Genomic DNA, 109,562 nt, shown 5'->3' on the forward strand with positions numbered 1-109,562 from the left:
TATGTGAAAAGCTCAAAATAAACAGATTCATGTGTTGATAGGAGAAGGTCATGGTAAGGGGAAAATAGACTTAATCTGAAAATAAAATAGGAAAGTACTAAGAAAAAAAAGCAATACTTCATTTGGGTTAAAATGAGCAGTACCATAATTCTGGAAACAAAAAGATCTCAGAAATTTACAGGCATAAAGCAAAACAATGATAGGCAATAAATTGCTTATAGAGGCAAAATGATAATGATAATAATAATAACAATCATAATCATAATAATTCTGTTGTTTCCCAACAGAAAACTCTTTACTTCTAAATTGATTGTTACTGTAGATTTTATAGTCTTTGAGACTATACTTTGAGTATGGTCCAGAGAATACCGTGAGTCTCTGAAATCCTTTTAGAGGGTCTACAAATTCTAAATTAGTTTTATTTCTAACATTGTAAATATCTATAGATATAACCTACATAAATAAAAATTCTTTTGATAGATCCTCAATAATTTTTAATAACTTAAAGACAAAGACAAACAAAATTTTGAGAACTACTGCTCTAGATAAGACTGTAAATTACAATTAAAGTACTAGCATTGGTACCAAGCAGATACAATCCCTATCTTTACACCTAGGATCAATTTTATCTTATAAGGGTAAATTATTCTCTGCTGTAAACTTTTACCTTTTGCTTTTTGGGAAATTATGTTCTGTCAAAATATTTAGGAGACACCCTATTTTCCAGAGGTAAGGCCATCCATCACTTCTTCATAATCCATGTTCCTTATCATTAACAGATACTGCACTCCCTATTATCATCAGAGAACGCTGCTCTGTGCCCCACAGGATGGCTATGACTCCTATGATTTGAGATAATGGCTATTCTCGCAGGACTCAATAATATCTGTATTGTCCCAAGAAATGCTAACAATAAGAACTATTCTCAAGACCTAAGAATAATATGTTGTGGAATAACCCCTTTCGTGTATGTAAGTGGCCCAAGCATCAGCAGCATTAATTTTGGGGGAGAGGGCAGGAGAGTTGGCAGGAGGCCTTCCTTTTGCAAACATTTTTTTCTGTTTGTCTTAACTTTGCTGTCTCTAGCATGATTTGTGCAGCTCCAGTCACTCACAGGCTAGAGGCAATAGTTCCAAAACAGTGGACAATTCCAAGATTTCTTTCCTATATGATTCTATGGTGCTTGAATTCTTTTTTTTTTTTTTCTTCTACCTGGGAGTTATACATTATATGGTTTTGACAAATTCTGGGTTTCATTCAAGAGGTTACTTACTGGTTCTATTTTCACTTTTTCCTCAGCTTAGAATAAATAAGGAAAATATTCATTTATGAGCACCATAGTATCCAGACACTTTTCTAGTCATGGTTTTCAGGAAGTCAAATAATTCTTCAATTGTCTCTGCTTAACCTATTTTTTAGCTCAGTTATTTCCAGTAGTTAACAATTTATATTTTCTTCTATTTTTCAGTCTTTTCATTTTGGGATCAAAATGAAATACTCATTTCATGGAGTAATTGAGTTCTATTTAGTTCATTCTAATTTTTAGAGAGTTCAGTACTTGGATAATGGTTTTTTACTATTTCAGCTAAGCTATTTATTTTCCCACCAGTTTTTTCCTTTGTAACAGTTATGTGATTTTTTTTCCTCTTGTTTTATTTTTTCCAGGAATTTTTGTATCCTTTTAGTCAAGCTATGCTTTAAGATTTATTTTTGTTTTAAAAGTTGGATACGAGATTTTAAAAAATAATTTGCATTCTCTAATCAATAATAAAGGGCAGCTAGGTGACATAATAAATAGAGTGCTGGGTCCAGAGTTAGAAAATCCTAAATTCAAATAAGCTTTCAGATATTTACTAGCTATGTGACCTTAAGCAGGTCACTTAGCCCTATTTGCCTCAGTTTCTTCATCTGTAAAATAAGCTAGAGAAGGAAATGGCAAACAACTCCAGTATCTTTGCCAAGAAAATCCCAGATAGACTCATGAAGAATCAGATACAACTGAACAACAATAACAAATAAATAATGATTTAGAACATTTTTTCATGAGACTATATAGATATATATAGATAGATAGATATAAAACATGTATATTATTTAATGATAACATATATAACACATATAACCTATCTGATATATATAGATTTGGTATAAAATACTTGTTTTTATCATTTGACCAATCAGTTAGGGAATGATTCATATCCTTATAAATTTGCCAGAGTTCTGTAAATATTTGAGATAAGAGATCTTTATGTGAGAAAATATGTATAGAATTCCCCTTCCCCAATTTTCTACTTTCTTTCTAATCTTGGCTAAGTTAGTTTTATTTGTTCAAAACCCTTTAAATTTAACGTAACAAAAACTATATAATTACCACCTTAAAATACAATTTAAAATCTGGTACTGCTGATCCTACTTCCTTTACATTTTTTTTCATTAACTTCTCCTTTGATTTTCTTGACCTTTCGTTCTTCCAAATGAATTTTGTTATTTTAACCCTTCATTCTTTAGGACAACATTATTTAGTATCTGATTTGGAAATTTTTGTTCATATTTCTCTTATCGATGACAATTTTGTTTTCATCATAGTCAGATGGCAAACCATTCCAGTATCTTTAAAATAAAATTCCAAAGATAATCACAAAGATTGTTTAATATTTTTGTCTTTTCCCATTTGTTTTCTTTGTGTCATAGCCCATAAATTAAACATAGATAATATGACCAAAAAAAGTACATAGAGATGCTTACTGGTAGTCTTCCAGTTTATAAGTCTGTGCTAGCAGGATAGACACCTCTATATTGTTAGGCTCTCTGCTGAAGCAAAGATTTGAAAAGCACATAAAAGTACATAGACACACAGAACAAAAAACATGGCTGATAACAGGATTTTACCCTTTGTTTTTACCCTCCAGTTGCCTCCAGACACACATACATTAATACAAACAATACTACAAATCTACACTTTACACTCCACAAAGATAGATGCTGTAGCTTTTTAAAAAATAATTATGAGCAATATTTTACATCTAGACCTTTTCTTTCAAATTTTGAGGTTTTTAGGTGTTTTCTTGGGAGGATGAAGTCCTACATTAGGTTTCTCTTTTAATAGCTTTTAATAGCCACTGATCAAAGGAATCTAACTCAGGATGTTTGATTTGGGGCCCTGCCTAATACAGTGACATCTTTAAATAGTTTATTTATCTTTGCCCTCACCATGGTCAGCAGCTTTAGCAGATTAGATCCTAGAACTTGCAAGTGTCCAAACCATACTGCAAAGCCATCTGACTGGCTGCAATTCCCATAGGTGCCAGATAAAATGGAACCTGAATAAATGCTTGTGGGTCTTACCAGTATTCTCAATTAATGAGGTGACACAATCCAAAATTTACGGAAGTCTGGATTCAAGCAGGATTATAGTTACTTACCAAGCAGAATAGGAGGGGACTTGGGGACTGAACACAAGAAGTTCATACTAGTATCTGGGCATACAGAAGCTCACTCCCAGAACTATGAAAGATATACTCTCCCATGAATTCTCTGCTGCCACCATTAATGTTAGTCCTCAAATAAAACAAGCTCTTAAGTAAGTGAAAGAAGTGGAAAAAAGCAACATTAACCTATGACCCTGAATCACCCATACATCTGAGTACATGGATATATATACCAAAGGAAGTTATAAAACGATAATATTTTCAGGAAGAAAGGAGGAGTTGTCCATATGAGAAGCAAGGCCTGGTCAGGAAGCCCCAACTATCCTTGGCAGTCCAAGCAAGAAAATTCACTTTATTCTGAATGTTTTAACCTTCATGATCTAATTTGCCATAAATAAAAGAAGCAAAGACTTTTGCTAGGCTTTAGGCTAGCTGTAGCTGACCTAAATCAGTTCTCTTTATAGGGCTGATGATCCCTAGGGTGGGACTTAGTCCAACCTAATTGAAATTAACTCAATAAGAATTGAGGAATAAAACAACATTCCTAGGATTGTTGAGAAGGAGGGGCTTTATTACTGACCATATGGCCTTTTGACAGAAGGAATATTACATTTGATATTGACAATATTACTGTCAAATGCAAGAGACAAAGATGATTTTCCTTATTAGAGGAAAATTTTTTTTTGTAGTTTGTAGTTTAAAATTTTTTAAGTCCCACCTTAACTCTTTATTAACTGTTTTCTTGACAAGAAAAGAAAGAAACTAATATAAATCAGTGAGAAAATAAAATAATTTTGAAGAATGTTGCGGTAAGCCAGAAGTAAAGACAACAGATATCTTTCCAGTTTTGCTTTTTAAGACACAGAAAGAGATTATTCTTAATTTATAAATTAAGGATAAATGAAATGTCCTTATACACTTAACACTATTAACTGTCATGGAAACATGAGAAAACCTAATAATTAGTGAAATTTTGCTATTTGAGGTAAAATCTTTTCTCAGTTTTGATTTCAGATATGATTGAATTGTCATGAAACCATTGTCATATTCATCATTCAAGAGATGTGCTGCTCAGAAAAGAAATGCAACCTGATCATGACTGCAAATAGATGTCTATGTCTAGAAAAGTTGAGGGGTAGGAAAGAGTGGGATCCTTTTCACTCGGTTTTCTCATTGTATTATTTTCTTTCTGAACAGGAAAATTTCCCACATAGTTATTTCTGACCCTGGTTTTGATCCCCTATGAATAATGTGGAACTTTGTTTTATGATTGGCTATTAACTATGACTGAAATCAGAGGTAAGGGAGTTATTCCCCTTTATGTCTTGTATCAGACCAATCTATCTCCTGGAAGGGTCTTGAATATTGTCATAATCATGCCCCTCTTTTTCCCTTTCAATGCAAATTTCTATAATCAGAACAAGTGAACAGTGGAAATTTGTCATTGAAATACCATATCTATTAATTAATAGACACAAGTATGAAAGATATTATTAATCTATATTAGTGGTTACCATCATAGTCTATATAACTAGGTAAAACTATGTAACTTCAGCTTGCCATCCCCTTACTTATAATTAGGTATATTATATTATTATAATTTTATATTGTATAATTTTGTTATGTATAATATTAATGTATAAGTACCTCATTCCTTCAAATTGATATGAGAAATCTGTGTGTGTGTGTGTGTATGTGTATATACATATATGTCTAGGTTATTGGTGAGGGTATATATCTTCCAAAAAGAAGAATAAGACCAAAAGGTTGTGCCTTTTTTTTTTTTTAATTTAATGGAGCACTAAACTTTGATAAAACAAAAAAAAATTAGATTGTTAAAAATCCAAGAACTAGGATATATATCCAAGTTGCTTCCAAAGGTATCTAATGGGAAATAAAGGCTTGATTATGTTTTGCTAATAAGTTTTCAAAATTAGATTACATTAATAATCGTAAATAATTTTAAATAGTGTTTTTTCTCCTTATTTTAAAGTCTTTATCTAGTAATATTTAAGGGAAAGAAGAGCTCATTTTATAAGCCAGGCCCTTCTGGATTTTTTTTTAAGATTGCTTCTTCAGCCTGTGGATGACATTGTATCAGCTACAAAATTTGGGTAGATACAGCAAGAACAAATGATATGTAAAAACTGAATTTCAGAGAATTTCAGTTAATCAGATCTCTGATTTCTAGGTGGAATCCCACTTGAGTGTCTTCAGGTTTAGCTATCAATTTCTACCACCACACAGATACACATATATAGATTGATCAATTGGTGAAATCTGAGTAAGAGGCTGAGACAGTTGTGATGAATAAATTTTGCTGTCACTACAAATAGTTTGAGAATAGAAGTAACAGAACTAGATGGGATGAGGAGAATGACACTGTTCCCAAAAGGGAGATTGGAGTCTAGCTCCTGAAACAAGGGTCTGATGAGACTAATTGATGGCCAACTTTTTCTGGCTAATAAAACTATACAGGAAAATTAAGTACATAGGACCTGGGGCCCTTTAGCACCACCAAGCTCGAGATATTCTCTAAAGGCCCAGCTTCATTTGAATCTTTCAGGGAAAGCTACAAGGTCAGTCCAAAGAGGGAAGGGATGTACCAGGTAGCTCAGACCTAGGTGGGGTGAAGTAGGGCTATCAATCTTGACAATGCTTTTTTTTCTGTTTCTAGGACTGAGACTAGTCAGGAACAGTTTGCTTTCACCTGCGAAGCCATATGTCTTAATACCCTTCCCCAGGATTCTCCTTAGTATTACCACATTATGATGGACAGAAACCTGGAAGAGGCTTCTCCTTCTGAGAGAAACAGGTGAATACCAAATACACTGATGACATAATGTTCACAGGGGCAAATGAAGCCACAGTGGCAGAGGTCCAGAATGGCTCATATAAAAGACAAGGGAAGGAAATCAACCCTAAGAAAATCTAGCATGCAACCCGTTCAAATTTAGGGGAATACAGTGGGCAGGAAAATCCAAAAGATTTCCAGCATACTCCAGAATAAGTCAATAATACTTGTTCCCAAGATTTAAGAATAAAGCCTATATATCCCAATGGCCCCATTTACTCAGTGCACCTGTGTCTTTCAAATAGCGCCCAGGACAGGCTACATCCCTAGAAGGCTACGCAGCAATCTCTCCCTTTGCATCCTTATGACTCCTGCAAGGATCATGTTTTTAGGGGTCTCAAAGACGCAGCCAGATTAAACCACTGTTTGGAATCCAAGGTTTTGAAAAGCAGTTGCTATATTCTAATTGGGCCCCAGTTACTACTAAACAGATGATACAGGGTTATACAATCTCCTTTTGTCCAAGGTTGACTATTATGTGTTAGGTGATGCAAGATGGCTTTTCAGGGTGGGTAGGGCACAGGAGGTTTATATTAAAATAATTTTTGCCTAAATCCCTCTAGTGTAGGTATTCTTTTTTTAAAAAATTTTTTAATAATAGTTTTTTTTTATTTCCAAAATACATGCAAAGACAAGCCACAACATTCACTCCTGCAAAACCTTGTATTCCAAATTTTTCTCCCTCCTTTCCCCTCACCCTTCTCCCCCAGACAGCAAGCAATTCAATACAAATTAAACACGTACAACTCTTCCAAACATACCCCTACATCCATCATGCTGCACAAAAAAGTTCAGATCAAAAAGAAAAAAAAACGAGAAAAAAAAAAGCAATAAAAAGGTGAAAACACTATGCTGCAATCCACAATCAGTGCCCATCCTCTGGGTACAGATGGCTATGTATATCACAAGTACACTGAACTTGATCTGAATCACCCCATTGTTGAAAAGAACTAAGTCCATCAAAGATGATCACCACATAATCTTATTGCTATGTACAATGTTCTCTTGGTTCTTCACTCAGCATCAACTCAAGGAAGTCTCTCAAGGTTTTTCTGACCATTTCTCATAGAACAATAATATTCCATTACATTCATACACCACATTCTATTCAGCCATTCCCCACCGATGGGCATCCACCCAGATTCCAGCTCCCACCACTACAAAAAAGGGCTGCCACAAACACTCTTGCACACATAGGTTCCCTTCCCTTTTTTATGACCTCTTTGGAATACAGACCTAGCAGAAACACACTGCTGGATCAAAGGACATGCCCAGCTTGACAGCAACTTGGACACAGCCCCAAACTGCTCTCCAGAATGGCCAGGTCAGTTCACAACTCCACCAATAAGGCACCAGAATCCCATTCTTCCCACATTCCTCCCCAACATCCATCACCATCTTTTCCAGTCATCGCAGCCAATGAGCCCCAGAGCTGTCTCAATTTGTATTTCTCCAGTCGACAGCGACCCAGAGCACCTTCCCATCCAAGTGTCAGTATTCTTTACAGACAACTGGTGATTGTATCAGAAACTGAGGCCTCCAGTCCAGATAAGACCTGTCTCCTGAGGAACGCCACTTTGTCTGGTTAATTGTTCCATCTACTACAAAATAGGCATATATAACTAGACTTCAGCATTCACTAACCTGATAATGGGGGATACCCTCAGGAGTAGGGATACTGATAAGTCCTTCCAGTTGGTTGAAATTGCATGACTGACATGTGAAAGAGCCTTGAGGCAGCTGGTCATGACATAGTGAACAAAGTGCTAGACACAGAGTCCAGAATCAATGAGTTCTCATTGGGCCTTAGAGATTAACTAGCTATGTGACCATGGGCAAGTCACTTAACCACTCCTTGCCTCACTTTCCTCAATTACAAAATGGGGGTAACAATAACGCCCATCTCACAAGGTTGTTGTGAGGCTCAAATGAGCTAACATTTCAAAAGCTGTTAACATGTAAGCATGTAGAAGGCGCTTCTTATGCTTAGTCTCTTGCTTTCTCTTGAGACCTTCACCTGCACTACTTCCCAGGTGGCAGTCATGAGTCTGGCCAAGTGGTCTAAGGTCTGGAAAGCATAGGACTGAACCCCTTTGGGGTCCAGAACAGTGGAAGAGTTTTGTTAATGACTCCCACTGTATACAGTTGTTTATGGAGCATGTCAGTATATATGAGAGATATGCTAGACAGACAAACTGAAGCTCTTATAAGAATAGCAAAGGTTGAGGAGTAAGCCCAATGACAATTTGTAGTTGGGTGGTGATACCATGCTATGCTGAGCACAGGATCATATTATTCTACTCACTAAGGACAAGACAGCTGTTCTCAACCTGTCCCTAACTGGCAAAGTAACACTTTCCCCTCTCAAGACAAGAAGTTTGTTCATCATGTTGCAGGTCCACAGAGAAAAGGATTTTCTAGTAGTTCTAAAGCTCTCAAAGTAGTAGGTAGGGCTAAATATTTAGAGATGTGTCCTTGGATCTAAGACTCACCAGAATTCTGAGACATTTAACTATTTAGCTGTCCCAAATTCAGTTTCTTCCTGAAAGAAGCCAAAATCATGCAGTGACTCTGGTTACTCCTTGGCTGTTGGGAGTCCTGCTTTGTTTCTGAGCTTCTATGACTCCTATGAATTTTCTGCATTTTCATAAAAACTTTCCTGTATCCAACATCTATCACCTTAAACACTTGTACGGCAGCTAGGGGGTCTGCTACCTTCATCTGTGGAAATCTACAAGTGAATTACATTCTAGGTGGGAAAATATGAACCAAAGAGAGTATAAACTTTTGGGACTGCCCTTAAAATTGTAGGAAATCTGAATATTGCAGAATTAATTGTAAAGACTGAGTTAGCACCCTGGATACCTTAGAATCAGCTGGAGTCAGGATAAGCAAAAGTCCCTGGTCTATATTCTTGGTCTTTAGGGGTAGAAGTGAAGGGAATGGACACAAGCACTCCACGACCTCCCTTCTCCTCCTCTACCGCCAAAGTGACTCTGGCTTATCTTGCTCCACCCCCTAATCCCACCTACAATTCTCTGTATACACCAAAAAAATCAAGCCAGCACAGAAGAGTGGGAAGGGCCATTTTCCAAGCATATGCTAATAGAGTATTGCCCAATTGGTAATTAGCCTTAAATGCTCGGTTGTCTGATTCCAGTGCACATATTCAGAGTTGCGGCCCTTTACAATTAATGACTTCAAATCTTTTGAGAGTCCCTTGGACAGCAAGGGGATCATTAAATCAGTCAATACTTAGAGAAATTAATTCAGGCTATTCACTGGAAAGTCAAATGTTTCTCTCTGATGGACAAAACGAATACAGCTCCCCCATCTGATTCCTTCTCCATCTGTAGAGATACAAGCAAACCCTCTCCCCCAAGCAGTTAGCCTATCTGGTCCCTTCCATTCTCCACTTTCGGGATTTTTCCTCATCACTTGGAGATTATATTGGAGCTGCTCACACTGGACACTGCCCTTCTGTCAGATTAAAAAGCCTGTATTCTCCCCAGTTGTAATCCCTTTCTTCTGATTGCTTCTCTGATTGATCATATCAGAGTCCTGAACTTCTAAAGAGTCTCTGGGTGTAAACTCGGCTGCTGTCATACCCCACTTGTTTTTTGTTTGAGGTCTTGGAGCTGGGCCCTGCCTCTCATTTCCCTGGGTCAATCTACATTCTGAGGCCCAGGGGAAGTTCTTGTTGCATTTTGTATATGGGGTTCTGGGTCTTGTTCTCTCACCCTGTCTTCCCACTCTATCTCTATGCCTATGTTGAGCTTTCAGATGCCCTACTTCACCACACTGAAAGCACTGACGAGTCTCTCTGGGAATCCCTTGCCAAGAGGGACCATGTCTTTCCATGTTCATCATAGTTTGGGTGTAATCAGCATTTGTGCCCACTGTGGCATAACGTCTTATGATCTCCTCTAAAGGAGCATCTTTGTGTAGTCCCAGTATAATTCTTCTATAAATCTCATTAGTATTTTCTTTAGTGAGCTGTCTTATCATAATTCCTATAGCTACATTTTCTCCAGTTGTTCGTATGACAGCTGTCTGCAGACATCCCATGAAATCAGCAAAGGGTTCATTGGGACCTTACTCTATTTTTATGAAGACTTCCCCTTGATCTTGTCCCGGGAGGGTGCCCCATGCTTTGATAGCAGCAGCAGCAGCAATTTTCTCATATGTTATCAAAGAGTAATTAATCTATGCTAAAGGGCCTGCATACTGACCTTTTTTTTTTTTAAATAGCCTTTTATTTACAGGTTATATGTATGGGTAACTTTACAGCATTGACAATTGCCAAACCTCTTGTTCCAATTTTTCCCTTCTTTCCCCCCACCTCCTCCCCCAGATGGCAGGATGACCAGTAGATGTTAAATATATTAAAATATAAATTAGATACACAATAAGTATACATGACCAAAACATTATTTTGTTGTACAAAAAGAATCAGACTCTGAAATAGTGTACAATTAGCCTGTGAAGGAAATCAAAAATGCAGGCAGGCAAAAATATAGGGATTGGGAATTCAATGTAATGGTTCTTAGTCATCTCCCAGAGTTCTTTTGCTGGGTATAGCTGGTTCAGTTCATTACTGCTCTATTGGAAATGATTTGGTTGATCTCATTGCTGAGGATGGCCAGGTCCATCAGAACTGGTCATCATATAGTATTGTTGTTGAAGTATATAATGATCTCTTGGCCCTGCTTGTTTCACTCAGCATCAGTTTATGTAAGTCTCTTCAGGCCTTTCTGAAATCATCCTGTTGGTCATTTCTTACAGAACAGTAATATTCCATAATATTCATATACCACAATTTATTCAGCCATTCTCCAATTGATGGCATGCATTCATTTTCCAGTTTCTAGCCACTACAAAAAGGGCTGCCACAAACATTCGTGCACATACAGGTCCCTTTCCCTTCTTTAGTATCTCTTTGGGATATAATCCCAGTAGTAACACTGCTGGATCAAAGGGTACTGCATACTGACCTTTACCTGCTAGTTGGTCAAAGGTGATTTGTATATTAACTTCAGTTTGCCTATTTTGTTGGGCTTGTATTCTACATAGTTCACTATACTCTAAAAGCCACAACAAGTTTTGTCCAGATTCTAAACATGTCTTTACTATAGATTTCCAATCACTAGACAATTACTATAGATTTCCATTTCATAAGCCAAATTCTCTAATATCATCATATTTAGCATAAGATGATGTAGCCCCATAAAAAGTGCAACCCTTTTTTAAATCTTTAATAATTTCCAGATCAAAAGGAGTGTATCTTCTCCTAGGCTTGACCTGAAGAATCAAATTCTTCAATCACAGGGTATGCTTCTATTAAATCAGATATATCCCATCCTTTTTTTTACTTTAGTGCTTTTTGTAATTTTGTCATACGCTGCTTCATAGGTGGTGCTGATTGTGTCACTTACCCTCCCCCTCCTCCTTCTCCCTCAACCCATGAAGGGTTAATTGAGGGGGATAGATTAGGGGGTGGGGAATGCACTAATGGCTCCTGCTGTGAAGTGCTACACTCCTTAATTTCATCAGAATTGTACTTAACTCCTTTCTTGTCTAATTCTACCATCTTTTTCATCTAGTTTGTCAGTATCCTCCCCCTCCTGTTTTTTATTCTTTTTTCTTATTCTAATATATAATCCTTAAAGCCAATTGTATTAAGTTATACGTATAGAGTGTTTCTTTAGAAATTGAATCAGGGCCATTGTCATTGTAATATTCACTTAATTGTTGTTCTACTAATTTCCACTTCTCTGGATCTAATTCTTTTTCCTTTAAGAACCAAAGAGATGTGTATTGTAATGTTTCTAAAAGTTCAATGATCTCCCAAGTTACAATAAAACCTTGTTTTTTTGTTAATTTAACTAAGCTTTTGATACATTTTCCTTGAGGTAGAAAAGAAGGCTGTTTTCTAAATACTTATCCCATTTCAGCTGAAACACTACTTTATCCCTTAACAAAGTTTCCTTCTTGTCTGTTTATGTACTCACCCTAATATCTGGGTCACCTAAAATATAGGTCCTTAGTCCTACGTTTGGACACCAAAATGTAGTATTCTTATTGGTTTTCTGGAGGTCTCTGGACCAGCCTTCATTTCAGTAATCACCTCAAGAATAGCCAGGTATTAAAGTCCAAAGTCCAAATTCTTTATTGTTTCCTTGCCTGGGGTCCGGTTAGTTTTCTTGGTCTCAGCGTGGGGGAACAGGAGGATAGGCCAGCCACCATGAGGCTGATGAAGATGGAATGAATCTCTCTGAGACTGAAGGCTTGTGCTTCAGCCTCCAGCCACCACAAAGGCAGAAGATGGAATGAATCTGTCTCTCAGTCCCTTTTCTGAGTCTGTCTCTGGCTCAGATGGGACTTGGTCTCGGTGGAAAAATGAAGATGAGCCTGCCACCACAGTGGTGTGAGATGAAGTGAGTGAATCTGGCTGAGTTTGTCCCAGTTTATATGCTCTATTATAATTACATAATCATAGGTGTGAATCTTATAGAACTATATTAAGTACTAAGTACATATACTGAAGTAGAGAACTATTAAGCACCATGCTAAACTAGATAACCATTGTCTTATCAATTCCACTGAGTTAGCACCTTGTAAGAATCCTTGTTTTAAGTACAAAGTTCTGGCCCATTACAGTCAAATACTAAATCTAAAGCTTTGGCCACATAATGATACCATGGAACTCATTAGAAAAGATCCTGATATTAGGAAAAATTCAAGACAAAGGAAGGGGGGACAGCAAAGTATAGTATGGGCAGGGTCATAGTAACAACAAACCTGAACTTGGACAGACTTTAAGAGACAGTGGAAGACAAAAGGGAGTAGCATTTGTGATTCCAGGGGAATCACAAAGACTGATACTTGTACAACTGAACAAATGAATGACAACAATCATGATTATATCCAATCTGTCAGTCAACAAGAATCATGGGCTGAAGGTTATATGTCTATTAACAATTGGGTCCTCTTTGAAAGTGATCTGTTCACTGGGAAATGAATGTGGACAACTTTCATTTTTGTTTTTCTTCCCAGGTTATTTTTACCTTCTGAATCCAATTTTTCTTGTGCAACAAGAGAACTGTACAAATCTGCACACATATATCATATCTAAGATATACTTTAACATGTTTAATATGTATGAGACTGCCTGCCATCTAGAGGAGGGGATGGAGGGAGGGAAGGGAAAACTTGGAACAAAAGTGAGTGCAAGGAACAATGTTGCAAAAATTACCCATGCATATATTCTGTTGATAAAAAAACTATAATAAAAAAAATTAATAAAAAGAAAATGATCTGTTCACTATCTTTTAACCACTACTCCACTAAGACGTATTCATCTTATAGGTTATTCTCAATATTAATCTCAGATCTTTTATTTGACATATTTACTTTAAATTTTTTCCAACTCTTTATTTCTTTCTTAGATTAGACATTATTTTCATTTGGCAGAATTCTTTTTTCATTGCATAATCAAGCCTATCAGTTTATTTCCAATGAATTCTTATATTTGAGGAGAGGAGACTGTTTCATCTTTTCACTGGTTTCTCACATATCCAGTACAGTGCCTGGCATAAGATTATTGATTGATAAAAATAATCCTCTCTTTCATAGTTATTAGATATTGTTCTTCCAATTATTTTTATTATTTTGTAGTCAATGACTTATTTTTGTATATATTGCAAATGTGTGCAAATATATATTTTGTATGTATGTATTGTATGTATTATATCGATGTATATATATATATATATATATATATATATATATATATAATGTGTATCTTATGAAGATGGACCATTGATGGACCAGCTAAGACCACACTGGATAGAGTACTGGGCCTAGAGTCAGGAATATCTAAATTTAAATCTAGCCTCAGGCATAGTAGCTATATGTCCCTGGCTAAATCATTTAACCCTCTTTGCCTCAGTTTCCTCATCTATAAAATGAGCTGGAGAAGGAAATGGCAAACCACTCCAGTCTCTGTGCCAAGAAAAACCCAAATGGGGTCATGGCATTGATGGGAACTCAAGTCAGCTTGCTTTTCCCCTAAAACCAAAATTACTCAATTCATTCTGAAAGTATTTCCCCAAATCTCCCGACTGTCCTTATCCATGATGTATCTCTCCAACTCCTCCTTGATCTTATCTTTGAGCAAAACATCACCATAACTGTTTTCCAAAACATCTCTTATCTCCCCAAATCTCCTGATAATCAAAACATTCTCCTAGTTTCTTCCCCTTCCTTTGGTCTCATAAAAATTGCCCCTTCCCAAAGTATGGCACAAAATTATACTTGGATTTTGTCTGAGACTTTTACTGGTGAATAAAGATACCTTTTGGCAGGGAGAACAACTCATTGAAGATCTTCACAATGTTTGCAACTCATCTTTGCTTTCCTGAATCTCATTACATGGCCATATCAACATGACTGAAACAACTAAACAACATAACCTAAGATTGTTACCCTATTTTTTTTTTTCCATTTCAGTCTTTTTGTTGAATAATGGTTCCATTCCTCAGTATTTGTTTTATTTGAAATCATGGGCTTATCAAAAACTAAACAAGATATTTGTTAAATGTGATTGACAATTCTGTTACTTTAGATATTATTTCCATTCCAATTAAATAGTTTACTATCTCAGTGCCATTCTTTGTCTGGGTGAGTAGCATTGGTAAGGGACTGAATATCTAGGCTAAGTTAGTTTCAGATGTTACTAATTCTGAATTGAGGGATGAGTGGAAAAAGGTAGATTACCATTAAAAGTCTCTACAATTTGAATCAAAGACTTCAAAAGTCACAGTAAGTAAATAGTTTAGTGTTTGTGTTACGATCATTGTTTTTTGTTTTTCAAATTATATTTTATTTTCAGTTGCAAAATCTCCCTTCTTTATCTGATACCTCCCACCCCCACTCCTACCTCCTCATTTTACAAGGTGAAAAAACTGTGGCCCCAAGAAGTTTAAATGATTTGTCTAAGGTAACCCAGGGTAATAAATAACAGAATGAGGATTTGAACCTAGGCCTTTTGTCTCCAAAATCAGTAATCTTTTCATTATGCCATACTACAAAAGTCTGGATAACCTTAACCACATGTCTCCTTATCCAACCTTGGTTTCTGCCATGAAGCCAATGTTGCATAGTGGGTACAGTGTTGGACTCAAGTTTAAATTCCTACTTTGAAACTTACTAGCTAATTCTCAATTTCTCTGAGCCTCAGTTTCTTCCTCTATAAAATGGGGATAATATCTTATTCTATAGTGTTATTGTAAACTATACAATAGTGAGTATCATTTGTCACTGTGGCAAGTGACATCATTTGTCACTGTGGCAAGTGACATCATTTGTCAAGTGCTTCCCTATTTTTTAATCAGTTCTTTTCCCAATATTTAACAGAACACATATCCAACAGTGGGTTAGTGTTCATTGCATTATGTTATATGTACCAATGGAAGATGTAGGAGGACAAAGCTAGAGAGAAAGACAGAACCAAAGGGAAAATGAAAGCCAGGACAATCATGGGTTTTAAGGGAGAGTAAAGGAAAGGAATAAGGAATAATAGAGAGTAGGTCAAAGAAAAAAGAGTACAGGATGATGAGAAATTCCAGAAAAATGGGGTAGGAAAAGAATCAAGGAAGGAACTTGTTGCTATGGCATGGGTAACATGATGCTGGTAGAAACAAGTTTCCAATGGCATCAGTTTCAAAGTTATAATGTCCCTGGAGGTAAGGATGGTAGCTGGCTAGGCAGAAAAGTAGAGGTAGGTAAGGGGGTGTAGCAGGAGACCTAAGGGTCAAGATTTGCTAAAAGGTCAGCGGAATGAAGAATGGGTCTGAGAGGAATCAAGGAGAGACTAGAAGTAGTCACAGTAACTGGGTAAGAGAAAGGGTTAAGGAAGGTGGAAGTGTGGTACAGTGGTCATGGATGTAGCGGTCCTATGTCCAAGAGCAGTGGTCCAGAGAAAATGGTCAGAGATAACACAAACATCACTGACTTAGTCATCAAACAATTTTTATTAAGTTGGTTTCTAGTTTGAGAGATGAGAATAGAAGGAAAGTAGAAGTCAAGAGTAAATCCTGATGGAATTAGGCTTCTCTTCCATTCATAAAGAAGGGATGAGAAAGCACACAGCAGGTGTGAACGACAGGAAATTCTATGGAGGTGGGGGAGAGGAGGGAGAGAATATCATCCCCTAAACTTGACAACCCTGTGTTTCATATTTCTGGAGGAATTCACTGAGGTTGGCACAAGCAGACCGATATCTTAAGGCTTGGCAGTTCTTTTCAGAAGGTATCTCCTCAATCCAAGTCATGGAGTCCAGCAAATACTGGGGCCTATGTAAGAAAGAATAAGGAATGAGAACCTTAGAGGAAGGGAAGGCCTGGGTCTGTGAGTCCCCAAAGGAAGAAGGGTTTGGGGCCTCAGAGGGAAGGAGAAAGAAAAGCCAAAGATAGAAGTAACAGGGTGCCTCTAAGTCATAGATAACTCACTGTTCCTTAATGTCGAAGGTGACTCCATCAAGTCCCATGATCAAATATTCCTTTCCAGGTTCGAGCTGCAAGCGACAGGAAACTCGGACCAGGAAGTTTCGAGTCTGGCCAATACCAACTTTAACATCTTGAGCTAAGAGAAGGAAAGAAGAAGACATTAGAGGGGCAGGGATATCCCCCTCCCTCATTCCCCAGCTACCCCCACCCAATGTTTGCAGCCCCCATCAGTACTATAGTGCAGAACACGGGTAATCCTAGTTTCAAAGAGTCGGAAGGCAGCTTTGTCCTCTGCCCGGAGAACTTCGACCTGGAAACCTGTTATTGGGAAGAAGGGAGCAGAAGTCACCCTGGGAGTTGAGAGAATTAGACTTGATATGGTTGGATGCTAAGGGAGTGGGGTGGGGAGGGAGGTATCTAGAAAAAAATACATAACTAGAAGACTTAAGATTCCTGGCTCCCTAAAGAAAAAGGCAAGATCTTGAAGGTTATCAATTTACCATAATGTACACGTGGATCATAGCAAGCATAGTTCATCCTGACTTCTTCCTCCATTTTTTCCACTTCTGTGATTCTGTATTTTTTAGGACATTTTCCTAAGAAAGGAGAAAACAAAGAGTGTGATGAGCAGAGAAAGAGAACTCACAATGAAACTCGCCACATACCCTCCTAATAGAGGGATGATGCACTCAAAACACAGATGGAGACTTTTTTTTAGTTTGGTTTGGGGAATTTTTGAAAATGGCTAAGGCAGAAATTTGTTTGCTTAATCATATGTGTTTGTAGCTCCCTCCCTTCATGGGGGAAAAGAAGAGAACAGAACACAGAAAGGAACTGTTATACCTTGATTTCTATTTGTGTGTGTGTCTCATTATTTCTGGTGCCTTAAGCTCCAAAATGTATGTATGATATTCCCCCTAAATTCACACTTTACCTATCTAGTATTGTTTTTAACTCACCTTCTGCACACTGGCAAACATCCCCAGAACACAGTGTGGATAGGAGTTTACTCTTACGTGGGGCCCCATAGAACACAACACATTTCTGGTCTGTTGTAAAGATAAAGAAGTCACAGATAGTCACAAAACTGTCTCTCCATTTACTCTACTACTTCTCCATGGAGGAAAATAGTCCATGACAACAATAAGAAAGAAAGGGGGGGAGGAGGTCTTCGGCTCAGGACTCTCTTTCCATCTTCAAATCAGTCAAGAATTCCAAATAATCCTATGCTTTCTCAGAATGCCCAAGATCCTTGTGTGTCCCATGCTATTTCATCATTTTCCTTCTTCCCCCTTCCTACCTGTCTACAGATTGAAGTCCAGGTTCTCCCATGCTCCCTTTCTTTACTCACCAGGTTCATAGTAGTCATAAAGAACAGCACTTGCTGGTTGCACCAACCCCACAGGCACCTCCTGCACAGCCTCAAAGCCCACACAATCCCGGGATGCTGAAACCTGAGGTAACAGTGCAAGAATGCTCAAGTGGTTATTTAAACCATCCCTGTCCCCCAATCTACCTCCTCTCTCTTGCTAGCTCTCTCTATTATCTTCTTTGCTCTCAGCTTCCTCTTCATTTTGGTCTGTTATTCTAATCCATGGATAGTGATCATGTAATGGGAAAAGCAATCATTTTGATATCAGAGAACCCAAGGTAAAATCTGGGTTCTACTAATTACTACCTCTAAAAACCTGGACAAGTCATTTAATTTCTCTTGGTCTCAAGTCTTGGTCTCATCTATAAAGTAAAAGAGTGGAGTACAAAAAAACTTTGGAGGTTCCTTCCACCTATAAATCTATGATGCTGAGTAGATGGAAGAAAACTTTGGATAGGAAAGTACAGGCTCTGGAGGGATCAGGAAAGGCTCTCTACAGAAGGTGATGTTTAGTCGAAGAGGACAGCCAGTTTAAAAGGCCTAATGGTAGGAAACAAAGCACCTACTATGTGCCAAGCTAAGTAAAAGCTTTTATAAATATTTTATCTCATTTGTTAGTCACAACTTTGAAAAGTTAGTACTGTTATTACCCCCATTTAACAATTGAGAATATTAAAGCAGAGGTTAAGTGACTAGATTAAGTGTCTAAGGCTACATTTGAACTTGGGCCTTCATGATTCCAGGCCCAGGGCTCTATCCCTCAGCACCATCCAGCTACCAACCTAGGAAATAACTCTGATTTTTTCCTATTCCACCTTTAAGTTACACACTATTTTTTTCCTTCAAAACATCTATCCTACCTATCTCTTTTCCCCCCATTCTTACTGCTACTCTATTAGTCCAAGTCCTCACCCTCTCAGGCCTTGTTTCCTAAAAAGCCTCTTAACTGGTCTCTTTGCTTCCAGTCTTTTTCCTTTCCAATCCTGCCACCAGATTCATCTTCTTTCATTATACCATGTGATACAATGATTCTTTCTTAAGTCTGTATTTTTGCTGTCTTTAAAAAGCGCTACACCAAAAACTGCCAGAGAACTTCTCCCTGGGGGAAGATGGCAATTTCAGCTTGGGGGAGGTTTGAATATTCACTGAGTCCAGACTGCCAAAGAGGTCTAGGGCACAGAAAATGTAAAGAGTCTCTGCTATGGCTGCTGTTCTCGGAGCCCTACCTTTATTTTCTATATTGCAATTTTACTAAAGTTGTTAATTATTTCAAATGGCTTTTTAGTTGATTCTCTAAGTATACCATCATATCATCTGCAAAGAATAATACCTTTGTTTTCTTATAGCCTAATCTAATTCCTTCGATTTCTTTTTCTTCTTTTATACCTAAAGTTAACATTTCTAGTACAGAGAAGGTACAGAGAAAGCTTCCAGCTTATCCCCATTACATATAATGCTTTCTGGTGGATTTGGATAGATATATACTTACCATTTTAAAGAAAAGTCTATCTATTGCTATGCTGTTAGTGTTTTAAATAGGTATGGGTTCTGCATTTTGTCAAAAGTTTTTTCTACATCTATTAAGATATTATTCCTGTTGATTTTATTATTTATATGGAAAATTATGCTGTTCAATATTCCTGATATTGAACCAGCCCTGCATTCTGGTATAAACCTCTGGTCATATTATTATGTGGCATTATTCTGTTCATATATTGCTACAATCTCCTTGCTAATATTCAAATTTTTGCATTAATATTCATTGAGAAATTAGTCTATAGTTTTCTTTTTCTTTTTTGATTCTTCCTAGTTTAGATATCAGTCTCTACCTCAGAAACTACTAAAAACATGAAAACTACTAACATGAGTCAATGAGCAATTGGTCATTAACCTATTAACATGAGCAGTATCTATCATTTCAGTGTTACCAAAGGATTCAGAATCATAGCTATCCCAGGGTCTAATCAGAAATAGAAATTTCATGGTAGGATAGAAGACAGGGAAAAACAGGAGCAGGGCAGGGCTCAAAGAGAAAGTCAATCCATTTGGGATCATGATAGCAGGCAGTCTCATGGGCTGATAATGGCAGCAACTTCCAAAGCAATTCCAATAGACTTTGGACAGAAAATGCCACCTGCATCCAGAAAAAGAACTAAGGAGACTGAATGTAAATCAATATATGCTATGTTCACTTCTATTTTCTGTTTTTCTTTATCTCTCCCATGGTTTTTCCCTTTTGCTCTGATTTTTCTCTCCCAACATGATTCATAAAGCAATGTGTATGGAAAATAAATAAATTTACTAGGGAAAAAAATAGATAATGGCAGCAACCAACACTGTCCACAAAATGATGCTGGACCTTGATGTCTATTAGAACTCAGATGAAAAAGGTCAGTTTCACTTACAAGCAGAGCCAGTTTTAACAATGACTTACATTAGTAAGTTTCAAGCAAACTGACCAAGGAGGAAAGAAATGGTTGAAAATGAGGGTAGTGCTTCCAGAAGAGCAACCAAGAACCAGAGTTCTTTGCCTTTTCTGCATCCAAGATCCCTCTGGCAGTCTGGTGAAGCAGACTAAAGTCCCTTTCTCAGAATAGCATTTTTAAAAGATCAAAAGAAATGCTACATTTCAATCAGAGGTGATTAAAAAGGGAGGGATTTTCCCATCCAAAGTTCACATACTCCTTGATTTTGTAAAATCAGTAATCCCTAACCTACATCGGCAAAGTCTGTGAAGGATACCCTTCAGGCCCAAGGGAGGACTCTCTGAGACAAGACCTTTTGAGAGAATGTGAGGCAAACACAATTAGATTTTAAGGAGATGGAATTGAGGGGAAGATCAGGAATGACTGGTTAAGGTATTAACCAGTTAAACTCATGTCTTTAAACTAACATAAGCTCTGTACAAAATGTAACAGGGTCTCGTGCAAAAAGCACTACATATGAAGGGAGGAAATTGGGCAAGTCATTTTCCTCTCTACACACTCAGTTTCCCCTTCTATAAGATAGAAATAACCCAATTTGTGCCATCTCCTTCACAATCCTGTCTGGGGGGAAATGCCCATAATTCCCCCTTCCCCCTGAGGCAATTGGGGTTAAGTGACTTGCCCAGGGTCACACAGCTAGGAAGTGTTAAGTGTCTGAGGCCAGATTTGAAGTTAGGTCCTCCTGACTTCAGGGCATGCTCATAAATCTTAAAAGTATTATATGAGAGTGAGTTTTTTAATCTAAACTTTCTAATTCTCTCAGCTACTAATAGAGTACTCTGCATACTGTAGAAGCTTAATAAATGAACATTTTCAATGTTGACCAGTCAACCAATTTTTGGCTAGACTGAATTTATCAAGGAATTAGATCTTGGCACTTTATAAACTCAATAGTTCTTTGGTCTGTGTGATTTGATTTGTCTTGCTTATTTCTCTGGGTGACTTTTCATTGAAACAAAAAGCCTTATAAACCTTAAAAGTTTATAAAATAACATTGTATTAAATAATAATAATAATTAATTGTAATAAAATTATAAATAATGAATTGTAATAAAATTGTTATAAAAATAACAATTGTAACTACAAAATTTTTCATGTCAGTCAACTATCATTTATTAAGCACCTACTATGTACTAAATTCTAGGGATATAAAGAAAGGCAAAAAGGAGTCCCTTCACACAGAAGACATAATCTAATAAGAGAGACAATGTGCAAACAGCAATTTCAGTTTAATGATGAGGTCAAAGTAATGTGAGATGAGGAATAGGGAAGAAGAGGGAGTCCCTTGAATGATCTCAGGTTTTTTCAGTGAAATATGAGGAATGGCAGTCACTGAGAGGGTGGGGAGAAGGGGAACTTTGGAAAAGCCACTGTGGGATGGTCAGTCAAGTTGGGAGATTTAAATGGATTGCCTTGCCACAGTGAAGACCCAGTTAAAATTATTGTTATTTTTCTGATCAGTAGCAAACATGTTCTTTATATTCCCCAGATACTCAGCACAACACTGGACTGTACAGAGCAGAAGCTGGAATCCCCCTGTACCCCCAATTCATGTGCACACACACACATGCACACACACACACACACACACACACACACTCTCCTCTCTCTCTCTCACCGAATCGAAGTACAGCAGGACATGGGGTCCTTGGGTCTCAAAGTGACTCACGTAACGATCTGAGAGTGAGGTCAACTAGAAAGAAAAAACACAGGTCAAGGAAAAAAACACCACAGAACTTCCCACCAAAAGGACCAAAGCGATTAAAGTAGAAAATGGGAACAAGAACAGTACCTAGCATGATTGCCTCATCTAGACAAGAATAATAGCTAATTGTAGAAACTGAGATGGCTGAGTCTGGACAGACAAAAGGGATTTGAATTCTTGGATGTCCGAAAGCAACTGGAAGGTCACAGAACAGATCTGTTGAGAGCTGAAAGACTACTCAGAGACCATCTTAATTCAATCCCTTCATTTTATAAATGAGCCACAGGGAATGTAAAGGAATAGATCAAGGTCACATAGGTAAGTGTCAGAAATAAAATGTGAACTAAAAACTTAGGATTCCAGAGATAACAAGATTAACTATGACCCAGCTAGGAAGGAAGAACAACAATCCTACCTTTTCTAGATCACTCTGTAGAGCATGGAATCCACTCAGCAGGGTGATGTCTACGATAGCCATTCCAGGGAATCTGACTCCATCACTTCGCCTTTGAGAAGAGATACTTTTGACTCCAGCTTCTACTGACCCAAAGTACTGGCCATTATCCAACCCCAGCCCCCACAAGTTCAACCCTTGACTCAAAATCCACCTCCCAGTTAGTCTGCCAGCTGTCTTCCTATTTACCACCGTGGGATATAGGCATCTGATTATCCAGTCCCTGGCTTCATCTTCAAGCTCTCATTTCCCTCAAGTATTTCCAACCTGCAAGCACTCACCAGATGCATACTTCATAATGCACCTTCTGCTCCTTCTCATCTCCTGCCTTGGGTGCTTCCCTCTTTCTGCGGTTCCGACGACCCTCAAATAGATGCAGGGGTGTCACAGGAGACACCAAGGGACTTGGGTCATCCCTAAGTTGGGGCTCTTCCTCATAGTATTCATAGTCATCATCAGATTCCTCTAGCATTGGAACATGGACATGAGAAGGGATCCAAATGTCTTCTTCCCTGGTTCCCACTTCCCTCAGGGACCCAAATATACAGACCCCCTCTGACCCTGTATTCACCTGAATATTGGACAGAGCCTGTGACTATCACTTCCAGCCTGAAGTCCTTACAAGTTGTATTTTTCTCCTCCAGAATGTTGAATTTATGTAGAATCTTGGGAAGGGAGAAGAGTTTTGGTTTTGATTTTATTTGGAGGGCAAGGGGAGAAATCAGAATCATTCTGTACCTATTCTTCATCCTATTTTGGATACATTACTAGCCTCTCCTACTCAGCTCATTCTATAGAGCTTCTCCATGAAACAGTTGGTTAGACTAATATCACCAGCTCTAAAATGAAGTGTTTGCCCTGAATTGAGAGGTCTTTGGTGTCCTTTCCCTTTCTGGATAAATAGGAATTCCCTCCTCACCTTTCAGGAAGTCAGTAAGTTATCAACAAACATTTATTAAGCACTTAAAATGTGCAAAGCATTGTGCTAAGTGTAGGAAATACAAAGAAAGCAGTTAATGCTTGCGTTTTTGTTTTTCTTCCCGGGTTATTTATACCTTCTAAATCCAATTCTCCCTGTGCAACAAGAGAACTGTTCGGTTCTGCACACATATATTGTATCTAAGATCTACTGTAACCTATTTAACATGAATAAAACTGCTTGCCATCTGGGGGAGGGGGCAGAGGGAGGGAGGGGAAAATCGGAACAGAAGTGAGTGCAAGGGATAATGTTGTAAAAAATTACTCTGGCATGGGTTCTGTCAATAAAAAATTATTAAAAAACAAACAAACAAACAAAAAAAAACAAAAACAAAAAACAAAGAAAGCAGTTAAGTCTTAACTCCAATTCTCCTAATCACAGATCATCTTTCTGGCCCATCAGCCTCTCCAGTTCTCACCTTTAAGGTCCCTTTGCCGCTTCCTTCCACCTTGACAGTGATCTTGCTGCCCAAGGGGAACTTTTGAAGAGTAAGAAGAGAGAAACATATCAAATGAGAAAAGAGAAGCTTTCAGCCCATTATGCAACCCATTCCCTCTTTAGTGGGAGGGAAATTAGCTAACAGACAGGGAGATGCTAAGGGGAAAAGAAAACAAGGACATCTAAGAAAGTGGGGGAGAGGAAGAAGAGAATAGGAACTATAAAAGTGCCCCCGTCCTCATCCCCATTCCCTAGAAGCAACTAAGCCCTCTCAGCTCTGAAGATGTGCAAATCAGGAGCTATAGCTAGATGAGGCACAGGTGAGAGTCAGTATCTTTAGGCTCACTTTTAAGGCCCCAGTCCCCAATAGTCTCCCTGGCCAAATCCAAAGGCTTATCACCTGTAGATCCTCTTGTATCCCTGATGTTTGATCGTTGTTTAATTTAATGATGTGGGCTTTAGTTCCTTGGCGATTCTCACTGCTCAGAGTCACATTTAATGTGCTCTTTGTGGTCGTATGGCTGGCAATCCAGTACTCAGATAGGGCATCCAGAGCAACTACTGTGTCCTGGAAAAATTCACATCATTCTCTAGTCCAGAGCTTATGGGAATCTGCTTCCTCCATGCCTACCTCCCCAACTACTCCCCACTGGATTCAGTGAACCCTATACCTGGGTACTGCGGAATCCCCCTTGGAAGCTCGCCTGGTGAGTTAGCCAGCTTGCAGCCTGATCAGCCAACTCAGCCTTCCCCTCTCGCAAAAGGAGATGGAGCAATACATAGGCTGTTGTTTCTACCCACAGGGCCGGAGCCAGGGGAGTGGGCTGTGAGGGGCCACCACTGGCACTTGGAGTTGGTAAGATAGCATTATTTTGAGACCCAGCAACTGGACCCCAGTATAAATCATCTATGAGATACAAGGAAGATAAAAGCAGAGAGGGCAAAAGTGAGACAGAAAAAGGAATAGTTACAGAGTCAGAAATATAATCACAATGTTTATGCCTTCTTATCCCAGAATTCTCTTTTTTGTAGCTTTTTATTTTATCTGTAAGAGTGGCCTGCGACTCTTTTTAGGCCTAAAACCTTGTCTCTTCCTTTGTTCATTCTGAAATCTTGTCCCTCAGGAATTCTTTTATCTTCCTCTACACCCTGATTCCTTCCTACCCTTCGTTTCTCCTACCACAAACCTTGAAATCCTGTCATGCTGGATTCAATTTTCTAGGCAGCTAGGTGTTGTAAGTGGATCACTGCTCTGACTGCTAGGAGTCATACTGAGTCAGGAAGACCTAAGTTCAAATGTGGCCTCAGCCACTTACTAGTATAATCCTGAGCAAATTACTTAAGCTCTATTTGCTCCTCATCTATAAGATGGGAATGAAGAATCCATAACTCAAAGGGTTGCTATAAGGACCAAATGAAATGATATTAGCACAATACCTGGCACCCACTAGGTACTCCTTCTTCCTTCCTTCCTTCTTTTCCTCCTTTCTTTCCTTTCAACACAAGAGCTCATATCCATCTATTAGCTCCCAGGGTCATGACTGGGTCCTTGGACACTTACCTCCTTTTCCTTGTGCCATAGTCATAATATTGTTATGGGCCAGATTCCGATCAGTTTCGGGGGCCTTAGTCAGGGTCAGGGCATAGGCTGTAATGGCAGCTGCATGAGATCCCAGGAGCCCAGCACTTGCTTTTGCCACCAGGAATGAGTCAGCACGTGAAATAGAGGCTTTCTAGGGGAAAAAAGGCTCCTTGAATTATGGAAATAGGATTTTCAGGGAAGAGTTAGGAAGCTGGCAGATAGGGGCAAGGAAAATGAGTGCTGCATTTACCACTTCCTGCAGCATCTCTTCCACTCTCTCCTTGTCAGGATCATCCTCAGAAGTATGGAAGGCAATCAAGCTATGCTGGAGGGCCACAACTACAAAGGCAGTTAGGGCCACAGACTCGTCAGGTCCCACTAGGCCACCCTGGAAGAAAAAGACAAAGGAAACAATAAGATATCACTACATGGGGCAAGGGAAGAGCCTTCTTTATCCTTCCCCTTAAGCAGATTTGATAATTTCCTCCCACCCTCACCCAGAAACCAAACTTTTCCTCTCCCTTTTTCTCCACCTCACTCCTGACCCCAGCACCTGCATATCTCTATGGATCACTGGACAAGGGTCCTGGAAAGAACCATCTCCAAGCTGCTTTGTCAGAAGCCACCGGACTGTCTCCCTCAGCCCTTCCAGAGAGCCATCCACTTGCTCCTGGGCTATGCTGAGCACTTTAAGGACAAAAGCTGTGAGCCTAGGAAAAGGGGAAGTATGAGTTATCACCCATATTATCTGTTTCTCACTCACTGTGAAATGTTGTCCTGCCCAAATCTCTCCCCTACTCTAGACATTGCAACTTTTCTGGTGGTCCATCTCACCAAGTGCTGCTATCCCGGTGTAACCAAGCTCCATAGGAACCATCTCTTTTTCTGAATTGCAAGATACGAGCATAGCCTTGGGAGGAAAAAAGAGCTGCTGGTTTCCATTCTACCTTCTGTCTCTTCCCACTCTCCAACTCCCCAACAATGTTTTTGGATTCTCTAATTTTCTCCAACTGTCACATCCCAAGGTTCTTCTTTTTCCATTTTCTCTTATCTTGTGCCCTCCCAAATCAACTGACCTTCACCCACCTATTTCCTCTCTCCCTACTTTTATTTCACACCTTTCTGGATGAGATCTGATGCACGGTCTTTCATCTCAGGAGGAAGCTTCCCCCACTGCTCGGTCTTGTCCAGATAACGGGAAGCAGCAAGTGTGGGGGACAGGTAGACCATGGTTTGTTCTGCACAGCCCCGAGGCACCCTCAGCAAAGATCCTAGCCCTCCTGGGGACAGGGCCCCCCCAGAGCCCAGGGTCTCCATGGGTTCAGAGGCTACATGGAACAAAAGAGAAAAAAAATCCATGACTTAAGTCTTCAAGATGAAAGGCTAGAAGGACAGAAGGGTCATGAGATTACTGTGGGATTAGAGGCCATAGGAATGGCAAGGGAGAACATCAACAGGAATCAGAGTAAAATCAGAGTAAGGGGAACAATATGAAATGGAGGTTCAAGTACTTTGGGGATCTGGAGTCAACAGAACTACCTGTAACACGAACAATACTACTGAAGTCTCCATCAGGGATAATATTGGATGGGTTCTCCCCAGGAATATCAAAGGTCCGGCCACGGGAATCTGAAGAGAAGTAAAGAGTCAGGGATCTGGGAAGGGTCATATCACATTCTCCCATTCTTTTTTTTTTTTTTTAACTGAGGCAATTGGGATTAAGTGACTTGCCCAGGGTCACACAGCTAGGAAGTGTTAAGTGTCTGATTTGAACTCAGGTCCTCCTGACTTGAGGGCTGGTGCTCTATCTACTGTGCCACCTAGTTGCCCCCATTCTACCATTCTTTGGGATTCTGAAATATTCCCCCTCAAATCTCATTCCTTAAGCATATATATTCTGAGGTGAGAGGGACATAAGTAGGGGAGCAAGAAGTGAGGCATGAATCCTAGGGAGAAGAGTCTAGGGGAACCACTCACCTAAAGGATTCAGCTTGTAGGCATACTCCTTTATCTGAACTGCTCCTTCTCTCTATCCAGGTGAAGGGAAAACAAAGATGATCACTTAAAAGCCAAGGAGAAAAGGCCTGATCTATCTCTATAATTCAGACTATCCTCAACTCCTATTTCTAGGGTTTGGTCTGCAAAGACTTTTGAAGGGTAGGGGAGAATAGATATAGAAAAGAGGGAAAAGGAGCTGTTGGTCCAGGATTTAGAAATAAATAGGAGATCCAGGCAGAAGGTTTTAGGGACTGGTCACATGAGAAAGGAAAGTAGAGAGGATGATTTGAAAGGGAAGTGGGGTTTCAAGTTGGGGACCTGGGAATGTGTTTGAGGAAGAAATCTGATAGGTAGGTAAGGTTGGAGGATGGGTCAGGGGTCCCATCTCTCACCTCAATGTGTAGAACTTTAGCCACAGCATCTCCAATTCCAAAAGGTCCCTGGGCCACGACCTTCAGGGGCACATCAGCAGCAACCATGGGCACGACAGGAAAGGAGACAGGCCATGCTGAGACAGCAGGCACTTCCAACTTTAGCTTTCTGCCACCACCACCAGCCAGACACAGCCCTTCCACAGGAGACACCTGGACATCCACCTGATAAGAGGAGGTAGTGACAGGAACAAGGAATGAAGAGAATCATGGGAACCAAATATCCCTCTCTTTTCAGTTCCTCACTTGCTTCTCCCACTCCCCATGAGATCTCACAGACAGATTCTTGTTCAGGTAGTTATAGATGACGGGTCGAAGCTCTAACTGCTCAAATCTTCGTGCAGAGTAAGGAAGGCGAAGATGTAAGTGGAATTCTTGGAAAACTTTAACCTGAACAGGTTGAGCCACACAAATACCTGGTTGGAGGAATGAGTCAGAGGGATCAATGAGAGTGGAGATACATGGAAGCATGATACATTTAGAAGAGCAGAAAAACAAAAAAAAAGAAAAAAGCAAATGAATAGTTATGAGGTAGGTACAGCACAGGAAAAGTTGGGGAAACACAGGAAGGGACCTGTCCCACCACAACTCTAATGGAGGTGCTTACAAAGCTCCCTTTCTTCAAGGTGGCCCCAGGGCTTCAAGACCAACTAGCAGAATTTCCCCTCCCTTCTCTCCCAATTTTCTTTCCAATGGGAAAAGTGAAGGGTCCCAGGAAGCTAGTCCTTGGGAAACCACAAGATAATCAGGATACCCTAAAGGACACAAAACTCCATGTAAAGATGGTATTAAGAAAAGGGAATAAGATGAGAGAGAGAAAAAAAAGAAAAGATGAGTAGGAGTATTGCTGTCACCTTTTGTCTGGGAAAGGCTCACAGCATGGATTTCCCATGTGGTCAGGGAATCAGGGACAAAGTCAGAAAACCTGTGTTGAAGGAGCATAAAGAGCAACTATCAAATCTGGGATCTGGATGCTGGGGTTCCCAAGGAGTGTAGTGTTTTTTGGGGGAGGCATCTGAAATGTTTTCCTGGTTTCTTTACTTTTCAGTTTTGTCTACTGGCAACAGGGTCCAGAGCCAGTTCTCAGGGAAATAACTCCGGACGAGGATATCATCTTCAACGAGCAGTTCTTCTTCCTCGTTCCACATATCCTGGGCTGGGATGAATGAAAAAAGTTATAAATAGCACTCCTCACTGAATACCCACTCAGGCCATACCCAATACCCATAATTGTTACCTCGGGCAAGCCCCATGCTGCCTCTAATGCGGGTCTTTTTACGAAGCTCTTCAGCAAATTGGCAGCAGGACAGGAAGGCCTCACGGCAGGTGGGTTCTGGTACTCTGGCCATTCGTTCTTTGCAGGATCGACGCATCGGCAATGGTGTCATCCCATCTTTGCAGCAGTGCTTGACTTGACCAACATATTGATTCACTGTGGGCAGTGGAAGAATGTTAACTGGAAATAGCCCCCCACCTTCAGACACAGATATGGTTCTGACTTTAGTCTTGTCACTCACTCTTCTGAAGAATTGCCTTCTGGAAATCCACATTTCTTCTTTTTCGGCTTTTATTTTCTTTGCATCTCAGGTCTAGAGTAGTAAATCATAAAAGGATGGAGGCTTGATGGAAGCCTAGTCACACAGATCCCATGACCTTTCCTTCCATTTCTTATATAAAACTATTTCCATCCTTTTCCTATCCACCCCTTTTCCTTTCTTCTTCTGGTTCTCTTAATCCCAGAGTATCAAACTTTGAAAAGGATCTTAAAGATAACTCATTCTTACTTCCTAATTTTACAGATAAGCAGAGTAAAGACCAGAGAGGAAACCCAAGGTCACTCAGTTTGTTAACAGCCTCCCAGACCAGTGCTATCCCACACTATCTCACCTCCCTTCATTTTCCCTCCATTCTATTCCCTCTCTCCATTCTTGCTTTTAATTCTTCCTACCCATCCTACCCCCACCAAAAAACCTCTGTTCGTACTTTCCCTGGGTGAGGTCCACTTGTATCCATCTGAAAACATCAAACCAGCAGACTCAAAAACCTGGAGAGCATCGATCCCACCCCCAGGACCACAACCCAGATCATAGCTGTTCATGGCAGTGAAGACCTGAGGGAAGAAAGACAAGAAATGCTCCAGGACATGGTAACTGAAGGACAAGCAGGAGGGAGAAGAGTAAACAAAAACTGAGGGAAAAGGAGAAAGAGGGAACTTGGTGAAAGTGGAAGTAGGGAAAACAGAAAAAGGAGGGTTGCTGTGAGAGAAAAAGTATTGAACATGTGGGATAGGGCCACAGAAACAGGTGAAGTCTGAAGAGGAATTGAAACAGGATTTCTGAAAAGGAAAGAAGAGGGACAAAGTGGTTAAGGGGCTTGGGGAACATAATGAAGAGATGAGAGAGAAGAGACTCTGGCGACTAGGATTCCAACCTTATTCATATGGAGAGGGCTGTGTTTCCGGCCACCTGCGGCATACACTGCAGTATCCACAGCTCCCAGAGCTACAATGGCTGAGGAATCTGTGTATAAATTTAGCCTCAGCTGGTCCCCAGGTCGAAGATCTCCCCTCTCCACTTTCATTTCCAGCTAAGAATAGAGGAGAAAAAAACAAAGCAGGACATTATTGGAAAGAAGTTGGCCCTTATTTTTCACATTTTCTGAGCTGTCTTTGACCTACAGCTCCTTTCTCCCCATATCTCCTCTCCATCCCAATTACCTTCCCCTCACAATCTCCCACTTGGACATCTACTTTCAAGGAGTTGGCGACTAGCAGACCATTGTGGTGATAGAAGGCGATGAGGCGGAAAGAAGGTACAAGTTGGGGGGTTACAGGAACAGAGATAGAGGTCACAGCCCCTTTTGCCACTCGATGCACAGATATGATCTCTCCACGTGACAAGACCTGGGAGTATCATAGTAGTTGATGAGACACAAGGATCTGAAAGGAGCTTCCTCTCTATCCTCCTGTCTTCCTCACTGTCTCTGCCCTGATTTTTGCTCCAACAATCCTGTGCTTACTGGCCTATCCTCACCATGTAGTAGTAATGGGAGAAAGCAGCACCATCAATTCCCACCGCATGAAGATTTAGAGTGAATGTCTGTCCTACACGAGGAGGCCTAGAATCCAGCCGCTCCATGGACAAGAGACCAGAGCTTCCAGAAGGTGGAGCCTGGGCAATAATGGTGGCTTCTGCTGGGAAGGGGGATCCCGCAGATACCTGGGAAGAGGCAATAAAAGGAATGGTCAGAGGGATACAGCAGTTTGATCCTTCAACAGCTTTCCACCTTATGCCTGAGTGATACAAGGTTCTGACTCATGGCTTCCCCTCCTCCTGCCCCTACTTTTTTCCTGCCTTACCCAGAGTGTCTGATTCCCTTCTCACCATGAGCTCCAACTTTTGAGTAGCCTGGGGAATATTGATGGGGATGCTGAGTTGACCCCTTTCATCTGTGTTAAGGTTAAGAACCTGGATATTAGAATTAACACCTGAGGTGATAAATTTGATGGAAACTTTGATGGGGATACCAGGGGCTGGAGAGTTCGAGACATCCTGAACCAAGCCCTGAGGGAGGGTAAAAGAGAAATCAGAGAAAAAGAAATTGAAATTGTCCCATCCCACTTATCTTCACCACCTTTCCCAATCTCTCTTATATTCTCCCACTCTATCCCTTTTCCCAATGCCCTCCAGGAATGACCTGTAGCAGGAAAGGGGTTCCTGGTATGAAATATTTCTGGGTGCTACTGAGATCCACCGAAAATGGAGATGAGACAAAGCGCAAGGAGGTAAGTTCAGCTTCTTCTAGCTCTCCTCCTGGGTCCATGGAAATAGATATAAGAAGTCAGGGGCAAAAATGCAGAGACAAAGAAAAAGAGGAGACAGGTGGGAACAGAAAGATATCGATGATTACTGTCTCTTTATCCTTTCCTAACTACAGTTGGAAGGAGGAGTTCAGATAGGAAAGTCAGGAAAGGAGAGAAGACTATATACGGATGCCCAAAGCAGGAACCATAGTGGAGTGGTAAGGTAGAGGTCACCCACCAGGGGATTCAATGACAGCAGCTGCCACATAGAGATGAAACCCTTGAAGACCATCCATTGTAGTGATGTTCAATGCCTTCTGGATCTCTGCTCCTGAGAGGGTAATGCTACAGAGGCCATCTGACAACTGGGGAAAAGAGATCAAAAGAGAGAGCAGACACCCGTGGTAAAAATTCCATATTACCCAATTGCCCTTCCCTTCCCAAGTGCCTTCTATGACCTCTAAGACCCACCTTGGACTGTTTCTCTAGTCCTCGAAGAAATTTCTTTTCACCATGTTCACCTAAGACTCCAAATCGAATATAAGCCACTCCCTGAACTGACTTTCCATAAACATACCTAGAGATAAGAAATATTTGATTGGAAGGATGCTTAGAAGAGGCCAAGGTTGTGGGGGGGGGAAATAGAGTAAAAGGAAGAGTCCTAGGGAAGGGGGCAGAGGAGGTGAGGAGAGGAGAAGAGAGAGAATATCAAGAGTTATTCTGTATTGGGATCAGGACATAAGAGGTGGAAATAAAGGAAAAGATTACTTGGCCTGTACTTTCAGATGGATCTGCATATCAACACCAGGAGCTACCAACACATAGGGCTCTTCAGGTATGATTTTCACCTCAAAGTTGGGGAGAACTAAATGAGAGTAGAAGAAGAGGATGTCAAAAAGCAATGATAATATCCCATCTCACTGGGATCCAGTATCCATCCCTAACCCTTTCCCCTTAGGACACCAACTCCCTAGTCTCTAGCTCTTACCATATTTTTTCACCTGAAACTCTGTACTGCTGTTGGACTCTAAGCTATCAGAGAATTGAGCTGAGATCCTCCAGGTTCCAGACCTGAAAATAAATATAGAGAAAACTCAGCCCAACTGGGTAGAGAAGAGCCTAATAGAACAAGAATGTTGCTCTTATATACAATGGGGGAATTTGGGAGACAACACGCGGGGCTGTGAAGATCAGAAAGGGTGATGCCAACAGGCAGAATTCCAGAGATCCAGAATCTTATTCTGAGTGTCTGAGGGAAGGGGTAGAAAGTAAGAAGATAGTTAATGTATCTAGGGGTGTTCTGGCAGAGAAGGGGTTCAAGAAAGAGCTCACTCTGAGATGTCAGGTATCATAAAATCATCTTGGAAAATGGATCTTCTAGGAAATATCTTACTCTTCCGTACTTGAAGTCCATGAGAGTTCTAAAAGGAGAAGATGGACTCGGTGACAAATGTAGAAGCAGAAGGTTGGAAATAAGTGGTCAAAGTAGGGGAGTTAGAAGTCAAGGACTCACTTGAACAGTAATAGTCAGGGTATCTGTGGATGGTCTCATATTCTGATTCAGAGCAAAGACTCGGAATCGCACTAGAAGAAAAGATATAGAGGTGTCAGTGGACTAAAAGAGATTCCATGAATTCTATTTTCTCCCTCTCATCCTTTCCCTTTAATAAAGAAAAGCTATTCTGTACATGGCATGCCTGTAACAATAAATTTTTCTTGTTGGATATGGAGGAATTGTAACTATGAGCTCCTCACCACGCTGGCCAGGGTTGTAAATGGGCTGGTCTGTCTGTAGAAAAAGATGACCCCGACGTGAGGAAAACAACAGGTTGACACCCTGAGTGTCTGTTTGTCGAGACAGAGTCGTTTTCAGCCATGATGTCTTAGCCATAAGTTGTACAAGACGTGTCTTGTGAAGCTTATTGAGACCACAACGCTGTACATGAATCAATGGGACCTGAGGGTAGATGGGGATAGTGTCAGAGGCAGAGAGTAAAGAGTAAGAGAAACAGAGTAACAGTGATTTGGAAAGACCAAGTAGGAATAAGATTCACAAAGACCAAGGGAGGGGTGAAGACCAGAGATACAGATGTAAGACCAGAAACAGAAGCAAGGAGATAAACGATATATAAGAAAAACAGAATGGAGAGCAGCTAGATGGCTGCTCAAAAGGCACAAAAAGACCATAGAAGCAAATGGGGGTAGGCTCTATGAAGTGGGGAGCTGGGGGGGGGGTGCAATTACCGGGAGACTAAGTAGCTCAAAGTCATGGTCAGAGTCCAGGGTAAAGGGCACATCCTCTGAGCAATGCACCGGGGGCCCTGATGGATTTCTCAGGAAGATAATACCCTTGACTTTCTGCCCCTTTGGGACTCCCTGGAGTTGCAGTCCCACTGAAAGTGGCACACCCAGGCGAACCACAGAGGGTGAAAAGATCAGCAGCCTAAGGGAAACAGGGGTTATGACCTACAGGTACAAATCTCCCTTCCTCCCTTACCCAAGACTTTAGCCCACCTGCCCAGCTTTCATCCAAGACCCCACTTCCCATCGGACCATAGCTATTAGAAATCCCATTTCCACTTTCCATAACCCTCAGGGATAGTTTTCCCCAAAGACCTGGCTTCCTGTACAGTCAAGGTGAAAAGGCTTGAAACCCAAAGCAGTATCCATAACAGCTTCATGGTTGGGAGGACTACAGAGATGGTCAGTCCCAGCTGTCCATCTACTCCCTGCTGACTGTTCCAGGGTCCAGGAAAAATAACTTTGCACTTTGCTCCACCCCTGCTCTGGTTTAGCTGGGAAAACACGTGACAATTAAGAAATGCATCTGGCCCAAAGCCCAGTACTGAAAGTACTGGAAACCTGGGCCCCTCTGAGGAAATATTGGATCCCATTAATACAGGTCTTTGTGAAACAAAATGGTTTCTCTTAAGTGTATCCCCAATCTTGATATTTATTCAGGTGAAGTGAGAATACGTAGTGTCTCCCCTCTACAACCTTCACTCCCACTTAACACGTGACATTCAGATATTATTTTATGTTGGAATCTTTACAAACTGTTGTTTGTAACATTAGAATTGATAAGAGACAATAATTATCTAATTTAGCATGGTTCAGTATGATTGATCTGATCCTAGGAGGAGATGTTATGGGCCAGAACTTGAAAGAAGGTACTAAGTACAACTGACAAAAACAATGCTTGTGTTCACACCTTTAGAGAGCTCATAGAAGCAAGAAGTATTTAAGTACTCATTGGAGTTGACATGTTTGGGAGATTTCAGGGTTTAGTATGAGATATCCGAATTCACACCTCCCTTCTTTTTCTTTATTTTCCAGAGAGCACTCCGAGTTCTCCTTACCCATCCCCATAACTGAACACCAAATAGACATACTGCATTTAAATGAGGCCTTAAAACAGCACATATAAAATTGTGCATATCCTTTAATCCAGCAGTGCTTCTCCTGGATCTGTAGCCCAAAGAGAGTAAGAGAGAAAAGAATCTACACGTACAAAAATGTTTGTAGCAGCTTTTTTTTGTAATGCAAGGTATTAGAAATGGAGTGAATGCCCATCTGTTGGGAAATAGTTGAATAAGTTGTGTTGTGTAAATGGAATGGAATACAATTGTATTCCATTCCATTCACAAGAAATAATAAGCAGGCTGATTTGGGAAAACCCTGGAAAAACTTACATGAACTGATGCTGAATGAAGTGAGCAGAACCAGAACCCTATATACATAATACAGGGTGTGATTGTCAACTATGTTGTGTGATGGTCAACTATGATAGATTTGGCTCTTCTCACCAATGCAAGGATCTAAGACAACTCCAGTAGACTTAGGATGAGAAATGAAAAAATAATGGAGACTGAATACTAATTTCTTTTTTTTTTTCCCTAGTGGTTTTTTCCCTTTTTTTAAGATTTTTCTTTCACAACATGACTAATATGCAAATATGTTTAAAATGACTATACATGTATAACTTAGATTGCTTGCTGTTTTGAGGAAGTGAGAGATAAGAGAAGGAAGAGGAGAAAAATTTATAACTCAAAATCTTACCCCCCCCCCATTTTTTTTAATTAAAAAGAAAACATCACAGAAAAAACAATAATTTATTTGGTGATTTGAAAAGCAAAAAAGAGAATTCCATCCTCTCTGCATCTACTCCATCTATAACAAAATAACATATATTCTATGTGAAAGGCAATAACCAAAACATTGACATAGTTTCTGATCTTCCTCCTTGGCAGAGTTGGACAAGCATGGTCCCACCGCCCAAAATATAAACAACAATGATTATATCTGTCCCATCAACCCAGAGAGCCAAAGCGTAGTCTCAACTCCAGACCTTTCAAGGGAAGACTCCTCTGGAAATGCTATTTCCATCTGTGTTAAGTCAACAGTGACATCTTGGATTGCAGGTTATATCTACACATGAAGTAGGAATAGATATAACCAGAATCTTTATGTTTCAGGCAGGCGAAGAAGAGTCCCAGATGTGGTAGGGACACTGTAGGGGAAGAGAAAAACAAATAAGATTTATACAATGTCTACTATATAACTGACACTATACTAAACACTTTACAATTATCATCTCATTTGATCCTTAAAACAATCCTGTGATGCATTTTACAGCTAAAGAAACCGAGGAAGACAGAGATAAATGACTTGCTCATTATCCCATAGCTAGTAAGTGTCTGAAACAATCTAAACTCAGGTCTTCCTGAATCCAAAGTATAGCACTCTATTCACTGTGCTGCCTAGCTAGAAGTAGGAAAAGGAAGGTGGGAAAAGGAAGGTGGGTGGGATAGGAGTCAAAGATAAGGAGTAGGAAGAATTAAGAGAGTCCATGTTTACAAAAAACTGGTGTGGGCAATCAAAAAGCAAGTCCTATAGATCATCAAGATGAGATAAAGCTCCAGTCTTAGATGATTTAACACTTGGCAGTAGGAAGAAAGGGAGTAAGTTAAGATAGATCCTTACATGTCAAGCAACTGTCCTCCAATTAGATCATGTACATGATAGGGAAGACCAAGCCGCACAGACAGAGGAGCCTGTCTGCCTAGAAGCTCAGAAAGGGACAGCTCCCGATACTTGGACTTTCGAACCATTCCAAGTACTGCCTGTCGCCCTAGAAGAAAAAGAGCAGAGCAGAGTAAGTCACAAAAGCAGGGACCTGTAGCACACATAAGACACATAAGACAATGGATGTGATCACTGAGCTCTCTTCTAAGTATCCTTAGTTGGGACAGAGGTGAGAAAGAACAACTCTGGTTTACACTTTTGGAATAATTAGAGAAAGGAAAGAGAAACCAGTACCTTTAACAAAATATTTTACAAATCTTCCAGCTCCTGGCACTGACAGCCACCAGCTCCCAGCATCTCGGACTGTGAGGACTCCAGCATTAACCAGCTGCCTAGGATGGGAGAGGAAAGGAAGTGACAGTTAAGGAAAGAGGGAATGTAATTTGCCTGGGTTCCTTTTGCAGTGAGAGAAATAGAAAAATTCAGTCAATTTCATGGGGGGGATATGAACAGCATATTTTTTCATTGTTTAAGTCCTCTTTCTAGAAGAATAAAAGTTGATCTCTTTCCCTACTATGTTATAAGGAAAAGGAAATAACCAAGTTTGTACTGTTCCAATACCAGTTTGGTAATATAAAGATAGAAATAAGGGTAGTCACTGTTATAAAAACTTGATGCATCTTTTAGGGTTTTTTTTTTAAGTGATGACATTCAGTTTTGAGAAATCCCACTCTCATGAGATACATATAACTCTCAACCTTCCCAGATAACCCCATGAGTGAGGATGGGAGAGAAAGCATCCCTGCCAGGAAAAGAATGTTAGGGGGAGAGTTAAAAAGAGCAAGGGAAAAGATTACAATAGGACCATAGATGTAGTTGTCAGTTGCCCAGGTCTTATGCTGCCAACACTCACGTTATCTCACAGTCCCTAAAACCAAAGGTTTGGATCATCTGATCCTGTTGAAAGCTGAGGTCTCCACAGGCTGGAAGTACCAGGGCTAGAAACTTCTTCACTGTCCCTTCAAATGGCCAGCCCCTGCAAGATTCCAGGGCCTGAAGAAGAAACAAGAGGGAAAAGGCAACCAAACTCCAATGTGGCCTTCCACCAAAACCCTTCCTTCCCTCCCCACCCCATTTCTTTTCGTAGCATCTTCTCCGATTCTATTACACACACAATTAATAACTTCCTCTTTATCCTGCTACAGCTGTTTCACACAAAGCTATTTGCTTATTGTCTTCCTTGTTAGACTGCAAGCTTCTAGAGGGCAGGAGCTATCTTTTCGTATCCACAATGCCTGGCACACAGTAGGAACTTAATGTTTACTAACACACAAAATGCTTTTTTTGCCTCCTTCCTTAATATCTTTCCATCAGTCTTACTAGACCTCAACATTTCCCCAGTCGCTAGTTCCATTGCCCTATATACACACACACATATATACACACTTTGGTCCTAAAATCTTCAGTGAAGACAATCCCTTGAGCATCACAATCAAAGCCAAGTTGAATGATTCGAATCTCCCCTTGTTCCCGAAGTTCTCTCTGTCTCAGGAGAGATGGAAAATAAGACATGTCAAAACAGCTATGCTTGGGGAGAGTGAGAGTAAGTTTATAAGGGGGAAGATCGATTGCGGGATAAAGGGGGAAGGGGGTAAAGGCCATTCTTTTCTGATGTCTCTCTCAATGTAGAAAAGACCAAACACCATCTGCGTAGTAAAAGGTCAGCAGAAACTAGTAACTATCTACCAGTTTGACAAATAAAAAAAAAAAAATTAAGTCTCTCTCCACCGGCTACCCCGGCAATGCTTCTTCCGAGTTGGCTGCCCATACGGCATCCCCACATAGCATCTTTCTCTTTTACTCACACAACAAACTGACAGTTCTGCTACTTCTACCTCCAACTATTTTCCTATTTGCCAGTCCCTCCCCCCACCCCCAAAGTCGGCGTTCCCATTGGTTCCGGTGACTCTTCGCGGGCTGCTGCTGATGGGGCTGCTGCTGATGGTGCCGGGGCCAAGGCCCGTCCCCGGGCCCTGCCTCCTGATCCCTCCTGGGCTGCTTCTCACCAGCTGCCTGTCGGCGACGGTCCGGTCTGGCACGAGGCTGTACACCTGGCTCTTGAGGGCGATGGGAGGCAGCGCGTCCTGGAAGAGCCGCCTGGGGAACAATTGGCCCAGTTCCCGAAGGGCCCTGCGCACCGACCCTGGGGGAGGGGTCTAGTCAGGGGCTTGGGCTCTTTTCTCTCTAGGGCCGTCCCGGGCTCCCCCAGACTCCCTCCCGCGTTACCGGACTCACCCTTCGGGAATTCCTCACCGGCCCCCCCTGGCCCTTGTTGCCTCTTGCACCCGAAGGTTTCCGGGACGAGCCGGGGCCGCTTCCGGCTCATGGCCCGGGACCCCCGACCCTTGGGGGGGTTGTGAGTACGGAGACAGAAGGGAAGCACCAGTGACGAGAGCCCGGGGAAGGCGGAGCGGGACGAGGGAAGAAAGACAGGAGAAGGGGACTAGGAGTTGGATCTTCCGGGTAAATGAAGGAGCGTTCCCGGAGGAGAGGCCGGCACAGGAAGAGGCACGGTCGCGGGGAGATGACGTCAGCACCAGCGAGCTGGCTGGCTATGAGCGGAGGCTAGGCGCGCAAGGACCTCAAGGTAAGCGAATATTCCAATTGCCGCTCCCCGGGTAATTCCCTGAGCTGCCGAGCGCCGCCTCGGCGAGATGTGGGCAATTCTGTAGCTGTCGCTTCCTGAGTGTGTCGCGCACAGAAGAAGAAACATTCCCCACTTTGGGCGCTTACGTACTACCGAGTCACGCACAGCCATGGAGGGGGCGGGGAGAGAACAGACTCGGCACCCTCCCTCTGCCCTCCACCCCCGCCCCGAAAGCAAGCCGTCTCCCCCAGACCCTGCAGCGACCTGGAGGGCAAACACTGAAGGGGTGGGAGGCGGTGAGAGGTGGGGGTGAAGGGCAGCAGCGGAGGGGATCGGAAATCAGAACCGAGGGTCCCGGAAGTCCAGAGGGGCCAAGACTCCAGGAGATGGGGAGGAAAACTGGCTGAGGGAAAGCTCACTAAATATCCCCCGGAGTTGGAAGTGTGCGAGAGAAAAGGCAGAGGGGAGGAGGAAAGAAAAGGGCCCGTCCCCTTCACTCTCCGTGGACGTGCAGGTGTGGGGGTCTGCCTTCTCGCTCAGGCTTGAGTGTGAGTGTGTGTGTGATGGGGAAAGAGGTCTCCTTTTTGCCCCTGCAGGAGTCAATGGAGTCTCAGAGTGTTAAGCGAAGAGCTGGAGAAATGAAAGATGGGGGGGCAGAGGGCCCCACCAAACGTACCCACCCTGCCCCTTCACTGCCCACCGATGCCTCCCTCTACGTGGGCTCCTTCCCGTTCTACCGCCGCCCCTCGGAATTGGGCCACTTCTCCCTGGACGCCGAGCGCCGCTACCACGGAGACTCCCGGGCCCTGCGTTACTTTGCTCCTCCCCCAATCCACACTTCTGCCCCTGACTTCGACCTCCGGGAAGGCTACCCCGAGCGCTACCGGCCCCGAAATGAGGAGATCAGAGAGGGGCTGGATCACCTACTTCGCTGGCTCCTGGAGCACCGAGGGCAGCTGGAAGGGTGAATACACAGAGGCCACCTCCCCCTGAAAATCAGGAAACCAGGCACCAAGTCTGGGTCACCGTCCTTAGATTGTTATTTTGGGCAAGTTACATGACATTCCAGGTGGTAGTTAGTTGCCTCATCTGTAAAATGGTTTGAAACCAGAAGTTTTCCAAGATCCCACATAGAATAAAGGTAGAGCCTGAAACATAAGTCCAAAATACACTCTTACTTTGCCCTCATGGTTCTTTTGGCCTTATTCTTCCTGGTTACCTTGAAATGGCATTCCTCAATACTTCCTTCTCTGGCCATATTTTTTGGGGGAGGCTACCTGAATCTTAACCTTTTTATAATTGATTCATCTTCTCTGATCAGTTTTCCCCTAAATTAACTGTCAACACTTCTTCACCCTTTCACAGGGGCCCAGGCTGGTTGGCAGGGGCTGTGGTGACATGGCGAGGGCATTTAACAAAGCTGTTGACAACACCCTATGAGCGTCAAGAAGGTTGGCAGCTTGCAGCTTCACGTTTTCTCGGGACTCTTTATCTGAGTGAGGTGGAAACACCTGCTGCTAGGGCACAGAGACTGGCTCGTCCTCCATTCCTCCGGGAACTCATGTACATGGGGTACAAGTTTGAACAGTACATGTGTGCAGGTGAGAGTTTTGATATGGATGTAAATTAGTGCTATGATAACATTTTTTTTTAATACAAATTTGATCTTAAGAGCTTTTTCTCCTGTGGCTTTTCCTGTTGTTACATCGTCTTTTCCCTCCTACAGACACACCAGGGGGTTCTCCTGATCCTTCTGGAGAGGTCAATACTAATGTGGAATTCTGCTCAGTGTTACAAAGTCAATTAGGAACTCATCACCTGCTCTTCTCTGGAGAGATGGACTGTACAGACCCTAAAGCTCCATCTACACAGCCACCTGCCTGCTATGTAGAGCTCAAGACCTCAAAAGAAATGCACAGCCCTGGCCAGTGGAGGAGCTTCTACCGGTAAGAGCAACAAAGCTGAATTGATAACAAAACCAAAATAAAGTTAGGGGACCAAATAGTCCGTTTGGTGAGAGTCTCGAGTGATCTTTTATCTCGTGCCTCACAGACACAAACTCTTGAAGTGGTGGGCTCAGTCATTCCTTCCTGGGGTTCCACGTGTAGTTGCTGGCTTCCGAGATCCTGCAGGTGCTGTGCGATCACTCAAAACCTTTCCCACCATGAAGATGTTTGAACTCATAAGGGTAATAATAGGTGACTTTATACTGCCCCTCAGCTTTTTTTTTTTTTTTTACTGCAGAACTTTCCCTTCCCTTCATTTACTGGAAATACTAGGTCCTCTAGTCTCACATTAAGCTCCCATCCATTTATCTCTGTCCTCAGAATGACCGAGAAGGTTGGAATCCATCTGTATGTATGAACTTTTGTGCTGCTTTCCTCAGCTTTGTCCAAAACACAGTCACTCAAGATGATCCCAGGTGAGGTGTCTAGTTTTAATTCTCTCTTAAGACCTAAGCCTGTGAATACCCAGTTCTTACTTATCTTCTGCTTTGACAGGCTTGTTTACCTCTTCTCCTGGGAACCAAGTGGCCCTGTTACTGTGTCTGTTCATTATGATGCTCCCTATGCCTTTCTGCCTACCTGGTATGTGGATGCTGTAACCCAGGACTTCCCTTCACCTCCTAAGACCTCCTAAGTAGCTCAGAGGACTAATTTCTCCAGGAAATTAATCAAAAAGAGGCTGGTCCCTCCTTCCTACACACACAAAATAAAAGCATTTTTAACTATCTGGTGCTTATTTTTGTTTCCCCTTAATTAACTCAGCAGATTGCCAATTCAGAAAAAATTACTCTACCCCCAAGCTAATACACATTAGCATGCTTTGCTGCTTTATTAATTTTTTAAAAGAAATTGGTTCTTCCATGGCCCATTCTTTGGTAAAGAACCATGGAGAAACCAGTAGGGTACGGACTACAGAAGGGTCACTGGGTATAGAGACTAGCAGCAAAAACTATGTCACGACGGAGCATTGTGGCAGCTGCCTCCATCTTAGCACCTAGCACAGGTTCTCCCACCAGCCGGGCAGCCCCTCGCAATGAACGACACATCTCTGCCAGGCGCTGGATACATCTGACAATCAAACCTTCTGGGGTCCCTGATAGCCCTGCCAGCTCAGAGAAAGGCTACAAAAAAATGAAAAGGGTTAAAACTTCTGGCTCTCCCTGAGGTTCAGATAGTTAAACCAATTATTGCTTTGTTTCCCTATCCCTAAGGAACTCACCATGCCTCGTGCCCACTCATAGACAACTTCTACCAGCCCAAAGTGTAGTTCTCCCACAAACTCTTCCACAGTCTGGTTTAGGCCACAGGATACTTGAACTTCACCAATCCGCCGGGCCACATCCTTGACACGCTCTATGCCCTGAAAAGGTTGAAGAAAGGGTAGACCATATACCAGGCAAAGTCACGTTCTTAGGGAAAACAGAAAAAGCATCTATCATTTAAATAAGAGAAAACTCAGTCTGATAATAGAACTGTGTTAGAAAAATAGAGATGGATTTTACCAGGACAGTCTTCTTGGAGATGTGTGAAGCTTTTCTGAAATGAAGGAAAATGATGGTCCAGGATTCCCAGGGGAAATTCAGAGGCATATATGAAATGGAGGGGAGGTAGAAGTCGGGTGATGGTGAGTGGTGTGTCCCTCACCTGTTTAAGAGTGCTTGGCAATTGGTCTCCAGGATCTCCAGGACTTTGGCAGACAAGGCCAGATAGCAGAGCAGCAATCTCTTCTGGCCGAAGGGCACTCAGCGCATTGTCAAACATGAGCTCTGTCAGAAGCAGTTCATGACTACTCATGGCACATGCCACCCTTCCTGCCAGCTTCACGGTCCCTGCCCCATCCACATAGCCCAATGTCCTCAGGATCTGGGTGAGGAAGGAGATGACATTGAAAAAGGTGCATAGGACTCAGTTATCTGGCTATTCTAGCTTTCCTCTTGAACCCCGTAGCCTCAGCATTAGGCATCTAGTTCCTCCCTACCTCCACTCGCTGATGATACTCTGGCAGCAGGAGCAATGACTGGTCTGAAAGTAGAAACCGTAATCTTTCCATCTCCTTCTGGATCTGCACACGTTCCTGCAGTCTCAGGTACTAGAGAAAGAAGATGCAAGAGAAGGGAGTAACATTGGTGCCCTTTACCTTTTTCAGCTTAGGGGAAAGAGTCAAAGTACAAATTGTATCCCTCTCTCTTTTTATCACTCCATTACCACATATTGGCAAAAATTCCAGGTAAAGAAACACCTCCTCTGGGAATTCAGATAACGAATGGTCTCACCTGGGCTGGAAACCTGGGACTATGTACACACTGGGCACCTCGAATCAATTCTTCTAGCTTCCGAGCACGGAGCCCACCCTCAACTACTAACACCTCCTTCAGTTGTAAATCATTGACTGGATCCAGAGTGGGGGGTCCCGCTGGATGTGCCTGAGCCAATCGGAGCATCTCCTGAACAGCAGAGGTCACCAATGGAGAGGGAGGGTCCTTCCTGAGAGAAAAACAAAAAATGTTTTTTCTCTGAAATCTCCTTTGCTCAGAATAGGCAAACATTCATACACTATCACTACCCAATGGATTACCATCCTATAATAATTTCTTCCCAAGGTAGTAAAGTTTTTTCCCCAATTCATCAAACTATCCCTTCTCACCCAAAGCTACTAACTTGAATCTTGGCTGCTGCCTCTTGCTAAAATCTTCCAAAATTCGTTCCCCATTCACCCGTAGCATCTTTGTTGTGATAGCAATGATGTCACTTGGCTGAAGTTTTGCCACAGTATGATCACAAGGCCCTGTAGGACAGAATAGCAGAATCAAATTGCTGTCCTGGGGCCCAGGCATCTTGTTCCTGGGGATGGAACCCCATCTCTAACCCAAGTGTCTTCCCCACTTTCCACCCAGTTCTTACCTTCAGGGAGGAATAGCTTGTGACCCACTAAATCATCAGGATAGGGAACATCAAGGGATCTGGAACTGCCAGGCAGTGGCCCCTCAGGGGGCTGCTTCTCACAGAGAATCAAGGTTGTGAAAACTCGGTTTGTGGTATCTGAGGAGACCTGAGAGAGAGAAAAGCAACATTACTCGGGTCACATTTATCTTCCCCTAATCTCACCTAACCTGGACAAGAGATGCAACTTGATTCTAAATTAAATCAAATTCCCAAGGGGAAGCATGGTACTGAAAATGGATGAAGGACATGAATGAGAACCTGGAGGGATTTGAAAGTAGAAGTCACCCTCCCCAAATCAATGTAATTGAGTTTAAGTTAGAGAAAACAGAGGAAGGAATCTACCAATCTCCCAATCCAGGGATTCCAAGCCCACTTTCCCTTACCTGCAAGATCACTCCAAGTGCATTCCGATGCTCCTGATTCTTAACCACTACCACTCTTCCCACTGACAGAGATTTCAACCCATTCACTGATTCCATGATCCGTCGCTGGAAAAAAATGTCAGAGGAGGGACTGAGGAATAAAAAGGAGTGTTTTCTCATTGCCCTAGATCACTCCCCTGGTCAGTAAGCTGGTAGCAGCATTCTGTCTGTTCCTGTCCCTACCCTCCCCATTTCCCTATTTTCCCCATCACCTGGATTAGGCCCCGAGTCTCTGTCAGCTCTTCCCCCCAGCTGTAATACTCAGGAAGATCAGCAAGCTGCCCTGAGGTATCTGGTTCCTCTAGGTCCCCAAGTCTCTTTGTCAATTCTGCCAAAGTCTGCTCATGTGCCTGTAAGGGTTCGGAAGAGACAGGGACTAGGATGAAGCTTCAGGAAGCTTAAGATTCAGATTTATGATCACCAGGTACTGGAGTACTCCCAAATCCCAGGTGTGTTTTCCTTGAGGATCTGATCTAGTCCACCAACTCCTAGGTTGTTCTTCTAGGGATCCAGACATGTCCCCCAAACACCCACCAAAACATACAAATGTGCACACTCATGCATGCATATGCACCTTGCTGTCCTTTCTTGAAGGGAACTCAGAAAAGCTTCTCTTCATCATATCTTCCACTCTGAGGGCATCAACCCGAAGCAAGTTAAGAATCATTGTATATGTGAGGCGAAATTGGGACTGTAGCTGGGAAGGCTTTCCCTGGGGATCAGGGATAGGAATCAGAGAAGGAAGAAGGAAATGGAAAGAATTCTTCCATTCCCCTCTCCAAAATTAAAAATATTTTCCCTGATAATCTTAGTTGAATCCCTTCTCATTAAGAGGTAGAGATTCTAATTTCAGCTTTATTAACAGCTATGTACACGTAAATAAATTACTGCCTTCTTTGGGTCTCAATTTTTTCGTTAAGAACAGGGCTTCTTAAGTTTTTTTCCATTTGCAGCCTCTTTTCACTCAAGAAATTTTTGTGACCCCAGGCATATAGGCATATGAAACAGATATACAAATCAAACATATACTAATAATAAATCACAATTTCACAATCCCCATATTCAGTTATGGCAATCTATATGAAGTCACAAACCATAGTTTTAAGAAGCTGGGATCTGTGTAGGACTGGATGATTTAAAATCCCTTACAGCTCTGACAATTTATAATGGAAAAAACCAAAATTTTATAAGAAATGAAACAAAAATGGGAGAGAGGTCTCTGAGATGTTCACTTACAAAAGATGGGAGAGAAAAAAAAAAAAGATTAGAAGAGATACAAAGTTATAAGATTAGAGAGAACAAAGAATTAATGGTAATCACAGCATTGGAGCTGAGAGTCAAGGGAATCTCCCCACTCTAGAGTAACTCACCAACATCATCCTATGCAGATCAGCCATCTCAGGCACACGTCCCTTACAGAGTAGGATGACAGTGCCTGTAGGGTCCAGACCACGACGCCCTGCCCGCCCTGCCATCTGTACATATTCCCCAGGGAGCAAGTCACGGAAAGTTGCACCATCATGCTTGCGCATAGAATCAAACACCACAGTCCGTGCTGGCATGTTCACACCCATGGCAAAGGTTTCTGTAGCAAATAGGACCTGGGGCAAAGGATTAAGCAATTAGAAGCTCTCTCCTGGCCTTCAAAGATACCACATCTGACTTTCCTAAGTCTGGACACTTTCTCAGAGCTAAATATATCCCCTTCAACCCAAGTTCTTTCTATTATCCTACCTTGACCAAACCACGACTGAAGAGCATTTCCACAATCTCCTTGAGAATGGGCAATATACCGCTGTGGTGTACACCTAGACCCCGGCGAAGGAGTTCTGACATATGCAGTACCTTTGAGCAAAAATTTAGGTGTCACCATGGAGTCATAAAATACCCAAAGCCTAATATAGCTTTTATGTAGACCTCCAACCTTCCCTCCCTGCAGGCCTCAGATACCTGAGGTAGCTGGCGGTCGGAGCCTCGAAGTCGTGCAAGGCATCGCTGCAGGAAAAGGTGGATCTCACTCTTCTCAGAGCTGGTGGTAAGGTCAAGGGAGCTGAGACCTGACGCCTGCTCATCACAGCGGCCCCGGGAGAAGGTGAACACCACCACAGGGAGCTGGGCACGGCTCCGCAGGGAGGCCAAGAGGGACAGGTATATGCCTCGGTCCTGGCAAGAAAAGAAAAAAGGGCCAGAGTCTAGGACCAAAAAGAACTAGGTTTAGATTCTAAGGCTCCAACAGGTATTAAAAGGGGAAGAGCTGGCAACTAGATTAATGGGGTCCTTAGAAAAGAGGGGTTAGATAACAAGAAAAAAGCAGTTGGAAAGAAAGAAGTAGTGTTAAGCAATGAATCCGTTTCTGTAGATCCCATCTCAGAACTCACCTGTCCAGGCCCACCTTGGTGCATTGGCTGCTTTGCCCCAAAGGTCTGTGCATGTTTGCTAGTCCTTTCTTTCTTGGCCTCCACAGCTGCATAGTATCTAAGACAGACAGAGAAGTAGATAAAGTCCCAGGTGTTCAGGCCTTCCCAGCCATGGCTTACTCCTTGCTTCCTTCTCCCCAATTCACCCCTTAGTGTGAAAAACTCCTCGTGAATCCAGAAGCAGAAAAAGCTCTCCTTGGGTTTTTGGACTATTCCCAGTGAATAGAAAATGTTCCAAGGGAACTGGTCGGGCAGCTGTGCTGATCACATAGAGATGCCGACGCTTCAGCCTCCTGTGGGAGAGGGACAAAGATCAGAGATCATTACATTGTGGAACTGCCCTTCCATCTCACTGTCCAACTTTTAATCCTATCTCTGGCTGTGACTATTTCTATGCTTTTATCCAAGGACTTCTAGAAAATGCCTTGGGAAAAACTTCCTGAAGGGGAGAATGTAGTGACATCTTGTAATGTATTCAACTCTATGGGCCTCAATATTTGCATCTGTAAGATAAAGGAATTGGACTAGGTGGCTTCTGTGGTCCTCTCTAACTCTAAAATTATAACGCTATGACTTTTTCACCATTATCCCATCACTCACTCTCCTTGCCTCCAAAATCACATCCTTTTTCCATTCTTTTCCCCAAAGAATCTACATTGGACAAAGGAGCAGGACCAAGGAATAGTTACCATATGAGAATTCCATATGCCTAAACAAGTTTATTGAAAATCTTTGATCAAGAAGGATAGCTAAAGGAAAATATCAGCATCACTACCACCACCCACTCCCTAGAGTTATACTGCTCTCCTAACTATTAGTGTCAGCCTATCCTCTCCAAAGATATGGAATAAAAGAACTGCCTCTTCCCCAGAACATACCACATAAAACTCAAATTTTGTGTTCGTCTCTGATCCTTACCCAATCCAATCTGCAAATTCAAGGGCATTGGGCACAGTAGCACTGAGGAGAATGATGGAAACATGATCAGGAAGCATGATGAGGACTTCTTCCCACACTACTCCTCTCTAGTCACAGCAAGATCAAGGACGCAGAAATATCACAAACAAGTATAAAGATAGATACATACATGCTAACATTCACTACCCAATCTGGCCATGATTCCTGTTCCCCCTGTGACCTTCCCTTTTATCCTCAAAGGAAAGCTATGTGATAAGTGCCTTTCTGGTGATAAAGTTGGGAGTGGAAGTGAAGATGTGTACAAACAGGGAAAGATTGAAAGGTCCAAAGGTCAGTTACTAATGCTAATGCTAATGAGCTGCATTCTCCTCACCTCAGCATCATTGATGTAATGGACCTCATCAAATATCACCCATTCAAGGTCTCGAATCACATCTGAACCACTATACAGCATGGAGCTAGGTGAAAAGGATGGGAAGGAATACAAACAGATTTAAACATACTTGGAACTTCCTTCTCTCAACTAATAACTTATCACCCTTGTGATTCCTACTTTAAATTTTAATTTTAAATCCTTCCCCCTTAGATCCCAGACAGTGTACACAATTGACCACAGACTTCAAGATGGACCCTCAATCCCAAGACATTAGTCTACTCACCGAAGGATCTCTGTGGTCATAATGAGGCAGGAAGCTTCAGGATGTAGCTGGACATCCCCTGTGAGGAGTCCCACATCACCAAAGGTGTTTCGGAAATCTCTAAATTTCTGATTACTCAGGGCCTTGATAGGTGATGTATAGATGGTACTGGAGAAGGAGGAGGAATCCTGAACTTTCACTCCTGAGCTCAGACCTACTTTCCTCTTCCTCCTCCAGGTCCATCCCACACATTCTACCAAACTCGCTCCACCATTCGCCCCTTCAGAATGCCCTTCTAAAATAACTCTGGTAATTTCTAAACCATTTTAATCTGTCCTCATTGCCTCTCTTTTCTTGTCTCTTTCTTTCTCTCCTGTTCCTCTCCATGTCATCATTTTCTCCCACAGGCTTCCCTCAACTCCTCCTTGTGTCCTAGGCATTGAGTTAGAAGAGGGCTGGACTGGTATGGACAAGTTAAGGATAAAATCAGGATTACCCTTTTCCCACCCCCATACCGGGTCATATGTTTCTGGGCAAGGGCAATGGCATATTCAGCCACAACAGTCTTTCCTGCAGATGTGTGAGCAGCAACAAATACAGAGTCATGTCTCTCCAGGTGCAGAATAGCCTGTTTCTGAAATACATCTGGTTCAAACGGCCACTGTGAGAAGGACAGATACAGGGTAGAGATAGTGTGAGAATGATCCAGTGGATAAGGAAGGAAAGAGGTAGAAATCGTCTTTAATAAAATGATACAAAATAAAACAAAATGACTCATAACTTTATAATCATTCCAGAGAGAATAAGTAGAGAAAAGAAGGGGAAAATAGCTACAAATATTGAGGTAAATCTGGAGGTAGGTCTCCTTACCCCAACTTTATCCCTAGTATGGCCCCTCCCTATCACACACTATTTCCTTTGTGAGAAAGAAAGAATGTCCCAGGGGAGGTACATAAGGGTTACAGCATCCTGAGCCAGGAAGGCTGAGGTGAGTGGTGGTTCTTATGTTATCTGTATACCTCTCGTAGTCTGGAATAGGGCAAGTCACGAATCTTACCTATCAGGAAGGGACTGGAATGAGATAAGCAGAGAATATGGATCATGGCACTGTAGAGAGGGGAGTAGAAAAGATGAGATTCATGACCTGGAAGGCAGGTTGGGGGATAATCCGGTAGAAATCTCCCACAGGTGAAGTAATATCCACAGGAATAGCCCACTGTTCCAAGACTGGGGGCTTTGGAGGTTCTGGAGGTGACAAGGGGGCTGATGCATCCTAGAGATTAAGGGAAAAAGAATCAGACTGTACTGGATCTCCATCCCATCCCACCTACTGCTCAGACCCCAGCAGAACATACCAAGTTATCCATCTATCTATAAGCTATCTACCTTTAGGACTAAATCCTCCAGGCTACTAGCATGAACCAGTGGGGGCTCAGAAGTGGAGGCTGTAACACTGTCCCCTCCAGGACCCCCCAATCTTCCTGAAGTCTCTTCTTCCTCTTCCTCCCCTCCACCAAGTTCCAGGGGTTCGAGAAGATGGCTAAGACTGAGAAGGCCAGAAGCAGGGGTTGAGTTATCTGGCAAGATGCAGAGGCAAGAGAAATAGAGGTACAGTCAGTATTTCCTTTTCTGTTTCTTCTAACATCTTTTCTTCTCCCTTCTATCCCACCAGAGAAAATTCTTACTCTTTGGAGTGAAGCCTACACCTTTCTTGAAGCCTGGGGGAATGGTAAGGAGATCTGAAAAATGACAGTAGAATGTGACTGTAGTAAGAGGCCACATCCTCCTCCCATCTCCAATCTTTAATCAGAATTCAATCTGTTCTTTTAGTCCCCCCTTCACCTTTCTCAAAGTCAATCTCTTCCTCAGAGTCCCCACAAATGCTCAGATCTGCTATGGTAGGTTCATCCATCCCACCTGGGAAGAAGGGAAACAGAAAAAAAATGAGTTAGTATATATGAAATAGCTGCCTCCTAGCTTCCTTAGGACACAGGAGCCTTCTCTTCACTCTGTTCCCCATTCTCTCTCCTCAAATATCACCTGGCCAAAATGGATAGTGTGTTGGGTTGCCCCATAAAGCCTGGGATGAGGGTCCTGGGGGCCGGCGTAGAGACAGGGAAGTTGTGGCCGAAAGGTTTGTGTCCTCCAGCAGGACCTGAAAGAGAATACAGTGATATAATGAAGCTAAATCCATCTCTTATTCTCTGTCTTATGTCTCTGGAGATGCCCTTCACCTCTCTGTAGCCCAGGACTCTGCCGGTGGTTGGGTGTCTTTGAGCCTGCAGATCTGATGGGACAGGTGCTCCTGGCAGCCCCAGGAGAGACCAGGGATCTGTCTTTCTCTGCCATTTCCTTAAGAGACCATAAGAAACAAATCAGTCTTCCCACTACCATCATGCCTCACTCCCATCTTAGCCCCTCCTTTTCTCAAGAACAAAAGTTCCTTCTCACCAGGCCACACGTTCCACACCATGCAGGGGCAGCCATTCAGGGGATGACAGAAACAATTGCTCAGTCTCTCCTTGCAGTTCTGGGGCACAGGGTGGTAGCCCATGAGAGAGCTGGGAAAATGAAAGAAAGACAAACACAGAATGGGAAACACAGAGTGAAAGGTAGAGAATAAATTGCTCAGGAGAGAAAGAAGACAGATTAAGGTTCCTTATTAAATGAAGACAGGTCAAGGAGATACAGGAGTCAGAGTTAAGAATAAGTCAAAGGAAAGGCATACATTCAGCTATGTGTCTAACACTGTGATAAGCACTAAAGGGAATGTAGAAAAATAAAAGATATATTTGTAAAGACAGTGCCTGGCACATAGTTGGTGTCATATAAATGCTTATTTCCTTTCCCTCCCCAGCCTTCCCTTCAAAATCCCTCAATTCAGACAGTGAAGTTAGAAACTCCTCAAATCTTTTCAATTATAAAAATGTTTTTATCTACACACTTCAGTGCTAGAGGAAATTGAAAGATTAAATAAAATGGTCCTGACAACCAAAGGCTTCGAGGAATCTGCAATCCACCAGAACAAGATCCTCAAATCCCACTTCCAGTATCAAATGGCACTCAAAATCATACTGAATTGAATTAAATTTTTCCAGCCTTTTTTTTGCTGAGGCAGTTGGGGTTCAGTGACTCGTCCAGGGCCACACAGCGAGGACGTGTTAAGTGTCTGAGGCCGGATTTGAACTCGGCGCCCTCCCGCCTTGAGGGCTGCCCCACCTCGCGGCCCCCCTTCCCTCACATCTTTCAGCAACACAGGCTGCTCTCTTCATCCTCCTCCAAATCAGGGCATTTGGGAGTCGATGAATAACAGCTGAAAAGAATTCCTGTCCTTGTGAATATATTATTAAAAACGACAGTGGCACATTTCCATATTCATTTTCTCATCTTAACCCTGCACACTCTTCCCTCCCCCATGAAATCGGGAAAAAGATGATTGACCTCATTTTACAGAGAAGGGAGCTGCGGCGCAAGAAGAGCGCGGGCAAGGCTCTCTGCCCCCTCCCCAACGCTCCACGAAAGAGCTCGAGCCCGGGTTCCACGGGGAGTGACAGCAGGGAAGGGGGAGGCGGGGCCTGCCGGCTGCAAGCCCGGGGATCTCTCCCTGACGCTAAATCATAAATTACTGCGGGAAACACCGCTTTACTCCGGATCCGGGTGAGTGGAAGCCCTCGGGGGTTCGGGGCTCACTCACGGTGCCCGCCGGCGAATCCGAGACCTGAGGCTGGCTCAAAAGCTCCCAGCGCCCAGTGCATCCGAGCTCCAGCGCACACAAAGGCAAATCCAGGGGCCCCCGAGGGGGCAGTACTGAGAAACAAGGAGACTGGTAAGGATTGAGGGCAAAGATGCAGGCTTAGGGCAAAGGGCAAAGGGCAAAGGTCACACTCGCTCCCGGCCCCTCTTCTGACCCATCTCTTACCCAGACGCTCCGTCTCCAGCATAACGCAGCTTCCCACAGTCTTCGCGAAGCCGGAAGTGCTTAGAAGACCGAAGCTCTGGAAGTCCCGCCCCTGGCATGGCGGAAGTTGCCGCGTCCTGCGTGATTGACGTCATAAGAGAGAAGGGCGGAAATGGCTTCAGGCCGAGAAACAAAACAGGTAGTGGGGAAGAGTGTAGAAAAGAAATAGTGCCGGAAATGGCGCAAGGCCTAAAGGGAAGTGCCTTCCCCTCCGGCCGCCTAGGTTACAGAGCCTACCAGTTCCAGATCCCTCCCCTAAACGTCATCACTCTGCGCCCGTCTGGCCTTCCCGAGAGGGCAGAGGGAATTGCTGCGGTGGACCGTGTAAAGGAGATATCGTCTCCCTTTTCTGGTGAGAACCCTCCCTCTCTCCATCTCTTCGGCCTACGGCTCTTTATGTCTTCCTTTCTCGTTGCTATGGTGACATGGCGGGAATTCCAGCTCGAACCCCGGACGTTCGGAAACCCCTGTTGTTGCTATGATCACCACCTTCGAGTGGCCCGAGTTCGAGCACTGTTGCCATAGTAACGATGTACGTGAGGGTTGGGGATATTCCAGGAGAGAGCATTTGTATATTGTTTCACCCAGTAAACTCACGCCTCTTGAGGGCAAGGAAAAGGTTTTGCCATTCGTCGTACTCCCGGCGTTTAGCACAGTTCCTGGCTCATAGTAAGCTCTTAATAAGTTGATTTGACTTGAGAATTGCCTACCAAGTAGGAATAGGGGGAGGAAGATGGAGGAAAAAAAGAGATTTTGTTAAATCTCTAGGGAAACACCATGTCGCTTCCATTCTAACCGAAGAGCATCCCCCTCCGGAATGATTTTGTGCTGGAATTCAACCATAACTTGGGTCCTGGTCCTGGCTTTGCCACCTCAAACAAGCCACTTCCCTTTCGAGAAGCTGTTTCATCACATCTAGAGTAGATGAGAGTCAGAGCAGGTGGCCTTCCAAGTTCTTTGTCTGGGGAGTCTATGACTTGGCCGTCCCGGGGTTCTCTCCTTTGGGGTCCAGGGATGGCACTCATGAAAGCCACTGAGAGGGCAGAGCAGGCCATGGTTAATGGATATGTCTCAGACACCATAGGCCCTAAGGTTATGTGGGATGGATAGATAAAAGATACCTCCCTTGGATACGTTGTTTTGCTTTCCAGTTGCGTCTCTGGAGAGCCAGACCTGGCTCAGATCTGGGAGCTGACATGTTGGTGCTGCCCCCAGGACTGAGTGAGGAGGAAGAAACACTGCAGAAGAAATTCAGCAAACTCAAAAAAAAGGTAAGCAAACGAGCAGAGTGAACGGAAGAAAAACATAGGCTTGTATCCCAAACCCTTTTCTTGGACTCATTACTTTAAGAATAACCATCTTCCCATCTATGTAGCACTACCGTTAAATTTGGTACCGCTTGATAAGCAACACCCTTGGTATATGTATGGCTTGTGAGCCCAATATCACCTTATGTCACCTTGCCCAACCACAAGACATCGTGATTTTAGTAGTTCTTATAAGTAATTACTTTAAGTGAAATTTATGAGAAATTCTCCAAACAAGAGATCATAAGATCTTAGAGTGGCAAAAAGCCTTCATTAACTCCTTTTTCTTTTTTATTTCCCTATCCTCTCTAGAAAAAAGCATTATTGGCTCTTAAGAAGCAAAGTAATAGTAGCACAGCCAGCCAGGGGGGCATCAAACGTTGTGAGTAATGGGTTAAGTGCTGTTATTACAAGGGGTGAGAGAAGTGGAGGAGGGGAGGTGCATTTTGGTTGGAATTCCAGCAGTATACTGGAAAAAAGAATTGGGACCTAAAAGGACTTCTCCCACAGGTTAGGCAGGATTATTATTTCCACTTAATGCTTTCTGTGTTTTTCCTTGATTAGCTCTATCAGAGCAACCCGTGGTAGACACAGCCACAGCAACAGAGCAGGCTAAACAGCTGGTAAAATCAGGAGCCATTAGTGCCATTAAAGCTGAAACCAAAAATTCTGGCTTCAAACGATCACGGACTCTGGAGGGGAAATTGAAGGTAAGTGGAATCAAAGAAAGAATTGGGGTGAGTCCAGTCTTAATTTACCATGCTGAGGGCCATTAGAATGGGGATGGTATCTCATTCATTTTTATATTTTCTTAAAGGACTAGAACAGCTCTGTCTATCTAGTAAATACCCAGTAAGCATTTGAAGTAGGAAAAGGAGGGCTTTCTTGAGAATGGAAGAAAACAATTTTAGGATAGAAACCTTTAAGAGATTCACTTTCTATGGGCCCCCGTTTCTTCATAAGAAAGTCAAACCAGATGATTTTTTTTTTAAGGTCCCCTCTAATTTAAAATTATTTTCTATCAAAGATATTATATTCATGGAACTACACCTGAGAAGTGGTACAAGCCAAATTCAAAATATCCTCAAGAATGGTTTGGGTAATTTCATTAATCAAAAAGCATTAAATGCTTACTGAGTACCAGGCTCAGTGCTAGGTACTGGGTTACAAAAACAGAAATGCCTTTACATTGGGGGGGAAATAGTATGTACATATTATAAGTATTATAAAATAAGCATAGAGTAATTTGGAGCAGAGGGAGACTGACAGCTTGAGTGGATCAAAAAAGGTTTCATGTAAAAAGGTGGTCCTTGACCTGAGCTTTGAAATAAACAAGGAATTCTTAGATAAGTTAAGGAGGAAGTTAGGGGATGATACCAATACATAGGAAATAGCTAGTGAAAAAAAGCACCACGATGGGGGATGATGTATCATATTTGAGTAAAAGCAAAGTAGCTAGTCTGGGTTGCCCTCCTAATGCAGGAATCAGAATGATATATAATGATGATGGAAAGCTATGTTGGGGTCTGGTTATAAAAGATTTTAAATGCCAAATGCAGGATTTTATATTTAGTCCTAAAAGCAGTAGGGAACCATTGTCCAATGGCTAATTTATTGAAATGGAAAATGACATAGTCATGCCTCCATTTTAGGAAATCGCTCTAATATGGATAAATTGGAGAAGGGAAAGACTTCAGAAAGAAAGATTAAGAGGTTATTGCAGTAATTTAGGCAATAGGTGATGACAGCTTAAAAAACTAGGACTATAGTCATGTGAGTAAAAAGGAAACTACCCAAAACATTTTGTTCATGTATAGACAAGACTTAGTATTTGTGGAGTAGGAAATCAAAGATAATGCTACACTTTGTGAACTTTTGTGAAAAGTATTGGTGACTTCAGTAGAGATGAGAAAGTTTAGAGGATGGTTTTGGGGAAAAAATATATAAGTTCTGTTTTGGATTTGTTGTATGTTATATACCTAAAGGACATATAGTTCAAAATTTCCAATAAGTAATTGATTTAAGATTGGAGGAATAAATATGTTGAATATAGTTCTTGAAATTATCAATGTAGAGATGATTATTAAGTCAATTGGGAGCTAAAAAACTCATCAAATGAGTAGGAGGAATAAGAGAAGAGAACACAGGACATTACCTTGGAGTATACCCAAAGTTAAAGGACATGATAAACGATAATAAATTAGTAAAGAAGACTGAGAAATAATGGTAATAATGGTAGAAGCAAAACTAAGACAATATTATTCAGAGCATATTAATGAATGATTAGTCAATTGTAGGATATCTGAGGAAGTTAGAAATGTATATGGGCGTTTCTCTTGAGCACATGCCATCTTTTGGGAGGAACTAAAAGAAATGGGGAATCATCAGTTTTTTGTTGTTGTTTTTTTTTAAGAGGCAGGAAAACTTTGGCCAATTGGATAGGGCATTCTAATTCCACTTTGTTATCCTTAGGATCCAGAGAAGGGCCTAGCCCCTACTTTTCAACCATTTCAGCGAAGCATCTCAGCTGATGATGATTTGCAGGAGGTAATGTGGAAATTACAAGATTTCTAGTGCTTAAAAAGCATTTGGAGGCAAGGTGGGGGAAAATGGAAGAAAGGGGGGCATAGGGAGATAAGGGATAGTTGTAGTGGGAATATATTGGGCAAAGTGAGAGGAGAAAGAAAAATGAATGAGGCAACAGGGTATTAACCTGACTATTCTTCATGTTATTCTTTGTTTTCTTTCATCTAGTCATCCAGACGTCCCCAGAGGAAATCTCTATACGAGAGGTTAGAGATGGAATAGGGTTCCTGGAGCCATGCTTGGACTAGAAGGAACCAGGATTTGAAAGGGGAGGATACACATACCTCTGAGGGAGGGAATGGGGTAGAGGGACCTTATAATATTTTTGTATTTTTACAGCTTTGTGTCATCCAGTGATCGACTTCGGGAGCTAGGACCAGATGGGGAAGAATCAGAAGGTCCAGGGAGTGGAGATGGTCCTCCCCGAAGCTTTGATTGGGGTTATGAGGAAAGAAGTGGTCCCCCCTCTTCTGTCTCCCCACCCCGAAGCCGAAGTCGAGATTGCAGCCATGAGAGGAACCGGGATCGGGATAGGGATAGAGACCGGGATCGAGATCGAGACAGAGAACGGGATCGGGACAAGGATCGGGACCGGGACAGAGAACGTGATCGAGACCGGGACAGGGACCGAGACCGGGACAGAGACCGGGACAGGGACAAGGACCGAGACCGTGATCGAGAGGGCCCTTTCCGAAGTAAATGACATGAATTTAGGGAATAAGAAGTTTTGAGAATATTTGAGTGGGGTCTACAATGACCTTTCCAGTTAGAGATTAATTGGATTGTAATCCCTGATCCTAAGCATGATCTCTGGCCTTACAGGGTCTGATTCATTTCCTGAGTACCGAGGTCCACGTAAGGGAAACACGTTGTATGTATCTGGAACAGATATGACACCCACCCTCCTTCGTGAAGCCTTCTCACCCTTTGGGAACATCATTGACCTCTCCATGGATCCACCCCGAAAGTAAGGAGGGTTTGGAAGAGGAAGGTAAAAGAGAGGCTCAGTAAGCCATTTTTGGTCCTAGAAAAAAATATAAGGGAATGAAAATTTTCATGGGCCAAAGAAGAGACAGAAGATTGGAAGGGTGTAGGGAGGGAAAACTTATATTGGGCCTGGTAGAAGAAATAGGGGGAGGAAGTGGCCAAAAAAGATGTGGGCCCTAGGAATGATGCTGTTTTCCATCCTCACCCAGCTGTGCCTTTGTCACGTATGAGAAGATGGAATCAGCGGATCAGGCAATAGCCGAGGTCAGAATTCTTAAATAGATTCCCTTTGTCCCTTCTCCTCCTCCTGTTATTTCCCCCATAAAATATTGGGCGTGGGAGAGTGTAAATTGTGAGTACCGTCCCAATATCATAGTTCTTCCTCATTCTCAATCTTAATTCCCCATATTTTGTACATAGAATGTATCTGATGCAAGTAGATCCTCTCTGATTTGTTCTTAACTTTCTACCACTACTGGTCTCTCCACTCACAGCTCAATGGGACCAAGGTAGAATCTGTGCAACTCAAGGTTAGCATCGCTCGTAAGCAACCTATGCTAGATGCTGCCACCGGCAATTCTGTCTGGGGCTCCCTTGGTAAGAATACATTTCCAGCTCAACTCCACAGTAATCCACCACTTGATCTTGCTTTTCTGCATAACTGTAGACTCACTAGAATGAGATAAAGGCCAGGACAAATTTGGTAGTCATGGAGATGGGAAGGAAAAAAGATGAACTCAAGATTTTTGGAAAAAATTAACAAAATTGAGTTGGACATAGAAGTGTGAAAGAGGGGGGGGGAGGGGGGTCAGAGAAGGAGGTGTCTATTCATAGGGAAAATTCTAGCCTAAATAACTTGGAAAAATAAGAAAGTTGGGTTTAGGGGGCTATTTAGTTGGAGAAGTAGATGTTACATTTTAGATAATGTTGAATTTTGAAGTAATAGCAGGACTTTCAGATGTAAATGCCCTCCATGTATATAGGAGCCTGGCTCTCAGATGTTAAGGATGTGGATGAAAGTTACATAGGAAATAATTGAAGTTATGAGAGATCAATTCATCAGTAAAGCTGTAAAGAAGAGCAAAAAATCAGGAACTGAGCCTTGAGGATTATCTAGTCATTTTCCCCCTTCATTTCCTCCCAAAATGTAGGAGAGGAAGGGGAATAGAAAAGAGAGAGATAGCCAGGGTAATGCCATGTCATGAAAGTCAAGTTTCAGGAAGTTGGGAAAGGGAGAGTATAATCTAGAGTGTCACTTTGCCCCAGAAAGTGAAAACTAGGAAAAGGCCAGTTTAGTAACTGTCCTAGTTTATAGGATATCATAAAATCATAGTCATAGGATTTAGAGATCATCAAGGCCAACATCCTCATTTTACAGATGGGGAAAATGAGGTTCTAAGAGGTCAAATGATTTGCCCCAAATTACATAGCAGAACCAACATTATCTCACTCCTAATCTAGTACTCTTCATGCATTTGTTGGTGAACTTGAGGGAGCAATTTTCATGAACTGGTGAGTAGAAGTCAGCTGTCATAGGGAAGAGAATGAATAGTAAGGAAGTGTCAGTACTTAGTTAGAAACCAATCAATTGAAAGACTTAGCATTGAAAAGGAAAGGAACAAGATATTAACTAAAGAATTAAGCCAGCATCAAAGGGCCTGGAGGTTTGTTTTTTGTTTTGTGTTTTCAGAATGGTGAATAAGCATATTTGAAAGTGGAGGAAGAATTAAAGAGATTGGAAGGAGGCTATATAAGAATGCAGTTTCCCAGGAGTTGGGAAGAACTGTTATCTTTAGGGCACTGCCTGAGAGGAAGTAACTTTAGGAGAAGGGATTTTTCTTCCTCTGTATTCTAAAGGAAGGAAGTGGGGTACATAAAAGTAAAGATAGTATGTCAAATTGTTCTCAGAATGTGTTTAGGAAAGGTTAAGAGCTTTAAGAATATTTTGAAATAAACTCACTTTCTTTAATGTATTACCTTGGAAGAGATTTGTTTATATTGCTGCTGCATCTGTCCCTATCACTTTAAGATGAATAAATTAATCAGTTTCCCAACTTTATAGCTAGATAATAGGATATTTTCATGGTGAGGGAGAGAGGAAAGAAAAAGGGGGATATCAAACAAATTTATCAAAGGTAAGAAGGAAAATTCATCAATGTCATTGACAAAAGAATGCAACTTCCTTTCAGAATTTTAATAACCCTATTGTTGTACTGATAGAAGTTAAATGTTAACACTGTCTTTACTTTCTAAAATCATTGTAGACACAAATTGCTTTTACAATATAATTCAAAATAGCAGTTTTTTCCACTTTCTTTTTTCCTTCACTTAAGTTTCAAGAGCTTCACTCAGAACTTGAGGCTTCTAGAACCTGAGTTAGCCACTCATGGGCTTGAGAATAGCAGGAAGGCAGTCCAGAGTAGATTAATGTAGAGGGTCTTACATTCTCAGAAGTCTGTGTGAAGTTGCAGATTCCAAAGAGGAAAAAAAGAACTGAAGACCAACTTTGCTTCAAACTAAGGATGAGCTCTGACTAGGTTTGTTTTTTGGGTTGTTGTTTTTTTTTTTTAATTAATATTTTTGACATATTCTCTTCTTTCTCTCTAGCTGTACAAAGCAGCCCTAAGGGTTGTCATCGGGACAAGAGGACCCAGATTGTCTACAATGATGATGTCTATAAAGAAAACCTTGTGGATGGGTTCTAGGCAGCTGAAAGAATGGGGGAAGAAATCCCTCCTTCCCTTTTTCCCCTCCTCCCCTCCAGGCTTTAGTAAAAACCCACTGAAGTGGATATTCAGTTAACCTCCTTAGTTTCTGAATTTCTTTGGCTGTCAAGAATTTTTCAGCCCTACATACACAGATATCACACACAGGAATGATTGCATGAATGCAGTGCCTTTTTTTCATTTTTTAATTTTCCCAGGCATGTTGAAAATCTTTCACAAGAATCCTAGATCCTCGTCTTTCAGTTTCTCCTGAAGCCAAGGCAATACTCGGAAGAGGTTGATGTGGAAGTCACGAGCATGAGGGGGAGGGATTCTGTTGGGGTGCTTGCAGACATCTTCTACACCCCAGCTAATCACACCCACCTAGGGAAAAGTTAGGGGAAGGATATGTTGACCATTTGGCCACCCACTGGAAATTTCAAGAAGATTTTGCAGAACCTTCCCAGAATCTTTCTCGCCCACTAGAACTGAGCCACTATGCTAATTTGTAGACTCAGGAGGACACTTTGCCTCCCAAGGTGGAACAGAAAAAAAAAACTTACTTGAATGAATCGACTTTTCTTGTGAATAATAAGTGGACCACCAGAATCTCCTGTAGGGAGAAGGGGCAAATTATAAGCTTATAGAAAATGATCACATTTTGGAGAAAATGGTGCTGGAAGAGGAAGTTTTCTTGCCTTTACAAGTGTTGGGATCAGCGTAAGGTTGGTTTCCCCCAGTGCAGAGAAATCGGGGAGTTACCACATCAGAGAGCTGCTTTATCTTCTCATAGCCTTGGGCCTTTCGGGCATCTCCCTCACAACTGGCTTTCTGTGTGGGCCACAATAAAAGGAGATAGGTTTTGTGGGAGAAGAAATTTTAGGATTCTCCTGCAGGGTTTTCTCCCACCCCCTCCTCACCATCTCCCCATTCTTTATGTAAACTTCTTTTTGTAACATGTTATTCTTGTCTTCAAACACAAACAGGGCTTTGACATTCTTCTCAGGGAGCAGTTCTTTTTCTGGTGGGGGGAAAAAAAACAAGCTCAAATCTTCTCTGTTACATATCCATCTGTTGGCCCCTTTCATCTTTTGATGCCTTGTTTATCTCACCCTGTTGTTCACATGTGGTTGACAATGGGAGCCTTAAAGCACGGTTTGTTGCCTCTGTGCATGGAAGACAGATGGGTCTGTGGAGGAGAGAGAGAGCCTGACTCAAGTGACTATCATGCTATTCAGGACTAGTGCTCCACTCTAGGCACCAGCCATCAATGCCCATTCTTGTTCTTGACCCAGGGATTCTGACCTGAGGTCTTTTGAGAATATGAACTTCTTCTTGAGCTTGACAAGGGCAATGTCATAGTCATAGAATTCAGGAATTCCTTCAGCTTTTTTCTTATTGATGTCATAATTGGGATGGAAATAGACAGCATCCACCTGCCTGTTCTGTATACCACCTGGAATAATGAGGAAATAGTAGGCAGAAAGTTATCTCAGAGGTGCTGCTTTGGCCCTCATCTACAATTCTGTCTTGACTTTTCCAGCCTCTGATCAACAGTAACAGAAGTAGGTGAGGGATGGGGAGGTGGTATTCAGGTGGGTATAAAAGTGATTAGGAAATTCCCATGGATCAGAAGTATTTTACTGAGAAGTTAGAATGAGGGAAATTAAAAACTAGAATCTTAGGGAACCAGGACTGCCCTACCTGCATCGACCTTAATGGAATGGGCTTGGTCATCCACGTTGAAGCAGTGAGCAGCCGTTAGCACAAAGTATTCTGACACAACAGCCCCCTTACATGTCTCCTTTCCTGCAGAAGGCCGCTGTAAACAAAATTGGGTGGGATAGAAGAGAGGGTGTCATATCCCTTAGCTATAAATACGCCTTAATAACCTTAATTCCCCCACTTCTCCAATCCATCCTCAAGCACTCACAATGACATTAATGGCAACATGCCAGGGTTGTCTTTCATATTTTCCACCTTTCTGATGTCCCCATGCTATTCCACACAGACCCAGAGTGTTGCTTTCATCTAAGGGAGAAAGAAAACTAGGGAATTGTTGCCTACTAGCTCCCTGGATGAAGATGAATTCATGCTGTTAGGATGTTAATGTCCCATTCTGTTATAGGGACTGGAATGAGAATGAATAATTGCAGCAGAAGGAAAATTTAGGTTTCATCAGGATAAAAGGAGATTAGACATCAGAAAGTATCTCTGGAATTAAATAGAAGTGCTGGAAGGTATAGTGATGCTGAGATTCTTACATCATTGTGTAGTACCACCCTCTTCCAAGCTCCTACCAATCATCAAGGAGAAGACATGCTCCAGGTCTTCCATGTCCTTAACCTTGAACACATGCCTTTCCCCATCCTTCTTTGAAGCCAAATCATTGATCTTCTCCTGGTCCACCAAAGGCCCAATCCCAAATACATAGACATCTAAGAATGAAAGCAAAGCTTGAGAACCTCCTGAATCTCTGAAAGGAATATCTGTTCCAGACATCAGGGTCTTTAACTGTTCAAAGAAGCTTGACTACTTGCCCAGATAATTTTCTCTTGGGTTTTTACGGTTCTTTCCAATATCCAGAAACTCTCGGATCTGCTCGATAGCTGCCACAGGATTTCCTCCCATGTTGTAATTTCCTGCATGTATTGAAGAAAGTGGGGATTTTGTTCTCAAAATAGTGACAAGGCAGACTGAGATGTGCCAGCTAAAAGTTCCATCAAGAGCTAATGGAAAGAAATGGCAGCATTGAGAGACAAGAGTCCTTTTAGACTTCTCTAATTGGTAAGAGAAGTAAAAAGTCCAGGGGTGGTCATAAAGCCAAAAGGAATCATTCAGAGGGGAATGAGAAGTGGCCAAAGAGTTGGGGAATCACTCAGGAGGGCTGGAGGGTCACATAACCTGAGGGTCCACAGAATCTAAGCTTTAAGGAAAATGGAAGGGATGGAGACTTCCATGGAGAGAAGTTTCCTCTAACCATCAGTCATGAGCACGATCACATGACGTGTTTTATTCCAGTTAATGTCATTTTTGGACTCTTGTAGGATCATCATCTCATACAGCAACATCAACGCCCGTTTTGTGTTTGTTCCTGACTTCAACTGGTGGTCTGCAGGGAGGAACAAGGTCATTATCCCCTCCCCTCAAGCCTCTGTTTCAACCTCCTAACACTTTTAAATATCCTCTCCTTCTCCCCTACCTGATAGCCTGCCTCTTCCCCATGCCCTCTACCCAACCATCTACATATATGACTTCCTGATCTCACCGTAATGGTTGCTAATTTCTTCTGAGTCCCCATAGGAACATCTCCAACCCCCCAAGGTTCTACTGACTAGACCTGTATATTTGATCTTTTCCAGCTGTTGGGTGACCCAGTCTGCATCACTGCTTTGATCATCTGATAATTTGACCACCGCTTTGGCCTCCGTAGCATAGGTCACCACTGCATATCGTGGATTCACCCCATAACTTGCCACCTAGCAAAAGAAAGAAGATTCTGGGATGGCTCAAAAGTGATAGGAAGAAAAATCTACTGGGTGGGTTAGCCAGAGCACTCATGGTTAATAGGTGATTCAGGAACAGGGGGTCTTAAAGCCAGCAGAATTTGGGAGAATCTAGGAATAGGTGGCATGATGCAATGAGGGGAGAGAAAAAAGGCATGGGCAGGTTGAGAGAGAACAAGTTCTGTTGCCACTTCTTCTATGAACCCTTTCCTCATCAACGTAAATCAAGAAGAACCTTCCCTGTCTGACTACACACAATATTTTGTTTTGGACCTCTTTTAATGCACTATTTCACATTGTTATTAAAATCATTTCTCCCACCAGGAAACTAAGCTCCATGATGACTGGAACTGAGCCTTATCCAAAATTTCTCCCCTGTTACAAAGATTTCTTAATTAATGCTTAGTAAATGTTTGTCGATTTAAGATCAGTCGTGGGCTACCCAAGGAGGTGTAGGCTGCTAGTCATCACCTTTTCAATGAGGCTGGCAAAACACTTTTTGGCTCCTGTAAAGTTGTTCTTGCCAATGCTATCTGATGCATCTAGCACTAGATACATATTCATAGATCCTGAGGGGTCTAAGACAATCTTCCGCTTGTGCTGCTCTCCTGGGAGGAAAACAAAAATGCTTGAAAACCACTACCCCAGTATGCCCACCTCCCCTTGTCCCTAGGTTCACATGCTCTTCTTGGATCCCAAAAACTGCCCCCAGCCCAGTTCCTGTTATGTGTACACACACACACACACACACACACACACACACACACTAACTAACTACACACTTACCTGGGTTATGTTCATTTTCTGCATCAGCCCCTTCAATGGTCTCTGTCAGGGAGGATATGAAGGCAGCAAACACCTCCTCTGAGGTATCATACATGAAGGAGTCTTTAAGATAAAAAAATGGTGAATGAGGAAGTGACCATATTCTAGGAAAAGAGGAAGCAGGTGAAATTGTAGAAGAGAAATTGTCCTAGGAAGGGCTTAGAGGGGAGGAACAAATCAGGACAGAGGACCAGTATATTTTGGATTAAGAGCGGGAGTGGCTATAGGTGGTTCAGGGCTATGAATAATAGGGTCTGAATAAAGTCAGGGTAAATGTTAGATGAGGCAGGATTTAAGAGGCACCTTGGCAAGAGGGCTCTGTGCCACTCCAGGATCCATCTTCCATGCAGGTACGCTTCTGGGAACCCTGTAAGGTGAGCCCTTGGCCACAGTGGTAGGTTACACTATCCTCCATTCGGTATTGTCTGCCTGCCTTCCTTGTACCAATGGGGATGCCAGGATCCCGGCAGTGCCCCGCTGCAGAAATTCAAGGAGATAAGGTCTCAAGTCTGTGACATGGGAAACAAGGCTGAGCCCATATGATGTTTGGGACAGAGAGAGATCCATCCTATCACCAAGAGAACTAGGGAACTAAGATGGAGAGTTTTGTGGAAGGGAGAACTCACCGCCATCATCACAGATAGCTGTAAAGCCATCCCAGCGGCCAGACGGTTGGCAGATACGATTGGCAGAACCATGTAAGGTATACCCATCATAGCAATGGAAAAAAATCTGTTCGCTTATGTTGTAGATGTGTTTTCGAGGCCAGAAATCACCATTTTCAAAGTCTTCAGGCCCTGGGCATTGGATTACTTCAGGAGCAGAAAGAGAGAAGGGAAGAAGCCAGTAGGGAGTAGAAGGGAGAGAGAAATTCTCAGATGGGATCCCTTTGCTTTTGCAGACCTTATCTCAAGAATAGAATCTTCTTCTTACTCTCTAAACATGTCTACAATTCTCCTTCAATCTTAATTCAATTCTGATCCTTAATTATTATTACAGTAGCTTAAAAAGAGAAATAAACCATGATAATTCCTCTCTATATAGGAGTCTAAGATTTGCAAAGAATTTTTCTCACAAAAATTTTGATATAAATAATACCAAGTATCCAGTTTTACAGTTGAAGAAAATGATTTTGCCCAAGCTCATACAACTAGTTTTAGAGGCAGAATTTAACCCAGGTCGATTTAAGATATCTTGTGCTCTGAGGTTAAAAGTGGGGTTACTATTTGGGGTAAGATCAGGATTGCTATTAGGATTCCAAAGCATGCTACCTCCAGTTTTCTGACCTAATTCTGTGTCCTATTTAATCAAAGCATGTGCCCTAGCCTTTCCCTAAATTGGTACTCAAATGGAACCCTGACTGTAGTCCAGAACCAATCCTAAGCAATAATGCCAGACTATTGACCAGGCTATTGAGGCTAACCTCAACTTAAACCTCATGTCACCAAACTTTACCCAAACTTTAAGCCTAACTATAATGGCAGACCTCAATCTAACCTCAGTCCTAAACTCAGCCCTAACTTTACTCCCAACCCTAACCTTAACCCCTAGCCCTCTCACCCATCACCCAAGTCCTCCTCACCTTTGCACTCAGCTTTTTTAACTATCTTCTTATTTGGAGTCTGAAGGGTGCTCCAGGACCCCCATGGCTTGCACTGACGTATCTTCACAGGATATGGATAGTAGCCAGATGGGCACACATATTCCAGAAACTGCCCATTCTTCAGGAGTTGAAAAGAGCCCCCTGAGATTTCTACTCCCTCCAAAGGACATGGTTGGGTAGTAGAAGATTCAGATGGTGCTGAGATCACACCTAGAGAGAAAGGATCATAGGATTTTCAAACCCCTCATCTTAGAACTGAGAAAACTGGCATCCAGAAAATACACCCACATAAATGTTTCTTCTCTCTCTCTCTCTCTCTCTCTCTCTCTCTCTCTCTCTCTCTCTCTCTCTCTCTGTCTCTCTCTCTCTGTATATATGTTTCCAAAGTGATAGAACTAGTAAGTTGAAGAGGCATCAGGATCCAGGACGAACACTGAAAGGATTTGAAAGGCAAATAGCTTCAACTACTCTGCTGCAACAGTGATCCAATGGGAGATAAGGCAAATAACTTACCAGTACTTAGGAACAAGGGAAGGACACAGAACCAGGAACATGATGTTTTCTTCATAGTTATGGGAATAGAAACTATATATATGGCTTCTTCGTTCTGACTCGGTGGAAGAAATGGGGAATTTATGAACAGAAAAACTGAGGTCCCTGAGGAAAGGGTCCTGGGATAAGGAGGAAGTTGGGTTTGTCTCTCTCTGAATCTGTCAGGGACTAAAGCTATGTTTAAGTCCAAACTCTAATCCCAAACTAGATTGCTCCTGTTCTCCTCTTACCACCACCCCCCCCATGCTTCCCCTTATGCAATCTCTTTTGGCACCTGCAGCTTGCCCCACCCCTGGCATCACTTTCGGTAATGCCCAAGGGGAATGTATGTGTGTGTTTGCTTTGAGGCCCTATTCATAGGCAGCCAAGGAACTGAAACTATACAAGTCCCTCCCTTTACTGCCCAGGAGTTTGGGATCCAGAGTTTCAAATTCCCTAGCCCTGAGCTCTTAGCCCAACCCCAGGCCCTCCTCCCAGTTCCCCATAATGATTCCCCATAAAGCCAGCTACCCTCCCCTGACAGCCCTGAGCTTTTCCTTTCTGGTCTGGGTAATGGGGACAGAGTCCATAGACTGTTTGTCTATCAAGGTCTCTAACCTCTTGCCCTCTCCTCATTCCTGGAATCTTTTCAGTGGTTTTCCCCATCACCACCCACTTACTCTAACCACAACCTAATTCTGCTCCAGACAGATGAAGACTGAATGGGAGTATGGTGAAATATCAAAAATTTATTAATTTCATAATTGGGAAAATCCAGCCTAGAAGAGGTAGGTAATAGAAAAGAATAGAGAGTAAAGCTGTAGAAGGAAGCTAGAGAAGGGCTATAATCCAAACAGTAAGACAGCTAGGGCTAGAAACCAGGCTATAAAGGATAGGCTGAGATCAAAGGGACTTGAGATTTGAAGGTTAGTAGCTAAACATTGGGAAGGTAAGGATTCAGGAGGCTGGCCCAAGAGGCAGAAAGCGTAAGACATTTTTTAGATGTTGCCTCAACCAGGGCTGAAGTCGAAAGACATTGATGTGGAAATCACGGGCTTGACTGCCAACTGGAGGTGGCTTGCGTTTCACCTCATTTTGGTTTGTTGACTTCAAGGCACTATTTGTTGTCTTTGAGGAGCATGGATTATGTAGACCCCAACTCACCACACCCACCTAAATAGAGAAGAAAATTTGGTGAGAAGTTAACTCAATCCTACCCATTCTTCAAAGTTGCATTTAACCTAGTGTTCCTATCCCACTTTCTAGTAGAAACCCTATATTCTCTATTTCTCTATTCCAGAGGCAAACCCAATTACTCCTTTTCCTTAGTCTCCTCACCTGAAAATATCTGTACCTCTTTTGAAGGAAAACTGCCCCTCCAGATTCTCCTGCCAAAAATGGGAAGGAAGAAAGGGGTTTCATCAATCCAGCTCCCATGCAACTTTCCCCTCTCACCCCAGGCTCCATCATTCCATGACATGAGCCAACCATTCCCATAATTAACCCTGACCAAAATGATTGGTCTTCTGCCTCCTTCTGACTCCTTCATTCCCCAGGTACCTTACAGTCTTCTACACTCACCCTTGCAAGGCGATGCTTCATTTCCAGTGCCACTACACAAGAATTGGTCAGTCACCACCTCTTTCACATCAGTGAGGTTAGGGAAAAGATCTTTGGCTTGGGAGACAGCTTGGAGGCAGCTTGTTCGCTAGAATAGGGATGGGGAAGGGGGAGAGGGAAAGGAAGGGAATGTTAGGGAGATAGGCTGCAAAGACTCAGAGCCAAAAGATTTTAAATTGGAAGGAAACTTAAAGAGTCCAATCTCACTTTTTAACAAATGAGGAAACTGAGACCAGAAAGTTTTAAGTGACTTTTCCAAAGTTGCCAAGTACTAAAATTAGGGTTCCAATCCATATCTTAAAATAGTGAAGTTAACTCTCCATTGTCTCTCCAATGACCCTTGAAGGAAAGGGAAAACCTGGCAGTTGGGAGATCACAGGAAGGTGGTGGGGTCAAGTTTTGAGGGCATATACCTATGTCTACCACAGTAGAGAGCTTAGTCTGAAGACAGCCTTGACCTCTCTTGCCCATTTCTCTTCACCCATCACTTCCCACCTTACCAAATTTCCTTCTGGGTCCTCACCTCATTTTCTTCCTTGAGAACAATGTCCATTATCTGATCATCCAATGAAACAAAATGAGCTGGGATTTTGTTTTTCTTCAAAAGTTCCTTCTCTGCGAGCCAGAGAGAAAGGCACCATCTTCACAACAGCCCTCACACCAGATCCCAGGATTCTATGTATATCTCTATCCCCCCCTCTCCAATTCCTCCCCAGTCCTTTTTCTAACTGCTCTTTCAGAGTCCCCTGAGATTTGGGCACCTTTCTCCCTGCCTCCCACATTACCATGGTCAAAACAAGAACTGGCTGGCGAACGGCGAAGAGCCAAGTTGGCCCCCACGGTACAAGGAAGACAGATGGGTCTGGGGAAGAAGAGAAGAATCAGAAGAGGCCTGTCCAAGGACTCTGTCTTTTCTTTCCACTGGCTGAGACATTCCCTGGCTTTTGTACCTGGCATGGCTGGACATCTTGACCTTCTCAGTCAGCTTCAGCAGAGCAATATCACTACCATAGAACTCAGAAATTCCTTGCTCCTTCTTAGCATAAACATTGTACTCCTCTGGAACGAACCACTGATCAATCTGCATCTCTCTACCCCTCTTTGACTTAGGATCTCCTAGGAATATAGAGTAGTAGATTGAGGAGCTCAGCTCTTATATCTCTGAGAGAATTCTGGGAGAGAAAGGGAGTGTTGAAACTACAGCCTGGGGCCTCTATGGTTAGAAGTTCCTTTCCCTACTCTCCTTACCCACAGTGACTCTCCACAACCTGGTGTTATTATGTGTATGGAAGCAGTGGGCTGCAGTCAGAACCCATTGATCAGAGATAAGTGCCCCACGACACGTCTCCTTGCTGCTGGGCTGCAAAAGAGGACCATATCAGCTTTGGGGGCATGCTGTACAGTCCTTCTACTCTGTCTTCTTCTGCATCTTCAGGGATAAAGAATTTGGCTGTTACCTTAATGATGACATGCCAGGGTGTCCTCTCTTGGAATGAAGCATTGGCTGACATATTTCCCACACCACAGATGGTGTCTACAAATTTGGAGACATCTGTGAACAAGGTGACAGAGTGAAGGGTAGGAATGAGAAAGAAATACTTGAAAAGGGTGTTGTCCTTTTCCCAGATTAGTGGTAAACATCTTTTTTCCCAAAAAAGTTAAGGTACATCATCACACTTTTTTATGGTTATAATCACTAATTGATCTGGGCCTCTTAGCATAAGTGACATCAGGATAAAAGGAAGGGGTCACAGGGTGGGATCAGTAACCTAAAAGTATTAGTAGTTAGGTTGTTAGGTTCTACTGTCTAGTAGCTCATCAGATCCATCTAATTAGGTAAAAACAAACAAACAAAAATGACCTTTTTGTAAACAATCTCAAACACCTGAAGAAGGAGGAGGGCAGTATGAGATGGGCAGAGGGGAAATTGGAACACATATGACCCATATGTCATATATTGGTCACCTGGGTTTTGGCTCTTAGGAGGGTAAAGTTCACTCACCCAGCATATTCTCAAAAACTTGGAGGAGGGCTTTGGAGTCTGGGAGAATGAAGGCATGCCTCTCTCCATCCTTCTTTGACCCCAGTTCATTCAGCTCTTTCCAGTCTACATCCAGTTTCCCCACACCAATGGCATAGATGTCTGGTGGAGAGCAAAAAAGATGATTCAAAATTCTTGGGTCATGTCAAATATGTAATAAAGGAAGCTGTCCATCATAGCAGGCAACTGGTGTGTTTATAAGGAATAAGCTCCAACACACAGGTAGAAGCCACAAGCCTAGTGTGTTTGAACTCAGGAAGATGAGTCTTTTTGACTCCAGGGCCAGCACATTATCCACTGTATCACCTAGCTACCCAAAATGAGTTTAGAAATCAGAAAAGGTTGGAAAATAATTTAAAGAGAAAGCTCTAGAATCAAAGACAAGGAGCTCTTCCATGGAAGAGCTTGAAATCCTTAGAAAGCTAACCCTGCTCAATGAAGTGTGATATCTGCTTAATATTCCTAGCTTATCTCTAAGGTAAGTAAAATCACATTATGCCACTGGGATTTCAGAAGTATGCTAGAGAGAACTATTAAATTTTCAGATGAGCATTTATATCTCAGAAATAGAAAACAAACCAGGGCTTGATTTCTTGTTCTGTTAATTGTCTAGATTTAGGAAAATAATGGGGAAAATATTAATAATGCAGATTAAACCTTAAAGTGTCCACTATACATTCCCATCCACTATCTCTTCCCCCTTTTCTTCCTGTTCCTCCTCCCCACAACCAGATTTAAACATTTACCACACACCCGTGGCATCAGAGGGATCACACACCCCCATATTGTCATTGAAATAGCTATAACTATGAAGCATTTGTAACACTGAATAAAACTACAATGTTGCATTAGATGCTGCCCTTTAGGACTTTCTCTTATCTATAAGATTTCTCCCAACTAGAAAACTAGTAACGAAACATCTTTCAATATCTGATTGTTTCTCCTAAACCACAAATCCCACAGCCGGGGCCAAAACATTTAGAAAGTACAAAGTGAAAATAACACAAACTAACACTAAAATACTCTATTTCTCCTTATTAGGTCATACCTTGTGGTTACAGAGTAGCACAGTGAATACAATTAAAGTTTGTGTCTCTTTGTTTCTCCATGTTTAGCACAATACCTGGCTTATAGTAGGTGCTTAATAAATGTTTGTTGACTGAGGAATGGATTTTGGAATTAGGAAAAAAAATGGGTTCAAATCTTCCCTCTATTTCTTTGACAAAGAGACCTAACTCAGTTTCAATTGATCAATGATGGACAGAAGCAGTTACACCCAGAGAAGGAACACTGGGAAATGAGTGTAAACTGTTTGCATTTTTGTTTTTCTTCCTGGGTTATTTCTATCTTCTGAATCCAACTCTTTCTGTGCAACAAGAGAACTGTCCGGTTCTGCACACATATATTCTATCTAGGATATACTGCGACATATTTAACATACATAGAACTGTTGATATATAGGACTGTTTGCCATCTAGGGGAGGGAGTGGAGGGAGAGAGGGAAAAAAAATTGGAACAGAAGTGAGTGCAAGGGATAATGTTGTAAAAAATTACCCTGGCATGGGTTCTGTCAATAAAAAGTTATTATAATAAAAATAAAGTAAAATAAAAAATCTTCCCTCTAATACTAGTGATGCGGGTTGTGGTCCCTTTAAGAACTGATTCATTCCTCTCTTTTTGATTCCCAACCCTTCCTAGCTGATGCATTATCAATCCAGGAAGCTAGGACCTTTTGATTCATAAATCCTGGTCAAAACCATTCCTTTGAATTCCAATAGAAGATCCAGGCCTGTCCCAGCCCCCATTCTAATGATCTGCTCAAGTTTCCCAACCTCCACCAAGCAAAATCCAGTGGGGAGCCAACTTGGGACTCCACCCAGAGGCCCCTTTAGCTAAATCTCTACTTATAAGAGCCCTCTCTTTGCAGAGGTTCCAAACATACCAGCCTTATGCCTGGTATGCCAGGGATCTCTGTCCACTAGAACCCTGTGTCCGATGCCTTCCTCTCTCTATCTTCATTTATTTCCTTAACTAGACTTTAACCTTACTTCCAAACCCCATAATAAACCTCTTTTATCAATCTAGGTTTTGGGGCATGTAAATTCCTTTGTAGGGGACTCCTGTCATTACTAGACCTCATTTAACTCCGTATCCTTGCGCCAAATCCAATGGGGTTGCAGAGGAGCTCTATTTGACTTCCTGTACCCCGAACCTGCCACTAGACCTCAGTTAAGCCCTTGAAATTAGGGCTTAGGTACCCCATATCTAGACCTCATCACTAGCACTGTGACAATAGACAAGTAACTTAAATCTCTCAACCTTGGTTTTCTCTTCTGTAAAATGGGACTGTTTGTACTTACTACACAGGGTAAGGATTCAATTAGATAGTATGTAAAATGTTTTGCAAACTTTAAAGCCCTATATAGATGCCAGATTATTGTTGTTATCCTTGTGCCTATCCTATAGCCCCTAATACAGCTCCTTAAATTCAAATCCCTAATTTATTGAGCAAGGCTCAAATGTGCAAGGCTCTTGCAAAGATAGGAAGGTGAATTCAAAAATGAAAAGTAACTGGAAAATGTCAGGGAATGGGCAAGAAAAAGATACAAAGTGGTTAAGGAATATTTGAGGACCAAAAACTTCCTGCTGGAGCAATAAAAGAGGAAACAGAATCTGAGTTAAACCCTGAAAGAAGAGTAACTCCCACTGAGAGATGGAGGAGAATCTATATCTTAAACATAGTAGGTTCTCAATTAAAAAAATTTTTTTCAATTGACCCATCAAGGTATTCAGAATTATTTATCTTACAGAAACACTGGCCATAAAGCACAATCACAGCTGTCCTTTGTAAAGTGACAAGAACTCCATGCAAAAGCAATATAAGGAAGGATGCTGTGAATAGAGGGAGAAATTGGATACTCACCCAGAAAATCTTTCCTCTCTGCCTTTATGTTCAAAACTTCTTCAATCTTTTCTATAGCTGGTTTTGGAGAGCCACCCATGTTGGACTTTCCTAAAGCAGGGATGAAAGGCATAGAAGAATGAGGGCAGGATTTAGACACTTGAAATCCTATCCCCACTCCTGAAAATGCCTAGTTGTATTACTTTGGACAAGTCATTTCTCCTTTCCTTCATCCATAAAAATGGATACAACTTACCACCATTCACCTCACAAAGTTGTAGTGAGGAAAAGCACTGACCAGGCCTGACCTATGTCTTAAGTATTACAGAATTTCAAGCTATTATTAATAGCTCTCTGCTCATACAGCCTCACCCTACTTCAGGTTGTCATCCCTTCTTATCTGGAATGTCATAATAGTCTCCTCATTGGTATTCTTGCCTCAGATTTTGACCCTCTGCACTCTATTCCCCACATAGTTGCCAAATCTCAGAAAGCCTAAGGCACAGTCAGTGCTTAATAAATACTTGGATGGCGGACAGATTATTATAATAAAAGTGAAAAGAGTTAGTTTGTATGGAATTCATGGATCTCCTGAGAGTCAGCAAAATAGAATTCCTAAGTAAGTCTCAGAGTCTTGGAGACATCTCCAATGCTCATATCTTCTTCACTTACTGGAAGCCTTAATTTCTTCTCCTTTAAACACCGTATCAAAACTCTTTACCTCTCCTTGCTTCTGATCTGTTCCTGTGTTCTAAATTTTAAGATCATCCATCAAGATCTAGGCACACTCACCATCTGTTAAAAGGATGATGACATGTCGGATTTCATCCCACTCCTTCTGCCTTGTGCCATAAACGGCCATTTCATTATTCATCATTTCATAGATTTGCATTAGGGCTCTGTAGATGTTGGTTCCAGTTCCAATGTCTGGATCTAGAATCAGCAAAGGGGAGGAAATCCCTCAGAAAAATCTTACCTGCCATATCTGGGGAAGCATATTAAGGAACAAGAAATGTCCTTCTAGGATGCCTGCTCTGGAACTTAGAATCTTGTGGTTCTAGCAAAACTCCAATTCCATTTCCCACTCCAAATCAAAGGCCTCATCATAGTTGAACTTGAAACTAAGTACTTATTACATAACTACTATTGCCCCAAGTCATAATAAAAACCAAAAGATCCCAATATGGTGTCCTGTAGTCTCTTAGGCAGCAGTGCCTAGTAGATAGGAAAGGTACATTGCATTGAGAAAATTTAAATTTAAATACCATCTGGGATTTTATTAGCTGCATGATCTTCAGCAAGACACATATTAGTCTGCACATCTATAAGTAATATTAATAGATTTGTAACCTACTCAATGGGAAGAATCCTGTTGTGTTATATAAATGTGAGTTTATATTTTGTGCTATATAAATGTGAGTTGTTATTAACTCCTGATCCTAGGATTCAGTGCTCTACATAATCTATCTTCAATTACTAAGAACCTAGCCTTATAGCATGCTGCTTGCCTACTTAGACAATCCCTATCTGCAACATCCAGGGAATGTAAAATTCCACTGTCAACTGGTATCACCTTTTCTCAAAGGTACCCAGTATCTTTGCTGACACAATGCCTTGTGCCTGAACTGAACATCCCCATCTTCAGTTGAATTCTTCCCTTCTTTTGAAACCTAACTCCATGGCAAGTTTCACTGATCCTCCTTTGACTTTCATGAAGGAGTTGAAAGCAGGAATACATAGAATCACAAAATGTCAAAGTAATTGGGGACCTCAGATGGTCTCTGTTCTGTACTGTACCTGGGAGGAAACCTTTTCTATAACATCTCTAACAAATAGATTTTGTATTTGGAAGCTGAGACCATACTATTCCCAGTGTAATCTCATGCCACGCCACTAAGAGACAATGCTTTTTCTTCATCTAGTCCAAAACTTTTCCAGCCAGAGAGTATACTGAACCAGAACCATTCCCAATTGTGCTCTCAGTCCTCCCCACCTGAAGTAGCACATCCCTCTTTCATCTTTTCTTCCCGTCAACCCCCTCCAATCTTTACCTGCATACTTGATCTCCTCTATCTTTTTGGCTATTTCAGTCTGTTGCTGAGAATCTTTGTGAGTGACAGACAAGATGACTTTGGAAGTCTTAGCAAAAATGACAATACCAATGCTGACATTAACATCAAAGCTGAAGATCTGTGGGAGGATAAACCAGAAGGGGAAAGAATATAATGAGAACCTACAAAATAGAGAGAAAAAGGAGGGAAAAAGGAGGGGGAAAGGGGAGAGAGAAGAGGATAAAAGAGAAAGAGGAAGAAGGAGTGAGAGAAAAACGGGAGGAAAGCAGAAGGGAAGGACAGAAGGAGAGAGTGAGAAAGAGGAAGAAGGAAGGGAGAGGGAGAAAGACATAAGTAAATGAAACCCCAAATAGAAAGATGGAGCAGAGCCTTAGAATGTCAGGACTGTAAGGGAATTTAGTCCAACATGCTCATTTCATCATTATTAGTAAGTTAACAGATACTTACTAAGCACCCCATGAGAAAAGCACTGAATTAGACATTCTGAATGATCTAGCTGAAAATACACACACTTTAAAAAGAGAGACAGAGAGAGAGACAGAGAAAGAAAATCAAGAGATAACTTGAGATTATACAATACATATGTATTACATACATACAAAACATACAAAACAATGTGCATCAATGAGTATTCAATGTAAAACTGTTTACTTGGCATCCTTAAGGGCTATGACAGATATCAGATTTATTTGAGCTCCATCTGAGAGACTTCTAGAGGTAGATTTAAAGTAATATTTCAAAAGAAGAGAGACAGATAATATGAGGTTCATCTTGACCCCAGTTCCTGACCCTGTCTACCATAAGTTGAGCACTCTCTTTGAAGTCGTCAAAGTTTTCCCTACTGACACTCTGGGAAGAATCAAGGAGCAAGTAAAGATTCAAGTGGCCTTCCCTCTTGATCTGGATGCGCCGGCCCAAATCGCCTGGGGAAAAAGTAGGATGGAGGGACATGGGTAATGTAGAAAAGAAGGAAGGGTTAGACCCCCATTTCCCACCTTCCCTTGATTTAAGAGGCCTGGGAAGTTCTTTTGTTTTACCAAGCCAATAAATTTAAATATCACCTCATTGTTTTACATTTTACAGGTCCTGCAATTATACCACTTCTCCCTTCCCTTTTCTAAGAACAGCTCTCTTCTCCAAGACTGTCCATGGAGCTGTTGTTCTCACTCTTAGGCTATGCCTTCCACCTCTGCATTCTAGACCAGCTCCACTCCCTTTCCCTCAGGCTTACCTTCTCTCCATCCTCTTCACCCCGGTTCTGTCCCCTCCCCCAGCTCTTACCAGATTTTTGCATCAGGGGATTGGTGGCACCAAGAAGTTGAGAAAAGGAGGTGTCCAGAACTGGAGCCACATCTTCAGGGAAATCATAGGAGTAGGAAGCTGTAGGAAAGGAGGGATTTTGTTGTTCAGTTGTGAACAACTCTTTGTAATCCCATTTGGGGTTTTCCTGGCAAAGATATGTAGTGGTTTGCTATTTCCTTCTCCATCTCGTTTTACAGATGAGAAACTGAGGCAAACGGGGTAAGTGACTTGCCCAGGTACACACAGCTAGTTAGCGTTTGAACTCAGACCTGATTATCATGAATCCAGGTCTAATGTTCTATTCACTATGACACCACCTAGCTACTCTTAGAAATAGGGATGCTTGGGTTCGATTCATGATTATAGGAAAGATTTGTTATTATGCAGAACCGAAAAGCACCCTCTAAGTTTCTCATGAGAACCTGAACTTAGCTGCCTCACACAAAGTGTGATCAAAGTGAGAAGCCTGACCATAGAGTGACCTTGCCTATTTCTGTTCTTCTGCTTACTTGGGCATCACACCTGTGAAGTGCTTCTACAGATAATATCAGTCATTGTTCTCCGAAAATATTGACCCTGGAAGGTCCCCTTGAGCCCATTCCCATCATTGTATGCATCCTGTTATTGCTTTCATTCTTACTATGTATACATCCCAAGCCCATTCCCATCATTGTTATTGCTTTAGGCTGTGAGAAATATATTTTTCTTGTTATAACAGCTGCCTGATAATCTAACTGCATTTTTTTTGCTTCTGTATCACCTGCCTACTTTGCTAGTTACAATCCTATATAAAGTCTGTGCCTCAGTTACTCCAGGCCGAACAATTTTGAACATGAGTCCATTTGGTCACTTAGTCTAAACTCTCCACATTAAAAGATTAAAAACCAATCTCTGTCTTGTGTCAGTTTCTCTGTCATTAGTTAGGAGGAAAGATTTCTGGTTTTGAGGAGGCACAAGAGCCAGTGGAATATAGGGAAAAGAACTTGAAATTATGAGACTTGAGTTTGAGCTTTGGATTTGCCATTCTGATTAGTACCATCCCTTCTAAGCCTTAGTCTATATCAAATGGATATAAATGAAATATGAAAATGCAGCGTAAACTATAAATTGTTATGCATAGGCGAGAGTTTCTTATTGAGCTGAAAAGTAAAGGGAGGAGAGAGGGTAGAGACTTGCTACTCACATCTGCAAATGGGTTCAGTCCCACTCCAGACTCCATTCCCCTGGCATTCTCGTTCCTCGGAACCTATCATGATCAGCTTCTCTGAACAACGATACTTCACCCGATTACCAACATTGAATTGATATCCTGTCCTCACAGTCCCAATTGGAATTCCAGGATCTGGGCAATGTCCGGCTATATGTAAACAGAAAAAAGAGAAAAACAAAAACAAAAACAAAACAACAACAACAAAAAAAAAGGAGACAACCCTAAGTTCCCAGGTTCTTTTTTCATTCTTTTTTTTCCTTCTCTTCTTTAATCTCCCTCACAATTCTATGAGTGTTTCATATGGTACACAGTCATCTCTTGAAAAATCTAAAACTACATCTAGAAATACATACTTTCCTTAGGGCTTCCTAAAGACACAGGGTTACAGCTTTAGAATATGAATCCCAGAAGCCATCTAGTTCAACACCCTTATTTACACATAAGCATAAAGATCAGAAGGCTGGATCTGAACTCTGGAATCAGTGCTCTTTCTATTATTCCACATTGAGATATATATGTATATATATGTATATATATATATACACATATATATATATACATACACATTTTTATAACTATACATTTAAAAATGCATGTGTAATTGTGTATAAACCAATGCAAGACAACCTGCCAAATCTAGGCAAAATCAAGAGGAAGTTTATATCTAATGTCCTCCCAGAAACTCCACCAAAATCTTTCCCTCTGTCTTCCACACTTTCTTGTACCAGTTACTATAACTACCACTTCTTCAGGCACTTGCTCTCACATGGCCATCCGCTAAGGTATTAATGGATACCTAACATAGTAGTAAATAAAGCTTTTAATGCCTTCCTACCCCCTTTTTGCATTTCATTAGAGGACTCTCTCAAACAAAAGTCTTCAAGACTCAAAGCAATTAAGCTATTATGGTAGAAAGACTGACAGGAAGATTGATGTTTCTGAAAGAAAGAATGGTGCCTTCTCAAGTCATACCACATGAGTGACAACCTGCTTCACCTACATTTATGGCCAATGTCTCGATGCACAGGACTTGAGGACAGCCATAGTTCCCTTGGTAGCCTAGAACCCCAAACATTTTCCCTGAAGATACTTTACTTTGCAAACCTTAAAACACCATATTAATTGAGTTATTGTTATATCTAGAACTCCTCATCTGATTCTCTTGATCAAATAAACCCTTCCATTATATAATATCTAGAATTTACAAGACCTCAGTATAACTGCCAATGTAATGCCTGAGAAACTGAGGCAAGATAGAGATGAGAGAGTTTTTAATATTTTATTTGGATTTCTGAGAGGGACAGATTGTGCTAGGGGCATGATGCCCCCAGGACTGATGTCCAAGGCATCCAAAATGTGAGTTCTCAATGACATATATGCCCTTGTCTCCAAGTTCAGTTACACAAAGCATGGTGGAGTCCAAACTCTGGTGAATGGGAATCTCCAGGCAGGGACCATCAATCCACTTTTGACAGATTGGGGAGTAGGACCATAAATTGATGACTTAGGAGGAGTTAGGAGCCAAGAAATCTGAACTCCCCCTTATCTTGAGTTTACACATTTACAATTTATAACCTTAGAGTAACTAGTCCTCAGTTATATCAATCCTAATGAACTAGAGGGGATGTTGCAACTAAGGGGATTGAGGCAGAATAATTAAGGGAATCTGAGGCAGAACAATTTAGGGAAACTGAGTCAGGACAATAAAAGGGAATTGTGGCACAACACCTCAAAGAATTCAAAAAATGCAATGCAGCAGTTAATATTGAAACATAGACCATTTCTTCCCTCTAGATTCTCCTGTGATGTCACCCAACCACACAGCCTTTCCTCCCTGCCCCTCCCAAATCACAGGTGCCCTCAGATAATCACCTCCACTATCACATATAGCTGTCTCTCCATCCCACATCCCATTGGGTCTGCAGTGCCTCACGACAGAACCACGCAAGATGTATCCATCCTCACACTCAAAGCTTACATTGCCACCCACGGGGTAAGAGCTCAGCCGGGGACTATAGACCCCATTCTCAAAAGCAACAGGAGCTGGACAGCGCACATCTGGGGAAAGAAAACAATGATGTATGCTGAGGTAAAGGAAGGCATACTTGACACACTAGTAGAGTGCTGAACACAGAGATGGAATTTAATCAATACTTCATTGAACTAAGTTACAGGAGAGTGGGGCATGCTGGGAGGAGAGTTGGAAACCTTTAGGGAAAGAAAATGCCTAGGTTCTGGTAAGCCACAGTGTCAAGAATAGGGCCAAGGAGTCAAGGAGCTGGAGTGGAAATTTGGAAGAGAGTCAGGTGATAGAATTAGGAGGTGGCTGATTCTGAGGAAGAGGTCAGTACTACAATTGACCAAAACATGTGTCCCCTCACATTTGCATACTGCTTTGGTGACCTCAGAGCGTCCTGGGGACTTCCACTGTCCATTGCTGTTGCACAACTGACTGGATACAGGATATGGGTAGCGCCCTAAAGGGCAGGTATAAATGAGGAGGCTTCCTGGGACCCAACCATTGCTGAGAGTAAAGTTGCCACCTAAAATCTTCACATTCCTGGAACAGGAGGGAGCAGTGATAGACAAGCCTATTGGGAAAAACACAGAGACAGGGACATAAAAAGACAGATAAAGAAGAAAAAGAGGATGCCCATCCAAGTACCTCAGTCTGAACAGCACTATCCTCCCCCTGCCCCCTTTTCCATAAGATCATTATGATCTTTATTTTCTTTTCCCACTCTCCTTACCTGCACATAGGAGCAGCAGCAAAAGAGCATGCAGGAAACCCATAGTCTCAATTTTAGGGAAAGGCACAGGCTGAAAGTTAACAGGAAGGGGGAACAGGATCATCTGACTTACCCGAAAACACAATTGGCTCAGAAACTATGCAGTTTGCTGCCAGAACAGGGAATGGGGGAGGAGGAAGTTCTGAGTTTTGGGTTGGGGGGAAGGGAAGAGGGAGAACACATCCCCATGAAATCAATAATCCCTCATTCCCTTTTCTGCTTTCCACGCAACAAATTTATCAGTGAAAAATTATACACACACAACAATGCAACAAACTTTTTTGTAAATTGAACTTAAGGATTTGTTGAATTCTGGTTTTGTATTATACCAAGTACTCCTTAATTTCTATGAGCCTGTAATATTTTCCTAAATATAAATTGTGGTTGGGATGTTTCATGAATTTTAAGCTTTGCTGCCTTCCCCTAAAGGAATAAAATAATTAAACTGGATTCACTGTTTGGTTTTGAAGAGTGACTAAAAATCTATTTATAGCTTGTTTTCAGAAAACTCAGGAAACAAATAGGCAGGTAGGAGACATATCAGTGGAACAGAAAAAGCACAGAATATAGAGTCAGAAGACACTGGTTTAATAACCATTTTCTCACCATTTGACCAAGATAAATTGAGTAATCGATCTAAGTTTCAGTTTCCTCATCAAAAAACTGGGAATGATAATACCAGTACTCTCTAACATAAGAATGTTCTGAGGATCATAGAATCACTGATGTAGAGCATGAAGGAACCTCAGAAATTTGTGGGACAAAGACCACGAGCTCAAATAAATCAAGGAGATTTCTCAGGGTAAAGGAATTTTATTATGATCTCTGGAGAAAGGGTGGGTCCCTCCCGGGTGGGTCCCTCCCTGTCTGACAGGGAGTCAGACAAAGAGAGGCGATGTACAGGAAGCAAAGAATAAATATATACGGGTCTGGGGTAATGCTCCCTATAGGCTGGACCTTTTCCCTGATTAGTCAGGACAAATGACCTCACATTCTCAGTCATAAATGAGGCAAAATTCTAACCCAACAACATCTTTAGGATTACTGAATTACTTAATATGGGAATTTTAATGCAAAGGTAGCCCTAACTTAGTCTCACAAAGAAAAGGGTTATATGATTCCTTTATTTGTAAACCACATGATTTCTGGAAAAAGAAACTTGGCCCTGGGCCACAGCTTCTGTTACTTCTCTCTCAGATATTTCTGAATATTCCTGTGAACCCACATCCCTGTGAACCTGAAGCTACTCTTCCACAAGATCCCTGAAAATACTTCCCTGAAAAATACTCTGGAGAAAGAAGAGTGAAATTGTCTGTGTCCTCCTTGCTCTCACTATAATCTTCTTCCTTATTTTTTCACCATGAGAACTTTATTCCTAGTACTCTCTCTCCAGCTTTTTTAGTGTAATTCTATGTGTCCCCATGTAATGCCTAAGAAACTGAGCAAGACAGAGATTAGAGACCAATTCAATAATTTATTAAATGGAGAGAAATACTGGGACCAATGGATCCATGTTGATCCCAGGGCTAGACAAGACTATCATCTCAAAGAGTCTAGCCCCGAGTACTGGGGCAGCAAGCTTTTTATGGAATAACAAGAACAGTGACATAATGGAGATACCTAGATGGGGATAACCTAATGGAAAGAGGTTACTGATATTTTAATGACATCTAAAATGGATAAACCTTTATCTTGTCAAACATTAAGAAGAAATGTCTATAAAACCTTTATCTCAAACATTATGAGGGAAAGGTCATAACCTAAGGCAGAATAACTAAATAGGACAACTGGAGAAACTGGGTTACCACATTAAAAGGGAACTTTGGCATAACATTCCCCTCTTTTCTCTTGGAACTATTCAAATCTTTGAATTACCTTCCTCTAGAAGGTCTTAGCACCATCATTTTGAACAACCCTGTGTGAAGTGAATAGACCAAATAAAAATCAAAATAAAGCTAGATCAATGTAAGGACTTATGGCAAAGTCAAGTCTCTCCCTGATAACCCCAGAGTTAATCAGCAATACACAAAGTTCCTTATTTCAATTATTTCTGACAATCAATTGTCAGATCCTCTGCGTTGGGGGAGCATGTGGACAGCTGTGGTCATTTGTGCATGACTCGGCCTCTGCTTACAGAGCAGCAGGGCTCAAGGCAGTTGTGCTGCCCATTCAAGGGGGTAGCCTGCTCCAGGGGAGAAGGGTGAGGCTTGGAGTAGCTCCACCTGTCCTTCCCAGAGAAACAAACAGTGTTGCTACTAGAATACAGATTTCTGAGCAGATTATGCATAGTTAGACCAAGGCAGGCAAACCCCAAACTTTTAGGGGCCTCAATATCAACTACAAGGTCCTTTTAAGTACACTGAAATACTAATTAAGGAGCTGGGGTAACAGGAGTGGAGAAACAGCTCAGAGAGATTACCAGTGCCAAGACAGGTATCCGATTTCTGGTTGTTTCTAAAAAATAATCCCCAAATTGAGTCTGCCAGGGAAATTCCAACAGAATGAGGGATTTCAAGGTTAAAGCACAACCAGCAAATCATAGTCTAGTAAATTTAAGCAAGGAGTAAAGGACTTCCAATTAAATCTGAACTAGCAAGATACCAGTTTCCCCAATTTCCTATTTCTTCTCCTCCCTTATTTCTTTTGGAAAGGAATTATCAAATGACCATCTCACATATAAATCATATACATATGCATATACATAACAGACTAAAAGTCCCTCAAACATAACAGCAATAGTTATACAAGTTTAACAATTTCCATCCCAAGTCTTAAACACAGCACAGTAATACAGTGAAAATTCTAACAAGTCAACCACTTTCCCACTCCCCCATATCAGTCCAAATTACATCAGGAAAAGTGGGCGATGGCTGTCATTTGCTTCTTCAAGCTGAATAGGGTCGATGCTCAGTCCGTGAAGGAGATGGGTGTATATAGTATAGCGTGCTGACAATCAAAGCTTGATCTAGGTCCCAGAAGCAAGTCAATATATCTGCAATCTGACCAAATCTAGAAATAAAAACAAATCTAACAAAGAAAAGTTAGAACAGTCTGAGATACAAAGACTGGTCCACAAGGACTGCTACAAGATGTGGCATCTCATTAGTTATAAACCTTAAAAAAAACCCTTAAATATCTTGAATTAGAATTATTAGACACAATATCCAGTAACCAATAGATGACCAGACTAAATACTTATTTGCTCAAGTATTTAGGATATAATGATTACCGATGACCAGATTGGAAACAGCAAGGTATGACATAAGTGAATTAACAATTTCTTATTGACCATTTCTCTGCGCATATTAACTACAAACCTAAGAAATTTTACCTCTAGTAACAAACCCTAAACAGATATTTACCATAACCTCATCCGTTTGCTGCTTTTAACCAAGAACCAGGTAGCTACAACTTAATAAAAAAATGTCTGGAACAGTTTAGAAGGAGGGGGGAGGATAGGATTCCATGTGACTACCCTTTCTCCCACTCCACTTCCAAAGAGACAGTGGGGAGCAAAGTCGAACTAAACTTCACTCCAGGCTAACTAAATGCTCCTATAGCTGAAGTAGCAGCAGTGGGGGGCAAGTTTAAATCTTTACAAAAGATCCCTATCCCACCCAACATTTAAAGTAGCAGAAATCAGTGGGTAGGTGGGGAAATCCCATAAAACCCACAATTCCAGCAGAGCTGGATTTAAAGCATATAATCCATTTGTATCTCATTTCAAATAATAAAACAACATAGTTTCTTTCTCTTCTTCTGGCCCCATGTGGCTATTATTCCCAATGGACTTCTCCTAAGCCCAGCTTGGCCAGAGATGAAGCTTTCAGAAAAGTCCTTGTTACATACTTTAGGTAAAATTAGAGGCACATGACCTCTTTCAGGCAAGTTAACAGAATTTCTTTAACGAGCTATTGTTCCTTTAAGATCTTATACTTAAAGATAACCAATTCATTTCCCAAATTTAGAATCATCTTTAAATTCCTAATCAAACGTTTTCTCCAGCTGGAGTTCAGTATTGAAATAACCAATTCCCAAATTTTATCATTGTTTTTAAATTTAACAGAGCTCTTAAATTAACAAAACAGACAAACAAATTACAAACAACTTAACAGACAAAAATCGCACAGAACACAGAGCACAACTAGACTGTCTAATAAGATACAAGACATACAGAACACTGATCACACTTAGACTGCACAATTACAACATTCAGTAGGACACTAACATTAAAGCCAAACCAAATGGCATTTTAAAATGCCCAGTCTTTGTAGATAGCCCCCTGAGCATGCAAAAGCGGGAGGGGTGGGCATTGCTCTAACACAGGATGATCAAAGCAGGGAAACCAAGTCCTGTTTTCAAATGTATACACTCCCCACTCCAGAGCGAGGATGGGGGAGTACCTCTCATAGAAATGCATTGAGATGCAAAGGAAGGGCCTTTGTCTCTGGAAAAGGATTTGGACAGAAAGAGTTTCCTCAAGCAAAGCATCTGCTCCAGGAAAAGATTTTAGAGGCAGTGGAGTGTCTAGATTGTGGACAGGTAAAAACTTAGTTTTCCAAATCTTAGCAGCCTCCCTTGTATCTCTTTTTAGAGATAGAGCCACAGCAATTCCTAAAGAATTGTGCCAGAGCTCCCAAGAGCTCCACAATGACTGCAGTCATCATCCATTTGATGACTGCTGTGTCCACCACAAGATAAGGAAAGAAAAAGCCTTTTACCTTGTCCAGAATTTAATACTCCAGTAGCAACCACCGCGTCCAGTTGGCCACTCATAAAGAATCAATGGCATCTCAAGGATGCAGCAACAGTGACAACCACGTCTGATTAGTCACACAATGTGTCTTTAAAAGACACCCAGGTAGGGTCCCCTGCGTCTAAAAGACCCTACACCCAGAATCTATAATTCTGGGAATCCAGATGTTAGCATATCAACCAACCAAACAAAACAAGTCTTAAGACATAACCAGATGGTACCCCAAAAGATACCCAGACAAACTTACTCTCCTGTGGCCGAAATGGGGTTGTCTACCATCAGGCTATTGTGGATGGAAACTGGTCTCTTTCCCGGGGGCTCTGGAAAAAAAATCCAGAGGGGGCCGACCTCTACGGCCAAGAATTCAGATTCACAGCCACCCTGCCCAAGGAAGAGACCAGAATGTCTCCATCTCTAATCCTGCTCAATTTCTAATTATCTCACTGGGGAACTCCAAAATGTAATGCAGCAGAAACTGAGCAAGACAGAGATTAGAGACCAATTCAATAGTTTATTAAATGGAGAGAAATACTGGGACCAATGGATCCATGTTTATCCCAGGGCTAGACAACACTATCATCTCAAAAAATCTAGCCCCGAGTACTGGGGCAGCAAGCTTTTTATGGAATAACAAGAACAATGACATAATGGAGGTACCTAGGTGGGGATAACTTAATGGAGGGAGGTTACTGATATTCTAATAATATCTCAAATGGATAAACCTTTATCTTGTCAAACATTAAGAAGGAATGTCTATAAAACCTTTATCTCAAACATTAAGAGGAAAAGGTTATAACCTAAGGCAGAATAACTAAATAGGACAATTGGAGAAACTGGGTCACCACATTAAAAGGGAACTTTGGCATAACACCTACTGATAGGGAGTTAACTTCCTAGTCAGACTAGGGAACTCTGTGGGTAGTGGGGGCATTGAGGATTGTTGGGTGGGCCATCAACCCCAAAGATGCATCCTAATGCATTTTTTGCAAAGGTCCCATTCCCAAATGTCTCCATCTCCCCCCTGGATGCCACTCCACTTTTAACCTGCTTGTAAGATTTGTTTCCTCCAGGCTCCAAGCTACAAACTCCCAACTACTTGTTCAGTCTGAAGATCATGGGCTAACTGACTTGGACACTAGATGTTGCTGCTGTTATCTTCAAACCATGTACTTCCCCTTCTAGCCTGAATCCCATTGAGTGAAGGGACAGCTCTGCAGCCCTTGTCAGCTTGAAGTAGCTTCAGAAGATGAAACCTTTGCCCCAATGAATTTGGAAGGGGGAATAATATAATAGGACTCTGTGTCCCCCTGATCTTTGGGGGATGGGTTTGGGTTGGAAAAACCCTGAATCTCAACCCCTCCCAGCCTCTGGGAGCATTCCCACCCTCCCACCTGATTCTCATGGGAAACTTCCACCTCCAATTGATCTGGGAATCACTTTGATCTGGGAAATAATCATCACCCTTATTGATTTGGAAATTAGTCCCTCCCTAGCCCAAAGCCATAAAAGGCTTAATAAAATCAAGACTCTGTATCCAAATCTTTGCTATCTTCCTAATCAGTGACCCACTGAGAGAGCTACTCAGTAAAAATAAATCCATTTTTGCCAAACTCTTGGAGACAAACTGTGAATTCTTTTGCAAAACCTGTGACACTAGCCAAGGGACCTCCATCACTGTTAGGGTATCTTACCCCTCAACAATCACCTCCCTGATGGCATGGTGATGAAGGACCTCCAAAACTCTCTAAAACTCCTTCAAGGAGAAAGTCTCCTTGAATCCACCCTCTGTGAGACCCATCCCAAGGAACCAGTTTATCTTGGTGGGATTAGTTGAAGTAATCTCATTTAGTTGCACATCTAGATTTCTATTGACCCCTATTGTTGGCTCAAAACCACTCCCAGTAAGTGGTCTCATCTAGGCCTGGGGGCGATGACAGCAATAGGGGAATCTCATTCAGTTCAAACTTCTGTCTCAGATTTCCTGAAAAAAACAACTTGGACCTCAGTCCATGCAGAGGACCTAATATGCCATCCCTGGCATAGCAACAATCTCTGCCCGCTGGGATATTTTCTTTCAGCACTACTCTCTCTTTATCCTCTCCTATTTCCCTAACTAGACTTTATATCTCACTGTTGGGATTTCTCTACTAGAAACTTTACTTCTCTGCTGGGACCTTGCCACTAAGGAATTCAGTCTTTCCGTTCATGCATAGCAAAGGCTGACTTCCCAATGCCAGCAATAAACTTCTTTTTATCAGTCTAGCTTTTCGAGTTCATAAATTCCTCTACAAAGGAATTTCTTTGCACCACCAGAAGGGGGGGGTTCCCCAAACTCCCTACCTTGTGTCAATCCTTGTTGTACCAAAGTTCCCTTTTAATGTCGTGACCCAGTTTCTCCAATTGTCCTATTTAGTTATTCTGCCTCAGGTTATAACCTTTCCTTCTTAATGTTTGATGAGATAAAGGTTTACCTCAGTTGCTCTGCCCCAAAACCCCAGGCTATAATCATTCCCTCTTAAATGGTTGATGAGATGAAGGTTTTATATCTTTAGGTTAGAGACATTCCTTCTTAATGTTTGACAGGATAAAGTTTTATCCATTTTAGATGTCATTAGAATATCAGTAACCTCCCTCCATTGTGTCATCCTAGGGGCCTCCCCCTATTAGGTTATCCTCACCCAGGTACCTCCCCCATTGTGTTAAAGGAGAGAGAGTGTGAGTAGAATAAACAGGGGGAAGTAGGATAGAGGGAAATACATAGTTGGTAATTACTGTGAATAAAGGTATTTATGGTGAGTATCTCTGATAAAGATTTCATTTCTCAAATATATAGAAAAATTAGTCAAATTTTGTAGAAATAAAAGCCATTCCTCAATTGATAAATGACTAAGGGATAGGAATGATAGTTTTCAGACAAAGTAATCAAAGTTATCTATAGTCATATTAAAAATGCTTTAAATCACTACTGATGAGAGAAATACACATTAAAACAGCTCTCAGCTACTACCTCACACCTGTCAGATTGGCTAATATGACAAAAAAAGAAAATAACAAATGTTAGCGGGGATGTGGGAAAATTGAAATACTAACTATTGATGAAGTTGCATACTGATTCAACCATTCTAGAAACCAATTTGGAATTAAGCTTAAAAGTATACAAAACCATGCACAACCTTTAACTAAGCAATACTATTAGATCTGTATCCCAAAGAAATAAAAAAGCAAAAAGGAAAAGGACCTATATATATGAAAATATTTATAGCAGTGGTGGTAAAGAATTGAAAATTATGGGGACATCCATCAATTGGGGAATGGCTGAATACATATATGATTATGTATATAATTGTGATGGAACATTATTATACTTTTAAGAAATGATAAGCAGCAGCATGTTCTCAGAAAAACATGAAAAGACTTACATAAACTGATGCAAAGTGAAATGAGGAGAACTAAGAGAACAGTATATAGCATAATAACAATATTGTACAATGATAACTTAGCTTTTTTTTTTTTTTTTTTTTTTTTTAGAAAATTGGAGTTAAGTGAGTTGGTTAAGTGACTTGCCTGGGGTCACACAGCTAGGAAGTGTTAAGTGTCTGAGACCAGATTTGAACTCAGGTCCTCCTGATTTCAGGGCTGGTACTCTATCCATTGTGCCACCTAGCTGCCCCAAACTTAGTTCTTAAGCAATGGTCCAAAACAATCTGTAGGATTATGATGAAAGGTGTTGTCCATCTTCAGAGAAAGAACTGATAAAGCCTGAGTGCTGATCAAAGATGCTTTATCTTCATTTTTCTTGGGATTTTTTTTGCCTGTCTTTTTTTCCCCATAGAATGACTTACATGGGAATATGTTTTGCATAACTACAATGTATAACTTAAGTCAAAGTGCTTGCCTTCTTAATGAGGGGGAAGTGTAAAGGGCTACAGATAGTGGGGAGCCCTGGAAGAGCTAAGTAGTCCAGTAAGGAACTCTGCTGACAGTGTCTGGTTTGGCTTCCCATTTCTCCTAAGTGTGTATCAGCCTTCCTGAGAAGTCAGAGGGTGTGACAACCTGTGTTATACTCGAAGCAGAGTTATGCTGATGTGGCAAAGAAACATCTGCATACAATAGCAAGTTTTTTATGTGGTCCCCCATTCGTAGTATCCTATATTTAGTGCATGCATGGTATCCTATAGTTATGTAAGTGTATCATATAAACATAGGGTATATAAGGCTGAGAATATTTTGAATAAACAGACTCCTGCTTGACCATCCTCATGAGTTCTGCCTAATCACTCCTCACCCAAGATCAGGACTTGCGCTGGTACTCAAGTCCTCCCATGAGCAGGACAGGAAGGGAAGGAGGGAAAGAATTTGAAATTCAAAATTTGTTTTTGTTTTTTTTTTTTTATTATAGCTTTTTATTTGCAAGATATATGCATGGGTAATTTTACAGCATTGACAATTGTAAAACCTTTTGTTACAATTTTTCCCCTCCTTCTCCCCCCCCCTTCCCCAGATGGCAGGTTGACCAATACATATTAAATATGTTAAAGTATAAATACAATGTAAGTATACATGTCCAAACAGTTATTTTGCTGTACAAAAAGAATCGGACTCTGAAATAGTGTACAATTTACCTGTGAAGGAAATAAAAATATGCAGGTGGACAAAAATAGAGGGATTGGGAATTCTATGTAGTGGTTTATAGTCATCTCCCTGAGTTCTTTTGCTGGGTATAGCTGGTTCAATTCATTACTGCTCTATTGGAACTGATTTGGTTCATCTCATTGTTGAAGAGGGTCATGTCCATCAGAATTGATCACCATATAGTATTGTTGAAGTATATAATGATCTCCTGGTCCTGTTAATTTCACTCAGCATCAGTTCATGTAAGTTTCTCCAGGCCTTTCTGAAATCATCTTGTTGGTCATTTTTTACAGAACAATAATATGGAATTCAAAATTTGAAAGGAAAAAATGTTAAAATTGTAATTGGGAAAAGATAAAATACTAAAAAAGATTAAATAAGAAGAAAAACAGCATATCCTAAATTCCTCTTTGTAAAATTAAATCTCTAATTTTAACAGAAAATTAAAACCTTGGCATATAAAATACTTAGATTTTATATCAAAAAATAGGTAAGAAGAAAGAAAGTATCCAAATGGGAAGATGGTGGAGAAAGAAGTCCAGATAGAGCTCAGAGAAAAATCCAACTGAGCTTAAAGAGCTCAAAGAAGAGAATAGAGCTTTGAGAAGCATAAGTCATTCAGTTTGAGAATTTTTTAAATTATTTTTATTATTTTTAATTTATGAAGTATTTCTATAACGTACAAAAAAAAAAAAAAGATTGCTTATGGCACTGCAAGTCTACTGTACACAACTTGTTGTTCCTTTCAAATATACAACAAAATTATCATTTAAAGTTCTTTTTTTCTTCCCTCCCCCCAGATGGCTCATATTAGACCAAAATAGGTATATATTTCTCTGAATTCAAATAGCATCTTTCTTCATATATTCTTTATGGCTAATTTGGGTATTTATAACAATCAAAGTCGTTCTTAAAACAATACTACTGTTACTGTTTACAATCTTCTCTTGGTTCTGTTCACTTCATTCTTCATTATTTCCTGCAAGTCCTTCAATGTTTTTCTATAATCATTGAGCTCATTATTTCTTATAGCACAGTAGTATTTCATCACAATCATAGCATGACTTGTTCAGCCATTATCCAACTAATCCGCATCCCAGTAATTTCCAGTTCTTTGTCACCACCAAGAGAGCTGCTATATACATTTTAGAACATATTTTTCCCTTGTTTACAAAACGTTCAGCATGCAAGAAACCTGGCACAAATGAATGAAGAGCAAGAGGAGTTTGGAATAAAATCTAAAAGAGCTGGTGCTGCGTGGTAGAATCAGAGAGAACAAATTCTTCTGCTTTAATGTTCATTTGGGAAAAACAAACCAAAAAACCTCCTAAGAGACAGTTAATGCTTTTCAAAAAGAATGAGAACATAGCATTTTCACACTTTGTGTTGATGTTCACTTGTATTTTGTTTTCCTTCTCAGGTTTTTTTTTTCCCTAGATTAAATTTTTCTTGTGCAGCTAGATAAGTGAATAAATATGTATACATATATTGGATTTAATATATATTTTAACATATTTAACAGGTATTGGAACTACCTGCCATCTAGGAGAAAGGGTGGGAGAAAGGAGGGAAAAATTTGGAACAGAAAGTTTTGCAAGGGTCAGTGTTTAAAAATTATCCACGCATATGTTTTGTAAATAAAAAGCTTTAATAAGAATAAACAAAGAATAAAAATTAAATGACAAAATTTTAAAAAACAAAAAACAAAAGGAATCAGAACTTGAAGAGATGTGGGTAAAGGACTTGATGCTAGGGTAAAACATGTATTATTTATAGGACAGAACCTTCTGTCTTGCTGTAAGCATGACACAGTATTCATACAGTAGGACAGAGCACCCCCTGCCTGCCCAGTGCTGCCTGTTACACTAATGTCATAGTCCCTACCATTTTGTATGTTGTGTAAATAGTTAGTACCTAAATTCAGATTTTAAATTCCAGGTTTCCTGAGTTCCTTAAAAATATAAATATATATATATGATAGTCTCTGCTCTCAAAAAGAATACAATTTAATGGGGGAGACAACATGAAAATGACTAGGTACAAAAAGATATATACAAGATACATTAGAAATAATAAAGATATAATGGACTATTGTTAAGAGGTATTAGAATCCAAAATAACTCTGAAAGATTTATGATGAAAAATGCTATCCAAATCCAGAGAAAGAACTGATTGTGCCTCAGTACCGATTGAATAATACTTTTTTTAAACTTTATTTTCTTGAAGCTTTTTGGGTTGGCTTATTTTGGGGGGTGGGGAAGAAGTCCTATGTTTTCTTTTAAAATATGACTTGTAGAAATGATTTGCATAACTTCACAGTGCTTGCTCTATGAGGAAGAGTGGAGAGAGAAGAAGGGAAAGAATCTGGAAATCAACAAGTTTAAAAAACAAATGTTGAAAAATAGTTTTATATGTAACTGGGGAAAAATAAAATATTAAATAAAAATGTTTTTTAAAAGAGGTATCAGGAAAAACTTCATGTAGAAGATAGAATTTTGGTTGATACTAGAAGGAAGTCAGGGAAGCCAGAAGGTGGAGATGAGGAAGGAGATCATTTCAAGTATGGAAGAAAATAGATGAAAATTCAAGAAGTTGAAAGATGGATTATCTTGACAAGAAAAGGGAAGAGGCCAATGTCACTGGATCCAAGAGTTAGTAGGGAGATATAAAGTATAAAAAGGTGGGAAAGATGAAGGGAGAGAGAATTTAGTTATGAAGGGCTTTAAATGCCAGAATAAGAAGTCATTAGAGTTGACTGGGCTGGGGATGAAATGGTCAAACTTTCATTTCAAGAAAATCAATATGATAGCTGAATGGAGTGGGGAAAGACTAGTAGGTAGATCAACCAGTAAGCTACTTTCTTTTAAAAAAAAAAAAAAATTTATTTTTTCATTACATTTTGAGTTTTGAGTTGTTTGAAACAACTCTCCCTCCCAACTCCACATTAGAGAAGTTCAACATTTAATAAGATATAAATGAATATATAATACATATTTCCATGTTTCAATTCTTTCTGGAGGTCCTTTATAGTTAACTTGAATATTCATGTTATTCAGAATAGTTTAATTATTCACAGTGATTCTTTGAACAGTATTGCTGTTCCTGTATTCACCAATCTCTTGGTTCTTTTCATTTCACTCTGCATTATTTCATGCAATTTTTCCCCATGTTTTTCTAAAAAAGCCTGCTTGTCATTTCTTATAGTACAGTAGTATTATATCACAATTATATTTTTGTTGTTCAGTTGTGTTTGACTCTTTGTGACCTCACTTGAAGTTTCCTTGACTAAGATACTGAAGTGGTTTGCCATTTCCTTCTCCAGTTCATTTTACAGATGTGGAAATGAGGTGAACAAGGTTAAGTGTCCAGGACCACACAGGTAGTAAGACTCTGGGGCTGTATTTGAATTCCATTCTCCCTGATTACTGGCCCAGAGTTCCATCTACTATGTCACCTAGTGGCCCTTTTATATACAAATTGTTCAGCCATTTCCCAACTGAAGAGCATCCCTTCAATTCACAATTCTTTGCCACTGCAAAAAGAGCCGTAATAAATATTTTTTATCAGATAAGTTCTTTTCCTTTTTCCCTGTTTACCTAATAGAGGTATTGTGGTTTAAAGGGTATGTAGAGCTAAGGTTTTGCCCTTTAGGCATAGCTTCAGATTAGTCTCCAGAATTGTTCAGAATAGCCAAGTCAGTCACACTTGATCATTGTACTGCTGTTACTGTGTATAAATATTCTCCTGGTTCTTCTCATTTCATTTTGTATCAATTTATGTAAGTCTTCCCATGTTTTTCTGAAATTATCATGCTCATCATTTCTTATAGCACATAGTATTCTGTCACAATCATATACCATAATTTGTTCAGCCATTTCCCAATTGATGGATGGATGATATCCTGTCAATTTCCCATTGTTTGCCACTACAAAAACAAAAACAGTTGCATTAAATCTTTTTCTTTTCTTTTACTTTGGTCTCTTTGGGATAGATTTAGTAGTGAGGTTGATGGATCAAAGAATATGCATAGTTTGATTGCTCTTTGGGCAAAGTTTCAAATTGCCCTTCAGAATGGTTGAATCAATTCACAACTCTACCAGCAGTATAGCAGTACACATCCCTGCCAACATTTATCATTTTCCTTTTCTGTCATATTATCCATATTAATAGATAGAGGTATTTTAATTTGTATTTTTCTAGTCAATAAATGATGTGAACATTTTTCATATGACTACAAATAGCTTTGATTTCTTTTGAAAACTGCCTGTTCATATCCTTTGACCATTTATTAATTGAGGAGGGACACAGATTTGTAAATTTCCCTCAGTTCTCTATATATTTAAGAAATGAGGCCTTTATTTGAGAAACTTGCTGTAACAATGTTTTCCCAGTTTCCTTCTTTCTTTCTAATCTTGCCTGCATTAGTTTTGTTTGTGTAAAACCTTTTAAATTTGATGTAATCAAAATTATCCAGTTTATATCTTATAATGCTCTCTATATCTTGCTTGGTCATAAAGTTTTTCTTTATCCATAGATATAATATTTTCTATGTTTCCCTAATTTGTTCACATCACCTTTTATGTCTAAAATCATGTACCTATTTGCACCTTATTATGATATATAATGTGAGATGTTAGTTTATAACTAATTTTTGCCAAACTGCTTTCTGGCTTTCCCAGATATTTTTGTCAAATATCGAGTTAAGCCTATTACAACAGTCCAGGAATGAAGAAATGAGGGTCTGGAGATGAGATGGTAGCAGTATGAGAGGAAAGAAGGGAGTATGTTTAAAAGATGTTTAAAGGTAAAATGCATTGATAACACACTGAATTATAAAGGGTGAGAGAGACTGAAGAATTAAGGATGCTATCCAGGTAGTAAGGCTGGGGGACTGGGAAGATAATAGTACCCTTGATAATAATAGAAAAGTGTGGAAGGAGGGAAGACTTAGGGGAAAGATAGTGAGTTCAGTTTTTGACATGATAAGTTTAAGATGCCTATAGGATAACTAGTTCAAAAAGTCTAAAAGACAATTGGAAATGCAAGACAAAGTCTTTTAGAGTTTAGAATAAAAACTACTTTCCCTGATCAATGTTCAAGGGAAGAATAATAGAATAATAAGTTAGTCTCACCAGCTTAGCTTCCTCCAAATGATTGTTACATAAAGGACAATTGCAAACAATAACATATTTTTCAAAATTAGTAGTGTTAAGGTTCAAATGAGACCCCAAAAGGGTGGGGTTTCCCACCAGTGTCACAAAATGTCTCAAAAGAATTTGCAGGCTTTGTATGTGCAAGAATATTTGTGGCAGATACTTTGTAGTGGCCAGATACTGGAAATTGAGTGGATGTCCACCAATTGGATAATGGCTGAATAAACTGTGGTATATGAATATTATGCAATATTATTGTTCAGTAAGAAATGACCAGCAGGATGATTTCAGAAAGGCCTGAAGAGACCTACATGAACTGATGTTGAGTGAAATGAGCAGGACCAGGAGATCATTATATACTTTAACAACAATACTATAGGATGATCAGTTCTGATGGACATGGTTCTCTTCAACAATGAGATGAACCAAATCAGTGCCAATAGAGCAATAATGAACTGAACCAGCTACACCCAGCGAAGGAACTCTGGGAGATGACTATGAACCACTACATAGAATTTCCAATTCCTCTATTTTTGTTCACCTGCATTTTTAAATTCCTTCACAGACTAATTGTACACTATTTCAGAGTCCGATTCTTTTTGTACAGCAAAATAACTGTTTGGACATGTATACTTACATTGTATTTATACTTTAACATATTTAATATGTATTGGTCAACCTGCCATCTGGGGAACAGGGTGGGGGGAAGGAGGAAAAATTGGAACAAAAGATTTGGCAATTGTCAATGCTGTAAAATTACCCATGCATATAACTTGTAAATAAAAAGCTATTTAAAAAAAATTTTTGCAGACTTGAATCCATCTGCAAGTTAAGGGATAAATTTTATTATAATTGTAAAGCCAGTTGAAGTGGGCTAAGTTTCAAAAGAATTTAACAAAGAGCCAGGAGTAAGAAGTTAAATTTATAGGAAAAAGAGGGATCAGGAACTTCATATTACTTATTTGCTAATTTTATGGCTTACAGATAGGTTTGAGGGGTGGTCTATTCACTATTGTCTCAGGAACTTTATTATCACTGACTAACAGATTGTTTATCAGTCAGCAATGTTTGTAGGACTACAGTATCCCTAAAGCCAGGTGACCTCAGAGTTGTTGCCACTCCAAGGCCAGGACACTTTAAGGTTATTGACAAATAGATTGTTTATCTGACAGTCAGCAATGTTTGTTCTAAGATCGAGGGTCTCAGGGTGCCATTTCCATAGAAGCTGCACCCCATCATTCACCATCAACTCTCAGTTGAGAGCCAAATTCATTTGAGACAAAGGAATAAAGGTCTCATCATCTGGAGCTGCTTCAAACTGATAAGGGGCAAAGAGGGGAGACATGTGACTTGAAGGTAGAGGCAGCAGCATCCAGGGGTTGCTGAGTGTCAAAATCAGGCAGCAGGTGATATTCAAGTTTCTCTTTCTTTTCCCTTCCCTCCTTCTTGACTGCAACAGAAATACATGGATGGAGGGGTGGGAGGAAAAGAAAGAAAATATGCTCAGTTCAGTGGAATTTGTTATTTGAGATATAATCATAAATGTCCCAGACAAGCTGAATTGCCATTTGGTTATTTTTCAATTCACACAAACCATTTCTCTTTTGGGTGCTAGTTTTTATTGACAGGACCTCCAGAAGTCTGACTCCATGTAATGCAAAAACAGACTGTTTGTTGCCAGAGTTTTTAAAGTAGCAGTGAATTGTCTATTTTCCTAAAGTTCTCAAACACTTAAATCCTCTGTTAACATTGTCAGTAAAAGATTACAATTTACATATCCCTTAGAGGTTGTGATTTAGGGTTAGGGTTTGAAGGATGGACTATTCACTATTGTCTCAGGAAGTTTGTTATCACTGCCCAAGAGAATGTTTATCTGACAGTCAGCAATTTTTGTCCTAAGGTCAGGGGGCCTCAGGGTTATGCAACATCATTCCATCATCAGAAATTGGGGTGGTTGATAAGATACATAAGAATAAATGAACTTTTCATTTATTCATTGTTAGGAATAAGATGAAATATTAGCCCAACCAGCTATTCCTCCATGTTAATGGTTTTGGGGACTCTTCATTCAAAAGTTAATCTTTTATCTTCCCCATATCTCTTTTAACCCCATTTCTTTATTTTTTCAGTCTCTTTCCATATTTTGGACTCAGACATCTCTTAATCATAAACTATATCTTCCTCTGCACATGTTCACAAGGTTATCTTTAATCAACACAATGATCCAAGCATTATTCTAGAGAAACTGATGATTATGATTAATACTCCATGATAGACAGATGATGTGCAAAATATGCAGAATAAGACACAGATTTAGGACTTGGTCAACATAAGGAATTTGTTTTTGTTTTACTTTGTAGATTTGTTACAATGAATGTATTAAACTTTTTCTTTTTTTTCCCAAGGAACATGATGAGGGGACAAGTGAAGATATGGTTAAATGGATCAAACCTTAGGCCTAACTTCCAGGAAGTCATATGATCCCTATTCTCAGAAGATTGTAGGGCAGAAAAAGTCAAACCTTAGGTTTAAACTTCAGGAAGTCACATGACACCCAGGAAGTAGATCCATCCAATATATTTAAAAATCTACAAGAAGGGGTTGGGGCTGGGAGTATACCCATGTCTCTTCTGTTTCTGTTTTTTTGTTTTGTTTGTTTTTTTCTGCTTCCAATTTCTGTTTCTGCACTGGGCCACACACCATACTGGACTGTCCAGTTGGCATGCTGGCCTGCCTCTTACAAGAACCAAATAAATGCATTCGGTTTGATTCTGGAAATGCCTCCGAATAGTCAATTTGGGTAAGGAGGGGCCTACCACCTCATCCCACACAGTTTATGAAGGTTCGTTCTGGGATCACCTGACTTCCCGGAGAAACAGATAGGAATTCTGATAGACGTACAGGTGCAGGGATGAGAGATTTTCTCCAACCATCCTTGAGACTCTCAGCCACCCTCTCAGTGAAGTATCAGCCCAAGCTGACACTAGATACTAGAAAGCAAAAGTAAAGTCTCTGAAGAAGCCTGAGGGCAAGAGAAATCAGGTAATTTATGCATGCATAATCCAGAGGTAAGAGGCACTGCTTGTGCCTGTGGGGTCTATCCTTAGACTGAACCCTGAAGCTAGAATCATCAAGGTTTAGTGATCCAAAGAAAGGGGTGGTGCCTAATAATCTAGAAGAAAGTCCTGATGAATAGCACAGAGCAGGGGCACTCAGGATGACTGCTTGATAGAGGTAACTCTGCCAGACGTGGGGATCCAAGTCTAGAAGTTAGTTCTATGATTTACAGGATCACAAGTTATTAGACTGGAGCTGTTCTCCCAAGAAGGGAAGCCTTTAGTAAAAATGGGGAAGGAGCAGTCCAAACTCAAATTGTTGGAGCAAAAAATCTAAAATATGAATTATGAGAGTATAAAGAGAAAAATGTAAAGAAAATAATGAGATATTGCTGTTTTGTGTGGGGATGACAGTCCTCTTCCATGTCATTTTTGTCTGTGTTTGCATCTCTGTGCAAAATGTTTGTGTCGTGTCTGATCTGTGAGCTAGATTTTGTTACCTGGAAAGATTTGAAATGCAACCAGCAAGGAAAAGAAAAAAACTTTTATGCTTTTAACACTGAGAAAGATTTCTTAACACCCTTGACTTCCATCTTAAAAGGGGGAAATGCCTGACTTTTTCCTGTGGACCCCAACTCTGGACAATCTGGGGGTTACAAAAATAAAATTAGCTAATTAAACAAGAACAATTGTAATATCTTTGCATTATGTTAACAGAAGATTTAAGAGTTTGGGAATTTTAGGAAAACAGAAAAGCTCCTACTTTAAAAACACTAGCAACAAACAGCTTGCTTTTGAGTTACATAGAGTCAGACTTCTACAATAGCTGTAAGTAAAAAAAAAAAAAAGTTTGAGTGAATTGAAAAATAACCAAATGGCAAATCAGTATGTCTGGAAAATTTAATGTGTTCTATCTCAATTTTTAAAACAAAAGGGAAACTTATTTAAGGCAATAGGAATCCCCCCTGAGAACTTCCAAAGCTACAACAGTTTGGGGAGAATAAACTGAACAATTAAAAGAAGGTGGAAAGTTCATTTAGCCTAGCTAATCCCCTTTTATAATGCATTGTAAATGAAATCTAGGGAATTGGGTATTTTCATCTTTGAAATTTAAGAAAATTAAGAGGAAATTACAGTTAAGACTATTTGGCTATTACAAAAATTCTAACATTGTTAACCAAGTTATTTGAAGTTATTGTCATCATGTTAAATCTAAAATTGGCAATTACTGTGTGTGAAACAAGAGGGATGAGATGAAAGCCTTATCAGTTAACTTACAAGTATGAGGGACTACAGCATCTTATTCCCCTTCACAGAATGGGGAGAAGTATCAAACAGCACAGCCCATGAAAACACTAAGAATAGTTGGGGTAGGCAACAGCAAGCTCAGTCTCTTCCCTGGGATCTCTGTCAACTCTCCTTAATTTGTAAGTTTCCAAGTTTTCCTGAAACCATCAAAGTAAGCAAGGTCACCAGCCCTGAGAAATGAGCCTAAAGAAGGAATGTGTTTATTAAGAATCTATAAGCTTGTTTAATGACTTTGCACCAGGATGATTTTAAACTCAAGAAAAAGAAAAGAAAAACATATTAAACAAAATCTCCTATATGTGAAAGTCCTGGTAAACTTTTAAAATAACATATCCTACTGTGATTAATAGAATTTGCCATTAGAGATAAAATTTCGTGGAACTGTAACTGATATTCTTTTGATTTTTTAATTTGGGTATGATCGCCTGATGGATCATTAAATCAGTAACCCACCATTTGCCATAAGTCATTTAGAGGGAGCATTCCTGAATTGTCATAGATGGACAGCTTATCTGGGCAAGCTGGGAGGACAATCTTAGCTTCTGCTTGAGGTCAGAGCTTTCTGACTCAGTTTCCCAGTTCTGTTTCTTTGTTTCCCATCTGATTGTTCTTGAGTCTGGCTAAGAAGTGGAATCCTTACTGCATGACTGGCTGTCAAACTGAGCTAAGGATGCTTTATCCTGTCATGAATGTGCTCTCACGCTGAGGCTCTGAAACATTAGTTTTGCTGCTATTACAATCGTGTTCCTGCTTTTTCCTCTTACAGTAAATTTCTATAATCAGAGCAAGTGGTCAGTAGAAGCCATGAGCCCAATACAAGTATGTGGATGATATCTTGATCACAGCCTGTAACCTCCCACTCAGAGATTACTGATGATCAGTCATGCCTAATTCCCAGCTTGCACAGTGGTTCTTTACCCCAATCAGAGGTCTTCAAAGCTCTCTGGCTACCACCTCTCTGAGCAGCGGATCTCATGTTCAACAGAGCACCCAAGGACACTGGCACGGGAGCTCAAGACGTTATTCCACGTGTTCACATCCTGCACCGTCCTGCACTCTTATTGACCTCCTGCTGACTCCTGTTGAATTCCATCTACTTTCTGGTCCTCACTGCTTATATGGGATCTATGAGGTCACACACACAGCCAATAAGGGAAGGAGGCTTCAAGGCTTATGTACTTCCTAATCGCACCATGGGAGTTTCATCTCCTGACCCTTACAACAGCCCAACCCTGGAGGGTTCTCTGGCTGCTGTCAGAAAAAATCCTTAACTTTCTGGCTTCCTGGGGTGATAGTTTCTGTCTCTGAAGGCCACCTCTGTCTATCAGTCTTTTAAGTATTTGGGCAATGAATTAATTCCCACCTCCCTTTTGCTCACTTTGGAGAGGAAGCAGACAATCTTATCACTTCTTGAACCTTTCTCTAAGAAATAGCTGTAATTCCAATAGGTTTGGGATGGGAAATACCATCCAGAAGGAGAACTATGAAGACTGAATACCAATCAAGGCATAGTATTTTCACCTTTGTTGGGTTTTTTGTTTGTTTATTTGTTTGTTTGCTTTTCATGTTTTTCCCTCTTGGTATGATTTTTCTTGCACAACATGACAAATATGGAAATATTTTTAAAAGGACTGTTTATGTATTATCCACATCAGATTGCTTGTTGTCTTGGGGAAGGAGGAGGCAAGGGATAGAGGGAGAAAAAATTGGACACAAAGTCTTACAAAAATGAATGTTGAAAACTATCTTTACTTGTACTTGGGTAAATAAATAACTATACGACTGAAAAATAAAAACAAATACATTTTTAAAAAAAGAAATAGCTGTGTACTTTCCTGAGCATGACTAGATTTTGTAGAACCTGGATACCTAATTTTGGTTATTGACAAGCCCCTTTATGATTCTATTCAAGGCCCTGACACAATTCCCCTCAAATGGGTCTCTCATCAGTCCAAGCCGTTTTCAAGACCTTGAAAGCTATACTGACTTCTCCCCCAACCTTAGCCCTACCTAAAGCCTTTTACTACTTATCAAATAAACAGTGACTTTGGGGTGACCCTCTCATCTTAGAGTAGTGGCTCTCATAGTCTTTCTAATTGAAGAAGCCACTAATCTCATCCTAGGTCAATCATTGGAGATTCTAAGGCCTCATCAGGTTCAGAACATTTTTGTCCTTACCAGAACTTTAGGATTGGAGAAAGGAATGAGAGTGAATATCTATACTGATTCCAAATATGTCTTTCATGTTTTGCATAGTCATGGAGGCTATATGGAATGAAAGAGGATTCTTGACAGCCAAACATTCCCCCATTAAGTATGCAGGGGAACAATTACTGCAAGCTATCCTTGAACCTAGAGAGGTTTCTGATATGTTTTGTAAAGGACAACAGAAGAAGGATTCACTTCAGACCAGGGGAAACAGGCACGCAGATTCAGCTGCCCATGCTGCTCCCTGTTTGTCCCTGCCCATAGCACCTCTAATTCCCCAACTCTTACACTCCCTCAAATAGCTCCCAAGAACAAGCCCTAGCTAAAGAAAGGAGGTACACCCTTTCTCCTTCTGGGTGGTTTCAAGCACATTCAAGTTAACTTCTAATACCAGGTAAGCCAGTGAAAACATCTCCTTTGGGCTACTCCAAGCTACTTATTTGGAAAATATTCTCTAATCCCTTAGGAAACCTATTTTCACTGGTCACAAGCTAGGAGAAACAATTAAACAGATCTGTCAGATCTGCTCACTTTGTGACCAAGTAAATTCTGAAAGGATTGTTAAACCTCCCATCCCATCTCAAGGATGAGGTTTATACCCAAGGGAGGATTGACAGATGGATTTTGCACATATGCCCTATGGCAGGAGCATAAGGACACACTATTCCACATATTTCCCCTACTCCTTTGAGGAAACAAGCAGGAATTTGAGGGGTATGTTCTTTGGTTCTTTCCCTAGAAAAAACTATCTAGATGAGAGACATTCATGATAACATTGTTTCCTTCCCCCCCAGGCTTCCTTTGGGTAGGATTCCTGGTTACTTTCCCTAGTAATCCCCATACTAACTCCACTTTTTTTTCTTTTTACTTTTTTGGCTCATATTTGCTCCTTGCATTTTTAATCTCTTTGTGAAAGTTGTTTCTTCTAAACTCCAAGCCATGAAATACCAGCTATTTGGTCAACCTGAAATCACCTGATACTTGATTCTGACATTTAGCACCCGCCCTGGATGCTGCTGCTCCCACCTTCACAAAATGTGTCTCCCCTCAGTCTGAACCTCACTAGGCAGGGCCAGCTCTATGCTCCTTATTAACCTGAAGCAGCTTCAGAAGATGACACGTTTTAATGGGGGTGAACCCTGAAACTGTCCAAATGATAGAGGTGAATCTAAAACTCTCCTCTGACAGAGACCCACCCTTCAGGATAGTTAAGTGGTCTCATTCAGTTGGAGATTAAGTGGTCTCATTCAGCAGCCCAGAGATGTGAATGCACCCTCTAGTGAGTTGAAGATTAGCTTGGGACCACTCTCAGTATCTGGAACTCCCAGTTAAGTGGTTTCATTCAGTTGGGAGATCTTGGTCTGATATTCCTATTGAGTGGCTTGAAACTCCAAGATAAGTACTCTCTTTTCAACTGGAAATCTAGCCCTGGAAGCCCTAGCCTTAGACTGCTAATAAAAAACAATTCTGAACTCCAAATCTCTCTTTTTTTTTTTTTTAATTTAATAGCCTTTTATTTACAGGTTATATGTATGAGTAACTTTACAGCATTAACAATTGCCAAACCTCTTGTTCCAATTTTGCACCTCTTGCCCCCCACCCTCTCCCCCAGATGGCAGGATGACCAGTAGATGTTAAATATATTAAAATGTAAATTAGATACACAATAAGTATACATGACCAAACCGTTATTTTGCTGTACAAAAAGAATCAGACTCTGAAATATTGTACAATTAGCTTGTGAAGGAAATCAAAAATGCAGGTGTGCATAAATATAGGGATTGGGAATTCAATGTAATGGTTTTTAGTCATCTCCCAGAGTTCTTTCTCTGGGCGTAGCTGGTTCAGTTCATTACTGCTCCATTGGAAATGATTTGGTTGATCTCATTGCTGAGGATGGCCAGGTCCATCAGAACTGGTCATCATATAGTATTGTTGTTGAAGTATATAATGATCTCCTGGTCCTGCTCGTTTCACTCAGCATCATTTCCTGTAAGTCTCTCCAGGCCTTTCTGAAATCATCCTGTTGGTCATTTCTTACAGAACAATAATATTCCATAATATTCATATACCACAATTTATTCAGCCATTCTCCAACTGATGGGCATCCACTCAGTTTCCAGTTTCTAGCCACTACAAAGAGGGCTGCCACAAACATTCGTGCATATACAGGTCCCTTTCCCTTCTTTATGATCTCTTTGGGATATAAGCCCAGTAACACTGCTGGATCAAAGGGTATGCACAGTTTGATAACTTTTTGAGCATAGTTCCAAACTACTCTCCAGAATGGTTGGATTTGTTCACAACTCCACCAACAATGCATCAATGTCCCAGTTTTCCCACATCCCCTCCAACAATCATCATTATTTTTTCCTGTCATCTTAGCCAATCTGACAGATGTGTAGTGGTTATCTTAGAGTTGTCTTAATTTGCATTTCTCTGATTAATAATGACTTGGAGCATCTTTTCATATGACTAGAAATAGTTTCAATTTCTTCATTGAACTCCAAATCCCTACAGAAGTCTGAAATGGGAACCTCTCTCCTTGCCACCGTTGCCTGCCAGGACTCTTGCCCACTGTGAAGATAGTATTTCCCTGACAGGACCTTTCTACTAAGAAGTCTGTCTTCCTAGCAAAGCTGGCTTCTCAGTGCCAATAAAATTCCCTTTTGCCTCAGATTTTCGAGTTTGCGAATTCTTTTGCATTGGACCTGCACTGACCAGAGGGATTCCCCACCTCAGTTCTCACACCACTAGCACCACATCACTTTGTCCCTTTGTCCCAAATGAATTTGAGTCTGGACTCCTTGAGGTGAGAATAATGGGACACAGCTTCTAGGGGAGATGTGGCAATGGCACTGGGGCTGCTGAGCCTTGACGGTGCTGTGGTTCCACTGATAAAGCTGGCTATCAGATACCAATCTGTAGATCTGTGATGACAGTTTCCAAGACAAATGGTGGGAGTTGGTGAAAGCAGAGTTTCTGCTCATTGCTACCTATTACCCACTTGTTTACCTTACATGATGCATTTAATCAGTGTTGGAGTCCGGCTCCAGTAAATACTAAGAGTGTGAATGAATATCTGAGGCCAGGGGGAAGCTATGCTTTGCAGTCTCCAGTTATTAATCTGAAGGCGAGGGTTTATATATCTTTTAGGCTAGTGTTACATTATTACTAGCTACTTTCAGGTGACATCATATACAGTCCAGGATTAATGCACAAACTGTACTTTGACATTTCAGTATCCACTTTAACTATCAAAATGTACTTATCAACCCAGAATTACAAATAGCATAGTTGTGATGTTCATCAATAACAACAGAATTGTAAATAGTTGTGATGTTTATCAATACCAAAGTACTTGTTGAAACTGTAGTAAATAGCAGAAATTATCATACTAATGTATTTACCTCAAATATGTCCTTAATTCATTGTAAAGGGGTAAAATGCCTTGTTCCTGTCGCAAGCATTCTACATCAAGATTATCCTAAATTTATCTCAAGTATATTTTTATAATTCATTGTTAAAAATGTTGAGCCAATAGTTTGAATTGCCTACCCTAATAGAGAGCAGGTCTCAAGTAATACCTGGACCAGATTCTTGCTGTTCATGGACTTATTCAATACTGACCCTCTACAAATCACTAAAATAGTTCAAGATTCCTTAGCTAAAATGATCTCAGTAAAAGTTTCCACTGATGGATGAGTGTTGGTTCTGAATAGTAAAGAATGGGTTACAGTTGATATTGAAGAGAGACAAGTCTGAAGACCTAGATAACAAGGATGTCCTAGAGGAAGAAATACATCGGGACTGGTGTGAGAAATCTTCAAAAACATGAAATAAAAGGAGGGACTGAATGGGACAAGTGAAGATTTCTCAGAAGACTATAGGGTAAAGTTTCAGGAAATCATATGATCCAGTTACTGTTTCTGCACTGGGCCGCACATCATGCTGGACTATCCAGGTGGCATGCTGGCCCGCTTCTTGTAAAAACCAAATAAATGCTTTCCTTTTGTATCTGGAAATGCCTCTGGGTAGTCAATTTGAGTAAAGGAGGGTCTAACACCCCATCCCACACAATTAGGAGGCACAATTTGGAAGGAATGAGAAAAAATATGTAATAGTAAATTAAAAATTAAATTTATTAAAAAAATAAATTTATAAAAAATACAAAAGCCTTTGAACACAGGTAGGGTGGCAGCAAGAAAATGAACATAATTAAAGCACTGTCAGAAACCAGTTACCTCAGAAATTTCAAAGTGTTGGGAAGTTAACAAATGAACCTAGAGATTCCATAGATAGTAGTTTTTGAACCTTAGATGTCTCAAGACTGCTTGCTTTAAAAAACCCAAAACCCATTTGACTTTACAAGAGATTGTTTCCCAGTACTCAGATGGGAAAGCAAGGGAGATATACATAATCTGGAATGAATGTAATTTTTTTTCCCTATGATTTCATTATTTGTTTCAGGCTTGCTAAAATGTTTACTCAACTTATACATATTCATTGCTAAACCTGTTAGCAGAAGAAAACCAAATTTAGTTAGTTTTAAAATTTCCCATTTGAACTGGGTGAGATCAATGAATCAAGGCAGTTGAATGATGCAGCTTTTAATATTATGAAACAGCCTATCCTAGATATATCTCCTGTCTCCACTTTTCTAACTGTATTGTTTCATCTCCCTTCCTACCTAAATGACTCCTCAATTCTCTGAAAGATCAGGTTGTCCATTTTGCCTTTTGTAATGTTCTTCTTTGGTCACAAATTCCTCTCTTCTCCAAAGATCTGATAGTTAAATTATCCCTTGTTCTTCTAATTTGTTTATGGAATCATATTTATGCCCAAGTCATGTATCTATTTTGACCTTATTTTGGTATGGGATATGAGATGTAGGCTATGCTGATGTTTTGACATATTATTTTCCAGTTTTCCCAGCAATTTTTGTCAAATAGTAAGTTATTATTCCAAAAGCTGGTGTTTGGGGATTCATCAAATACTAGATTACCATAGGCTTTGATTATTGTGTCATGTGTATCTAATCTATTCTACTGATACATCACTTTACTTCTTAGCCAGTACCAAATGGTTTTGATGAATGCTGCCTTATAACATAGTTTGGTACTGCTAAGCTACCATCCTTTGTATTTTTTTTTTTCATTAATTCCCTTGATATTCTTGACCTTTTGTTTTTCCAGGTGAATTTTGTTATTATGATTTTTTTTTTAGTTCTATAAAATAATATTTTGACAGTTTGATTGGCATGGCACTGAACAAGTAGAATTGTCATTTTTATTATATTACCTCAGTCTATCCATGAACGATTGATATTTTTCCAATTGTTTACATCTGATTTTATTTGGGTAAGAAGTGTTTTGTAATTGTGTTCATACAGTTCTTGGGTTTATCTTGGCAGGTAGACCTCCTAAATATTTTATTTTGTCTATAGTAATTTTAAATGGAATTTCTCTTTTTATCTCTTGCTGGTGGGCTTTCTCAGTAATATATAGAAATGCTGATGATTTGTGTGGGTTTATTTTATATTATGCAACTTTGTTAAAGCTGTGAATTGTTTCTGGTAGATTTTTGGGTGATTTTCTAGAATTCTCTAAGTACATCATCTTATCATCTGCAAAGAGTGATAGTTTTATTTCCTCACTTCCTCTTCTAATTCCTTTAATTTCTTTTTCTTTTCTTATTGCTAAAGCCAACATTTTTTTTTTCTGCTGAGGCAATTGGGGTTAAGTGAACTTGCCTAGGGCCACACAGCTGGAAAGTGTTAAGAGACTAGATTTGAACTCAGATCCTCCTGACTTCAGAGCTTGTGCTCTATCCAGCTGTCCATAACATTTCCAATTTAATGTTGAATAATAGTGATGATAATGAGTATCCTTGTTTCACCATTGATCTTATTGTCCAACTTCTCTCCATTACAAATAAAGGTTGCTGTAGGTTTAGACAGATACTGCTTATTTATTTAAGAAAAGCTCCCTTTTTCCCTATGCTCTCTAGTGTTTTTTAATAGGAATGGGTGCTGTATTTTGTCAAAAGGTTTTTCTGCATCTACTGAGATTACCATATGATTTCTGTTGGCTTAGTTATTGATATGGTCATTTCTGATAAGTTTTCTTGATATGGAACCAGCCCTGCATTCCTGATATAAATCCTACTTGGTCATTGTGTATAATCCTGCTGATAAATTACTGTAATCTCTTTGCTAATATTTTATTTAAATTTTTTGCCTCAACATTTATTAGAGAGATTGGTCTGTAATTATCTTTCTCTGTTTTGGCCCTTCCTAGTTTAGATATCAATGCCATATTGTAATGCCAAAGTTCACTTTTATTGGGGTGACCAGTTCCTCCATTTGTCCTATTTCGTAATTCTGCCTTAAGGTTATGACTGTCCCCTCTTAATGGTTGAGATAAAGGTTTTATAGACATTCCTTAATGTCATTAGAATATCAGTAACCTCCTTTTATGAGGTTATCCCCACCTAGGTCCCTCTATTGTTGTTATTCCATAAAAGGCTTGCTATCCCAATACGCAGGGCTAGATTCTTTGAGATGATAGTCTTGTCTAGCCCTGGGATCAACATGGATCCCAGTATTTCTCTCCATTTAATAAACTATTAAATTGGTCTCTAATCTCTGTCTTGCTCAGTTTCTTTGGCATTACAATATTTGTGTTATAGAAAGAATTTGGCAGTATTCCTTCTTTATTTTTACATAGTATTGGAATTAATTGTTCTTTAAATGTTTGGTAGAATTCACTTGTGAATACATCTGGCCCTTTTTTTTAAGGAGTTCATTAATGACTTATTTAATTTCTTTTTCTAAAATGGGACTATCTAAATATTTCATTTCCTCTTCTGTTAACCTGGGCAATTTATATTTTGTAAATATTCATCCATTTTGGTAGACTGTCAGACTTGCTGCTATAGAGTTGGGCAAAATAGGAACAAGTATCTTTCAATTTCATGGCTACAGTCACCATCTGCTATGACCTGTGAACCTAAGACTAAAAAATTTGACATTGCTTCCATTTCTACTTCCTGTTTCCAAGAAATAATAGGACCAGTTGTCATGATCTCTAGTCTGTTTTTTTTAGTGTGTGGTTTTTTTTTCCAATGTTAAGCTTCAAGTCAGCTTTTATACTTTCCTCTTTCACTATCATCAAGGGGCTTCTTTTTCTTCTTTTTTTTTTTTGGGGGGGGGGGACCAATTGGTTAATTGGAATTTGGTGACTTGCCCAGAGTCACACAGCTAGTAAGTGTTTGAGGCCATATTTTAACTCAGGTCCTTCTGACTCCAGGGCTAGTATTCTATTACACTTAACACCTACCTACTTCATCATCTGAGATTGTTGATAGTTTTCCTGGAAACCTTAATTCCAACTTTTGATTCATCCAGTCTACCATTTCAAGTGATGTACTCTGCATATAAGTTAAACAAAT

At 40.8% G+C, this 109,562-nt stretch overlaps 6 protein-coding genes across 16 annotated transcripts; 2 read left to right on the forward strand and 4 right to left on the reverse strand.

The window, feature by feature from the left end:
- Window positions 1–16,292: 16,292 nt before the first annotated feature.
- On the reverse strand, window positions 16,293–34,814 carry LOC100923960 (complement C4). The gene is made up of 41 exons (XM_003768914.4): window positions 34,654–34,814; window positions 34,282–34,480; window positions 33,793–33,994; window positions 33,551–33,621; window positions 33,370–33,458; window positions 33,026–33,108; window positions 32,806–32,902; window positions 32,509–32,614; window positions 32,276–32,402; window positions 31,932–32,047; window positions 31,619–31,798; window positions 31,268–31,453; window positions 30,952–31,137; window positions 30,666–30,821; window positions 30,219–30,345; window positions 29,753–29,824; window positions 29,473–29,667; window positions 29,277–29,391; window positions 29,090–29,160; window positions 28,512–28,651; window positions 28,197–28,400; window positions 27,784–27,835; window positions 27,346–27,435; window positions 26,925–27,134; window positions 26,641–26,716; window positions 26,360–26,516; window positions 26,057–26,194; window positions 25,786–25,957; window positions 24,896–25,131; window positions 24,625–24,792; window positions 24,205–24,264; window positions 23,379–23,472; window positions 23,089–23,272; window positions 22,769–22,859; window positions 22,267–22,341; window positions 18,142–18,244; window positions 17,750–17,839; window positions 17,291–17,386; window positions 17,025–17,108; window positions 16,794–16,926; window positions 16,293–16,637 (listed from the first exon to the last, which is right to left on the reverse strand). The coding sequence occupies exons 1-41, from the start codon at window positions 34,716–34,718 to the stop codon at window positions 16,496–16,498; spliced, it is 5,238 nt and encodes a 1,745-aa protein (XP_003768962.3). The 5' UTR covers window positions 34,719–34,814; the 3' UTR covers window positions 16,293–16,495.
- Window positions 34,815–36,130: 1,316 nt separating this feature from the next.
- On the reverse strand, window positions 36,131–39,467 carry STK19 (serine/threonine kinase 19). The gene is made up of 7 exons (XM_031965154.1): window positions 39,358–39,467; window positions 39,129–39,265; window positions 38,509–38,604; window positions 37,976–38,115; window positions 37,357–37,454; window positions 37,021–37,168; window positions 36,131–36,547 (listed from the first exon to the last, which is right to left on the reverse strand). The coding sequence occupies exons 1-7, from the start codon at window positions 39,446–39,448 to the stop codon at window positions 36,502–36,504; spliced, it is 756 nt and encodes a 251-aa protein (XP_031821014.1). The 5' UTR covers window positions 39,449–39,467; the 3' UTR covers window positions 36,131–36,501.
- Window positions 39,468–39,540: 73 nt separating this feature from the next.
- DXO (decapping exoribonuclease) lies at window positions 39,541–42,440 on the forward strand. Of its 3 annotated transcripts, none has more exons than XM_003768940.3 (7): window positions 39,541–39,709; window positions 40,306–40,673; window positions 41,075–41,310; window positions 41,436–41,655; window positions 41,762–41,897; window positions 42,037–42,131; window positions 42,211–42,440. In XM_003768940.3, the coding sequence occupies exons 2-7, from the start codon at window positions 40,312–40,314 to the stop codon at window positions 42,347–42,349; spliced, it is 1,188 nt and encodes a 395-aa protein (XP_003768988.1). In that variant the 5' UTR covers window positions 39,541–39,709; window positions 40,306–40,311; the 3' UTR covers window positions 42,350–42,440. The 3 variants fall into 3 exon arrangements, with proteins under 3 accessions (XP_003768988.1, XP_031821012.1, XP_031821011.1); XM_031965152.1 differs by lacking the exon at window positions 39,541–39,709 and adding an exon at window positions 40,019–40,223; XM_031965151.1 differs by lacking the exon at window positions 39,541–39,709 and having other exon boundaries at window positions 40,273–40,673.
- A 76-nt stretch (window positions 42,441–42,516) lies between these two features.
- On the reverse strand, window positions 42,517–53,318 carry SKIV2L (Ski2 like RNA helicase). Of its 2 annotated transcripts, XM_003768913.4 has the most exons (28): window positions 52,973–53,078; window positions 52,748–52,860; window positions 51,505–51,614; window positions 51,288–51,405; window positions 51,094–51,208; window positions 50,896–50,970; window positions 50,739–50,792; window positions 50,440–50,630; window positions 50,198–50,326; window positions 49,569–49,714; window positions 49,075–49,221; window positions 48,789–48,873; window positions 48,416–48,522; window positions 47,644–47,790; window positions 47,459–47,555; window positions 47,031–47,243; window positions 46,815–46,925; window positions 46,451–46,681; window positions 45,655–45,792; window positions 45,293–45,430; window positions 45,042–45,146; window positions 44,617–44,764; window positions 44,374–44,500; window positions 43,989–44,199; window positions 43,694–43,804; window positions 43,360–43,578; window positions 42,935–43,075; window positions 42,517–42,836 (listed from the first exon to the last, which is right to left on the reverse strand). In XM_003768913.4, exons 1-28 carry the CDS (start codon window positions 52,992–52,994, stop codon window positions 42,636–42,638), a joined length of 3,750 nt encoding a protein of 1,249 aa, XP_003768961.1. In that variant the 5' UTR covers window positions 52,995–53,078; the 3' UTR covers window positions 42,517–42,635. The 2 variants fall into 2 exon arrangements, with proteins under 2 accessions (XP_003768961.1, XP_031821005.1); XM_031965145.1 differs by lacking the exons at window positions 42,517–42,836; window positions 42,935–43,075; window positions 43,360–43,578; window positions 43,694–43,804 and adding an exon at window positions 53,249–53,318 and having other exon boundaries at window positions 44,057–44,199; window positions 44,360–44,500; window positions 52,973–53,088.
- Window positions 53,272–60,693, forward strand: NELFE (negative elongation factor complex member E). Of its 5 annotated transcripts, none has more exons than XM_023502877.2 (12): window positions 53,287–53,363; window positions 53,780–53,951; window positions 54,163–54,282; window positions 54,631–54,700; window positions 54,883–55,028; window positions 56,791–56,865; window positions 57,073–57,110; window positions 57,244–57,599; window positions 57,727–57,871; window positions 58,101–58,155; window positions 58,386–58,488; window positions 60,499–60,693. In XM_023502877.2, exons 3-12 carry the CDS (start codon window positions 54,208–54,210, stop codon window positions 60,594–60,596), a joined length of 1,161 nt encoding a protein of 386 aa, XP_023358645.1. In that variant the 5' UTR covers window positions 53,287–53,363; window positions 53,780–53,951; window positions 54,163–54,207; the 3' UTR covers window positions 60,597–60,693. The 5 variants fall into 5 exon arrangements, with proteins under 5 accessions (XP_023358644.1, XP_023358645.1, XP_003768960.2 ...); XM_031965149.1 differs by lacking the exon at window positions 53,287–53,363 and adding an exon at window positions 53,573–53,680; XM_023502876.2 differs by lacking the exon at window positions 53,780–53,951 and having other exon boundaries at window positions 53,272–53,363.
- A 77-nt stretch (window positions 60,694–60,770) lies between these two features.
- CFB (complement factor B) lies at window positions 60,771–81,076 on the reverse strand. 4 transcript variants are annotated; one of them, XM_023502875.2, is made up of 33 exons: window positions 80,959–81,070; window positions 80,590–80,799; window positions 80,081–80,266; window positions 78,182–78,355; window positions 76,978–77,076; window positions 76,486–76,619; window positions 75,676–75,814; window positions 74,417–74,557; window positions 73,646–73,735; window positions 70,684–70,824; window positions 70,139–70,233; window positions 69,930–70,041; window positions 69,632–69,797; window positions 69,467–69,543; window positions 69,205–69,296; window positions 68,639–68,769; window positions 68,077–68,081; window positions 65,554–65,739; window positions 65,231–65,404; window positions 64,889–64,990; window positions 64,574–64,710; window positions 63,937–64,075; window positions 63,577–63,708; window positions 63,137–63,238; window positions 62,897–63,034; window positions 62,530–62,627; window positions 62,301–62,418; window positions 61,902–62,052; window positions 61,709–61,785; window positions 61,517–61,617; window positions 61,295–61,427; window positions 61,160–61,209; window positions 60,771–60,980 (listed from the first exon to the last, which is right to left on the reverse strand). In XM_023502875.2, the coding sequence occupies exons 1-33, from the start codon at window positions 81,059–81,061 to the stop codon at window positions 60,831–60,833; spliced, it is 4,083 nt and encodes a 1,360-aa protein (XP_023358643.1). In that variant the 5' UTR covers window positions 81,062–81,070; the 3' UTR covers window positions 60,771–60,830. The 4 variants fall into 4 exon arrangements, with proteins under 4 accessions (XP_023358643.1, XP_012404371.1, XP_012404369.1 ...); XM_012548917.3 differs by lacking the exons at window positions 68,077–68,081; window positions 68,639–68,769; window positions 69,205–69,296; ... (12 more) ...; window positions 80,590–80,799; window positions 80,959–81,070 and adding exons at window positions 66,510–66,740; window positions 67,044–67,323; XM_012548915.2 differs by lacking the exons at window positions 60,771–60,980; window positions 61,160–61,209; window positions 61,295–61,427; ... (11 more) ...; window positions 65,231–65,404; window positions 65,554–65,739 and adding an exon at window positions 68,400–68,449 and having other exon boundaries at window positions 67,791–68,234; window positions 68,643–68,769; window positions 80,959–81,076.
- Between the last annotated feature and the right edge of the window lie 28,486 nt (window positions 81,077–109,562).

This window comes from Sarcophilus harrisii, chromosome 4 (assembly GCF_902635505.1).
Source record: "Sarcophilus harrisii chromosome 4, mSarHar1.11, whole genome shotgun sequence".
Classification (NCBI taxonomy): Eukaryota; Metazoa; Chordata; class Mammalia; order Dasyuromorphia; family Dasyuridae; genus Sarcophilus; species Sarcophilus harrisii.

Bases quoted from the DNA above. Each gene is read 5' to 3' on its own strand.
- LOC100923960 (XM_003768914.4), bottom strand. From the start codon at position 34,718: ATGAAGCTGTTATGGATACTGCTTTGGGTTTCAAGCCTTTTCACCTTG. The intron at 32,903-33,025 runs GTAAGAGCTAGA...ACTCTCATTTAG, and splicing joins GTTTCAGGTGAAAAAATATG to TTCTCCCCAACTTTGAGGTG. The intron at 16,927-17,024 runs GTACTGATGGGG...TCCTTCTCTTAG, and splicing joins TACCCGTGTTCTGCACTATA to CTCAAGATGTTAAAGTTGGT.
- STK19 (XM_031965154.1), bottom strand. From the start codon at position 39,448: ATGAGCCGGAAGCGGCCCCGGCTCGTCCCGGAAACCTTCGGGTGCAAG. The intron at 37,169-37,356 runs GTACTGGTTTCT...TTTTTCTTCTAG, and splicing joins TGTAAAATATTTTGTTAAAG to GGCGACAGGCAGTACTTGGA. The intron at 36,548-37,020 runs GTAAGGATCTAT...CTTCCCCTACAG, and splicing joins GGAGGACAGTTGCTTGACAT to TGTCCCTACCACATCTGGGA.
- DXO (XM_031965151.1), top strand. From the start codon at position 40,273: ATGGGGAAAGAGGTCTCCTTTTTGCCCCTGCAGGAGTCAATGGAGTCT. The intron at 40,674-41,074 runs GTGAATACACAG...ACCCTTTCACAG, and splicing joins CACCGAGGGCAGCTGGAAGG to GGGCCCAGGCTGGTTGGCAG. The intron at 42,132-42,210 runs GTGAGGTGTCTA...CTGCTTTGACAG, and splicing joins GTCACTCAAGATGATCCCAG to GCTTGTTTACCTCTTCTCCT.
- SKIV2L (XM_003768913.4), bottom strand. From the start codon at position 52,994: ATGCTGGAGACGGAGCGTCTGG. The intron at 50,971-51,093 runs GTGATATTTGAG...CCTTCTTCCCAG, and splicing joins ACACTATCCATTTTGGCCAG to GTGGGATGGATGAACCTACC. The intron at 48,874-49,074 runs GTGAGTAGACTA...CTTTTCACCTAG, and splicing joins ATGACCACAGAGATCCTTCG to CTCCATGCTGTATAGTGGTT.
- NELFE (XM_003768912.3), top strand. From the start codon at position 53,490: ATGATCACCACCTTCGAGTGGCCCGAGTTCGAGCACTGTTGCCATAGT. The intron at 56,866-57,072 runs GTAATGTGGAAA...TCTTTCATCTAG, and splicing joins CTGATGATGATTTGCAGGAG to TCATCCAGACGTCCCCAGAG. The intron at 58,156-58,385 runs GTCAGAATTCTT...CTCCACTCACAG, and splicing joins CGGATCAGGCAATAGCCGAG to CTCAATGGGACCAAGGTAGA.
- CFB (XM_023502875.2), bottom strand. From the start codon at position 81,061: ATGATCCTGTTCCCCCTTCCTGTTAACTTTCAGCCTGTGCCTTTCCCT. The intron at 80,267-80,589 runs GTGAGGGGACAC...TTCTTTCCCCAG, and splicing joins CACCAAAGCAGTATGCAAAT to ATGTGCGCTGTCCAGCTCCT. The intron at 62,419-62,529 runs GTGAGTGCTTGA...TTTTGTTTACAG, and splicing joins ATGTTGCCATTAATGTCATT to CGGCCTTCTGCAGGAAAGGA.